Consider the following 134,752-nt stretch of genomic DNA (forward strand, 5'->3'; position numbering starts at 1 on the left):
CTGTGCCACTGGGGGGCGTTGGGTGCTCGTATACCTGATTCTATTTTTTTACTCATTAGGATCTCTATCAATTTAGGTTGATTTAAATACACCAGATGAAAGGGTTTGACCTTCTGAGTCGAAAAGTGCAATTAGATTTCAAATAGTTTAAGAGATGACAGAGTTTTGAGCTAAAACTTTGTACTCGAAAAATTCAGACCATTCTGTGAGACCCCACCGCGACTAAAAATGAAAGTTCTCAATGATGTCATATATGATATGGTTTCATCAAGTATATATAATGGTTTTACAACTTGATGGGAAAGTCGGTATCTGGCATAGTTTTTATCAAGTTTATATGGTGGTTTTACAATTTGATGAGAAAGTCTGTATCTAGTATATTTTTTATCAAGTTTATATAGTGGTTTTATAACTAGATGAGAAAGTCTGTATCTCGTATCGTTTTCATTAAGTTTATATAGTGGTTTTACAATTTGATGAGAAAGTCTGTATCTGGTATCGTTTCTATCAAGTTTATATGGTGGTTTTATAATTTGATGAAAATGTCTGTGTCTGGTGTCATGTTTATCAAGTTAATATAGTGGTTTTACAATGTGATGAGAAAGACTGTGTCTGGTATCGTTTTTAACAAGTTTATATAGTGTTTGAAAATTTGATGAGAAAGTCTGTTTCTGGTGCCATTTTTATCAAGTTTATATAGTGGTTTTACAACTTGATGAGAAAGTCGGTATCTGGTATCGTTTTTATCAAGTTTTTATAGTGGTTTTAGAACTTGATGAGAAAGTCTGTATCTCGTATCGTTTTTATCAAGTTTATATAGTAGTTTTATAATTTGATGAGAATGTCTGTATCTGGTATTTTTTGCATACATAGTTACTATTAACTGAATATTAGAATTGGCTGCCACTTTTATTATGCAGCCACATCTGGAAGTACACTGTGGTATGACATGAGTTTGAACTTCCGATATTTTGATTCATTGTCTGCTTCCTAATTTATCGGGTAAGTCCAACTGAGGTGAGCCAAAATTGTAAGTTTATACTTGCACACAAATCTAAAGGACAATTATTATTGTATGCTGTAATTAAGAACAGAAAATAGTTGGGAAAACAGTTTCCCATCTGGAACGTATTAAATGTCAAAACAAAATTTGTATTTTGAAATACTCAGTTTATGAACATCATTAGGTTCCGAGGAACACGAAATTTATGCTCACTCAAAGTAAAATGTTCAAACTACTGAATAACTTAATAAACTACTTGAAGTTAAAGTAAATCACCTAAATATTTAGTATAAACGTAAAAACACCTTACGCTTAAATTCATTCGAGTTTTTGATAGACACAGTTTTGATTTAAACTGAATATTATCGCAGATACCCTCCGTGTAGTTTTGAGCGAAATTCAAAACAAAGAATAAACTAAATATTTAAAAATTTATTAGTTAGTTTACAAATAATTGTTCCATGGCATTTATAAGTAAAACCTAGTTAAGTTGTGGTAAAGAAAAATACAAAAAATAACGACGTTTTGGTTTGTAATTTTCAAACGTAGTGTTGCAATATTTGTATGCATACTTGCATTAGTTGTTGATACGCAAAGTGTATGTATTTATATACAACCAAATGGAATGATTGAAATGAATAAAACTAAGAATATAAATAAATTGCCCTTATAATTATAAAGTTTAATACATAAAAAAGTTGTCGTTACTCTGAGAAGGGATATCTAAACATTAGTTAAATATTTTGTTGGAACTAAGTTGTGGTTACTTAGAAATGGATTACTGCTTTATTCGTATGTATGTTGCACATAAAAACTGATACTAGTGCACGATATGTTTGACAGCGAAACAAATGGTATTTCGTTTTGAGTTCACTTACTGATTATGAGTATTATTTTATCATAAGTTAAAGTTACAGCTTTTGTTTGTTTGTTTTTTTGAATTTCGAGTAATTCTACTCTAGGACTATCTGCGCTAGCCGTTCCTAATTTAGCAGTGTAAAACTAGAGGGAAGGCAGCTAGTCATCACCACCCATCGCCAACACTCAGGTTACTTCTTTTACCAACGAATAGTGGGATTGACCGTAACATTATAACGCCCCCACAGCTGAAAGGGGCGAGCATGTTTGATACGACCGGTATTCGAATCCCCGACCCTCAGATTACGAGTCGAACGCCTTAACCAACTGGCCATGCCATTACAGTGTTTACAATGAGGAATAATATTTTTAAAACAGGCCCAGGCTCAGCATGGCCAGGTAGCTCGGGCTCTCGACTTGTAATTTAAGGGTCGCGAGTTCGAATCCCCATCACACCAAACAATTTACCCTTTTAGCCGTGGGAGCGTCATAACGTTAAGGTCAGTCCAACTATTCTTTGGTAAAAGTATGGCCCAAGAGTTGGCAGTGGGTGATGATGACTAGCTGCTTTCCCTCTGGTCTTACACTACTGAAATAGATATGGCTAGTGCAAATAGTCCTGGTGTAGCTTTGCGCGAAAATTCCAAACAAACAAATAAAACAGGTTCGACCTTTCGACCATCTATGTGAGAAAAATCTCACTATTGACGGAAACGCCATTACCTGTTTTAAAATTAGTATTCCTTACTTAAAAACTGTAATTTGTAATAAAAAAATGACGTTTCGTTTATCATGGCAAAACAGCCTTCGTATAATTAATAGCTATCAATAACGTTTCTGTATGACAATATCGTTCAGAAGTTATCGGCCAAAAAGCAACTTAAAACGACTACGACTTAGTTGTCAAAAATTACAGAAAGATCGGCTTTCACTGCCTAAACTCATATTGCAATTAAAACATCCTTTAAAAATATGTATGTAAAAACGGCTCGTTTGGGTTGAGAGAATTCTATGTAGAGAAGCGAACAACGTTACTCGCTCCTCTACGTAAACATTTTCTCGACCCAAACCAGCCGTTTTTACATGTATTGTTTTCTCTACAAGTTGGTTTTATCGTCATCACTGATTAAAATACCGTTTATTTTAAAAGATGGATAAAAAGAGATAAATTGGAGAGTTAACACTGACTCATTTTTTTGGATGCTCTTATACGTGTAAGTTACTTGAATATAGTTTCGAAACTCAAACCAAGATTTCTAACTGTTCCAATGAGAGCTTAGTTAATATTTTAAACATGTTGGAGCCATGTTTGTGTGTATAGACATATACATGCGCTTGTCCTTTGAGATTCTAGTAGTTTATTATATCTGCAATCTTTACAAATAATTTCAGAGCATGTGCACATCTCTGTTTCTGCTTACGTTGCTCTGCCCTAAATTTGACTCGTGAGAGCAAGAACTTGTTATGTTCTGCCAAGTGTCAAGGTTCAAAGATCAGGTATTGGCCTGAGTATATCACAGCTTTTTGTCAATAAGATAACTCAATGGAACTTATTAATTTCGAATGTTAAGCGTACCTTTTACTTCTACCTCACTGCACTTGGTAGTGAGAAGAGTGAAAACACAAAATTAAAAAAACAAACATATTTTATGCAAAACGACTGTCACAAGAAAACTAATAGTAATAATTCTTGTGGGGTAAAATAAGGTGAAAGACCTGTGAGAATTTCTTTCTGATTTAAAATGACACCTATTTCAACCTCATTTCCATTCCAAAGTATATTAAACCTGCCCGACATCTTCTATTTATGCAACATATATTTTCTCCTACAAACAAATCTCACTATAAGGTAAGAAAATCAGTAAACAGTGTTGTTCAGTCAAAACCTCCGTTGACTCTTGTGTTCTATATTCTACTACCTGCAAAAAAACAACCAAGATTTGACGTATTGTAGGACTTTGGAAAACAAAAACCAAATTAACTATCTTGTCAAATCCACATATAATTCAATAGTTTAGACTTTGAAATACAGTACGACTTCATGTCCAATTTAATTAGAAATTTTGGAAAATTCAAAAGATTCACTCATATCTTAGGAACGTTTCAAAAAGTTGTTTCAAACTACAATAACAGAGTTGTGAGGTCTATTACATCCCTAAGACGTATTGTTTTCAAAACAAGAAAACAATAGGACATTTGGTACGAAAAGAGTGCGGATAAATCGTATATCATGCAACCATTTTTAATTTATAAGTGACTTTCTAAGAAATCGATGAATTAAAGCTGTTATCAAAACCTGAGAGGTTTGTTGTTCTTTTTTTGTCATAGATTTTCTGCTAAACATGAAGAGATCAATTTTCATCAATGGAACTTTGGTTCAGCTCGAGACTTCTCACGTGGGGAAGGAGCTGCTTCTTCACTTCTGTTGGTCGATCTTGGTCTTAGGAAAACTATTGTCTTACCTCTTCCAGGTCTCATTCCCATAGCTTATCAATACGTTTTTCCATTCTTATTTATAAAAATATTTTAAAGAGTTAAGTGTTTGATATTCTTCTTCAAGAAATGATTTTAAATAATTTAAATTTGGAAACAGTTTTCAACTGGTTACGTTGAATACGAAAGAAATAAAAAAGTATAGCATATACTCTATGTTTATTCTCAAAAAGGTTTTTTTGTTTTTATCACGAAAAAAGTATCTTGTATAAGTAACAAAGTGGAACCACATTAACCCATCGATATTGTTGTTGTTGATTTTTTCTGTTTTGCTACTTTATATTTCCAAAACAGCTTGTTTTAGCTTTAGCTTAATGATAACATTATATAAATTATTTGTTTGTGTGTATGTTTTTATAGCAAAACCACCTGGGGCTATCTGCTGAGCTTACGGAGGGAAATTGAACCGCTAATTTTAGCGTTGTAAATCCATAGACATACCGCTGTACTAGCAGAGAGAATTATTTATTCAGTGAACGTCGTTGTTGTGTTGTTTATGTGTTTTTCGAATTTAGCGCAAAGCTACATGAGGGCTATCTGCGCTAGCCATCCCTCATTTAGCAGTGTAAACTAGAGGGAAGGCAGCTAGTCATCACCACCCACCGCCAACTCTTGTGCTACTCTTTTACCAACGAATAGTGGGATTGACTGTAACATTGTAACGCTCCCACGGCTGAAAAGGCGAGCATGTTTGGTGCGACGGGGATGCGAACACGCGACCCTCGGACTACGAGTCGCACACCTTAACCCACCTGGCTTTGCCGGGCCCCACGTTGTAGTAAATACATATTTTATTGTATATATCTACAATGGTATTATTTAAAATTAACGTGCCGTCTTTCCTGTTCTTTTTTTCATTTGTTTTCCAGAAATGACTTATTACAACACACCTGTAATCTACAATAACCATTGCTATTATTATGATATTGAGTATGGTGGATATGGTATTTATGGTTGCGCTAGATAAAAGAAGAAAAAGCTTCTAAAAATATATGTAAAATTTTACCTCTCATCAAAAATGAGCAAACTCAGTTATTTACAGAATTTAGATGAATATTTAAAATAGCAATGAAAGAAAAGGGGGAGGATTCTGATGATGTTATGTATTTCTTAGTTAATGTTTTAATACATGTATCACACATTTACAAGACATTTATTATGGGCATTTGGATATTTCCAAATGAAAATTACATTGTCACTTGGTTGCATAAACATATATCATAGAAATTATAATTGAGTTTACATGGTTATTCATTTCTAATTGGCCCGGCATGGCCAGATGGGTTAAAGCGTTCGACTTAATCCAAGGATCACGGGTTCGAATCCCCGTCACACCAAACATGCTCGCCCTTTCAGCCGTGGGGGCATTATAATGTTACGGTCACTCCCACTATTTGTTGGTAAAAGAGTAGTCCAAAAGTTGGCGGTGGGTGATGATAACTAGTTGCCTTCCCTCTAGTCTTACACTGCAAAATTAGGGACGGCTAGCACAGATAGCCCTCGAGTAGCTTTGCGCGAAATTCAAAAGAAACACAGCAAACCATTTCTAATTATAAAAAAATAAAGAAATAAATTATTTGAAAACAATTGCATTTTACCACAAAACATATTTCATTCTTGTTCTGTATTTCTCAAATAATTCTCTTGATACGTACAATTACGTGAATTTCAGGTATATTAATAATAAACTATATCAAAATACACATTTATTTTCAAGAAAAACATATTTTATTTATAATCGGTAATTCTCTTGATTCGTATGTTGGTTTGTTTTTTATATGTTTTGTAGAATTATATAAACTGAAGCTTATTGAGTTTTTTAATTCTGTTGTCAGTATACTAAAAAAATCACATATATATATATTGCGGCACTTATACAACGTTCAATAAATACTTCACAGATAGAAACGTATAAAGTAGGTATTAATAAATAAATACAGATAATACCGCAGTGACGTCAAACTGTGAAATTTTCTGGATGATAAAAAATACTACATCAAAAACTGATTTAAACTTATTTTTATTCATTAAACTCATTTTGAAAAAAATCCGTAACTGAAAATGTATTTCAAGCTTGTATTATTCATAAAGGACTATGAATTCAATTAGGAATTAACGCAAATACTTTAATAATTTAAAATTAAAGCTTTCTTTTTTATAACAGGACAAATGTTGACATACAGTCAATAAATCTAAAATTTATAAAGTTGCTGCCACGCCTTCTGGTTTCTTTGTTGACACTCAGTCACTTATGATTTTCAATTCAAATAACTATAAGTGAAAACTAAGGGCTTATATATAGAGAGAGTTATGACGTAATTGGTATTACGTCCTAATTCCCTAATTCTGTCCCTAATTCTAAAGTAAGTAGAGTAAAGGAATTCAGTATGTACATAACACACAGATACAGCTTAAAGTGATCAGGATATTTTGTGGTTTCGCATAGATTTGATCTCAACTCCGAAATCTAAAACTTTACCACAGAGCCAAACTGCGCTCTTTGAAAGAATTGCCTTCATAACTTATACATTATACTTTTCAGGACGGTAGGAAGCGGTAAGGCCAGTCAGATCATGGTCTGACCACTTTTTCATGATATGTATAGCTGCAACTTATGTATTAAAATTTACATATTTTAATTCAATATATCAGGTTATGTGTATGACGTATTTATAATTAAAATGGTTCAAGATTTAATCTCATAACATGAAATTTTCAAACCTTTCTGAGGGTAATGCCCCCAGAATCTCATATAAATAACAATGGGACTATGGCCCGACCACACCAAAAATGTTTCCCACACGAGAGCTACATATGTGTAGTTAAGTTACTTTTAATAATAACTTATTAATAATCGTTTAGTCACATTACCTAAACAACTTTTCAGTCGATATCTTTTGCAAGTGACGATTCTTATAAAATTTATATATAAATGCTTATCTTATTGTCGTACTTCTATGGATAACGTAAATCATAAGAATTTACTTTTAATATTCATGACTAATAGGTAGCGATAGTAATAATTCCTATACATTCGAGATATACCAGTTGTCATACACTATCTTACTTTGTGATTACGAGAAATCCCACTTGTAGAGAAAAATATATGTGTGAAAACGGCTGGTATGGGTAGAGAACATTTTATGTAGAGGAGCGAACAACGTTTCGACCTTCTTCTGACGATGACCATAGAAGGTCTAAACGTTGTTCGCTCCTCTACATAAAATTTTCTCAACCCATACCAGCGTTTTTACATATATATTATGTTATTTTACTAAATTTATGTAATTGCAACAAGTGATATATTTGTGGTTAATAAGAAATTTGTCTGTGAATGATTTAAAAAGACAAAAGATAATATTTATGACATTCTTGTTTATCAAGTAATTTCCTGAAATACAAATTTCGCTAATAATCGCTGTAAGCATTGTACTGGAGGAAGAGGTCTAGTGTACCTGACTCTCCTGGGTATACAAATATATATACCCAAACATCAGAGAGAGAGAGAGAGAGAAACATTGTACTAGAAGTAACAGATATTGAATAAAATTATGTTCGTCTAAGTGGATACTTGTTCTTTTTAATGGTAATTATGAAAAGACGTTACAAAACTTCATATGAAACACAACTTGAATTTAGCAAACGTTACACCTGTGTAATGTTTGTTATTAAACACAAAGTTACATAATGTGTTATCTGTGCTCTGTCCACCAGAGCGCGCTGTGCGACTCCTTTGTGAACAATATTGTTGTAGCGTGCACTAATTGGAATAATAAGATCTAAGAAACTACAGCAGATGTACAACACTTTTTTATGAGCATATGCAAATAAAATCATGAAAAGTTCAGGTATTAATGAAAGCCAATATTAAAATTAGGATTTGAAATAATATTTGAACAGATTTTGTATACTGTGTTCTAAAAGCACATAGTTTTATGTTTTTTTCTGAGTGTGCATGCGTTTTCATTTAACAAAGCCACCGCGCGCTACTTGCTGAGTTCACCGAGGGGAATCGAACCCCTGATTTTAGCGTTGAAAAGTCCATAGACTTATCGCCGAACTAGCGAGAGACTGGTAGCTGATGAAAGATATAACAAATTTACAACATTTTTAAGGGGGGAAGTTTTATTTGTCCACCCCCTGTCTGTATTAAGAAAAAAATGCTAATAATTTAACATTCTATTCTAAACAAGTCCAGGACCAAATTTCAAAAGGATGATTGCATTGTTAACATTTTAATCGTGCTTTGTTTTCTGTTGTATATTTCACAGCCGACAAGTTAACATCTGTTATAATTAAAGTTGAACGGTGACTGGTAAGTTTTCTATATAGCAATGATTTAGGAACATTTATTAACGAATATATAAAATAAAACATGATATGTGTGCGGATCTCTTGTGGAAAATATTCACTGCATTAAAGATTTTAAACAATAGTGATTTTGAGAATTTATCAACTAGCTTCAATTTAAGTTCAATATCTCATTTTTTTTCGACTTCAGTTAATAATTTTAGAATAACTAGCAACTTTAGTAATTTGAAATCATCCTGACAGCCCAGTTGCTAACATTCTGAATTGTGGATTTGACTTTCTACAGTTTGCGACCCATTACTGCCAAAAATATCTTTCGTTCTTCACTTAGGATTCAAATGTGGATTATAAGAGTGGTCGTAATATCCATCTGTCTGACAACAGTAGCCTAACAATTTACAGAGACCTCTCATAGTGACTCAGCAATAACTCTGAGGGCTTATAATGCAAAAAATATTGGACTGATAGTCAACTGTGTAGATTTTGATCAACACTAAACAAAGATATTTACCGTGAGTGGTGATGACCAGCAGGGTGTTTTAGAAGAGTGATGACCAAATCCCAAATGGGTCGTCTTGTGTGTCGCTAATTATCTTCTTTCCCTCTAGCCTTTCACTTCAAAATTAGGGCGACTTGTGCAAATAATTTGCCCTTGTATAGTTTTGCGCAAAGTTCAACAAATAAAAGTACTCATCATCTTGACTCTGACCATAGTATGAGAATTGAAAACATAAACCCACGTGATGCCGGGAAAACAGACAAAAAGTAATATTAATTTTTTCATTGTTCTTTTTTATATTGTTATTATATTTCATCTGAAAACAACTCAACAGTCATTGCAAATTAAACTTTCTATATATATATAAAAGAGGTTGAAAGGCATCAAATAATTTTTGTAAATAGTTGTTTCATACATTTTTGTAGTTAAATAGCTCGATTATTTTGGATAGCATAGTTTTATTAATTTGTAGCGCAAACTTTCGCAATGGGATGCTATTTGTACTCTGCTTGTTTACTATGGCAAACTGAACCGGATTTTAGCGTTATAAGTCCATAAACTTATCAATTAACATATCACAGAGGGTCGGATAAAGTAATAGAAAAGCGCTAGAATCTTCTTGTTTTAAAAAAAATAAAACCTAAATTTTGTGATCAGTCTTAATTAGTACCTTTAATAATAATATAAAACTACATTTTATTATGAACTTTTATAAGATTTATTACTTACCCAAGCATGTGATATTCAAATTAACGTTTAGGGTACTTTTAGAGCATTAAGCTGTCTTATATGTGAAAAAGTAAAGGAACAAACAAATTATGTATATATATATATATATATATATATATATATACCAGCGTTTTATTTTACCATAAATATAAAAAAGAGAACGAGTTAAAAATTATGCTAATTAATACAAATATGAAATATGAAGATAATATTATTTGGGTGTGCCCTGGCGAAAGAGAATTCAGAACCAAGAGTGCCTCGCGTAGTATTTTCGCAATATGTGATTGGTCAAGGTCATAGCATCTGAAAGACCCGGATGTAGAGTCAGCTAGGTGTCAGGCTTCTAATGGCGGCTCTCTTTCAGTGGTTGCTGAATTAATACGAATCAGACTTTGGCATTTTTGTTATTTTATTGTCAGTAATGCGCCATGGTCTGCAAAGAAGAGGTCTGTTCTTGGTTTATAGAACTAAATGGCTCAAAACGAATAGATTTGATGTGCGGGTTACTTAACATGTGCTTACCGCTGGAGTTGAGATTTTTTGGAACATATCTGGAAGAACTGGGAAAGAAGGACTTTTATCATTTCAGGGATGTGGAGCAAAAAGCTAACAACGAGAAAGATTTAAAAGATCTGAGCGTTCATAATATAAGAGACAATGTAACGAGAAGCAAATTAATTGTTTATTTAGCATTGCTGAATTCATCTAATCCTGCTTGTGCTAACACTTTCTACGAGATACTGACAAGTTTCAATCGAGAAACGGATAAACATGAGTTGTCAAATGGAGATGTTGCTAGTGAGATTATTCTGTTACTTACAATGGCTGTTCATCATCCTGCCTTTACATTTGAGCAGAAATCTGCTCTTGCAGAACAACTTCTCTGGTTAGAAAAATTGGTTGGAAGTGAAATGAATGAGGTAACTTACTTGCAACAGATTTCTAGCTTGGATCGTAAATTGCTTACGTAAAAGTGAATGTATTTGGTTTGCCAGTCTTCTTGGTGTAAATAAGCTTAATATAACAGTACACTTTTTTAGTTAAGATTCTGTGTGATATTAACTGGTTGTGTGTTTTAAACATTTATCTTTAAGTTTATCAAAATTCTGTTGCAAAATATAATTGAAACATCTGTCTTTTTTGCTTTTTTTATGCCAACTGCTCAATGAGACAAAGTATTTTAGTTTTAAATACAACTGTAAGATTAAACTTTGTTATATAATGTTTCAAGTTTTTAAGCTTGCTTATTAGTTTGCTTCCTATATATATATATTCGATGTAAACAACTTGCATAAATTTTGCTTTTTTCATTTCAGTATGTGAAATATAATTTTGTGCTTGGAAGAAGGTCATAAAACATTCTTAAAAGACAAGTAACATTCTTCAGATCAGAATAATGCCTAATTAACAAAACTTTTCTAGCAAAAAGCAGTTTACAGTGCACTTGATTTTCTAATTTGTAGTAATTACCATGATAATTTAGCTTTTTGACAAACTTCGTAAATGTCTAGCATGATTTTCTTTCTGTAGTGCAAGGGAGAACTTTTGTCCTGAAAGATGTTTTCCACATCAGAGTGTATTTAAATGATGGTAATCTTTGATATTAAATAAATCTAGGGATTCTTGAAGTTAGTATTTTAAATTTCAAAAAGCAAACTTTGGTAATACAAAGGTACTGTTCTTATAAACATAATTGTACCTTTAGCATTAGAATTCCTTGTGCCTTATCAGCCACTAAATAAAATTCTACCTCTCTTAAAAATATATTTGAAATGAAAGCATCTTCATTACCTTATTGAAGCAATTCTGAAAGCTAGAGTAACATAATAGTGCTCTTGTCTGAGAGAAAAAAAAAGCATGTCCAAAGGGTATTTTATTTGTTATCAGGATGCTACTCTTAGGGAAGTTAATTAGGAATGTTTATTTTTTCTTTATTTTGAACACAGAGGTTGCCCTGGGCTTTACCAAAGTCATATTTTGTAATTTTTTAGTTCTGTAGGGAATAAAATCTAGTGTTTAGCAACTTAATTTTTGTCAACATTCGATACCCGTAAAGTTTAAACATTTATTTCCTTCACAGCACTGTTACTGATGCTGTAATGAAACACCTTTTGATTTGATATTTATCTCAAAATATAACTGCTGATGATCTGGAACAGCAGCTTTCTAACAAAAATATCAAACGTACTCTTGAATACAATTTCATTTATGTAAATAATTTTGTCCATAAAAGTTGCCAAAATTGTATGCTGTTCCAAATAAAGAGACAGTATATCGAAATTAGAATTCCACCTGGTTGAATCAGCTTGTGGTGAGGAAAACTTAGCAGATATGCTTTTAGTTTAGAATTCATCATTTAACTTTTCTAAAAACAGGGAACTGTTATTTTTATCTGCTTTAACAAGCTAAAGCAGCCAAATTAAATGTGCAAAGCATTGCACATGGATTGACACTTCTACCAGTTTTACTACATTGCAAACATTACTTGTCATCAGTTGTAACAGCTGTATTGTTAACCTTTTGTTCAAGATCAAAGAAGATACACCCTTCTTCAGTACATCTATCATATGCATCTCATTTAATTACTTTGCTTATTAACTGAATTTGTAATTTCCCAGTTGTTTATAAAATGACTAGTAATAGTTATGTAGCTCTTAGTAGGACTTGAGGCCCATCTATTACTGGTAAGGGCAGCAGAAGATTTATTTTCACTTCAATGTTAGCTTGTCTTTATTCTCTTTGTGCAGGTTTTAAATTATCATAGGAATAAAATGTCTTACAAAGGATCTTGTATCTTGGTTGCAAAATCTTAAGAGAAGTTCTAAGGCCAAAATTGTCCACCCATGAGAATAGTCTTGTATCCTGAGACATAATGTAATAGCTTTTATCACTCTTCTCCTCCCTCCCTTTTTGCTGTTTCAGCTTCAACTGAAGAACGTGGTGTCCTTTACTGCTTATGGTAGTTTACCTTTAATCTCCTTGATTTTACATAATGTATTTTCTTCTTGGGTGTTTGACATTATTTCTTCATTTATAACTGACCTCTACAAATTTTACATATTGTATTCAAACTATCAGTTTTTCTTACCTCAATTTGATATTAAAAGTTAAATCCAGAATATTTTCAAACAGCTCATTTGTAGGATAAATTATGGTAGTTGGCTTGCTGCTCTATAATAATTTTATAACATTATTCCTGAGAAATTAGAAACCTGGCTAATGGAATTTCCAATATGTACCACAAGAGAATAATGAAATTGTATTTAGATTGGTTATACAGTACATAACTTATTATAAGCTTTCATGGAAAGGTAAGTTTGTAACTTACAATATTTAAAGCATATGTTTTTATTTAATATTAACATAATAAGGATATTGAGAAAAAAGTAAAAACTGGCCTATGACACAAATGATTTGTGGACAAAGAATCTTGATAAAATATAATTTTGATGGATCAATTAGACCCTAGTAGTTACAATATGACATCTCTTTGTAAAGTTACAGATAGTTAATTTTATCAACTTCTGTGTGCCATGTGATAGTTTAATTGTAATTAAACAATTAAGTTGGCTCTTGGTTTTGAAAGTTTGCAACAGAATTCTGTTTTCCAATAAAATCTTACCTCTTTTCTCATAATGGCCTTTCTCATCTCATGTTGAACTACTTGCTCTCTACTTCCCTTGATGCTTCCACCTGCCTTCAAATGATTTTCATGGTATAGTTGAACTGTAGCATGCAAATGAGTATGTGATAATCATTCTAAAATAAAGTGCAACAAACGCTCTTATTGCAACTGATTTCCTCTTATACTGTAGAGCTCCATCATACTTATTGGTTTGACATTCCAATTTGCAGTTGTGCTCAATTTTTCTCTGTACTTATAATTCTTGTTTGTACTTTCAATCAGTTATAATGTATTTTAACAGTTGTTAGTTTTTTTTGTCAGTTATTTGCTGCTTGCTTAGTATTTGTGGACTATTTTTCATTTTCATTTACACATAATACTTCATCATCTGTTATGAATCTAGCCACTACTGATCTACTACCACTTATTCTGGGTTCCACATATTTTGTGGAGGAGGTTTTGGCCAAGGTGTATTGCTAGTTGAAAACTATCTTATGATCTTGTACATTTTCAGAATCTCATTGACTCACTTGGTAGTGGGGGAATGTCACTCTTGTGAAGAGGATTTGGACAGCCTTTCCCCACAACTAGCTTTTGCTGTGCTGTCCCAATATGTACCACTGGATTTCCCTTTTCTTTTGGCTTTTATGGCATGATTTCCCATATGTGTTACTATTATCTCTATTCCATTCACTACCTTTTTGAGGCTATTCTCATTGTTCCACTGAAGAGTTTTTAGTGGATACATATACCCTTTTCTTTGTCACATTGGTATGTTTATCAACATCAGCCTTATCCCTTCATACATGGTTTCTTTCTTATGATTTTCTTTGCATGAATGCTCCATTTTCTTATGAGCTTTGTTTATGAGACCTCCATGTAGTTCCTTTCCTATGACTATTTTTGGGATATTCCTGATATTTTGTAAGTTGCACCTCAACATTTCTTCCTCCCTTTTTGTCTTTTCCAAATGTCTTCTATCCATATTCTTGTGTCTTAACCACTGCATCCTCTTCACATCAACTTTTTGAGACTTTTTGTAATTCATCAGGCCTTGGATCATTTCCTAAAATGTCAGTTAGTTATGATTCATTCCAACAATTCAATCATTGCCTCTTACATCAATCAACAAAGGGCACCTGTTCTTGTTTGCTTTTGAACATTGGATCTTTTTCCTTCTGGGCCTAATCTTCATTTTGTCTTCTTTCTTGTAACATCCCAAATGCTCATCTTGCAGTACATTGGTTATGTCATCCCAGTAAGGTTCTACCTATAAAGTGGTTTCTTCCTCCTGCAGTTTTTTGGTGGTTATGCTTCCTGTTTGGTCCTCTTATTCTGGTTGCATTTGCCACCAATCTCAATTCCTAACTGCCCCTTGCCTAGTATCTAATTCTTCTTCCTTTGGTTTTGGTGGTGACTGTCTCAGTCAGGCTTGGACCAGTTTTTTTCTTTATGCTTATCCACCTATACAGCTTTTTCATTGTGTTCTGTCTCTTATCAAAGTCATTCCATGTTTAGTTTTTTTTTATAATTACCTCTTTCTGGCTTACTCAGCCATGGTTTCCAACCCTGGACCTTCAGTCATTCCTTTCCATACCTCTTTCACCTTCCAGTCTTTTCTGCAGCAGTCTTTTTCTGTTAATCTTTCCATCACTGCATTCTGGTTTTGTGCACAGATTTTCTCTGGTCCCTTGGAAAATGATCCAGAATCTCTATGCAAGTATCTTTCCTTTCTTCTTTAAATGTTTTCTAGAGAAAATAACATTTTCTGGAGTTGCTTTATACACCTTGATTTCTCCCTTTCATGAGCTAGTGTCTCCCATCTTTCTAATTTTTTTTTCAGTCCTGTTACATATTTTCCTCTCCTTTACACCTATCTCTCTTGATTTACTTTCTCTGTTCAGTTTCCATACCTGATAGGAATCTCATTGTGGCCCTTACCCTTTTGAACTTTTAGCCACTTGCTCAATGTACCACTTTTTAAATATTTCTTACTCCTTTTCACACATGTTTATCACAAATCTGATATCTTTTGACATCTCTTGTATTCTTTATCACACTACTTGTGCAATCCTTTGTTCAGACTACAATTTGTTTGTTTGTTTGTTTCCTCCTTACAATGTCCAAGGTGTATAAAGGTGAAATTACCTTCACTCCTATTTTCTTTTCCTCCATTTCACATTTGTGTTCCCATTCTGATCCCCATCATCACCTTTGTCCAGTATGTGCTCTGCTTCTTTCCATAGATTGTAACTATCTTTTAATACCAATGAATAATTCCTTTTCATGTGATCTTACTCTTACTGGATGTATTTGCCAGCTGACTTGCCTTGCTCATTATCTGGGAATTTGTGTTTGATTTTTTAGAGTTTTCTTCCATCAAAGTTGTCATCTCACTTCTTCTCTGGCTGCCCATTTCCATTGTTTGTTAGAAGTGATTGTGATGTGCAGGCAAGCAGGTGGACCATGCCTTACACATTTGTAGCCTAATATCTGAATCATTTGGCTTCTCCTCATGTGGCTGTTGCTTGCCACCCATTGCCATTCTCCATATATCCTTTAGATAGTGAAAGGGTAAGTTCTTCCCTTTCCTGGATCCCACTTTAGGACAAGTATACAGGTCTATAATGCCTACTAAAGAGCTGAGATGTTTAAGACTGCTATACTTTGCTTTATGGTATCTCTCTTTAAATAAGACCTAAATTAGACACTACCAACTCGTGGATTATCATAATTAGAGCAGTATTGGGATTGTTGCCTATCCCTTCAGTCATAGTTGAATAAACTGGAGCTGGCTTGCTTTTCAGAACAGGGATTCATGGTCATCCATTGTACTGTCTTACAGTGTTATATTTCTCCAGACTACCTACACCTCGTCCAGTGAAGTATGGTAGTCTTAGTCACTTGGTTCCTTGCTGTGTAGGTGGTCAGTCATAAAGGCCTCCTCCTGAGTGATAGCTTTCACTTGGTTGATAGTAGGGTGGAGTTATTTTTTTGTGTAAATGGTAATAGTGTGTGGATTAGTCATTTTTGTAGAAATCATTTTGCAGAAAGATTGATTTAAGAGTAATCTGGTCTTCAGCAGAGTGGGTCCTTCTCAAATCAAATGAAAGTATTGAAAATTGTAAAATGTTATCTAGTTCCATTTTGTAAAGCAACAGAGGTAGTCTCTTAACACTTAGGAGTATTGGGTTGAGGAATAATTCGTGAGCATTTTCTCAAGTTAAAAAAATATATTCATAAATGAAACGCTTTCGCAAAATATTTCATGTCATTTGGTAGATAATTTTCTGCTCTAATAGATGGTGTGTTTGATTTTCATATGTCTTTAATTTTTGCTTTCATTTTCAGCTCATTAAATGGAATGTCAAGTGGACAAAATCGAGCATTTTCGACACCATCTGCTTTTCGCATTTAATTTCTTGCAATTTCGTTTAAAACAATGCATACTATATACCTAGGTATTACATGAAATAAAGTATCATAATAAATGTTTTGGGTGTAATGTGTTCATGCATTGAAGTATTGTATAGTCTTACATGTAATGCTTGAATGAAATTATTTAAAAACGCTCACGAATTATTCCTCAACCTAATACTTCAGCAATATAGTTGGGTTCATGATTTAACCCTTTGACAGGTTAAAGAGTGCATGTCACAAGCTTTAACAGTGTTACATTGAAAAGTTAAACTGTTTTATGATCAATATACAAGAATGAAATTGACATCCAAACATAGTTAATAAATATAATTTTAATATTACTAGCAGAAACATTACACTTTATTTTTTGTAATTGTACTGCCTTAAGATTGGCTGTTTATGTTAATTGCTACTTCACATGTAAAAAATATAATGAAACTCTCTGTGTACAGTCCTAGTGAGAATTGCATTCTTGTTGTGAGAATGGAAGTTTTATTTAAAATTGTTTTCTGTTTCACATGCCATAGTTATTGTTTCTAATTATCTGAATCTTCAATACCTCATTGGTGAATTTTTTTATGGCTTTTTGTTTGATAGCTTTCAATAGATGGCACCATATATCACAAATCTCAGTTGCAACTTCTGGCATTGGGATTTTGTATTTCAGTAACATAAATAGATAGATGTATAGCCAGCCATGCCATTGCTTCATTGTAATAAGTTTTAGGTTCTTGATTTTATGAGGCAATATTAAAAAAAGAATCTTGAATTTCCCTGATTGTAAGTAATGTGAACTTTTTCTTTAGATATCCCCTCTTTTTTTATTTATTTACTATCCCTCCAAGAAGTATGAAATTTAGGGTAAATTACTTATTTTATTTATTTCACACTTGAGTTCTTGATGAATGATCTGTTTCATTTCTTTTGGTATCGTAAAATCTAAGGAATCCTTAGAAGTATAGTTAGACATTTCATCTTCATTACTCTCAAATAGAATAATGTAATCAATACTTCCTTCTTTCCTTTTTATTTCATGCCTTTAGTTTGCTCTTTAGCTGTTTCCCACCTGCTTTTCTTGTTAGTTTGACCTATGGATTTAAGCCATTGCATCCACACTGACATTGATATTTGGGATATTTTTCCCAAGTACCTCACATATGCACTTTGTACTTTAAGGCCATTTTTCTTTTCCTGTATTAATATTGCTTTATCATGATGAAATCAGTACACTTATTTGCTCAATGTTGGTAGTATGTATCTGTTTTGTGGCCAGCTGTGGATATGATTTTCACAAATGGTAGGGCAATTGCCTACTTTTTGTCTAATCGTGCTTTGTTAAAAGTGTTAGCCAATAAACAGTTGATAGGAAATAAATTGAAATATTAGGTTCTGCAAAATCTTTGGTGTCTGGCCTGTGGAAGTACTGTTAAAAAATGTGATTTTTATGTACAACATACTTTTCACATTTGCGAAGAGATTAAAAGTTTTCATGAAGATGCACATTGTTAATTCTCTATGGACTTGCAACACTGAAATGCAGGGTTTGATTCCCTGTGATGGATATAACAGATAGTCCAATGTGGTTTTGCTCTAAAACAAATGGAACAGAATTCTACATTATTGGCTTGGTCCATTGTGTAAGAAACACTACTATAGGTGGATTATTATATACATTTATAGGGTTAATGGTGAGTAGAGACCTTAAAATGGCTCTAAAGCAAAACAAAATTATCAAGAAATGTCTTAAATGAAATAAACGGAATAGAGAAAATAAACAAGTTTGCAAATTGTAAAGAAGAGTCAATAGTTGATGGTACTATTGGTGAATATTAACTCTAAAATTTACCATTGTTGTATTACTATCAAAATGTTCCTAATCACAGTCTATTGAAAGTTTGTATGATTACACTCCTAGTTGTGGTTTGCTTTATTTTTAAGCATGATGCAAATATCTGTGGAAAAATAACCATTTTCATAGTGAGCAACTACTAGCCATACCACTTTATATTATGTCAGTGATAATACATCTGTAACTTAGACATTGTAAAATAAACAAAATGACATACTTTAAAGTGTTTTATGCAGATACACTAGTTGTGTGAAGGAATACAGTATTACTGACATACAAGCTCACCAAAAACATTTTTAAGATAATTGTAAATTTAGTAAAAATCTTTGCATTATTTCTCTTTTGTACAGCTTGTAAAGAAATGAGAAATAAGGAATGAGTATTTGGCTCAACTATTTTGGGATATCTACACACAGTGTTTTGTTTTTCTCTCTGGTTTGAAATTCCTAAATAAACAGTAAAATAAAATGAAGTAGTGATATGGAGAGTCAAAAATGTAGTAACATCTGGTAATGATAAATATGAACCCAGTTTTTACTTGAAAAACACTAGCTAGAAATCCACTCTTACTGAACTGTAAGTTTATTCTTAATATGGTGGCACGGAATTAATATTTTGTTCATTTCATTCAACTTATGAAAGACAAGTATAACACATTTTTCTGAGTGGTGTTGTAAAAAGTTTGTTGAATGTAAATGTGATAAGAAAGGAAAAGTATATTAGATAGGTTATAATAAGTTAATCAACTTCTCGTGGTAATGTTTTTAAACTCTAAAGATGATTTACTTTGGTAATCAGAAAGTGCAATTTTATTTTAATTTTCATGTTAATTGTAAAATTTAACTTGAAATCACAACTTGCATAGGTCTTCATTTTAATAACATTGAAAGTGTCTAGTATAACATGTCATATTAAGTTTGTAATATTTAGTTTTTATGCAAACTTTACAAAGGGAAATATTTTCAGTTTATAATTCAAATGTGTGTATAACCTATAAAAATGTGTTCATGTGTTTTAAGTTTTACTTATTGAGTGTAATTAAACTTGTCTTGGTTATTTCAGTGTCATTCAACAAAAAAGTTATCAGCAAACTCTTTATCAAGTGCAATTTCTTCAGTGTATAATTCAAATACATCTGCTCATACATCACTACCTTTGTCAGCTGTACCCCACTTGTTGCCTGCTGAATCTATTTCCTTGGCTAAGAGCATCAATAGTGTTGTAACAAGTACATGTTCCTTGGTGTGTCCAGCAAGATTTAAACCAGATCATTGTCCAAGAGGTAAGTGCTACTTCATTTTTCCTTGACCATTTGATATCTGATTCACAGGTGTAAATCCAGAGAATTTATATACAAATTCTTTCAACATTGTGTAAAAAAACAACAAAAAAACATGATTTTTAAAGCATTAACATATATCTCCTAAAAACATGTAAATAACAGTTTTTATCCAAGGTGAAGCTAAGGAAAAGTTTGAATTGATAGATTTTTTTAAATGTCATTTATTTAGAAAAATAAAAATTTTAAATGGGAAATTAGGCTTCAAGCAAAATCAAAATACAGTTCAGAATGTCTTAAACTATAAATTGGAACATTAGGATTGTTTGGTCCCTCAAGGATGATGTAATTTCTTACATAAACACTTAGCTTTTGTCTAAATGCAGCCCTCACTCTTCAAATATTCAACAACCTTTCTTAAACTCTGATTGCAGCATTTACCTTTGTGGATGACAGTTTGCTCCACATACTTCCCATCTTGTAAGGGAAGTAAAACTGCATGAACTGGGAATGTGTATTTAACAAGTTCTAGACTAAGAGATTTTGTCATACTGCCATCAGAATTCAACATTTAAAATTCTAATGCTTTAACCTTATTGTTTTTTAATAAATTTGAATGCATCAGCCAAATTACCCTAATATTTCTCTTGTCAAAAGAGAATAATAAAACAATTCAACATATCCTTAGCACACAAACCATACACCTATAGAATCTTCTTAGTAACTTTACTTTGAATTATCTTCAAAGGTTCAAATGTTCACTCCAAGTTAAATGTGACCTAAGACTTAAACAAAATTTACAATTCAATCATAGTTCATAATGTGAAGTAGTAAATAAAATGCAATACTTTCTAATCTTTCAAATCAGTCAGTCAATAGGGAGAAATTGTAATTTATCTAATTATTGTAACATTGTGATATGTTCAATTTTATATCTTGTTTCTTCATATTTAATTTGGTAGTCTTTAATTAGAAATGTTATCAAACAATTTATGACAAATTTCATTACTGTGAAGGAAGAATGCCTAATAAGTCAGAATATAACAAATTACATTTTTCTTATGCCAACCGTGATGTATTTGAAGGGTGAGAAATTTATTGGATTATTCATTTTTCTGTCACACAACTGTACTTAAATTTCCTATACAGTGACATTATTGTTGTGGATTAATTTTTTATTTCATTCATGTATTAAAGTATTTGTGTACATATTGATGTCGGCAACTTGGTTTTTCTTAACTTACTGTGAAATAATTCGTGATGATGAGAAACCCACTTCAAGTAAATATGGATCTCAATACAACTGGTATGTGTATTAAAAACTTATTAAAGTAAAGTAGAGAACAACATTTTGACCTTCTTAGGTCGTCTTCAGGTTAACGAAGAGAGTTTGCAACTGACTGTTGCTGGGCACATCTTAGGGGCGAGAGTGAAAACAGGTACAGGATTGTAGCGAGCATTGCAGTATATATTAGGTTATTAATTAGTGTTGGTATAATAATGTTCCTTTATACTGGTTTAATTTTGGTTTGAGTTGTATAAGTAGGGCTTCTTTGATTTGGCATTTCTTTGTTTCCCTACTTTGTATATGGATGTTCTATATGGTTATATTGTGTTTATTTGATTTGCAATGTTCAAAATTGTGTGAATTTGGTTTTTATTTCTCTGCTTATTTTCCCAACATAGAAACCTTGGCAGTTGTTGCATTGTATTATAAATAATGTTGGTGTTATGTTTGTCAATGTAGTTTTTACATAGTATGGACTTGAGTTTTGTACCTGATTTTTTTAATAAATGTAGTGTTTACTGGAATGTTTTGTTTTAAGTTATTTTCCATAGCTTTTTTGTCATGGCTTGGTTGTTTCATTTTATTTTTTAGCTTTCTGAAGTTTTTGAATTTCAACATCTACTTTTAGGTAGATTCCAGTGTTGAACTTTTGGTAGATCCTATTAACTTAAAAGCAAGATTTCTTATGGTATGTAATTAATACTTGCTTTGTGCCAAATGCTCTCAAGGTCATGTCAGTATGTTGGGAAATCATGAATTTCTGATTTTACAAACTGAAAACTATTGCAGAGACAGGTTTGTTTTTTTTTTGCTTATATTGTCATTTAACATGTAATTCATTTTTGGAATTTTTGCTAAGTAGCCAAAAAAAACAGTTGTTTGACCAGGATTCATATTCATGCTAGACATAAAAAGGTTAATACATTTGACCTATCATTTCTGTTTTTAAACAGTTTACCTTAGTGCTAGTTATTATCATCTTGGTGATATGTACAGATTGAAATTGCATTTGTATTTTGCTTATTAGTGTAAATGATAAGCAGTTTATGTATGCTATTTTCCAAAATTGTTAAATCTCTCGAAGTGTGTGGATGTACACCCATTATGGATGTATTATTTTTATCACTACAGATTTCCAAATAATCATACATGTATGAATATTTATTTACAAGGGATTTTTCAATCTGTACAATACTTAGTTGGGACTGTATGATTAATAAATTTTAACCAGCAGTCTTTTTTCTAACAAAAAATGTATCAACAGATATTTTTTTGGACTTCAGATTTTTGAGTTCATAGTTGGGAAATGTATCGGTGATTTTTATTGAAAACCAGAATCAACATTACATGTATTGTTTGGGCATGGATAAGTGTACAGTAAACTGAAATGTTTTGAGTAAAGATCTGTTCTAGGGTGATTGTCATCTCTTGGACAACACAGGAGGTTTATGCTGGTTGTATCAGTAAGTTTTAGTTGTCGGGCAGCTATTGAGTTCGAGTGATGCAACATGTCAATAAAAACTGTTTGATGTGGGCTTCAAGGTGTCACACTGCATGGTTGTATTTTCATGGTTATTTAATTATTAAATTTTAAAATAGGAAAGGTAATTTTGGGTTACCCTGTATATTATTCATGTTATGTTTTTTTTAAAAAAAAAGATCATGGTATTAGAATTTAAAATAAAGATTTTGCAGTAAGTATTATGGTGTAATTTAGGCTGTTTTAGATTGTGTTTTAAGCTTTTCAGGTGAATACAGTTCAGAATAATAAACATAAAAAGTTTATTTAATTGACAGGATTTTCCATTGGCTTGCATTTGTTGGTGGTAATGTCAAACTTGGTGGTTGAAGAGCATTACTATCATGCCTTATGTAAAGAGCCTAGCTTAAATTTGTTTAAATGTCCTTATATTGTCATCTATTGTACATTATTCACTAAAGAAGTAATCAGAAGCAAGATATTACTTAAATTTTTTGAAACACAGCAAAAGTATTTAACCCAAGAACTAAGAATCCTGGTAATGACCCTTTTTGCACTCTTCATTGTTTAGTTCCAGTAGTATACAATAAAACTCTTGGGTTAAAAGATGCAAGGAATTTTCAAAAGCCAAAAAAGGCTGCTCCTATTAGTTCTTGAGTGACTTTCCTTTTATTTGTATGCACAAACTCTTCTGCAGACAGCAGATATCCCCATGGGGCTTCACTGTAAGTTCTTAGAATATAGTTAAATGTTGGAAAGCTTCCATATCAATGTTGTTGTCAAACCTTCTTATAGTAAGTGGAATTGAGTTGTTTTTTCCAAAAATAAGTTGCTTTAATATTTGGAGAGGTGCAGGTTGCCTTTTTTTTTTTTAATATAATACACACAGTAAAATGGTTATAGGAGTGAATTTGGTGATTGATTGGATTAGTGAATACCCCACATCAGTACAGTTTTAGAATCATCCAGTTCCTGCTGCTGATCAATTAAAACACTCACATTTTGGATCTTTTTGGTCCACCTGTAACACATTCTATATAACAATTAACTCATGCAAATCACCATTCTGAGGATGAGCAATAAAAAGCAGTGCTATTTGTTGTGAGATTTGGCAGTGTTGTTCCATATACTGAACTGTGTTTTAAGGTCCCAACTTTCTGTTTTGTTTATGTATATTGTAGTTAAACATTGCTACAAGTCAGGGAACAATTAGCAAATTTGATTTGTAAAGTGAATCATTTTATTACATGTAAAAACCTTTATGAAATGTTTTTCAAATTTGAGGTAATTTTTATTTAATTTCTGAACATTAAAACACAAAATTGCTATCAGAATTATAATTAGAGCCCATATTCTACTGAGATCAGTCATGAGTTTTAAGTGACAACTTATTATTATACGTGTGTGTGTGTATGAATTAAGGAAGGTTAAAAAAAAAATAACTGAAGAACACATCATGTGTTCTAACAGCTAGTTGCAACCACAACTGTATCTTGTGTTTCATTGTGAACTCAAGGCTTTAAATTTAGTAGTATATTTTAGAACTTAAACAGTATAACAGATTTTATATTTCATTTATATACTTTAGTAAATGCATTTTTTTCTCAAATAATTGATGAATTTATTTCTGGAAATTATTTAACACATGAAAGACTTTGACTTTAACAAAGTTGAAGTAAATGTTGAGTTTGATTTCTATTAGCAAACATTGTGAAAGTTACTTTTAACATTTCAGCAAGAATCTCAAATCTGGAAGTGAAGGGAGCTCATAATAGAAAGTGGTACAGGATCCAGGTAACTTGTATACTGTATAAATGCTCATTTATCTTTTGGTGTTTTAGTTATATATTATAAAATGTTTAAATTTGTAATCTTTAGACAAAGAATTTAATCTAAAATTCAAATTTATTGTAGTTATTATGCATTAATAATAAATTACAGCTGTTATTATTTTATTTTGATTGATTTTCAGTTATTTCTTAATTTTTCAACTTTGTAAGGCCCAGTAAGGCATACCTTGTAAGTAATGGGTTAAATGCTAACTCGGGGTATTGGTATTCATAAGATTAGAATGTGCTGTTTTTGAAGGAGTTTATTTCTGGAAGAAAATTATTTTATCAGCATGTTGACTGGTTTATTATAAGTGATGAATGTAATGCTTGATCTCTGTATAGGTGACATGGGAGAGTGCAATCACAGAAGTACTGAAAACTAACCAAGAAATGTTTAATTTTCACCAAAAAAGTAGGTGTTCAAGGGATGAAAAATAATAGGTGTCTTGATTTGAATATAATATGATAAATTTGTTTTTATATTTAAAATTAGAGTATTTAAGAGATGATATGGCTTTAAGACTTAATATGCATTCAGGGTTTCTTAGTGTATTATGCAATACTTCTCCATGTGATACTGGCTAGTTTATTAGAATACATATTTATTTGTATATGTCTATGCTTTTCAAATACTAATTCAGTAAAATACTACCAAATGACTAGCCTCATAGTGTCAACCTTAAAGTTTTTATGTAGGCAAGAAAGTGTGTGTATACGCATTTATTTTAAAAGTTAAAGAAGATAATACACAATAAGAAAGGATAGTGAGAATCTTATGCAGCATATCCTTGAGATGAAATCAAATTAAATATAAATTCATGAAAGAGAGAGAAAGAAATAAAAGTATCAGTCACAATACAACCAACCAGCACCAGGACAGAAACTATAAGGTGGGTCATCATATAATGTGCTCTGATTTTTAAAGGTTCTGGCAGAAGTAATACCCATAATGTGTTTGGGGTGCATAATGTATCCAGTTTAACCTCAAATTTGGTGCCTTACATGATTAAAAGGAAAAAAAAAAAACATTGAGCAAACTTGGGTGCTTTAACCCACAATGTCTCACATTTATAACTGATGGGGAAGGTGATGGTTTGCAAGAAAAAGCAGCAGTAAGAAATAATGGAATATATTACATCAATGGGAAAGACAGGAAAACTGTCCCTGAAGTTAGCATGCCAGCCTCTAATCTGATGTTTGGACATGTGTACCAGTTTGGAGGGCTCAATTTCATGTATGATTTTTGCTATTATTTTTAACATAATGTTTAGAAACAACAGTGAGCCTGTTGGTCTACCTAGGTTGTTCTGTCTTCTAAACTGAAATACAACTATTAAATCAAAATAAGTAGATAAAACCTGAAAGCCAGTCCTTATCATTCCGTTAGTCATAAAACATTCTCTTAATTAAACTCAAATTTACTGCCTCCCCAACTTCCAAAGACATCCCATTACAAAGGCCAGCCATTTTGTTAGAAAGATAAAATTGTGTTTAAAGATGATCATATTTGTGTCTCAGAGTCCTACAATTTTCATAAATATGAAAAAATGATACATCAATGCTATCAATTCCCTTAGCAATATTAAACATTTCAATCTGACCCCCTCTAAAACTTCTTTTCAAAATAGAACAATTACAGTAACTTTAATCTGTACTCATAATCTAATCCCTATATCCCAGGCACTGTTCTTGTAACCCTCCTCTGAACATTTTCTAGCAATTCAAATCCTTCTTAAGGTAAAGAACCCAAGACTGAACATGGGACACTAAATGTGGCCTAACCAGTAACCTATTCAATAGAATTATACCAGTGTATTAAGGTATTACTATAGTAAGCTTAATCAGTATTATGTCCCATCCTCCACCCTTCCATGTTTCATTTGGATCTTCAGCGTTTCTAAAGGGATCCACACAGTAGCAGGTATTATATATGGAAGATAATGTAATTACTGCAACATTATGAAATGTTGATATGAAATGTCAATAAGTAATACCAATAATTTCCCTTACAATAAACTATAGAAATTATTTTTATTTTACATATTAAAATATTGTTTAAATCACTATTTTCAAATTTGTATAAATATTTTTATATTTATTATAAAATAATTTAAAATATTTAATTAAAGTTTTCTCCTCAAACCCATTTAAAATCAGTTTCTGTATTAAAATATTAATATTAGATATTAACCCTTTTGTGCCAGATGTCCTTTACTGTGTATGAAACAATTTTAGTGTCTTATATTCAAAATTTTGTTAAACTACTTGCACTGGTTATAAGATTAGTCAAACTGACAAATGCTGTATAGAATTGTGATAGAGAAAATAACAGGTAAATTTTAGTGAAAAAAAACATTTGAAATGTATTTATGATCTTTTGGAGATTACACATTAAGTGTGAAATTTGTGATATGAAAAGAATTTTTAATCAACTCAAAACAAATACTCAATATATTCACAGAAAAATATTTTAAGGTATTTGAAATACTTCACAAAAAATAATATGGTCTTGTATATCAAAGACATGTTTATGGAAAGACTGTTGAATTTTATTAAGAAATACATACTGTATAAAATGCTGGTAGTATAAGATATTAAAGACCAAGAGAAAAATATTGTGAGAACAATAGTTTTGTTTTTTTTGTATGTTTAACTCATAATAAATTCAAATGTGACATTTTAAATCTTATGGTTTTGTTGCACATATCTGACTGATGCAGATCTAGAAATCTGAATGATAAATTTGCATTGTAAGTATTAATAGATGTATCTTCCTTTTTTTTTCCAGCTGCTTCAACTTCTGTATCAAGATTTTGCACTCAGTGAAGGAAGAAGGAATGCACCACAACTTCCAGGTAACTTTTCTTGATGCAATTTTGTTACAGTTTAACTCTGTCCCTGTGGGTAGGTTAAAGTGTATATGTCAGTTTTAACAAAAATTTAATTATTATTTCATTATCAATTTGTAGTTGATAAATCAGATTTTAATACAAGGTTTAATTTCAAAAAGTAGTATTAAAATAAGTCCTTAATCTCTCCTTGTATTGGAATTTTGACATTTGTTCCCTAGATCTGTCCATTCTCTAATATATTTACCACACTTCTTTCAAGTACACAGGTTAATGTAAATTACTTGTTATAATATTTTTAACAGTTGGGCCAAGTTTAATTTTTATAGCCTTTCATCTTATTTGGTTACAGAGCCATCAAATAAGAAAACCAGGCTCCACTTGCCACACCCACCTCTCACATAATGTTTTTCAGAAATTGCCCATAGTTTTCTCTGATATTAAATATTATTTGTAATTGGTAGAAAGCCGAAGATTTAATCCATTAAACTACGTATGTTACATATGTTTTCTGTACAGAAGGTTGTCTATTTTGCTTCCAATTCAGACATTATTTCCACAGGAAACATACCAGTGAGCTTAGCTAAATTTTTAATGGCACTTATCTCGTAGTTAGAAAGCCAGAAAAATTATGATAGATGTTGAATATTATTTGCTATTTGTGTTTTGTTATTTTGTGTTCTTATGTTGACTATTTCATTAAATGAGTTATTTAATGTAGTAGTACCATTAGTATAAAAAACAAGGCTGGGTTTCATTGGCAATTAAGAGCAAAAAACAAAGTCAAGATCAAAGATAAAGTACTAAATTTCTTGTTTTTAATACATATTTATTTATTTATTGTTTATACAAGTAACTAAAATGTGAAAATTAGAAACTTATGAGTTAGATAAATTCTTCATGAGATATGCTATGTTTGCAAGTAGCTCATGCATTATGTCGTTCAGTACGAAATTTGAACTATTTGTTTACAAGTGATTTACAACTTGTATAGCAAGTTATTAGTTAAAAATTAATTGGAGAACCATAAAACAATAAAATTATGTAGAAACATTTAAATCTTCGACAGCCCTTAACCTATTCAGAATAGATAAATGTAGTTTCCTGTGACAATTTGAAGCCTTCCTAGAAAGAAAATAAAAGGGTGATTTAGATTTAATTTTTTTTTATGGTGGCTACATGGTCAGTGAAGTTGACTGATTTTATATAGAGTAAGGGTGGAGAAAATAACAGATAAAATACAAAGTTTTACTGGAAGAAAGTATTTACTTGTAAGGTTGTAGAGGTTACATATATGAAATTTGCAAACTTACATAAATAAAAAGTATTTTTAAACTTAACATGAAAATCACTTTGCACTGAGAATATTTGACACTTTTGGTTTCATGTATTTCCAAACAAATGATTGGTAAAAATAGTTAACTGATAAAGCTGATTTTGTTGTCTACAAAAGTCGTATGTTTATGGAAAGTTTGCCAAATTTCTTGGAGATACTCATACCACATGACAAGTTATAGTATGGAAACTGATGATTACTTTGAGGTTACAAGATTGGTGTAATCCACTGACCCAATGTGGAAGACTTAATACCAGAAAAAGGAATTATGCATTGAAAAAATTGGTACCAAAGATGAAATTTATTATTGAAGTTTGCTAAATGAAAAAAAAGTAACCTTTTCATGCTTAATGTTCAAATTCCAACCAATAACTCATTCTTTATTTGATATTAATATCTGTTTATCTGTATCTTTCACCTTTTGTTTTTGTAAAACAGGTTTGGCAAAAAAAAAAGTTTACAGTTGAACAGTACTATTTTTCATGTATACGAATGTTGGAGATAATACCATTTTTCAGTAAGAATTCTTAAGTAATTTCAGTACCTCTAGGAAATTACATTTGCACACTTATGTTGTACATGCTGCACTAAGATAGGGAAAATAAATTTACTTGTCACTCTTTTTTAGTGTTATTAAAGGAACAAATTGTTGTAATAGAAAGATGCATTTGATGATATTTAGGCAGGGTATTATATACTTTAATTTTCAAACAATGTAATTTTTTTTACCAATTTCAGTTCAGTAATTTTGCAGAGAAAGTGTGTGAAATAGGCTTAATTGTAAGTAATTGCCTAGCCAGGTCTGTAATAGTAGGAAACGGGAAATGCAGCCTGATTCTATTGTGTGTAAAACAAGAAACGTGTATTGACACTTACTGTGTACTAGTGATGAAGTAAAACATTTTCTGTTATACACACACAACATACAAATCAAAAACATTACAATGAGACTAAAAAAAATCAAAAAATTACTTTTTAATTGTCAGTTCTTGTTGCCATCATTAATGCACTAGTGGAAAATGTTTGTGGCCATAGATCCCAAACTTGTTGAGAATATTCCATCTATTATGCAAGATCCAAATACAACTAACTAGCAACTCTTTAGGATCATTTAAGGGTTAGGAGTTGATGGTTTAAAACCATAAAGTTCCAACTACTACTGCCTCTTACTGTCTTCAACTAGTTGTGGGAAGGCAGTAAACCTTAATATCAAGATATGACCTTAAAGTAGAAGAAAATATTCCCCTAAATTTCTACAATTTTTAAGTCGTGCAGCCTCCACCTTTTTATATAATAATTATAAAGTGATGTTAAACAGAACTGAAAACTCTGCCTTGATAGTTTTTGTAATTCACATCCTTCTCCCTTTCTCTTGAAAATTTGTTCATGTATAAACTAGGTGAGTTGAGACAAGCTCACTACCTGAATTTGGTCTTTCCATTCCAGTATCCTGAAGAATTACCTAAATATTTTAAGGATAATTACCTATGATTAAGAATGTCCTTGAATAATCAGCAGTCTCTGTGTTCTCTATAATGTAGTTTCCACAATTAAGTTTACTTTTTAATATAATTTCCCATTTATTATAAAAGAATATGATTTTTTTTTGTTGTGCTAGTCTTTGTAACTATTATTTTTTGATTTATTTGTGAATAATTGAACATTAAATAAGAATTACTATTGTTACAAATTGTTAAGTCTTTTTAGTTTAAATATTATAATTTATTTTAGTAATATAGATGGAACAACACTGTTAAGGTAGATAGGCCATGGATGGGAAAATCATATTCCCTTCTTTTAACAAAAAAATCAACTATATTCTCTTCCACAAAATTAATGTCCAACTAATATACATAAAAATATCACTATTATTACTTCTTTGTATCATAAGTCCCTTTGGATGTATCTGATTTGGATTAAAATTCCAATTGTTGATGGAGATTTGATCATCTTTGTAATGAAAACTATAACTATATAAATTAAACTTTAGGGCCTGTTTCAAAAATGACTTTTCTTAGAACAGATACAAGTTGGCCATATTTGAAGAGAAATTGGTACGTATAAGAACACTTGCTGTTTGCTTGTACAGTAAAACCTGTCTAAGGCAAAATCACACAACACCAAGTAAAATTTCCAGTTTAAGCAGGTTTTCTGGCTTAGACATAATGAACACCCATTTCCTTAATTATATATAATTTTTGAATAAAACATTGTACTTGCTTGGCTCAAGGGATGTAAGATCTTTGCGAATAAAGTTATTGTACTGTTTATTCTATATTTATTGGAATAAGAACAAAAAGAGACATTCAAAATATACACAAGTACACAAAATCTTAAATTTATTTGAAGAAAGTGTCCAATTTCGACTATTTCATTTTTTTAACGGGCTTTCTCATGCAGTTAAAAAAGAACACCAATTCTTTAGCCTTTTCATGAAGTTCATTTTCCCCCTTCATTTTTGCATACAATTTGATAGCGTTAATGTAGCTCAACACTTGCGAGGAATTTCTATTTCTTCAGTATCTTTTCCACTTTGTTCATCTTCTGATTCTCTTACACTGTTTACCATCTTGCAATTCTATTATAGATTTTAAATTGGTTTTTGTTAGAACATTCTTGTTGATGTTCACAAAAGTTTACGCATTCACAGAATCATCTGCATCAATCTTCTCAATCAGAGTTTGAATTTCACTAGAATTGTCATAACAAACAACTTCTCCACAATCTCAACCATTATGAAGAATAAATCTACAGTTTCAAAATCACTTTATTGTGCATCCATCTTTCACACACTTGACTGAATGAATTCAAAATGCAGTTGCATCTAACGTCAATTTCCATGGTCATTTCAGATGCTCTCTTACAGTTGTCTATGTTTGCAATAACATGCAGAAGCATCAGTTTTCTGTATTTCAATTATATACACTATAATTCCATTATCTAGTGGCTGTAGAACTGATGTTGCACATGGAGGTAGAAAGACTAAACAAACATTTGAAAGTTGAACTTTTGGGTGACAAGTTGCATTATCTAGGAAAAGTAGAATATTCCTATTTTCTTGTTCCATTGTTTTGTTTAATTTGTTAAAAAATTCCTTGAATATAGCACTTGTCAACTACACATTATTACTTGCTTTCCATTCCACAGGAAGTTGATTCTTCCTTAAATTTTTGAAACAGACCAGATTTTCACTTTTACCTATTACCCATGGTTTCTCTAGTTTTTCATCAGCAAATGTGACCTCTGGAATAATGATGGCAGAAGAAAGAACAGAATATATTTAACCAATACTTACTGTAACAAAATGTCTAAGAATTTATTAATATTTTAAAAAATTATTAATTAAATAAGAAATTAATATTTAATCAAAAACATTTTTTCTGCCTTGTGCAAGTTCTAATCCTACTTTCTGATAGATGAGGTAGGTGAAAGTTTTCTGTCCATGTTATGCAGGTTCTGCCATGTGGAGGATTTACCAGAAAATTATGAAATATTATTTGTACATTTTTGCAAATTTATTTTAAACCTTAGCAAAAAATATATCAATACCTCTCCGTTTTAGACCACCATGTGCTGTAAGCAACACTAATTTACTTAATTTGTGTTCTCAAAGTCATTTCAAATCTTCACAAGAACTTAAAAGTGGTAGTTTTTAGATTCTACCATTTATATTTGTTTATTTGCAGGCTATTGTTCTAGTAGTCATCATGACATAACTGAAGGCATGGCTACTGAAATGGCAGAGTACTTACGGTAAGATTTCTTTGTAATCTTTTTAAGAAATATTTGGAGAAAAATATTCTTTTGGTTTTGAATCTTTCATGCAGGTTTTGGTGTTAATGTAGACTGAATTTGTATCCACACTGGTAATTCCAGATGTTTGTGATTAGTGAAATTTGATATTTAATTAACAGTTTAATAAATTGTTTGCATTCACCTTATTAATTGTTCTCATATGAGACTTGAATATTTGGAATAATTGCAAGTAGTAATTATTAAAAAACTAATTTTGATTATTTTCATGATTTATTACACTGATTAAGCTGAACTACCTTGAATCAACTGAAAATAAGAAGTCATACCAGTAATATTTTGCTTAATCTGTCATTTTACATGAACTGATCATACATAACTGCCCAGCTTAACTGTGAGTATTATAATTAGATAAGGGGTGGGTGTGGCTTTATTGTTGTATACTGGGATCTGTATCAAAAACTCCATTCTTTGAATCACTTTTTGTTGATGTTGATAAGAGTTGCTGTTGGGTTAAATACTGGCTACTGTTCAACTGAGCAACAGTTCTCAATCTTATAAAAAAAACCTCAAATGTGAAAAAAAAGGCAAACAAAAGATGAATGCTCAACTTAAAGGAATCTTAAAATTGGTGGCTAAACTGGTAGCGAAACTTATAGCTTTGATAGAATTTTACAACAAATATTCATTCATTAGTTAGTCTGGCTGCATTTTGTCTTCAACTTTGGGTGTAATTGTGGGTTAACCACACCAAATCACAACCTTATTATTTGGAACAGATCTTTACTTTACAGAACAGGTAGATTCTTATAGAAACTTATAGCTTTGATAGAATTTTACAACAAATATTCATTCATTAGTTAGTCTGGCTGCATTTTGTCTTCAACTTTGGGTGTAATTGTGGGTTAACCACACCAAATCACAACCTTATTATTTGGAACAGATCTTTACTTTACAGAACAGGTAGATTCTTTAAAATATACAGTGGTAGTTTTTCTTCTCTAAAATAGAGTTAATAGCTTCCTTTATAGTAAATACCATGGAATTTTGATTAACAGATTTTGTAATCCCCTCAATGTAATAAGAAAGCCATATTAAACATCATTATGTATTCTAAGTGCTTAAGCTAATATCACATGACACTAAACTCTTTAATAAGGACAATTTCATGAAATTTAGAAATTTATGCAGAAAACATGGTAATGAGTAATTGGTAATAACTGTTACCCCATATGATTTGTTTGTTGTTGTTTTTTAACTTGAGCAAGATATTGCTAATCTAGTTTGCTTGGTTTAACCAATATTTTTGTATCTGCAACCTTATGGTTTTGTTGCTGTAAATCATCTGTCTTTAATCTGAAGAACAATACCTAAAAATGGTCCATTCTTACTTTTAGGTGATGTTGTAGTGAAAATGTTAAACCAATGCCACATATGAGTTTTTATGTAAATGCATGGAAACATTTTGGTCAAAATTGAGTAGTTTTTGTTGAATAACGTTCTACATGTGGCTTATATTTAAGGCAAATTTAACACCTAATTATAGGTTCTAAAGAATTATCAGTGTACTACAAAAATCAGTGAAAGCATGTTTTTCTATCAAATACAGTTTTCACACTTTTGTTGGAAAGAAAAAAAGGGAAGAAACTCGATCAAAATTGGAGATGTTATATCTCGAGTATTTCTTAATGTATTGTCTTAAAATTTGGTACGTGAAGCAAGAGTCCAGTAGAGCACATCCACTGAAACTATATAATAGTTTGTGTTATCACAGTTTAACATACAGAAGGTGGAAAATCCCTAAACTATCATCTTCTGTTAACAGTATATGGTGTCATCTAGCAGCTTGTTTTTTTTTTTTGGCTGCACAACACACTACCACAGGTCATGATTAAGAATGTTTGACCTTTTCATTTTACCCATATGACACCTAAGATTTATTCAGGTTGATAGTACAGAAAAGTAACCCTTATATGGCATTTTATTATAGCCTATGGTTTTTGTCATAATTTTGTAATTTATTTATTAAAGGAGGCATTAGGACCTCATTCTTGGCCTTATTCATAATAATAATTTAATTTAAACTTAACTAGAATTTTCTAGAAGAGCTTATTCTTGGTACTATAATTAGACATCAGTTCTAGAGATCTTGATTGCAAAATTATATATGGAGTTGATCAGTTTTGTAGATAAAATAATTTAGTTGATTGAGCTTAGGTAAAATTGTACAAACTATTTGAATAAATTATTGCGATGTATATGTAGTACTTCCTGAGGTAGTATAGTAGACATGAGCCTAACCAAGTATATATAAGCACTGAGAAGAAGTAAAGTACTTTATTATTGTGTTTCTGGACAAGATCTGCATATCTTTCACCAAATAATTTAACTGAACCTGCAATAAAGGTTTGTTACAACAAATACTGTTATGATCAATCTGCTTATGGTAGTATGCATATTAGCTGTTTTAATACATCAGGTAGTAGATTGTGTGTTGTCTGTTATACTTAAGATGCTAATTTCTATAACATAAGATAATGTTTTAACCCTATTTAGTGGAGTGGAACTGTGTCTGAAACACAAACACTTCAAATGTATATCTTGATAACCATTGAATATTTTAACTTAAGATTTTTTAAATTTAAAAGTCATTTAGAATAATAATAAAAGAGCCTCTATGTGTATAACTGCCATATCTCTAAAAAGGAGATAATCTAAAGACCTGAAATGTTGAGTGTGAACTAAAGGGGTTCTGAGGGTGTGCACTTGGGTATTATTTTTTAGATTTGACTCAAAAACTGTAGACCTTAACCCTTTCTCCCTGGGTTTACTTTAATACACATGACAAAGTTTTAGTATCTTGCATTCAAATGTCAATAAACTACTTTGTTACACCAATTAGTATAGCATAAAATCTTAGCTAATAATACCTATTTTAATAGCACACAAGTTTTAAGTTCCTAATTCAACAAGGAAATATTTTTAAAAATCCTATATTTCTATTGGTATGACACTCATGACATATCTTCTCTAAGCATTTTGTCTTTTGTATTTTTTCCACCACTATTTGAAAGAGCAAAAAATTAAATATACATTACTCACCATAGAATCATTATTTCTCATATCAACCATAACTTTTTTAGCCTTCAGTTTTGTTTGGTTCCGGAGCTATTAATACAAAATCAGACCGTTCCCACCACACGTACCTGTTTCATTTTATCTTTCAGGATACGTTAATAATTCTGTTTTACATTTAATTATATACATATAACCAATAGAAAGTCAAGGTTTTCATCTGTCAGTTGATGTATTGCACAGCATGTTTTGAACAGATAATACTCTTTCACTCAGAGTACAAACAACATTCCAATGAGAAACTTAACAGCTAGCTTGGATGAATTTCTAACAGCTCTTATGGCATAGTTAGAAAACCAAAACATTTGTGAGAGTTAGGGAAATTGTCTTATTTTTGCTAGTTATTAGTCTATGTTCTGCATTATTTAATTAAATAAAAAAAGTTAGTGCATTAAAACTATTAGCATAATAAAGTGTCATTAGCAATTGACAGCAAGGAAGTAAGTGTTTTGGGTAAGTACTGTATTTCTTGTTTTTTCATGTTTATTCTTTATTTGCTATTACAAAATAAACTAAAATATAAAAATGGGGATCTGTTTGGGTTAGTTAAGATAAGATTAGGTGACAATAACTAAATAATGTTTTATGAGGTATGCATACAAGCAGCACTTGGGTAATGAAATTTGATAGTGTGAATGAGCTGCACAAGCCCCAAGTGATTTACAATTTATAGTGGTGTGAATAACAGATAGACATGATTCAAAGGGCAATAAAATATAATTTTAAATTGATGTAACCTGTTACAAACTTAAAGCTACTTAGGATAAATGAATGTAGTTTCATGTTACAATTTGAATCATTGGAGAAAGTAAAAAGGGTAATTTAGATTTATTTCTTTTGTTGTTTGTTTCAAGGTTGATTGAATTGACCACTCCTGTTTTGAATTAGGGTAAAGAAAATAACAGATAAAATATAGTTTTACTGGAAAAAAAACAACAACATTTGAAATGTAGTTAAGAAGTTTTAGGAATTACACAAAGGAAATTTGAGATGAGGAAAAGTATTTCTAATGTTAACATGAAATCTACTTTGCAGAAAGACTATTCAAAACAAATACTTGGTATATTCATTTACAAATTATGTTTCAGTTTCTTAAAAATACTTCACTAAAAATATGGTTTTTGTATGTCAACAACAAGTAACATTAACTGAAAGACTGACAAATTTTGTGGAGATGTATGTTTTACTGAAAGTTAGAAATATTGAATGTATAAAAACTAAAGTACAAAAAAGTCACATGGTCAGATTGACCAAGCCCATATTGAGAGAGTTAAGTCCCGTAATTTTGTTTTATCAAGGTCTGTAAAAAAGTATCTTTTTACTTTTTTTCCAATTCTCACTCGCTGAATGAACATTATTTGGAGGTTTTCTGCCAAAAACTCTTTCAATACAAATATGGGATGCAAAGTACAAATTTAAGAATAAAAATGATAGTTGCATTGAACTAAGTGTAGGAAACAGCAACAAATAACAGTAAGAATCATAAATCAGAGAATATTTGAAAACCGAGAGAATGAAAATAATTCACATTAAAACAAAGGAAAATAAAATGAATCTGAGAAGTGAAACTAAAACTATTTGCTTTAAAAAGAGTTGGATTGAATTACGTTTGGGAAATGACAACAGACAATGCAGTTAAAAACATGGGACATTGGGTTGATTATAGAAGTAATTAAGATAATGGAAATGCTTGACTGATACATTGAGCTGTGAATTGTGAGGTGATCTTAGAATCACACAGTGGATCATGGATATTTAGTAATAAAACAAAAACTCCATAACTTTACTATGTGGTAAAGTAACATGCCTGTAACAGTATCCAAAAGCCAAATTTTGTATGTGCACATTAGGAAAATTAAATCATAGCACATACAAATCCACTGTTTAGAAAGAGATTTTGTAATGTGTTAATTTCATCATCATCTATTATTTCTAGAGTAGGAACTGTATTAGTTTTTGTGTTATTCAGTCAACTTGGGATTGGATGTCCACTCGTTTCTTTATCATTCAATAAACCTTAAGTGGTATCAGAGCCATTTTCTATATCATGTACTATAAATGGAGCACAAACTTTCCTTCCAATACATAACTCTGGTATAGAACTACATTTTTCTTTACAACGTAATCAATCAAATGTTGTGGTAAAATGTGCATTAGGAAATGTAACATTAAATAATTTAGTTGTAGAATGTACGCTAGTTGCTTTAACATCATGTTTTAGAAAGTGCATCGCGTAATGTAACAAGCTGTAATTGTGTAAATTGTCACTTAGTATTACTACTACTGTTACCAGAAATACCTGCCTTTTGGGCAGGTATAACTACTAGTTCCCTTGGAAGGCTGTTGGGCCTGTGACCTTTTCTGGAATTGTTTGATAGTTTTACAATAATGTACACATTCATTATTCATTTAATAAGGTTCACTATCCATGTGAAAAAGGATTATTGAAATTTTAGTTTAAAAAAGAGCTATCACAGTGTTACATCACAGATAAAAACAATTTAGGTTTTTGAGTGTTTTATATTTGACTTTTTGTAATTTTTATTTGTTAAAGTTGAAACATTATTTTTGTGGAATTTTCAATTGTTTAGTTTATTGCCCAGCTATGAAAATACTACCTAGTTATCAAAATATCACCTAGTTATGATTGGTGATGGTCAGTATGGTAGTTTCCATACATCGTAAGCTTCATTATAATAAAATGTTTGTATATTCAGTAGCCATAAGGGAAGTTTTGTATCTCCTTCCAAATACAATGTTATGCCATTTTAATAGTCAGTACTCTTTATTAGATTCTGAAATAAACAATAATTACTGGCACTTTAACTGGCATGTGTGAAATTTCTTTAGAAAATGAAAGTAGGTATGAAAAATATCTTTTGGTTAGAAAGTAAAAATCTTGTTAACCTAGCTGTAGTGAAAAAGATTAAAATTAAGAGTTCTTTAATGAATTCAAAGTATTTTATATCTTATTAAAAACTTTATTTCAGGCAAGTGGTTTTTAATATGCCCCATGTACTACTGGAGAGTGACTTCATGACAAGCTTCTTTCAACCTTCTACAAACAGCATTCAGCCCAATTCTCAGGTATCAGATCAAGTTTCTGGCAACTTCAGGGGACAGACAAATAGTCATGACACTTCTCGTCTGAGATCATTTACGGTGTACAATTCTCATATGATAGATAGCCCTTCTCATAACAGTACGAGTGGTCGACTCTGCAGTCCTTCATCAGCTAACTCTAACTCTCAGCAACAGAAGCATTTAGGCCCTGATGAAAACAAGTGTGTTCTTTTGTCTTTTAATAGTATATGAAACTTAGGTTTTGTTTTTTTACTAGTTTAGTTTGTATCTTTTTTAGATTTACATGCTTGCCAGATATTTATGTAGAATCATCAGGTTTTCAATTTTGATCTTAGGAGGTACAACCAACACTTGTAGGCTCATGTTCATTAACTAAATTATTTTATGTAAAATGTGTGATTATAATGTAAACTATATAATTATCAAGTAGATTAAAAATGAATGTCTTTTTATTTTTACTATTTATTTTATTTTTGTTAAAGTTACTTGTAGCAGTGAAATTTTAATCAGCCTAGTGAAAATTAGCATGTTTTAATTGTTATATGGTCCTAAACTTACAATCACTAATTTGTTTTTTGTTTTCTTTAAACTTTCTAGTGTTTGTTAAACATTAATATATTTCATTTTTAGAATGTACTTTACTACATACAGAATGTATTTAATAAAAATTAGATGCAAGTTCTTGGTAATAATAAATCTGTTTCTAATGTGGTTACACAGGACATAATTTTTTGTTTTTGTCACAAACACTGAAAGCAGAAATTTTCAAATACTGCTAAAATTAATTGATATTGTGGTAAAAAACAAACCCATGTAAACTATTATAAATACTCTTTAAGATTAAGACTTCTGAAATTTGTTTACTCAAACCTTGCAGTCACTGTGTGTGTGTATTGCTACACAAATTGTGTTTTTTCAAATGTGATTTTGAATTGTTACTTGTTGTTCTTACTGGTACATGTATCGTAAAGTAATGTATATGTTATACAAGCAACAGTATTTTACTATTTTTTATTCATAACAAGTAAATGCTATTTTTGACCTTGTAATTTTAGCCAGTTTTGTATGAGATTAGTTAACTTTCTAAAAAATTTTGACTGAAGCAGTTATTCTAAACTTTTGATTCTACAGATGTGTGAATGATAAAAAAAGTATGAATTGTGGAATACTGACCTATGAAGTTATCTACAGTACAAAGTAACACATAATTAACACTGTGAAGATGGGTGCACTTTACTGTGCATGCTGTGAGGTTTTGCTCAGTTATATTCAAAACTTAATATAATTTAAGATGCATATTTGAAAGATTTAATATTTTTTTAAATATTAAACCATCTTCTCCTCAATTCATGGGGGTTAACAAGTGCACCATTCTAGAGATGGCTAATGTGTTTCAGTCCATGATATTCTAATATTGGGTAGACATGTCCATGGACATGCGTTTCTGTGAAAAATAAAAATGCTAAAAGACAGGAATGGAAAATAAAACATTGAACTCATTTATATGTGAAAATATAAAAATATGAAATTAAGAATATAACGACAAAATGTTTCAAGATTACTTGATGAAAATTAAAAGGTAAGAACACATTTTACTTTTAAGCATTTCGTTACACCAGACACTGATTGAGAAAAGCTAGAGTTAGTGACATGTTAGAGAAAATATATAAACATTTACCTTAAAACAACTTATGCTATTTGTTTAGAAGGTTTTAGCCATTATGCACAGGAAATTGTAAAACTAAAATGTAAAAAGTATTTTTATACTTATCATGAAAATCACCTTCCATTCAAACTATTCAGAGACTGAGTGTAAACAACTATATCAAATAAATACATTTTAATGGAAGTGTGTGTTAATAATTATCTCATTCTTGGTGACAAAATATTTACCTTTAACAAAGTTTTACCAATTTTTATAAAAATCTATTAACACAAAATTCAGTTACCATAAATATTGTTGCACTGTGCATCATTCTCCATGCTGCCCCATCTCCATAAGGTTAATAGAACTCAGAAACTTGTTAGATTTCTCAAGGCAATATCTTAGATTAACTAAACCTAGTGTAAGAGCTTACAATCTTTTTCTTCTACATATATAACTTTCAGAACTCACAACCAGTCACAACACCCAGGACAGTCATCCCCCACACCTTCTCCTCTTTCATCCCCAAAGTCATCCCCATATGTGTCTCCACCTCATTCTGGTACCAGCTCCAGATCTGCATCACCATGGACATCTCGAATCTCCTTGGCAACTGATCGGGGCTCATCATCCACTAGCATTGATTCAAGTGATATATCATCTTTAGAACATTTGCTTAAAAAAGAGGGATTACGAAAGTATGTTCAAAATCTTCATGGCTACACAATAGAAAAGGTTAGTGTCTGTGACAACATAGTGTTTTTCACATTTTCTAAATATGTCCTTACTTATCTGGTTGTTTCTCAAGTTTATACATTTATGTTAGGTTGTCTTTCATTCTATATAATACATTCTTTTTAGCCTGCTTACTTAGGGTTTGCACAATCATTATAGAAAAGAAGTTAAATAATTATATTGAAAACAAGGTATTAAGTAGAATTTTTACACAGAGCTAGTATAAGTAATTTTTTTGCAGCGTGCCTTCATCAATAGTTAAATCTTATGATTTTATGATTAAAGGTATGAATGTGAAGGCTGTCAGCCTGAGCATATTATTTTATTATATTTAGATTTTAATGAGAAATATCATTAAATACATAGAGATTTGAGTGGTAAAATTTTCTGACTGTACATCTGTGTAACTGGATTAGAAGGAAGTGGATGATATTATTGAGACATTTATACAATACTGTTAAGTAATATTTACATAAACTAATGTGTATACCAATTATAGAATTATTGAGATGGGATCTTTAATACAATACACACAAACTTACAGTGGCTTTTTTTGCTTTTCATACCATTTCAAACACACAGAGTTTCTTGTATTTCAATGAAGTTTTAATACAACAAGAACAAAAAGGTACAGTGATCGTGTTCAATTTCAGTTTTACTAATGAATGATATTTATTTGCAGTTTAGAATTCTCAGGAATTTGCTGTGTGATACAGAAATACTTTTATATAGAAACATTGTGTAATAGTAGATATGTAGGTTTTTAAAACTGTTTTGTTGTGTAGCTGCAGACATTGAATGAACATGACCTGAGAAGTTTTGGCCTAACCATGGGTGCAGCTCGTAAACTGAAGAAAGCTCTTGATGGTTTCAGGTAAAGATTCTATTTCTTTTCTCCTTCTTTCTTCTGAACTTTAAGTTGTTTAACATGTTTCAACACTTCTAAGGACATTGAGTATTTGTACTTTCACTTTAGTTTAGTTTATTTAAGAGTGGCTGAACTGTTAGCAGCATACCCAGACTTGGTTTGTAGCTCATTGATGCACTGTAAGTGAGTTGAAAATCCACTGTTTTGGTCACATGGCAGTTGGTGTTAGGTCTAGTCTGTCAACTTGGCTTTGCACAAAAACCTGAAACTTTTTTATTTTTACCTAAAATATGATTATTGCTATTACTTCATTTTTGCTCTTCATATTTCTGTGTGTTTGTCACTAAGTATTCATTCAGAAGTTAAAGACTGAAAAAAAATTCCACTTATAGAACTTTGTTTATGAACTAATTATGCTAATTTTCTTCATGTGCATTGTTTTGAAGATGGAAAATAAGTTGTACTATAATCCATCATGTGTCATTTGTCCTTAGTTTTGTCTCTGTCAGTGTTACCTTTTACACAAATTGGAAGCTGAATGTTATAATTAATGTAATTAGTTCATTTCTATTAACCAATTTTTAAACACTATAGTAAGCAGTATTTTTTATGAAGTTTTAAAATTACACACATTTAAATATATATATAATGATTTTCAAAGTGCACTCATAACAAAACTATTGTATAATTGTTTGAATACCTTTAATATATTCTTGCCTTGTGTAGTTTGTTTTATGTTGTTAGAAGTTTCATTAGATCTAACAGAATATTTCTTCAAAATTTTAAATGGTTGACTCTCTTTTTCTTTTGAATGCAAGATACAAATAACATTTTCATGCTTCAATTACAGATGTCCCCCAGAGGCACAGCAGTATATCTGTGGACTCACACTGCTAAAAACTGGGTTTTGATACCCATGGTGAGCAGAGCACAGATAGCCAGTTGTGTAGCTTTGTATTTAATTCAGAAACAACAATTACAGACAAATTTACCAATTATCTATAAGTGGCCATTGCCATTTTCTTTTTACCTAGATTTTTTACTTACATTTAGCTAAATGTGATTCATCAAATCTAAACCTCTCATTCCCTTGCTATAAAGATGAATCAGAGTAAGATATTTTATTTCTGGCATGTTTCCTTCTCTAACTCACCTTTAAGTTGTGAGAAGTGGCTCATGTGTAAATATATTACTAGCAATATTTACAACGTAATTGTCATCCCCCCCCCACACACACACACACTGCTGTTCCAGTACAAAGTACAAGTGACAATCATGTTTCTTGTTAATGTGTCCTCCTCCTGTTCCAATGTCATGGATAATTCCAATTGATATTATATACTTTATGCTATTTTATACAACATTGTGTACTGCAGCACAGTATATTTTATGTTGAAGAAATCCTTTATGAATGTTTTTTACAAAGTAACATAATTTGCAGATATTGTATTTTGGTAAATACTAATATTTAATTTTATATGGTAAGCAGTAAAAAAGTTACAACTTTATAAACAACAAAAAATTGGTTTTAAGTTAACTAAATATGACAAAAAGTGATTTTTAAGTTGTTTAACCCTTGTAGATTGAAATGCATGTGATAAAAGTTTTAATTTTACAATGTTTCCTTATCAGAATTGTAGGTGGTTAAAGGTTAACACTTTATACAGACATACTATAAGTTTCATGGTTTGATATTTAAGACTTTGCAAATAGGTTTTTTAATGCTTAACTACACTGTGTCAAATTGTAGTGGTTTATGAAATGTAAAACGGGTTGCTTACTTTTGTACCTTTATCCATTAATTTACACTTTTTCATGCAATATCAATTTTTATGTTTACTATACTATTTGAATTGTGGAATGTAACTATGAGGTGACTTACCAAATATGCCACCATGAACTCCCTAATGTTTTTGCTTTGGGCAAAGTACTAAGTATTAAATCTTTAGTCCAAACTGATTTTTTGTGCCATTTTATAATCACATGTTTTACAAACATCTGTGTCAAGCCTGTGGGGTATTGAACTCAGCTTGCTGTGACTTGGCCAATAAGAACCTGAAAAGTAACTGTTTCACAACTTGCTCCCCCTGTCATAAACTTTACTGAATGATTGTCACCATGAAATAATAGTGAGAAAGTGTATGTTTTATAACTGTGTGTTATGCTGGCACATAACCTGACTGGTCTACCAGTATTAAACTAATCATGCTATATTTTTTTAATTGCAGTAATTGGATGTTCTAATTTTTCATACCATATACTAAGGAAAATTTAAAGTCTAGTATGTTAATATTGCTGTATATATGTACTTTATCTTATTATGCTTCTGAAAATGTAATCTTGAGGGCTGTTGTACATTTATTATGATAATTTATTTTGGAAGTTACCACAGTTTTTTTTGTTTCAGGTCTGTTTCTTTACCAAATGGTATCGTTAATCACTCTTATAACATCTCTGTGACAAACAATCATCAGTGCTCACATGATGCTCCAACAGGACCATCATTTTCACTCCCTAATAGTGACAGTTCTTCTCCCTTGTGCTCTGTGGATTCCAGTCCATCACCTAGTCCTCCTTCTCTAGAGGGATGCATACTTCGAAGTCCTGCCAGCTCAAGTTCTGAAGAAAGTCTTCCTGGTAAAGGTTAGTAGAAGTCATTTGTCAAGTGAACTAAAAAATACTGAAATTACTTTAGTAAAGCAAGTAACATTTTCATATGTAAAACAAACAAAATACGGTTCTCTGTTATTAAAGCAGCTCAACTAGCTGCATCTGTTATACATGTATGCTCATGACAAATTATGTGTTAAATTATTGGTTTTCATCCTGTAGTAGGTATAGCTCTGAGAGTGTGTGAGATCCTTTGAAAGATATCATGGAGAAAATAAACCTAACACATCAAAATTGGGAGGGAAACTTTAGTGAATAACCAATGCATTCCACTAGATATCACTCAGTGTTAAGTCACCCTTAAGTAGTTTCTTGTGCTTATCTCTGTATTGATATAAATGAATGTTCTTTCTATCTATCTCTCTTTTTTGTGTAAATATACACATGGAGTACTTCACACACTTAAAGGTCTAATTAAAGATATGTGGAATCAAAGGGTGGGATTACTGTTGTATTAAACTGTTTAAAAGTACATGTAGACCCACTAACCAAATTATTAGAAGCACCTCCCTATAGACTAGATTTCTTCTCACTTTGTGTTTAGATAAAGTGTTTGCATGCTAGAAATAAAAGAACCTGGGTTCTATATAGAACCCCTTGGTGTGGATTTTATTCCTGTACATGGTGAGGAGACCTTCCAGGGAGGGTATTGTTTTTTCAGTTTACCTCCTCTGGGATCTAAACATCCACCCACGTGTTTGTCATGTGTGGTGACCTGTGAAGGGGATTAGAGGATCCTGATGATTGAGGGGTCCAACCCTAACACACCACTTTGGCCTTGAATTTCTGTAGATGGGCAGCCTCGAGGTGGCTCTCCATTGGGTCAGTTGGCTGGTCCACTTGGGCTAGAGTCAACCAAGTACCAGTGTTGGATGTTCTCAGCAGGTATTGTGGACATTGTATCTGATGCTGGTGTTTGGGTATAGTGCTTACAAAACCCTGGAATTGCTGCAGTGTCCTTGTTTGGCATTGTAGTGCATCCCATCATAGGGCTTCATGGTGGGTGTGGTCAGTTGGCACTGACATATTCCTGTTTTTATTATGAATCATCCAAATGATTGAAAAAACAGTCCATAAGTAAATGACCACGTCTTGAAGATTCTGAGCAGCAATCTTCAACATCTGTAACACCTGTTGTACCTCATTTTCTTATACTACATTCACTTTCAGACAAACCTTTAGGGCAGATGTCTCTCTTTTTCATTCAGAAGGGACTAGAGGTACTTGCTGGCTCTCCAAAGTTAGTAAAGAAGCTTCGATCTGGTGATGTATTGGTGGAAACATCCACATCTCAACACAGTGAACTCCTCTTGCATTCAAAGCCAATTGGAGGATATACCTATTGAGGTTGCACCTCATGCAACTTTGAATTCATCTCGAGGAGTTATTGTTGAGAGGGATTTGAAGAACATCCCTGAGTTGGAGATTCTCACTGGTTTCTCCACTCAAGGAGTTTCTGCAGTGAGGCGTATCTCCACTCGCAAAGATGGAATTAGGATGTCAACCAGTGTCCTCATTTTGACATTTACATTATCACGTCCACCTGCCACCATTAAGGCAGGTTATCTTAATTCCAGAGTACCGCCAAACAAGCCAAACCCTTTCAAATGTTTCCAATGTCAGCAGTTTGGTCACTCGAAGAAATTATGTCGTGGTCCCTATGTGTGTGCTTGTTGCAGTGGCAAGGACCACGATGCCTACAATTGTGAAACGGTTCCTCATTGATTCAATTGCAATAGCTATCACCTCTCCTACTTTCGTCCTTGCCCTAAGTGATTGGAAGAAGAGATGCAGCATTTGAAAATGATTCATAACATCACTTACCCTGAGGCTTGAAAGTTGTTGTCCACCACTTCATCTCGGACGTATGCTGCTGCACTTCATTCCACTACTACAGTGGGAATGCAGACAGACCTCTCTGTGCCTTCAAAAGAATAGTTCTCAAACCAAATGAAAAGTATTTTGTCCTCCATTGTTAAAAAGTTGAATCAACTTCAACACCAATCTCTATCCCTAACATACATTCCAGCAAATCCCAAGATCCACTTCCTTGGGTTCCAGGTACAGACATTTTCTCGGGTACATCTTCTCCCACCCCAAGATGCAAAACGATTATTCTTTCACATTGTCAGTCATTAGAATCCTCTTTTAACAGCAAAGACCTGCTCAGCTGACCCAGGACAGGATACGTGGAGGTTGATAGACCTCTCTCGAATAAAGACAGTAAAGGAAAAAGATGTGGTTGTAAACAGAAGGGTTCTCCACTCAATTCACCTACACATAAATAAAAATGGCCACCTTGATACAATGGAACTGTCAAGGTTTACGTTCTAATTTCGATGACATCAAAACACGGATTGCTTTCTACCATCCTGTACGTCTTTCCTTACAGGAAACGTTTCTGAAATCTGCTGATAGAGTCACCTTTCAGCAGTTTTCTTTGTACAGGAATGACAGACTGTGTGATGGATGAGTGATGGAGTGGTATTGTTGGTTCATCAACATGTGCCCACCCTGTCTTTGCCACTCAGCATACTCTTGGAGACCATAGCCATCTGTGTTTCCTTGGGTCGTACCATCACTGTTTGTTCTTTCTACTTGTCTCCTGGAGACACCTATGATCAATCAAACCTTGATGCCATCATTGAACAGTTGTTGTTTCCCTTTTTAATTCTGGGGGACTTTACTGGACATCACCCCCTCTGGAGAAATGCTGATATTGATAGGCAATGTTGCTCCATAGAGCCTATACTCTCTGATCACAGCCCTTCTCTTTTCAGTACTGGTTCTTCTACTTATTTTCATGAACCTAGTCAGTCCTTTACATTGATCTCTCAGTTTGCTCCCCTTTGCTATTCTCCCATTTTTCATGGAGGGTTGATAATAATCCACAAGGCAGTGATCATTTTCTTGTAATTTTGAGAGAGACTGGATGTGGCCAATGCCACTAGACCCACATGCCCCAGTGGAAGCTGGATCAAGTAAACTGGCCCTCTTTCACTGCTCTTGCAAAACTTGATCGTACCATTGTCTGTAAGCCACCAATAGATGACTGTGTAACAGGAGAAAGTGATTGTGTTATACAAGCAGCTGCTCAATGTATTTCTAAAACCTCAACACATTTTACACGATATTCTTTTCCGTGGTGGAATCCTGCCTACTACATGGCACGGAAGACTCAAAAACAGGTCTGGGATACTTTTCATTGGTATCCCACACTGCATCGCTTCCCAGCAGTCCCGTGCACATGCTTGGTGGGTATGACGTCAAAGCTAGAAAGAATTTTGGATTAAGTTCACAATCAGCATCTCTTCTTTCACCAGTTCCAAAGTCATATGGGACAAGATTTGAAAGGTCAGTGGGCAGTATAATTCTGTCCCTCTCGATCTTGCTCTCTGAAGGCCAGGAAATAGCTGATACTCGGAGCATTGCTGATACTCTAGGTGAAAGCTTTTGCCTGGTATCTAGCACTTCTGCTTCTTTCTCCACCTTCTTGGCCATCAAGACTCGGGCAGAGGGTTCACCTCTTTCCTTTCGAGCTGATTGTCTCTATGACTATAATTGTCCCTTTACACTGGTGGAACTCAAACTGGCCCTTCATCGATTTGGCAGTAAATCAATTGGACATGATGATATACACTGTGAAATGCTGCACCTTCTATCTTCTTCTTCTCTGGCTATTTTTCTGATTGTATTTAACTATATCTGGCAGGAGAATGTGTTCCTGATGCCTGGTGCCAGGCTATTGTTCTACCTTTCTCTAAGCCTGGGAAGGATCTCAAGATTCCTTCAAACTACTGTCCAGTTGCTTTGACAAGCTGTCTCTGTAAGACCTTAGAGAGGATGATTAATGCTCGTCTCATTTGGTTTCTCGAATCAAACATCCTCCTCTCACCCAATGTGGGTCAAATGTACAAGAGCACTGAACATCCTCCATGTCCTTTCTTCCACCACTTGGGGAGTGGATCGATGTTCTTTGCTGAAGATATATTGTGCTTTTATTTGATTGAAACTTGACTTTAAATCACTGTTTTATGGCTCTGCCAGGACCTTGGCCTTAAAGATTATGGACCCCATTCATCATCAAGGACTTCGGCTCTGCACTGGGGCTTTCTGCACATCCCCATTTCATAGCTTATTCATAGTCTTATGAACCTCCTTTGCACCTCCGTCATTTGCAATTGTCTTTACCGTATGCTTCAAAACTTTGTTCCTTACCAAAGCGTCTCACATTGAGTTGTGTTTTCCTTTCTCAGTGGGCTATACTTTTATCAGAACAGACAATCTGCCATTGCTCCTTTTGGCCTTTGCATCCAGGTTCAGTTGGGTGAATTTGCTGAGCATCTTTTGAACCATCCTTCCATTCCTGTTCATACAGATGGTTTGAAATCAGGTGACTGTGTGGGTTCTGTCATGGTGTGTGGTGGTTCAGTGGATGTTTGCAGAATCACTTCTACAACTTGTGTTCACTGCTGAACTGTATGCCATTTCTCTAGCCCTGGATCACATGAAAGCTAAGCAGTACTCAAACTGCACTATTTATACTGACTTAGTTCTGTACTGGTCCTGGAATTGCTTCGTGTTAGTTTATGCCTTGTTCTCGCTGATATTGAAAACAGACTGTCCCATTTCTCTTTAACATATACTTCTACCCAGTTTTTCTGGATACCGGGCCACGTTGGTATTCGCGGGAATGAGTTTCCTGACATTGCAGCTAAATCTATCTGCTCTGGCACTATCACTGCTGTGCCTGTTCCATACAAGGACTATGGTCCTGTATTCAAGGCTCGGCTCCTTGCAAGTTGGCAGTCAACATGGAGTGAGCAACGTGAAAATCCTATGTTGGACTTAGGCTGTCTTGCTTTTGTAAGGATCAGAAAGAGAAAGTTGTTCTAACTAGACTACCCATTGGTCACAGATTTTTAACTCATTGTTTTCTTTTATCTGGAACTGATGCACCAATGTGTTTTCTGTGTAACACTCAGGTTACAATAAGCCAGATTTTCCTGTCTTGCTGTTGTTATGACTCTCAACAATGGCACCATTCTGAACATATTCTGTCCCGAGGTTTATTCATAATGGAAGACAGTGTTATTTGGTGATGGTGACACTGTCCACCTTAGAAATGTTTTCAGTTTTTTAAAGGTCATTAATCTTTTTAATACTATTTAAGTTGTGTAATTTTTACATTAGATCTTTTAATAATCAAAGTCCATCTAGTTTGATTTGATATTAGAAATTGGCCATAACATTAAATAACTCGAAACCAGGACTGGAAAGGCCAACTTCAAATGACTAATGCTGCTGTTTGAACTACTCGTCAGTCATCCTAGTGAGTTATTATTATAATTTTGCTACTCATCTTTTAAAACCATTTTATTACTTTCCTTTTTGAAAATGGCCATAACATCAAATAACTCTGAACCAGGCCTGGAAAGGCCAGCTTCAGGTGACTGATGGTGATTTTTATACTTACCTGTTTGTCTTCCTGGCGAGTTATGATAATTACAGTTACGCTACAGAAAGTCCTTTACAACTTGAATTACTGTAGTTTCTTTTCAAACTTTGTTTTATTTTACCTTAATTTCCTTTTTTGAATTTTACTAAATTTACTTTTAACTTTACCAGATGTTTGGCACAGATAGTTTAGCTGCTTTGTGCTGTAAAATACCAAACCAACCAATTTATACAGATAAAAAATTGTAGATTTATTAACTGAGTATAAGAAGAGTTTATCCTATTAGAGAAGGAATACTAACTACAATTTCAAATTTACTAAGTATATCTGCATAAAATGTGGAAAGGTTTTAGTGAAATGTACAAGTCTGTTGCACATGCAGAATCAGATGTGTTACAAAAATATCTGTAATTGAGATGTGTTCATGGATTGACAAAATCAGACTGACTTGTACTTAGTGTAAGGTGTTCAGTGAATACTGAAAATACTTTTGTTCATCATACAGTATTCATATTGAATTTATACAACTTATAGAATCTCTGAAATGCATAGTGCATACAATAATATAAACACAAGTAGCTGTCTGTTATTGCAAGTAATTCCAATTAATTTAATGCTTAATGTATTGTATCTGACAATAATAGTACAAATTAAACTAATCATAGTTGTAGATTTTATATATCCATACAAGTTTTCACATATTGTTATAATTACATACTATTCTAATATTCAACACTATATGACATAAAGTGTTTTCTTCCAATATTATTTTCTTAAGTAGCTTTTCATATATGGCCAGGTGGGTTAAGGCATTTGACTAGTAACCTGAGGGTCATGGGTTAGAATCCCGGTCACACCAAACATGCTCGCCCTTTCAGCTGTGGGGCATTATAATGTGATGCTCAATCCTACTGTTCATTGGTAAAAGAGTAGCCCAAGAGTTGGTAGTGGATGGTGATGACTAGGTACTTTCTCTCTAGTCTTACACTGCTAAATTAGGGTAGGGATGGCTAGCTCAGATAGCCCTCGTGTAGCTTTGCACAAAATTGAAAAGCAAAAAAACAAGTTTTTCACATTTGTGATTAAGAGATGAATGAAGAAACAAGATAGTATATATTTTGTTTTAAAGTTCATAAAATGTTATTAATCCTGTATTAATTTATGTAGGTGTAACATGCATACCTACATACATATATTCATAATTTAAGTACAATTAATATTAACTATTTCAAAGATAAACAAGAGAATCTGATGGAAATTTAGAACATGCAAGAATAATTCTTAAATCTGGGAATTACTTTGTAGTTTACCTGAGTTTCTTAAAATGTTTCCATGTTAAATTTAAACTGCTTGAAACCTGAGGAAATTTTTCTTCTATAAAACATCAGACATTCTAGTCAGGTTTAGTAAGTGCAGTAAGATATAACACAATATTTGAATAGCTCAAATCCTTATTATGCAATTTTGTTTACTTTATTATGCATAAACAGCACATGTTAATAAAATAAAATATTGTTTATTGAGAATATAATATTTACAGATATAAACTTAATTTAACCCCACATTTTGTTAGTCTGATATAGGTAATAATTACACCATTTTGAATGACAAGGTTTTAGGTAGCCAATAAATCTGTGAATTTTTCCATGTTTATGATTTATAGTAAGATGTGACTACTGCAGTTATGAAATGATGGTAAGAAGATGCGACTACTGCAGTTGTGTAATTAAAGTATTAATGACAAGTTCAGTATCATATAAACTTGGTGCATGTATAAAATACAACTTGGTGCATGTATAAAATACAACTTGGTGCATGTATAAAATACAACTTGGTGCATGTATAAAATACAACTTGGTGCATGTATAAAATACAACTTGGTGCATGTATAAAATACAACTTGGTGCATGTATAAAATACAACTTGGTGCATGTATAAAATACAACTTGCATGTATAAAATACAACTTGTGCATGTATAAAATACAACTTAGTGCATGTATAAAATACAACTTGATGTATAAATACAACTTGGTGCATGTATAAAATACAACTTGGTGCATATATAAAATACAACTTCCTGATCAAGAATGCAACTCTGTTGAAAGTTTAAGATGAAATATTTAATGTTTTCCAAATTATTGTCTTACAGCAAAACAATTTATAAATTTCACAGTTTTAAAAAATGTTAAAGCCAAAACAACATTCTACTTAGTGAGCATATATGCAGGTTTGTTAATTATTTTCACTGGAAAACGAAAACCCAAGATTATCATTGACACCCAGTCAATCAGAAAGGATTAAAAAGGTAACATTGCACAAAAGTTATCTCTTCTGCTTTCCTAAAAAGAGTTATCACTTTAAATTTAGTAATGAAGTAAGAGTAACATAAGGTGAAAGTATTTAAAAGATTATATTGTTTTGTTCAGTAACAAAATGAGTAAGTACAGGCTGTGTTGTGTGGTTTAGACAATTAGATGAATATTTTAAGTTCTCTTTTAAAATTTCTTGTTAAGCATACAAGTGTTTTAGAAAATCATTTTAAATTTTGTAAATGTGAATGTTCAAAACATGATTAGTAGAAATAAATGTTTGAATAAGCAGCTTATGTCTCTGTGGCTGTATGTTTTTTTTTTTAGGTCGGCCAATTCAAAAATCTGACAACGCAAGAAATATAGGCCATGCTTCTAAAGTAAGTCATGTTCCCAGTAACAGATTTCAGCAAGGTGGATTTCATTCCACACACAATAAGAAGCCAACAGAAAAAGAGGATAGTTATGTAAATGGACGAGAAGGAGGAGACAGTCTTAAAAATTTTACAAACTATGGAATAACTGTCCCTTTTCTTTTTCCACCTCCTGACATACATCCTCCGAAGCCCAACTCTTTACCACTCTATACTCGAGCTGCAGCTACTCCACCACATCTTGGGGCAGGAACAATCATTATAGAGAACAGTCAGCTCAACAGAAATCCTTTGGCATTTCTCCCTTCAAATCCTCCTCATCGATCTCACAGTAGTACTCCTGAACGAAGTGTGAATCCTCCAGTTTCATTCTCTGGTGGTTTAGCTTTCTACCAGTTCCCTCTAATAACTTCTGGAGGTGCATCTCTTACTACAGCAACACGTAGTTTTGTTACTTATCTTGGCCATTCTACAGTTACTGTAACAACAGTAGGGAGTGGAAAATTTGTATCCAAAACTGTGGACACTGTTAATACCAAACAAGTGCCTGACCCTATGCCCAATGTCTATCATTACCCCCCTTGTGTGGTTCCAGCTCCAGGTGCAGCCGTCCAGTCAAACGGAGTAGTAATCTCAGCAACCAGTGCTGGTACCTCTACTGTGGCAAGTAGCACAGCTACAACTAGTCATAGCAATGCCTCAACATCCATCCACACTCCACCTCCTTCTAGTCTCCCATATAGTTATTTCCTTCCTCATTTCCTTCCTCAAGCTTTTCCATTTGTAGCAGCCCATAATAATACTCCTGCTAATGGATTTGTCTCACCAAATTTGCACGTTCCACCTCCTACTCCAAATTTTCCTTTTCACCTTCCAAATGGTTTAAATGCTGGAGTGTCACCTGATATGGTGTTCCCTCCTCAGGGCTTCCCTTTACCATCCCCATCAGGGCCACCACCCCCAACACCACCTGTTACTCCCTACCTTGGATATCTTGGGAATGGCTCTAGCTATCCTCACAATCACTCTGTACCTCTACCAGCACCCACTAAACCAGTGACTTGTTATAACTGTGGTGCTGTTGGCCACAGAGGAAATGAATGTAAAAGTGCCACCTTAGATGAAATGACAAAATCAGGTATGTAAAGAAATATGATAGCAAATCATGGTGTTTTTTATTTCATTACATTTTTATAAGAAACTGAGAAGTCTGTTATAGCTAAAGTATTTTTTCTTTTACATGTGTGCTCTTCAACAATCTTCAATTTAACATTATTTATAAAATAATTTGTCATGTGTCAAAATAAGAGGGCCAGTGATGTATTATATTTAATAGGAATAAGACTTTTCAAAAATAAGAAACAGCAAGGGTAACTTGAGAAAAGATGTTAATGTGCATTTTTCGATACCCCTGTAGATGGTGTTATATCTAAAATCTGTTAAGATATTGCATTACTTGTAATTCAGAAGTAAAGTTCTTAATGAATTATAAACATTAACTGGAATGCACATAAATCAGTCAAACTTCACATACACAAGTCCAGTTAGACAACTTTCAATCAGAAATCACTTTTTAATGCATCATAAGGTCAAGCATACTTCAAATGATTTATTGTGAAAACCAGCTTTTCCAAAAGAAAATCATTTATAGGTCAAATGATAAGTGAACTCCTTGTTATTTAGTTCTGAAATTAAAAGTTGTTTCTTTGTCATATTGTTAACGCTGAAAGATATAATTATATATGCTTTTTTTGTAATTAAGTATTGAATATGTATTTTGAATGGATGAATCTGGGAACTTATGAAAATGTTACTAATATCATTGTTTTACTTGCAGGTCATTTCAGACTTCATTTTGCACCATCTCCAAAAGCATCAGAATCAAATACATAGTAATGAATCAAGGTTAGAAGAAATGTATTTTTTAAAACTTTTCCAGTACTTGTTCAGTGATCAAGAACAAAGTTGTGTGAATACACTTTACTGTGAGGCAGAATGTAAAAAAACAAACAAACTTTTTTTTCACTGAACAGAGCTATTTCTATGCTTCTGGATTTTTTTTGTGTGTTTTGTTTTTAGCATGAAACCAGGCACTTCAAAAGTTTCAGTAGTATATACACACAGTTGGTGGGTAATACATTTATTCTTAAAATGATGCTTTTAGTATTCTGTCTAAAATTTTAAACTTTTTTTTGACACATTTCTTTACTGGAGTGGAAACTACTGATGAAGAAGGTGTTGATGACTTAGAATAGGATATCTTAACCCAACCTTAATTCATACATATCTTTTAAGTGTTTTGGTCAGTGTTATTGTTGCATAAAGATAATTTCTATCTCACCTTAATAACTGAAGTAAAGTAGTATTTACAAAAGTCTGAGCTAGTGCCTCATTTGGGTTGTACTTTAGTATTAATTGTATATAACTGTGTAGAACTTACTTTTAAGGCAGCTGTTATTTTTCTCAATACATGCACTTGTTATATATAGGAAAGATGAAATATATATTTTGAGTCAGCTATTAAAAATGTGGAAACAATGCAACTATGCAATCTTTGAGGGTTTTTTCTTTCTTTTTTTGATCCAAGGAATTTTTTTTCTCAATAATTTATAGTATCATTGGTAAACATTTTGAACTCTTAGTTATTAAAGGAACCATAAGAACTGATTTGAAACCCAAGAATTTTGCTGACTTAAAATTAAGATGCATATTTTATAATTGGAATTGTGGATTAGTGAGTTAACTTGAGGTTTTAAATAGTTGCATCTGTCCACTTCTAGTGCCTGGAGAAGTTGTTGATTTTCTTTTATTAACTGTAGAGGCCCTGATTTGTCGTTTCCATTTTATAAAACAACTTACACTAGTTTAGTGCTATATATATTGTGACTGTATGTATACATATGTATCATATCATTTATTATATCCATTACACAATGCTCTTTGCTTTTATATCATGTTGACCAGCTTGATGTCTGGTAGGTAGGAATTATAGGAGTCCCAATACTTTTAAATAGAGCATTTTGTTTTTCCTCTTATTTTAATTTGTAATAGATACTCTGTCCTATCATCATGCTTTGTATTATCTGTATTCATTCACATTTTGACACTTCAGACAGAATAAACATGGACTCAAGGGTGTGGGAAGCTGTACTTTGAACATTTCTAGTCATTTTAGTTCTTAACTAGTACATTAGAAATCTACTCTTTGTGTAGGTAAGCATGTGGACGATGGACATGTAGAACATTGGATAGTGTTGCATTTATAGTCTTTAAAAGTGTTTGAAACAGAAGTGATTGTATATGATGTTTTAACAGTGTTGAGTTATATGTAATGTAAGGTGATACGGTATTCATTGGAAAAATAAGAGCTTTTAGACTGAAATCCAAAATTCTGGTCATTCTTCTGTTGTAATTTTTATCATTTGAAGCATGTAATTGCTACAAGACATAAACAGTAAAGTACAAAAGTGGCACATCTTTTATGTACTCTGGTCTTTATGTTAAAAATAAAAAAGTGAAACGTTTGTGATTCTTATCCATAATAAAAGTAATCCTAAGTGAAGTGAAGAATATATTGTATATGATATAAAAAATATCTGACTGAAGTGTATTGTCCAAAAGATGACTGTCGTGTGTATAAGACATTATTTCCATGGTCTAAAGTAGGAAACAAACATTTCATATTTGTAGACTTTGTACATAAGTTGTATATACTTAAATACATATATAACTCTGTACATTTGATTAAAAAGAAAAGTCATTGAAATAATCACTAAATATTTGTCCGGAAACAGTTTGGTGACTTCGATTGTTGTATTAAAGAACTTGAAAGACAACTGTATGCACACTGCATACACATATTTAAAAACAAGTGTATTCATAGAGTAAATAAAAAAATAAAAATTAAAAAAAAAAATTTGACTCAGTCATGTAAATACATGGGAAGGTCTTGGTTAAACGTTTAAATGATTTAATTTATATGTACATAAAGTCACAAGGTTTTTCCACAGTACATGTGAGGAGATTGTCAATATTCATTGTTTTTTGCCAAATTTTATGAATCCAGTATATTTCTAGAATTAACACAATGTGAGACTTTGTAATTATTTTATGCATTAAATCTATGTACTGAGAGAAAAGAAATAAAGGTTATTACTGAAATTGTTTGGATTTTTTCAGTAGTTATAAGTGATTGCTAAACTAGACATACTGACTGTTTTTACACACAGTTTTGCACTTTTGCATTTTTTTTAAATAGATATATAATCAACAACTGCTAGACCATATTTTCAGTAAAGATAATGTCAGTCATCCTAGTTGAATCAAAATATTAAGATACCGTTTTCATTCTAGAAAATCAGAATATCTTAAGGACACTTATTCTGTATTATGTAACTGTACCAAACTATTGAAATTTATGCAAATAGGTATTATATATTGTTGGGATGATTTTTATCATTGAATGGAATATTTTCGATTTTTCTGTAATATGCAGTCAAATTCATTCTTAATAAAATAACATTTTACCTCTACCACAAGCTGTTGGAGAATAGGCCTAACGCACTGATAAAGCTAAGCGGTGTTAGTCTTGATGACCAGAAGCTCACTTGAAGTAAAACTGTACCTCAGAACAGCTGGTATGGGTAGTAACACTTTAATAAAGAAGAGAACAACGTTTCGACCTTCCTAGGTCATCTTCGTGGCAAAATACCATTTAGCAAAGGCTCCAGTAAGACAGCAGTGTGAGCTTTGGGATTTACAACGCTAAAATCAGGAGTTCAGTTCACCTCGATGGACACAGTAGATAGCCCGATGTGGCTTTGTGGCTTTGATATAACAAAACACACACACACACACACAACAATTTGTTAAAATATAAGCAACTAACTGCATTCATTCGACGGGAATCGAAGTTTAATGATGAATAACGGGAAGATTGCAACAACAACGAATGTTCAGTAACATTTAATTGTTGGACATTTCAGGATATACGTATTCCATCTTTAGCAAGCTATATTGAACAACGTACAGGGTGGCCCGTAAGTCTCTACCCATCCATATATCTTATGTATCGAGTGTATCTGTGTGCTGTCCCTCATTCTCGCTGCATAATATTATGCGACGCCATGTTCTGAGAGACATTTTCAAGTGTAAATGGGCTTACATCGGCCGTATTTCTCTGAAAAAAAAAATTATAATACATGCGTAATTGAATATAACATAATAACATGGATGGGTAGGTACTTACGGGCCACACTGTAGTGCAGACATATAAAGTTTAAACATTATAAAAGTAATTAAAATACAGCATGAAAGTATGAATTAACTTACGAGACAATCAAATAAACAGAGGATAGAATAATCCAATAATGTTGTACAGGTATTTAGAACAGACTTAAATATAGTGAAATTGTGTTATAATTTAAATGTTAGTTTATCTATTTTAAAGTAATTCCTTCTTTAATTAAAAGTTAAGGATTTGATGATCCAGACGAGATGACTGAAATTCGAAATCAAGAAGGGGTGGTTTGTGTTTTCACAATGTGAGTAAATTATGCAGTCAGGTGAATTTTTTCTTTTATCAGTTCTGCACATATTCGTAGGTATAATTGGTGTGTAGTTTTGTCAGTGTAAGTGGCATTACGTGTATTTATTTACGATCCTGGAACGCGTGGGAGTGGGTAATAGGTACTCAGATGGGAATAGATTTTGTACTTTGAATGGTGATTTAAAAATCATTTGTACCTTAACGTGGATAAAACGTTTTAATTATCCTTAAAGTTTGTGATTTCAGGATAAAACTTTGCATATCTATTTTTTTTTTTAAATCAATCTTACTGGATATATATATCAACGGTGTGTGCTTTTCTTGGGGGGGGGGTCGAATTTGCGAAAAAGGAACATTCATATTAGAGTTGTAATAAAATCCATGGGATAGCTGTGTTTTAAAACGTTCAGGAAGGTGGTGATTTCTGTATGAAGAGTGAGATAGTTCGAACAGATGATACATGTTCCACAGAGAAGGCACCGAATAAGGTTGTTTTTAAAGGAATTCGGAATAAAATTGTCAAATCGAATATGTAAGTGTATAATTTTTTTGCGATAAAAGAATGTAGTTATCTAATCTGTTGATTTGGATATCAATTTTCTATTAGCAAAGCCACATCGAGGGGAAGCGAACCCCTTATTTTAGAGTTGTTAATCCATAGATTTACCGCTGTACCAGCTGGGGACATAATTGAAAGGACGCATGCAAAATGTAATTTGGAGTTATCAGTTGTTGAGAGAAGTATACGACATTTGGAAAAGCTGTAAAGAAATAAGGAGGATATCCTGGTTGGTTTGGTGTTGAGTCTTGTTGGAGGTAATTTCTTGGCGAGGGTTGTTGTGGAGTGAAAATACGCATCGTCAACATACTTTCTTTATAATGAGGGTTTGTATTGAGGAACACTCGTAGTGACAAAGAAATGTGTTAGCATAAGTTGACCCTAAAGATGATCCTATTGCTACGCCATCTGTTTGGCCGTATAGCTGATCGTTGGAGATTGAAGTGGTTGTCTTTGAGTATCAGGTCATCCCATAAGTAATGTCAAAAAATTTAAAACAGAAAGCGCATCATCATTTCTCTCTTTGTAGAAGGCTTTAATGAGTAAAACATGTATTAGAATGTGTATAAAATTGTTCAGACAAATAAAAGAAACTAACCCAACTTCACTTTTCCAGATCATTAATCAAATAAACCTTTATGAAGATAGATGTATCTGAGAAGCGCATTACTCATATAACGCTTTATAAGTTTAAAAAAGTTAATTGTGCAGCAGAAACTACACGAAACATTCTAGGTGTTTATAGTGAGGAGTCTCTCAATGAAAAAATGTCGAATGTGGTTTCGTAAGTTCAGGTCGGGTGACTACAACTCAAGTGATGTGCCACGTTCAGGTCATCCTGTTGAGTTTAATTATGACTTGCTGCTGGCTGTACTTGATGAAGATTGTGCTGTAACAGTTGAAGAACTAGCACAGAAGCTTAATTCAGCCCATTCAACAGTTCACCGTCATCTGCAACTTGTAAAATGGGTCACCCGTGATTTGACAGGAGTCAACCTTAGAGCAAGAATGGACATTTGCATCGTGAACGTAATTAACCTATTTTGGACAGATTAGTGACTGGAGATGAAAAATGGATATTTTATAAAAATGTTGTTAAGCACCGCAGACAATGACTCTGTGCAGGTAAACTGGCTAAGGCACAGCCCGAAATAGACATACATCTTAGAAAAGTAATATTAAGTGTTTCGAGAGATGTTGTTGGTGTGATACCCTTGGAGTTGCTGCTATTCATTGCAACGATTGCATCAGACTTCTATTGTCAACAGTTAGAGTGCTTGAATGTTGCACTGAAAGAACAGAGGCCTGCTTTGATCAATCGCAAAGGTATTGTGTTACATCAGGATAATGCACAGCCCCATACAGCAAGGATCACATCTGCAAAGATTAAAAAACTAGACTGGGAAAAACCTTCCACATCCTCCTTATTCTCTAGACCTTACTCCATCTGATTATCATCTATTCCTAAGTTTGAAGAACTATCCTGATGGATAAAACCTTGGAACACATGAAGAAGTCAAAACTACCCTCTCTACAATCTTTTTCTCCAAACCCCAAGAATTTTATAACAGTGGCATTCATAAGATTGTGAACCGCTGGCAGGAAGTAATTAATAATATTGAAGCATACATTATTGATTAAATAGTATTATGAGCGTTTGAAATCAATTCTCTTTTTCTGAATCTAAAATCGGGCATTACTTAAGGGATGACCTGATATTTTTTAAAATTGTTGACGATTAAAATTTGTTTCATTTTATTTGTAGGGAAATTTTATTTAAGTGGAATGTTTATGAATAAAGATTCAATGTTGAAACTAGCAATATGCATTGATAAGTGTTATTAATTTTAGAAGCTTCTTGAGCACAGGAAAAGGAATCTTTAACTGTAAGTGTATAATTTTTTTGCGATAAAGAATGTAGTTATTTAATCTGTTGATTTGGATATCAAGAAAATTGAATTTACAGTTTTCTTCAGTTTCACAAGTGAAATTAATGTTAGAGTGTTTCCGAAAATAAAGATTTAGTAATAAAGCAAAAATTTTGTATTAAATTTGGTCTTAACCTCGAATTTCTGAGACTGTCCCCCAATGGCTCAGCGGTATGTCTGCGGACTTACAATGCTAAAAACCGCGTTTCGATACCCGTGGTGGGCAGAGCACAGATACCCCATTGTGTAGCTTTGTGCTTAATTCAAAATAACAACAACAACAATTTCTGAAACTAAATACATGAAAATACATTATACTGTGTCTTATTAGTAATGGAAAGATTACGAGGCTGTAAGAAAGCACCATTCTGAGTGGAAAAGAGAGTATTCTTGGTTGAGTAAGAATACTGATTGCAATAAGCAGACATATTGTAAAGTATGTAAGAAAAATCTGCGTCCCAGAAAGGCCATCTTAAAGACACATAGAGAAAAAAAAGAACATAAAGTTAGAAGTACCATTCTTTCCTCGTGCAGTACTATAAATTTTCCAAAGACAACATCAAAATCTTCTAAGGAACTTAAAAAATGTAAAATAGAACTCGTGGTTGCGGTGTTTTGTCACTGCTCTGTTAGTGGTATTGTTCACATTGGTGGTATCATCAAGAATCATGGTAAGGGAAGTTGCCTCTAAATTCTTTGATTGCGCCGAACTAATTGTTCAACGCTCATTCAAAACGTGATTACTTCTTGTTTAGAAAACGAAGTAATGAACAAAATGAGAAACAAGAAATACTGTTTGCTTCTTGATGAGTCTACTAACATTTATAGTGATAAAAACGTGCGTTTGTGCAAGATATTACGACGATGACTGTAGAACTGTGAAAACATCATTTTTGGGACTTGTTCCTGTCGTCGAAACAACTGGAGAAGTTCTTTACGAAGCACTGTTATCTTAGCTTGAGAAGAAAGTTGAATCTGTCTAATTGTATTGGTTTTGTCAGTGATGGAGCAAGAAACATGGCAGGAGAAAATAATTCATTGTGGTCGAGCCTTCGAGATGCGTCACTAGATTACGTTAAAATATACCATGCACCTGCCACAGTCTTCATTCAGAAGAGCTTTCTGAGGATCGCAGATTTGAATCCCCGTCGCACCAAAAATGCTCGCCCTTTCAGCCGTGGGGGCGTTATAATGTAACGGTCAATCTCACTATTCGTTGGGAAAAGAGTAGCCCAAGAATTGGTGGTGAGTGGTGATGTCTAGTTGCTTTCCCTCTAGTCTTACACTACTAAATTACGGACGGCTAGCGCAAATAGCCCTCGAGTAGCTTTGCGCGAAATTCAAAGCCAAACAAACAGAAGAGCTTTGAAAAACTGCTTTCAAACTTAGGTTTTCTTTTGAATAAAATTCCTACATGGTTCAGGAAAAGTATCCTTAGGCGTTCAATATTTAAAGACATATTCGAAATTATGAATGCAGGCGATGAAAGGGTTGGTGTGCCATTACCTTTTCAAAAAAAAATGTCAACTACAAGATAACTAGTGTGAGGCAAGGTTAGGTCAAACATTTTGTTAACCTGGGAAGAAATGAAGGCGTACTTTACATCCACAAGCCAGTATGGAACACAGGACGCGCGTTACAAAGCGCGTTTGATTGCGGACATGCTAGCAGATGATGCCAACTATCCCAATTTTGTTTTTGCGCTTTCACTCGTTTCTGAGTTTGAACAAGTAAACGCACTTTTTCAGGCATCAAATGTCAATCCTGAAAAGCTAATAAATGATTTGGGCGTTCTCTACAGATCTCTTCACAGCAAGGTGTATGGTGTGAACGGAATACAGCTGCCTATGTCAAAAGTTCAGTTTGGTGCAAAATTTGATTCTGAGTACAAAGGTGTAACACGAATTCCAAAGATCACATTCGATTTCTCAAGGAGAAATGCCGTGAAATAATTATAGAACTGGTGGTTCAAGTTGAAAGAAGACTGCCCCCACACTGGCAGTTATTCGCTGGACTGAAAGGATTGGCATCTAGTATTGTTCTTTCTCAAACAGACCGACTATCTTTCAGGGAACTTCCATTTCAGAATCTTCTACAAAAAGCAACAGATGCGTGTGACAGCCAATACAGCAAAATTTTGCGTCATCCTTGGAATGAAGAAACCAGTGTGTTTAAAGATGGCGCAATTCCCAAATATCTCGTTGAGTTTTGGGGAGAAATTATAAGGTATCAAGGTGCTTGCAACACACGTGTTTATGAAGATCTAACAACCTACATATTATCCTGTTTGACCATCACAGTGAGTAATGCAATTGTCGAACGCATATTTTCCAATGTATCTCTGTGTAAAACAAGGTCAGCAATCGTGTGAGACTGCACATGTTAGAAGCCATTTTGAAAATCAGAAAACACCTTATGATGAGCTTAGCCTAATATTGTGCTATGCCTATGATTATTAACGTAACCTTTAGACTATGATGTTGCATATTGCTAACGTTTAAAGCGAACATAATGTATTTTGAATACTCTGTGGTGACGAGAAAACCCACTTGTATAAACAGAACTGGCTTTGACAACGATCTCCACCTATGAATAAGACTTAAGTTTTAAAATAGAATTGGGTTTAACAACGATCTCCACCTTTGAATGTGACTTAAGTTCTGAATTAGAACTAGGCTTGAGAACGATCTCCATCTGTGAATATGACTTAAGATTTTAAACAGACCAGGGCTTGAAAACGATATACACCTGTAAATATAACTTAAGTTTTAAAATAGAACTGGGCTTAACAGCCAGTGATGACGAGAAAACCACTTATAGAGAAAATTATATATGTAAAAACGGCTGGTATTAATAGAGAAAGCACTATGTAGAGGAGAGAACAACGTTTCGACCTTCTTCGGTCATCGTCAGGTTCACAAAAAAAGAAAGAGTTAACTGACCGATAGCTGACCACATGTTTGAAAGCGGTTGTGTAATTGAGTGTAGGAATGTAGAGGGCATGCTTAGATGTTTGATTATATTTATTGATATAGGTATAAAGGTGTTCCTTTGTATTGGTTTATTTTGGGCTTGAGTTGTTGCATGAGTAAGGTTTCTTAATTTTGCGTTTGTTTATGTTTGTTTCTTTATTTAGTATTTGAGTGTTTTCTATGGTTATGTTGTGTTTATTTGACTTGTAGTGTTCGAAAACGTGTTAAGGTGACTTTTTATGTTCTTTGAATCTGGTTTCCATTTTTATACTTGTTTCTCCAATATAGAAGTCGTGGCAGTTATCACATTGTATTTTATAAATAATGTTGGTGTGGTGTTTGTCAGTGTAGTTTTTACATAGTATAGACCTCAGTTTTGTGCCGGGTTTTTGAATAAATTTGGTATTAACTGGAATATCATATTTTGTTACTAATTTTTGCCAAATGTTGGTTATTTATTTGCTGATGTCAGGAATATATGTTATACAGCAGTATATGGTTTCGTGGGTTTTTGATTCGTAAGCTGTATTTACTTTAGTTGGTTGATTTTGCTTTCTGTGTAGGTGTGTGCTTATAATGTTTTCTACGGTTTGTGGAGGAAACTTATTTATGTTGATGAAGTATTGTTTTATTTTGTCTAATTCATCGTTAATTTTATCTGGTGAGCATAGTTTTATGGCTGTGTTTATTTGGTTTCTTAGTATGTTGAGTTTTTGTTTTGTTTCATGTGCTGAGTCCCAAGGAATGCATAGTCTAGTGTGGGTGATTTTTCGGTGGATTCCTATTTTAAATTGTGTATCGGTTCTTGTAATTTTGAGGTTAAGAAATGATATTCGATTACTTTCTTCCTGTTCACATGTGAAGTTAATGTTGGGATGTATAGAGTTAATGTGATTGAAAAAAAATTAAGTGTGTGTTCTGTAGATGTGAATCTCGCAATCGTGTCGCCTACATATCTGTACTAGTATAGTAGTGGATGTAATGCTGTGTTAATTGCTTGTGTTTAAACTTGTGTCATAAAAATATTGGCTAGAACTGGCAATACTGGATTGCCCATGCTTAGCTTAGGCCATTTGTTTATATATAGTTGTGGTTGTTAAACATGAAGTTTGTCTTCATCGTGGTGAATTCTATGAGGGCTGCTAATTGGTTGCTGGGAATGTCTGTTGATGGGTTAGGGTCTCGGATATAAAGTTCTATGGCTATCTTGCAGGCTTCAGTGGTTGGGACTTTTGTAAAGAGGGATATGACATCGAAACTGGCCATTAAGGCTTTATGATTAAGTTAATTAAGGTTGGACTTGAAATTAAAAGAAAGTTTGATGAATAAGCTGGCTGATGTTACATATTTGGAGAATGCCCATGCAATGTATTTACCAAGACTGTAAATAAACGATTCATATGTGGACATTGTTGGTCGTAGTGGACAATCTGGTTTATGAGGTTTGGGGATGCCGTATATTTATGGTATGCGTGAGTCGGTCTGGCGTTGGTAGGAATAAAGTGTTTTTGAAATTGTGTTGGTTTTTTTCATTTTTAGTAGTATTTTGTTTAGTTGCGTTTCGTGCGTCTTCGTTAGATTTGTGTGTACCAATTTAAATTTGTGTGTATTTGATAGGATGTTCTTCATTTTTTGGATGTATTCATTCGTGTTCATTATGACTATAGCGTTTCCTTTATCTCTTTTTATAATTTTAATGTTTTTTTATTTTTTTTAGGTTTTTAATTGTTTGTTTTGAATTTCGCACAAAGCTACTCGAGGGCTATCTGTGCTAGCCGTCCCTAATTTAGTAGTGTAAGACTAGAGGGAAGGCAGCTAGTCATCACCACCCACCGCCAACTCTTGGGCTACTCTTTTACCAACGAAAAGTGGGATTGACCGTACATTATAACGTCCCCACGGCTGGGAGGGCGAGCATGTTTGGTAGAATTAATGTCTCTTTTCGTGAGGTTGTTTTTTAGCTTTCTCTCTGTGGAATTATGTTGATGGTTTTGTGAGAAAATTCTTTAATTGCTTGTTTCTCAATTTCGCGCAAAGCTACACGAGGGCTATCTGTGTTAGCCGTCGCTAAATATGAAAATAAATGTAATTAATAAAGTGTAGAAATATGAATATATACAGGGTGGCCCGTAAGCCCTTACCCATCCATATGTTATTATGTTATATTCAATTATGATGATGAGTTGAAGGCAGCTGTTACCGCGGCATTTGGAACAAAATCCCATGCTATGTTGAGGGAAATACCTCACAGAACATGGCGTCGCATAATATTATGCAGCGAGAATGAGGGACAGCACACAGATACACTCGATACATAAGATATATGGATAGGTAGGGTCTTACGGGCCACCCTGTATGTAATTAATAAACTAGAAATATGGATGTATATACACAATTAATAAACTAGAAATATGGATGTATATACACAATTAATAAACTAGAACTACTGCAACAACTGAAGGTTAGTAACAGTTCACTCAAGCTTTAAATTTAAAGACTAATATCTCTACTTTAATAAATTCTCATTTATAGTTGTACATGTTTGGAATCTCAAATTACACGATATTAACACTTTATAAAATTTGAAAATTAAGCTTTAGTTAATTATTTATTTTAGTTTTCTTTTTCAAATAAGTACATTACTGCTTAATAATGATTATATATATTCATTACACAAACTTTATCTAAGTAATATAACACATTTTGATGTTTGATTGTATATTTGAGGGTTGGAATCTTGCTAACTTTGAAATATTCACTGAACCATAATCTGGTCTAACACAAAATGTGTCTTAATTTCTTAATTAGCAAGGTTTGGAGAAAAATATTACAGTTTGGATTTATCATCTCAGTCTACAGAGTTGAGTTTCATTGAGACACTGTCGATTGACTAGAAGGCTGCCCTATTAGAAAGGAAGCCACAATTAGTTGCAATATCTCTAGTGGTGTGTTGAAGAAATATATTAAAATATTTTTGGAAAGGTACCAGTGATGGATTTCAAAATACACATAAATGTTGCAAGGTGTAACAGAAGCTAAAGATGGCAACATAAAATACCAAAGATATTTGGTATTTAGGCATAAACAAACAGAATCCCCCACAAGCATGAAGATCAAGTTACTCAAAAGTGACACATACCAGACAGAATTATACCAGTGATAATTTTATGTGGAAAGATTTGTAACAATAAGACAGTATACAGAGAATAAAAGTAATTTCATGGCATTACTTTGTGATGTTGTACAATCTAGTCCTCACTGAACATTTATCTAATGTCAATCAATGCTGTATAAAACTTCACTGAATATTCAAAATGAACTTTTCTTAATGCACAGAACAGATTTCAACAAAATTGTGTAGGATTACAACACAGCCATATATTACTCTTGTAGATAAATGTACAAATAAATCAACAAGGAACAGTTGTTGATTTGTCTGCATTTTGTGGAGTTTGGGAAAAAGAACACATTTGTAAGGAAGGAATTTATGTGCTTTGTAGAAGCTACGAAAAGTAAGGGGAAGACAACAGCAAGGATTCTGCTGGACAATCTAGAGAAGCTGGGAGTGAATGCTAACAAGATTCAGTGTCAAGGTAATGCAAAAATATCAAACATTCCTGGAATTACAGTGTTCAGGCAAGAGTCTGACAACACCATGTTCCCAATACAAATTATATGCAGTGTAAAGCCCATCAACTGAATCAATTGATTCATTATTCTAATTTGCCATGCATTTGCATTTGATTATTTAATGTTTTTTCAGATGAGTTAGCAATGGTGATGTGTAAAACAAACTCAATGTTAAACAAAACAGAATGGAAAATTATCCACTCTATGTTCAAGAATGCACTTAATTCGATGAAAGTTTAAAAGACAATGAAGATAACAAGGCCCACTAGTGCCTTTGCTATATTGAGTGTTGAATTCTAATTGTAATTTTTGTTGCTAAACATTCTTAGCTGAACAGTTGTGCTTACATCCTTATTACGATTCATAATTTCTTACAGGTGATAAATGAATTTAAAATAGTTGGCCAGTGGTTGCATAATGAATGCAATAACCCAGATGTTTGGAACACTTTAAGTAATAGCAGCTGAAACAGCTGCATAGTGTGAAATATTACCATGTGTGCTTCAACATGAATTTTGATTTTGACTAATCACTGAAGCCAACAACTTATATTAAACATTGTTATGTGTAGTCAGTACTAAATTCTGTACTCTGCCCAGTTTAAATCATTTTGAGTTAAACATATCTTGTTGCATTTGTAAGCCCATCTAAGGTTATCTATCAGCATCAGGTTTTGGTATTGGAAGATTTTTTAAAATGTTCATTTACGTTAAGAAAGCTTGGAACCCCAGTCTTAACATCTATCTAAGGAGTAAATTTGTATCTTAATGTAACAAACATTCTAAGGCTAATGGGCATGTTATTTCAAAAGGTGTATCATTAGGTATCTGCAACCTACAAACTGGAGGAAAGGATAAGAGTCGACAACAACGACAAACAAAACATCAATTGTTGAAATTGTAGCTTCATTCAATTCTAATTGGGCAAAAGTGTGAAACTGCTTTGTTATAAAACAGTAACCTGTTATAACACAGGTGTCCACAGAAAGAATAATATTTATTTGAAAAGTATTTATATAAACAAAAATGGTTGTAGTTATCAGCAAGTATATTCCAACTGCCATATCATTATATAAACTACTTTGTACTTGTACATAAAACTCCACCATTATGAAAGTACTAAATTACCTATTATACATAGACGATCTTTATTTGAAATAAAAATTAACAAGATCAAAGCAGGATGTAAAAAACAATAATTTTTTTCTCCTTCAGGTGTAGTATGTCCAAATATTTATGTTCTGAAACAGTGTTGTAACAAAGTTATAAAAAAAATTCACAAAGCAGTGAAATCATTTCTCAGTTGTTGAAATTATATTGGTGAAATATGGCTATTGTAATGTGAAAACAATTCTCCTTTTGATAAATAATAATTAAAAATACCTTAGATCTGTTTAGTACAATTTTAATAATATTTTGCTAAGAAAACACCACAATTCCATCACATTGTGTGATATGACAAATTTTCAGTGATTTAAAGAGCTTATTACTATTTTCCAAAACTCTTATTTAGAAGTTACCATGGAAAAGATAGTTACACCTTTAATAAAATAATAATGACAATAAATAAAGTTCTTGGTCTGTAGCAAACTGATACCATTTCCTTCAAAAGGAAATCTGTTACATTAACATGGAAGGTTGTAGCATCTAAAAATCACTTCAAGCATACATTGATTTCTTTGTTAGTTTTAAATTATTCTGTAAACTTAACCTGACAGGGTATGTTCGTTGTTCCATAACATTTACATTTTTCAGAATAGCCTGAACCTTTTTACAATGTAAAACGTAAACAATTAATTATTTATGCAATTTTTGAAGATACTGATGATTTGAAACAGATTTTAATGCACTGTTTGTTGACAATATAAATAAAACAATTTTTCATGAATAAAGAAACATGTTAGTTGTTACTTATAACTGATGCCCAAACCTTTGTCTTCAAATATGAGAAATGCAGAACAATTGTAGCTGAAATTAACTGTGTTTGTAGTGTAACTACACAATAATTTTCATCTATATCTCATAATGGTCTTTAATTACTAGTTTTGGGTTAAAACTGATAATAACTCTGAAAATTTATGACATAATTCTAAAACTCCTACAATAAAAAAGGCAGCTGCTGTCATTCGCTAGTTTATTACACTTTCTAAAACCTAATACCTAAAATAGTTCACCTGCCATGCTCCACCAGGTGGCCCTTTCCCTAACACCACATGATCAATCTGACGACTGGGTTGATGATGCTACCTTAATACAGATGGCTGCTCTACACCAAGGTCTGCATTAGGATGGCTGAGAGCATCAAAAAGAAGAGACAGGATTGTGGGATCGGCCTTCTAATCCTTTACTCGGCCATTGCAAGTCCTACATAAAACAAATAAAAAGATGTAGAAAAACAACTTTTTAACCAAATAACTTAAAGGTTTCGACATCAGTTATTACAAAAATGTTCAAAGATATTCTATTGTTATTAACACATTCTTATCATCTTCATTACTCATAACATAGGGGAACACAGATCAAATATAAATAAGCATTTTATAATAGTTCAGAAAGAGTATCTATTTGCAGAAAAAGTTATTTTATATTATTTTCCAAGTGTAAATATTAACTAATTTTTTCAAATTTACCTTGATACTAAAATAATTTAACTGCTTAACTAACAAATACATTTTAATCTGTTATATAGTTTCTACCAATTACATACAATCACAGAGAAAAATACAATGAGCAGTTTAAGTAATATTTCATTTTTAATTGTTTTATTAAAAAAGATGAATTAAAGTAGACACTCAGATTTATAATAAAACAATATATTGAATTGCATGCCAAAATTAATTTCAAATTTTGACACAATTATCTGAGGAAATTTGATTGAAATATTCAGTTCACTTTACACAAGTTTAATGATGCAGGATGATACCATGTAACTCTTCCTCTACTGAAAGGTACACTCTGGCCTAAACTGAAATAATTAAAATAAGATTTTTTTTAATATTAAAAGCAATCCTTGCTAATTGGTACTAGAAACAATAACAAAAATCAAAATAGACTTATAAAATTAAAAATCTTGAAAATATAGCTTAAACATGGATGACATTATCAGAATGCCTTCACCATTACACTGACCTGTTTTATGTTTCCAATATTTTATTACAATTATGCTGTTTTAAAATGCAGACCAATCATTCAAAATTGCCAATTCAGAAAATTTTCAAAACTAAATCTAAATTCTTTAGTAGTTCACTTAGAATTTTATTTAATTATTAATAGTTTTATTCAACTGGTTAATGACTCCAACATTGATTTGGACTAATATTTCAGATTGACTTCATTGCTTCTGAAATGTTGTCATAAAACAAAAGCACTTAAATTTTGACAAAACCTGATTGAAAGTAGAAATAGTTTTGAACAATATGCACATCCTTTGATGATCAATCTTTTCACATCATCATCATTCAAACCACATTCAGCGAGGTCAGTGTATGATGGTCTGCTAATTTTCTTTCACAGTGAGAGTAACTTGTTTCCATTACTGGTGGTGAGTTCTGTATCCTTTGTTTTTGGTGGGGGTTGTAAAGAAATGTTTTGGTTTTTTCCTTACTTATGATCACTTTCCATTGATCAATATATTATGCACTAAACGAACTTCTTAGGCAAGTAAAAATGTTATAATTGTGGAAACTTATAAACAGACTAGATCACATCTTTTTTTCCACTGGTATGATAATACCTATATGAATGATAAAGCAGCATCTATGGAAGTCATTATAATCAGTGATATATTGAAATAAAATTTGAATGAATTGCTTTTATCATTTCTTTATATTTTATGTTTGCACATAATATATACTGTGAAAATGATATAGATTTTTGAGTGTATGTGGTGTTGGTAGCTATACCACTAGTATAGTATTCTCAGTAAATGCCATAAAACATTAAATAAACATTTTTCCTTGCCCTTATATGCCACTTATTTTAAGTAAGCTCTAAGTTACAGGAAAGTCTAAATGAAGGAAATATCCTTGAAGTGTATCTGGATAGCACATTTCCATCAACTTGCATGATTTTATTTTTCTTCCATCAAAAATAGAGATCTTTATTATGAATATTGTCAACACTGAAAAGTGTTTTGATATAGCTAAATTACTTGCAATGCCAGTTAAATGTTTATATTTAATGCTAAAAAAAATGGAAGAAGGGACGTTGACTACCAGTCTTGGATGGAACTACCAAACCTACCTTTCAGAGACTGGAATTCATTACAACACAGGTGAGTATGCATATTAATAACTACAAAAAGAATATTTATTTTTTTGTTCTTGTATGGCAACATAGCCATTTTAATCATATTCCTAATAAATTTCACATATCGTAGGTTCAGTATGTTAACTTCAAACCACATGTGTTTCTTTTAAATTCTCTAAATATCAAAATAGGTTGTTTTGCTTGGAACATCATTCTGCAATCTTTAAAACTACTTAGGAGTGCAATTTAGTTTAAACCCTGATTTGTCTCATATAATTACTCCAGCAATTACACTGAGAATTTTATTATGATATTAAAAACTTTGTTCTTGTTGATTACAAAGTTACACAGTGGGTTATCCGTTCCTTGCCAACCACATGTATCAAAACTTCATTTTTAATATTGTAAATCCTAAGACTACTGCTGTTACCAGGGTATTGAAGAAATGTATAATGGCTAATATATATTCAGAATATTTCATCTCCAAATAAGTTTTAACGAATCATACAAGTTGAAAATAAAATCAAAATAATTAAAGGTACCTTAAGTGCACCTTAAAGCAGTTAATTCATTTTTAGTGTGTGAAATTTATTTAATATTATACAGCATAAGATTGTATTTACTTCTATGTTTCTTTCTTAATTACAGGAGAACCTGTCTTCCTGGAATACGACAGAAGAGAGTTAATGTTGAAAATGCAGCTCACTATAAAAAAGATTAGGTAGATATTATGGGACTCAGAAAAGTTTTTGTTAATCAAACAACAGTAACATCTGTGCATCTGGTTGAACCCAATTCTGATATAGAAAAACCGAACCCAAGAATTTGTCAGCTGTATTCATTTATAGAAAGTAAAAGGTCAAAGTGTTGAACAGTACCAAGATACTTGTGAAATGAAAACTACAGATTTCTCTTTTGTCACACCACATGTTGTATTAGCAACGGGTAATTCAGATCAACCAAATACCATTGATGTGCCAAGAGAGGATCAGCCATTTGTTCTCCATTTTCTGTTTGACTTAGTAAGGCTTCTGCTGAATGACCAGTTAACACCTGAAGCTGGAAGTTTACTGATTATTGGTGCTGGCCTGAGTGCAGCTGATGCTATTATAGCAGCTCGTTTTCATGGTATTTCTGTTGTTCATGTTTTCCATAGAGTTGTGGGCGATCCTGAGCTTGTATTCAACAAACTCCCTCCGAACATGTACCCTGAATATCATAAAGTGAATCAAATGATGGCAGATCATTCAAAAAGGTATAGAGGTTGCAAGCCATATCCAGCTCACAAAATTACATCTATCCTTCCAAGTCATGAAGTAGTTCTTGAATCTATAAACTGTGGTAATAAGTGTGTATTGCATGCAGCATATGTTTTGGTTCTAGTTGGAATGCATCCTGACTTGTCTTTTATGCCAAATTCTGGTAAAAGTATGGGAGTTTTATCAAATGAACCAGCTAACTGTAAGACAAACCAAATTGAAATTTATCCATATGCAAATGAGACTGTTAGCTACCCAGGAATTTTTGCCATGGGACTTCTTGTTGGAGACAATTTTGTTAGATTTGTCCAGGGAGGAGCTATTGCAATAACTAGTTACCTCCATAAAAAAAATCGAACAGTGTTTTGTCTTAGCAGCTGATTAAATACATTTCAACAGAAGTCTTAAAAATCTGCCTTTGTGCTCATTGTTTTCTGTTACTGCTAAGAGTTAATATGAACTGTATTCAATTAACATTTCCCTGTTTACCAGCAGCTGTATTAACTTTTAGCAGAATTTTTTCTTTAAAGTTATTACATTTCCAAATTTCATTCTTAATATATTTTTCTAGTTAGTGTTGTCCATATTCTACAAGATCTTGAACATAGCTATTTTGATACAGTAATGACAGCAGCTACCTAAAGTAATCATGAGGTTTTGTTGTATAAAGATATATGCCTTCAATGCAGACATTCTTCTATTTAACTTGTAGAAAATAATGATAAATGTTCAGTTAATTTAGAAGCTTCTTTGAAAATAGTATTTTCAGGTTTAATTTTTATCAGTAGTTTTGGCAATTTATTTTTATTCTAGGCCACATTGCATCAAATATTTCAGGTGTACAGGTGTTTGTATCTTTGAACCAGCAATATTAAAGTGAATTTAATTACTCAAGGTTAACATATTCTGGAATTTACTTATCTGTTATTATTATTATTGTTATTATTATTGAATATTAAACCTTGTAAGGTTTATTAATGGAGTACTCAAACTGTATTTCATTATTGATGAATGTTTTGATTAATGAAAATGAATCCCAACTAATAATCTGTGGATGAATTTTGGTATAAAGCAAGTTAAATTAATATCTTTATGTTTCAATGTTCATAAAACTGTTTATACAACAAAGTTGTCTGAGTAATTAGTAACTGGTATTTACTCAGAATATAATGCTTCAAACATTAGTGTTTTAATACTTGTTTAACAAAACATCTGTTAACTTTTCTATGGCTGTAATTTAATTTTAACTTGTCACTATAAAGTTGGTCCACAGATATGTTTAACTATTTTGTAAGAATACTTAATGAAAAATTCATGCACCAATGATTTTACAAATGTTACTTCCAGCTACTCAAAATGTGCAGGTTTGGTACAGCAGTAGGCTTATTTCCATATATTTGTATGTAGATAAGAGTGTGTGGGGTCCAGTACAGAGTGCTATTCAACGTGATATCATGACTTTGATGTCAGTGTTATCAATTTTCATTGTTACCCTACATTACTGATTTCACTACAGTTCATTTTAATTGAGAGAAAATACTAAAAAAATAGAGAAAAATAAAATGTTAGATATGCATTTGGAATATTGTAGAGGTTATGTAAATTGTGAAGTCTAGAGTACACAAAAGTATTTTTATTCTTCAGGTAAATATCACCAGCCATTATGACTTGTCTGAGTCAGACTAACTTTGTGATTTCCCAGATGTATACCTAGTAAAAATACTTTTGTAACTCTATAGACTTGTATATTTTACTAAAAGTACCTCATTTGGGAGAGATGCTCAGTTACTTTGACATTATATTAAACATTCCCTCTACAATACAGGAACCAACAGACTAATGTCACATACTTTGGAAGAGGAATCTTAATTTTTTTTTAAAGTAGAATAAAAATAATGTAATATGTTTTACATGACCTTTCCTTTCATTCCAGTAGATTGAGAAAAACAAAAACAGTCCATCAATAAAACTTTAAATAATCTACAGAGTAGCATACAGTTTCCAAAAGCTCAATGTCACTTAAGTCATTTCAAAAAACATTACCATCGTAATAAAATCCAGTAAAACAATTATATAGGTACAATCTTATTTCTTCACAGGTCATATTATGGGTAACCTCTAATTTTATAAAAACAGTTTGAAAACTAATTTTTCTTATTGTTAATCAAACACATGATTCTACCAACCGATGCAGGTCAGGCTGAGGAAAAATGTTACTTTTCTGGCATGTTGACATCTTTGTAATCTTAATAAACTACACCATGGGCAACTTTATCTTAATAAAACTACACTAAATTAAATATTTTGTCCATTGCAATGCCTTATCTCAGTAAAATGTACAGAGGAAAGAGCAATTCTCCACTACTTCCCAAACATACACATTACTACATTTCATAACCTACCCATAAAGCTAATTAACAGAAAATGCTGTTGTAGAACTTGTATTTAGGTAGAAAAAAAATACTGGCAAATCCAAGGCTGCAAATATAAAACCACAATTATTTAGTACTGAAGTTATATACATTGTTTGTATTTTTTGTCTTTTTTACCACCTTCTTAATTATTTTTCTAATGCTTATTGATTTGCTCAACTTTAATAATTAGCAACTTACATTTCTTTTATAGTACAATTATTATTTTGGTATAACAATGGTGATCTCTTTATTTCATTCCAGAATTGTAAACATATAAAAGTAGAAATTTTATGTTGTTTGTTGTTCCAATAATTATTTTGTTTCAATAAACTTTAAGAATTTGTCACTAGCTTGTTTAATTATGATTTTTAAAAAATTAAATTTATACTGAAAGTGTCAGGTTTATAAATGTGAGAAGGCTTGGTTTCTTCTTCATTAGGTGTCTTTGACTGTGTGTGTTTTCTTGTAGTAAAGCTACATTGGGCTATCTGCTGAGTCCACTGAAGGGAATCGAACCCCTTATTTTAGCATTGCAAATACGTAGCTTTGCTGCTGTATCAGGGAGGAACATTTGATAGTGACAAACTTGTTTCTACAGTTGTGCTGCAGCAGAGACTTGTTGGCAATAACTTCTAACAACAAACTGACAGCATACAATTCAATTATTTTTAAATACATTCAAAATAAGCCAAACGTGTACCAAAAATAATGTTATAAAAATTATCATATAAAATTATTTTGAAAAAAAAGTTTTTTACAAAATATTTCAGTACAATAATTGATAAATATAATTGTAATACCTTTAAAAGTAAACAATATGTTTCTCCGAACACAGTGATGTGTTTTTCAAAATGATTTTTGTGAAAATGTACCTAAAAAAATGAATTTCTTATAAACGATTTCTGGCCAAACAATTAGTAATTATTTACTGTGTTTGAGAAAGTGTTTATTATTTCTGTGTATATATATATATATATATAGTATTGTTTAAAAGTGTTAGGTGCAGAGAATATTTTGTCTTTCTTTTCATTTTATGATAATATTTGTTCCAAAACATCGGCCCGGCATGACCAGGTGGGTTAAGACATTCGACTCGTATTCTGAGGGTCCCGGGTTCGAATCCCGGTCGTACCAATCATGCTCGCCCTTTCAGCTGTGGGGGCGTTATAATGTGACAGTCAATCCCACTATTCGTTGATAAAAGAGTAGCCCAAGAGTTGGCGGTGGATGATGATGAATAGCTGCCTTCACTCTAGTCTTACACTGCTAAATTAGGGACGGCTAGCGCGAAATTCAAGCTAAGCCTCAGTTTAATTTTAACTTAGAAGTTAATTAAATGACGATATATGTACGAACTTTGTGATTTTTGTCAACAAGACTGACAAAAATTATACACAAAATTATTCCTTCATACAAATGTATATTAATGTACAAACAATGATACAGTTTATAAAAATGGTTATATAAAATTATAATTTATATACAAAAGTTTTATTGATAGTTCACGATGTGCGAATTCATTTTGAGTTGATATAGGTACGATTCACTTAGCAAAGAGCTTGCTACCTCTTCGATGATCACACGTGAACTTTTTCAGCTAATAAAGTTAAACAACGTCTTCGTAGAAACCCTGACGACCAAAGCTAATCCGCTGAAGTCAAACGGTTTGTAAAGTTCTAAATCTATAAACGTCCCTGGCCAAATATATCTAATTTTCCGATTAATAAGCATTCATCACAGTCACAACTTCTGAGGTTTATAGTATACAAACTGTAGTAGACCAATAACATTTCCTGTTTCTTCACGTTACATCTATTATCTTTTATAAACTTGATAGGAGAGTTTCTAGAAATTTAGCTAAGGCAACAAGAATACTGTGTAACTGGTGACAATGGAAGTTTCTAATTGAAACTAAAACTTTGTATATCCTGCTGTAAACTTATATTTGTTTTAACAACATTAAGGGTGACTTACATTGAAATGTGGTATGCGACATAAATTTACATTAGATTTATTTGACAGGAACGTTGTATGGTTTAAATTGTTGAAGGTGATTTTTGATGCATTGTTTATCACCCTTTTTTTCATAGGTACTTCCTATAGTAGTTAGATGCAATATGCTGAGATATCCTATAAAATAATTTTTTTTCCAGTGGAATTTCAGAAAACTGAAATAATAGAGAGATAATACCACCATAATACTTTAAACTCATTTTAATGGTTTTAATCTGTCGTTGTTTAACATTTCATCTCGGTAATTTACCAATTCAAGTAGATTATATAATGTTGGATTTTATTAAAGAAAATTTTGTTTAAATTATGAATCATGAATATTCACTTTCTAATAAGTTGCAGTTTGGATAAATTAACATAATTTTTTGATTAATTGCTATTGCTTGTTATACAATATATTTATTTAGTAATTGCCGGCCTGGCATGGCCAAGCGCGTAAGGCGTGCGACTCGTAATCCGAGGGTCGGGGGTTCGCGCCCGCGTCGCGTTAAACATGCTCGCCCTCCCAGCCGTGGGGGTGTATAATGTGACGGTCAATCCTACTATTCGTTGGTAAAAGAGTAGCCCAAGAGTTGGCGGTGGGTGGTGATGACTAGCTGCCTTCCCTCTAGTCTTACACTGCTAAATTAGGGACGGCTAGCACAGATAGCTTTGTGCGAAATTCTAAAAAAAAAAAAAAAAACAGTAATTGCATATGGTTGTGTTTATTGGTTACTGGGAAAACCTAGAAACTTGAACGATATAATAAACTGCTAGAACATTTACTGTACTTTTTCAGTTATTTTTATATTATTATTATGTATGATCTCATGCCCTAAACAAGATCCAACTCGTGTTTGTTACGTAATGTATTTGATACTACAATGCCAATCTTTTTTATTAAAACATTTGTTTTTTCATTAGTAAAGTACTACACAAGATTTCCTTTTCCAATTAGATTTTACTTTTATTATCAATAAATATAAGATTAAAAACTTGTAGTTAAGCACAAAGTTATACAATACGATATCTATGCCATGCTCATTGAAGGTGTCAATGCTCCCTATTTAGTGATATAGGCCTTCAGATTTACTTCTATGTACCACTAAGGGGAAAGACTTTTCTTCTAATACATAGTATATATTTTGTCATACCTTCTTTTATCACATATTATAATAGTCATGTTTTTAAACAGGAATTCTTCTCTAAGAACCTGTTTTGTCGAACACAAAGAACAGCAAAACAATCATTGAAAACAGTTTGTCTTAAGAAGAAGCGGTCATCAAGAGATGCAAATTCTATAAGACATATTTAGCCACTTATCTCTCATTACAATACACAGTAAAAGAACTATATTGAACAAAAGATGTGAAGGAATATTATCAAAGCCTGCTTATATTTTAGGGTTTAGACAGTGAAGTAATTATTTGATGCATATTACAATATAACAATGAAATAAGCAATGCTTTCACAACAGAAATGTAAATTTTCTAATGTCCATGGAGTTTCGTACTTTTTCGCAAAGTCTTTCTTTTTTGAAAGTAATTAAGTCAGATAACTTTATTGTAACATTATCCTTTCGTTATCGTATATATATGTATACAACATATTATCTGCACAACTAACTATTGGATAACGATAAGTTAATCGTAGCCTTAATATTATGTTCGGTAGTTGGTTCATTCTTTATATATTTCCTTTCTGGAAAGTACTGTTGTAATAAGAACAAAATCAGCTACATGAACCTGTTAAGGGTCATTTAACTCCAACGTTCTATTACGTTACTTCATCATAATTTCTAACTACTTTTTGTTTTGCGAAAATCATATTTTTTTAGCGCGTTTCGAAAATATATGTGTGTATGTGTTTTCTGAAAGTAAAGCTACATCGGACTAGCTACTGTGTTCACCGTGGGAATCGTAAACCTGGTTTCATCATTGTAAGTCCAAAGACTTACTGCAGTCCTAGTCAGGACGTTTCGTAAAAGAAGTGATAGAAGATAAAATGACGTATATATTAGAGAGACGAATCTAACAAGAATTTTGACGTTTATTAAAAAGGCTACGTACACATAATTTCTCAACAAGATTTTAAAATTAAATAATAGAATAGAAGAAAAGTTTATCTCATAATATACATAATACAATTTTCTTTAAAACGTTACCATACGCTAATTTAATGGAAATTAAATAAGAGAAATATAGTAAAAACAAACAATTAAGACTTTTTTTTTCAAATATTGAGTTTTCTTATGCGTTCACCACCGAATACGCAACTTTTGAAAAGAATATTCACCTAATACATAAATACAAAAACAAGTTAATAAAATAAAAAACAATTTTGATGTCTTTACGAATTTAGACATATTGTTTTTCAAGCCTGTCCACCTAGATAAGAAAGAAACATTTGAAATAGTGAAATAAAATTTAAAAAATATATATAACATTTGTAGGAAAAAATTCATCCCTAAAAATCATGGTAATAATTTATTGACTAGGCGACATTTTAAACCCGAAGGTGATAAATCAAACTTTGTTTCAATATTTCTTTTTTCTTTCTTTCTTTTAGCAGTTATCGCTTTTAAAAAGTACACTGGGTGTGAAGTTATCTTATATTATTATATTATGATTGTCTTCTAAACACATTTTAGATTAGATGTCACAACAGAAATATGATATATTTATAAGTAATCGCAAGTGATTAGTCGAAACACATATTTTTGAAAAAAAAAGCATATATATTAAACAAAGAAATCAGATATTATAGTTATAGTATAGTATAGCAGAGGCTTGTCTTGAAGAGCTCTACTATATTATAGTGCTCTAGAAATATCACCCTGGTGATTCTTCAGGAAATATTAATTCTAGTCATTAATTTAGACAAAGTTAACTAGATAAAAATTAATAGAACTAAAAATATTCCTAGGGTATACCATTACAGTAATTATAAATCCAATTCTTCCTTATCCACACTATTAATTTCTATGGCCTAGCGCGTTAAGGCGAGCGTTTCGTAATCTGAGGGTTGAGAGTTCGCGCCCGAGTCGTGCCAAACACGCTCGCCCTCCCAGCCGTGGGGGCATTATAATGTGACGGTCAATCCCACTTTTCGTTGGTAAAGAGTAACCCAAGAGTTGGCGGTGGGTTGTGATGACTAGCTGCCTTCCCTCTAGTCTTACACTACTAAATTAAGGACGGCTAGCACAGATAGCCCTCGAGTGGCTTTGTGCGAAATTCCAAAACAAACAAAAACAAATCTTCTCTCTAAATGCATTTGAAACTGCGCAAAAGTAAGAGGTTTAATAAAGTGAATTGAAAAGTAGCCAATACAGAATATAATTACAATTAAAATTCTTTGTTATCGTCCAAATCAGAAATCCTTTCTCAATAAAAAGTTGTAAAAACAAAAAAATTTGGAATATTTAAGTAAAATATGAAATAATGCTGTTAACGTGATTATCAAATTCAGCTTACAAATATTAGTTATTAATTACTTTGTTTCATCGAACCATTTACAAATTATAAGCCATTCTTTTCTCGATTTTTGTTTCGTGTGTAACACGCATTTTCTCTTTCTTCAATATTCCAAAGAATTTTTTTTTATAATTAGCTATAAAATATCCAACAGATAAAGTAAGTTTTAAATTATTCTAACTGAGCTTCATTAATATTTAAATTATCGTCGTTACAGTTGTTGAACTCAGGTTATGGAAACATGATAGCAACATAAGCATTAGTATAGAATTATATATTTCTTACTGGTTATTAAATTTGTGAAAAAAATATTTTGTTATTAGACGTGAATGAATGACTATATGTTAATGAGTACTTTTGAAAGAGTACATCAAAGACCATAAAAAAAAAACAAATTTTACCTGTGTTCCATGACTTTTCCAGGAAAGTCATACCTTGAGATGTACCGCAAGTTATAAGGCATGTTTTCTTTGTTTCCTAATATCATTGTTCTTAAGACTAATTTGTCATCTTCTTTGCACCTAAATCCTTAATTGTGGATATAAAAAATTAACACATAAATCATGTTCCATGCTCTAAACAACTCATTTAGTTTGAAAAGTATCGAGAAAAAGAATTCAAAAGTTAAATCTGAGTAGACTAACAATTTAGTACACATCACTTCCTAGTTCGATGCTAATAAAACAACAGTGGCACACTATACTTGTGACATATAGTACCAACCTACCTTTCATCAGGAAAATCCTCAACTCTCCACTTCCTCCAGGTGTTAAATGCCAAACTGGAGGCTTGACTCTATACTTATTTGTCTTGTTTGTTAATACCTTAAATAGTAAGTTCAGTTTAATTATATGAACACTGTTGCTAAGTGTTAACGGAAACACAAAACTTATAAATATTTATAATGAATTCCGACATTCTTAGACCTTTTACGAATTGTTGTATATGTTTGGCAGATAAAATGTATAACCATATTCCTGTGGTGTTATTCAAACCTATATTTTTAGAAAATTTGCTTAGAAATATTTATCAGCGAGATTTATGGTTTTTCTCAATTGAACTTTGCCATATTTTTGAATTAATGATAATACTAATATATGTATAAAATCAATCAATTAATCAAACTTGCCACTTAAGGATATCGGAAATATTCATTTATTGTTATCAAAATCATTTTCATCATAATGTTCCTTGAATGATATGTATTCTCCTGTTTCATTCCTGAGAGGAATTCTCACACAACTCGTTCTTTGTTTTTCCCCAAACGGAAAGAGTAAGTTAACAGGCGGTCTAGTTAGATTAATATAAACATGAAAACAGGAAACAAGTAAACCGAATTGAAATATTTTCTTTCTATACATACCAAACATGAATCTCACAAATGCATTAAAATTTCTTAGCAAAATCAAATGTTGTTATTGGAATACAATCCTATTCAGTATTAAAAGGAATTAATATTGAGCAGTTGATACATGTTTGTTATTAGCTAAGTATCAAAATCGTTATTCGTAGATAGTAATGGGTAGGAATGACGGTGGTAACAGTAGGGAAATAACTCGGTCAGATTTTGTTTAATAGTTTTATATTCCTGTTCACATACAATTTTATGCATATAAGTAGTAAAGTTTCAATTTTCAGTAACATTATTCATGTGTTGAACTACGTAGAGGTTATCCACGACGAAACTATTTTGGTTTCCAACGCAGTAAAACTCAAATTCTCAGTAACAGTAATGTTTAATTCATATTTTAATTATGTGTTGGTTATCCTTGACGAAACTTTTGATTTCCAACATAATTAATATTAGTAGAAAAGTTCAAACTCTCAGTAAAGATTTTCGCTTATTGAACTAAGCGGAGGTTATCCATGACGAAAATATTTTGGTTTCCAAATTAGTAGAGGTCAGTTTCTGAATAATATTACAGTTTCATTCATGTTTTCACTCAATGTATGTTATTCATGACGCTAGTATTTTGATTTCCATCCTAATGCTCATAAGTATTAAAGTTCAAATTGTATAAAAAAACGCAAAATCAAAAAATCCCTAGTAATACATCTACTAAAACCAAAATTAAAACAATGTAAAGGAACACTTTTATACCTATAATAATTAATAATTTAACACCAAACTGCAACGCCCCTACAATCTTGTACTCGTTTATACTCTCGTCCCTAAGACATGTGTCCGTCAATAGTTACATTCAAATTCTCTCTTTGTTTTCCAGACCAGATACAAGGCTCAATATTTATTAGAAGTTCATAAAACTTTTGTGTATCAATCATTAGGGGCCTGGCATGGCCTATCGCGTTAAGGCGTGCGCTTCGTAATCTGAGGGTCGCGGGTTCGCGCCCGAGTTGCGCCAAACATGCTCGCCCTCCCAGCCGTGGGGGCGTTATAATGTGACTGTCAATCCCACTATTCGTTGATAAAAGAGTAGCCCAAGAGTTGGCGGTGGGTGGTGATGACTACCTGCCTTCCCTCTAGTCTTACACTGCTAAATTAGGGACGGCTAGCGCAGATAGCCCTCGAGTAGCTTTGTGCGAAATTCCAAAAAAACAAAACAAACAAACAATCAATCATTATTTGTAATAACCACGATGAAAAGGGAAGTAGGATTTTATAACCATGTGCTTATAAACACCCTAATACTATTACCAGTATTCAAAGAATATTGTATTGGAATGAAACCTCATAATAATAGTTTTTACAAGCTAAAAATGCAGTATTTTTTACATTGAAAAGTATTGTTGTAAATACTATAGCACACATATATAAATCAATAAATTACACATTCTACTGTTGGAACAAACGTTTTCTCTAATTCTCAGCGCGCTCTGATTACTCCGAATTTTACAAAAACAAAACAAAACATCTTAACAAACAGGAAACCTAATTTTCAAAGCAGATGTGCGCACATTGTTATTACTATACTGGTTTGAATGTATTATAAAGACGGATAGTGTTGTTAGGTAATCTTTAATTAACATAAAAACAGAATACAGTTTCGACCTTCTTGAGTCATCTTTATTACAAAGCGAGTTTGCCACTGACCGTTGCAGTGTTAATTTATTAATTAATATAATTATAAATATGTTCATTTATATTGGTTTAGTTTTGAGTTCTTGTATAAGTAAGGCTTCTTTGATTTTACTTTTGTTTCTATTTGTTTTCCTCCTTAGCATGTTGGTGTTTCCTATGATTATGTTGTACTTATTTGATTGCAGTATTAAAAAATGTGTGAAGGTGTTTCTTTTTGTTCTTTGAATCCGGTTTCCATTTTCCTTCTTGTTTTTCCGATGTAGAAGTCGTGGTAGTTGTTGCATTCCATTTCATAAATAACGATGGTGTTATGTTTGTCAGTGTAGTTTTTACACAGTAGGAATTTTAGTTTTGTACCTGGTTTTTGAATGAATTTAGTGTTTAATGTAGTGTTGTGGTTTCTTATAAGAATATAAGGTTTACAACAGTATAAAGTTTTATAGTTAATTGTTATTATTGTTTCTTTTTGACTGTATGGTGGTCTAAGTGCTTGTGTATAATTTTTTCAACGGTGTTTTGAATGATATTTGTTGGTGTTGATGAAGTGTTGCTTTATTTGGTTGATTTCATCACTTATTTTATCGGTAAGAATAGTTACTTCTTTGACACTGCAAAGTTTCAACATTCTCTCTGAAGAGGGAAGAAGATTATTATTTTTTTTTTTTTAACATTTTGCTCAAAATAGCAAAAATGGAATGTGTAGAGCTCCAAAACATTTATGTATTTCATTTTAAATAAATAACCAATGTTGTTCGTTATAAGTTTCGTAACCTTTTTCATTATCAAATTCTTTCCTCCGAACACAACGATTTTTTCAAAAAATGATTTTAACGAAATTGTAACCAAAAATAAATGGATATCTTGTAAAAGATTTCTGGGTAGACAATTAATAATTATAATTATAATTATAATCATTTACTATGTGTTTGAATTGGTGTTCCTTCTTTCTGTTTTATTACAAAACTTTGCAAAAGTATTAGGAACAGGGAATATTTTGTCATTCTTTCATTTTATCAGGATATTTCTTCCAAAACATCACAGAATGTAAATTTCAACACTATGGCAATGTTTCATTAATCCCTGTTGACAAATGAATGAACTAGGGTAAGGATACATATCATTCTTTAGAATTCACATATACTTATACCAAGGGCATGGAGCCCGTTATGGTCGTACAGTTAGGGTACTAGTCTCGTAATTTGAGTGTTGCAGGTTCTAATCCCCATCACACAAAACATGCTCGCCTTTTCAGCTATGGGGTGTAATAGTATTGCGGTTAATCCCACTACTCGTTGGTAAAAATATAGCCCAACAGTTAGCAGCGGGTAGTGATGTTTAGCTGCTTTCTCTCTAGTTTTACACTGCTAAATTAGGGATGGCTTATGCAAATAGCCCTCGTGTAATTTTACACGAAATTCAAAACAAAGAAAAACCAGAAGTATGTGGAAAGGATTCTGCTTAAATGAATATACTGATCAACTTTAGAATCTGAGATAACTGTCACGACACTCATTGCAGTGTTTTAATTATATAGAAAAACTTAGCATATGGTACTGATATTTCCCCGTATTATAATTTATCTCTGACGAGTTTCTGATTTATAATGTTACGAATTATTATCTGAAGTAGCCTGAACCTGAGTTTAATTTTAATTTAAAAGTTAATATATGTATGAACTTTGTGACATTTACCAGCATGCTTGATACACCTATTTTTTCTTCATACAAAAATGTTTTAATGTACAAACAATAATATAATTTATAAAATGGTTATTACAAATAATGATTTATATACAAAAGTCTTAGAAACTTGCAACCAATATTAAGTCTTCTAGCTAGTCAGGAACAGGAACTGGATATTTTATCGATAGTTCGTGATGAGCGAATTAATTCTGAGTTGATATATGCACAATTTAATTAACAGGGAACCAGCTAGCTATTTGATGATCACGCGTCAGTTTCTCACAGCTGAAGTTATACAATGTTTTCGTAGAAGTATCAGGTCATCCTCAAGTAATATTCAATTTTAGGTGAAGAAAAATAGAAAGGATTTCAAACGCTTTTAATGTTATTTAATCAATAATGTATGTTCCATTATTATTAATTACTTTCTTCCAATGATTCACAAGCTTCTGAATGCCACTTCTATATAATTCTTGGAGGTTGAAGGAAAAGAATGTAGAGAGGGTAGTTTTGACTTTTTCATGTGTTCCAAGCTCTTTTCTATCAAGATAATTCTGCAAACTATGGAATAGATGATATATCAGATGGGACAAGGTCTGGAGAATAAGGAGAATGTGTAAGGTTTTCTCAGCCTAGCTCTTCAGTCTTTGCAGATGTGATCCTTGCTGTATGGGGCCGTGCATTATGCTTGTGTAAAACAACACCTTTATGATTGATCAAACCAGGCCTTTTTTCTTTCAGTGCAACATTCAAGCTCTCTAATTGTCGACAATAGAAATCTTATGCAATCGTTACATTGAGTGGCAGCAGCTCAAAGTTCATCACACCAACAATATCTCACCAAATGCTTAACAAGATTTTCCAAGGGTGGAGGTCTATTTTGGGCTGTGCTTTAGTCAGTTTACTTGCACTGAGCCATTGTTTACGGCGCTTAACACTTTTATAAAATATCCATTTTCATCTCCAGTCACTAACTTGTCCAAAAACCCCTCGGTGTGGATTCCTGTACGTGGTGAGGAGACCTCCCAGGGAAGGTTCTGTTTTTTCAGTTTACCGCCTCTTGGATCTAAACATCTACCCACATGTTTGCCGTGCGTGGCAACAAAAAAGTGAGTTATGTTTACAAGAGTGCAGATGTCCACTTTTGCTCTAAGATTGGCTTCTGTCAAATTATGGGGGACCCATTTTACAAGTTGCAGATGACGGTGAACTATTGAATGGGTTGAATTAATCTCCTGTGCTAGTTCTTCAACTGTTACAGCATAATCTTCATCAACTGCAGCCAGCAGCAAGTCATCATTAAACTCAACAGGACAACCTGAACGTGGCACATCACTTAAGCTGTAGGCACCTGATCTGAACTTCTGAAACCACCTTCAACATTTTTTTTTCATTGAGAGACTCCGCACCATAAACATCTTGAATGTTTCGTGTAGTTTATGCTGTACTATTGCCTTTTTTAAGCTCATAAAGCATTACATGCCTAATGTGCTCATTAGATACATCCATTTTCATAAGGCTTTATTTGATTAAAGATTTAAAAAAGTAAAGTTGGATTAGTTTATTTTATTTGTCTGAACATTTTTATACACGTCCTACTACATATTTTAGTCATTAAAGCCTTCTACAAAGATAGAAATGATGATGTACTTTCTGTGTTAAATTTTCGGACATTACTTATAGGATTACCTGATACTAACGTCTGAAGCTAAGCCAATGAAATTAAACAGTTTGTAATGCTCGAAGTCTATAAACATTCCTGTCAAATATCTGTAGTTCCCGATTAATAAGCGTTACTCACAGTTATAGCTTCTGAGGTTTCTTGTATACTAACCGTAGCAAAACAACAATATATACTGTTTCTTGAAATTAGTGCCACTAGTCTATTGGTCGTGGCGGCAGTTCTCACTTTGGGTGCCAGTAATTTATAGGAATAACAGGGCATGGTAGTTATGAACGATTTGCAGTCTTGTATAATAATCTCTTTTGAATTATTTTTTCTTGTCCAGAGACAAAAGATATTTACTTAGTTATTTATGAGCAACATGCTAATTAATGATACTACTTACCTAGAGCTTCAAGATTTTTCACCCTATCTTATCAGACACCATTTATTTAAAGATGTTTACTTTTTGTTTTCTCTTTTTGAAGTTTCGAAAAAACATTTTTCCATAATACGTTTTTTTTTTCAAGGAAGGATATAAGATGAAATGGTGTAATAAATCACACAAAAATAAAGGCGATAGAAACTCAATAATTAAAGTAAAGAATGTCTAAAATGTTAATTGTTTACAATGTTTGTTTTACCTTTCACTTTATCGAGACATCGCTGGGTATTTTAAATGCCTCAGACAATCGTATGTAATAATGAGAAGTTCGATACAGTGAAGTATAGGTTCAGGAGTATATAAAAATGATTATATATAACGAAGATAATTCAAGAGAAACATGTTAAGAAAACTTTCCACTCTATGTTTATGTTGTAATGAGTCGACGCAAACAAGGTCAGTAAAGAGGTTATGTAAGTTATGGATTCTGCATAAACTAAACAGAATCTGGAAGAATCTTTGACAACTTGACGACGCTACAGTTTGGGCTAAAGCTGCAAATGATTGATAATTATCGATATTAAACCTTTCAAAAAAGGAAGTTAACCGGCACTTTGATAAAGTATCGAGAACAAGAATGTGAGTATAGATACAAGAGAATAGGTTGACGATTCACTGACTTCATTTAGACCAATGGATAATCAGACGCGATTTTGTTGTTAGTTGTTGTACACGATCATGTAAATAATTATAAATATAAATAATTAATGTCAATATATTGATGACATTATCTGTTTTGCAACTGGTGATGGCGAATTTCCCTCCCACTCTGGCACACAAGTGAGTAAATTAATATATATATATGTTCTTCTAAAAATGACACTGACCATATATTTTGTAATCACCTTCTGTAATGTTTTACTCACAATGACACTGATAATGTATTTTGTAATCACCTTCTGTAATGTTTTACTCACAATGACACTGATAATGTATTTTGTAATCACCTTCTGTAATGTTTTACTCACAATGACATTGATCATGTATTTTGTAATCACCTTCTGTAATGTTTTACTCACAATGACACTGATCATGTATTTTGTAATCACCTTCTGTAATGTTTTACTCACAATGACACTGATAATGTATTTTGTAATCACCTTCTGTAATGTTTTACTCACAATTACACTGATAATGTATTTTGTAATCACCATCTGTAATATTTTACTCACAATGACACTGATCATATGTATTTTGTAATCACCTTCTGTAATGTTTTACTCACAATGACACTGATAATGTATTTCGTAATCACCTTCTGTAATGCTTTACTCACAATTACACTGATAATGTATTTTGTAATCACCATCTGTAATATTTTACTCACAATGACACTGATCATGTATTTTGTAATCACCTTCTTTAATGTTTTACTCACAATGACACTGATCATGTATTTTGTAATCACCTTCTGTAATGTTTTACTCACAATGACACTGATCATGTATTTTGTAATCACCTTCTGTAATGTTTTACTCACAATGACACTGATAATGTATTTTGCACGATATGAAACGAAATTAGAAACTGTTTCTGTCGCTATTTATCGCTTGTTTGTAAACAAATAGCACTGCTTCGAGAATATTTTCACCAAGTTTTTCTCAACTTCTCGAAACAAATGATAGTTTTTCGCTTGAATGAATATTTGGTAGATATTAGAAAATTTGTGAATACAGAACTGTTTCTGACGCTATTCATCACTTTACAACTCTGTAAACGTCGACTCTGCGTGTGACCTCTTCAACTTGGTTTTGCTCTACTGCGCGCAGCAAATTCAGCCGCCCAAATTTTTCTGTACATTCGAATGACAGGAAATGAAGGCAAAACGGAAATATTGTAACCCCTATTGGAAATCTACATGCACACAGAATAAAACTATCGCGAAGTTACGGGGTTGCACATCGCATAATAAAATTTTTTTTTCTTCATTATCATACATATAAGCAAAAGTTTCATTATTCTTTGATGGTACAAGGTTTTATTACACTGTCCAAACTAGTTTAAAGCATAAATTAGTTACATTTGGATTTTAATCTTCTATTAGAAACCTCGTTAATGTATTTAACTCTTTTTTACCATGAAGTAACATCACAGGATACAATGTTTGTGATAATTTCTACAACCATAATAAAAGTTGTGCGTGAACTTGCCTGGCGGTTCGTTAACGAGGAAAGTGATAAATACAGAAGTGATAAGAAGGCGGGTTTTTAATATCACAATTGGTTATGGTTGATAAAATGAAGATAAATCATTTACACAATTACCATAGCAAATGTTATACCAAAAATGCCTCGAACAATATTTCACTGATGCATTTTTAGGCTACAAATCTGAAGAACATTTTTCCTTACAGAAACACCATATAGGGATAAACACTTCACTGTGCTACACTTTTGTTCAGTAGTGAAGTATATAAATTAATTACATACGTGAATAAAAACTGTAATTTTTATAATCAGTATTCATTAGAATAAGAAGAATTAACTTAAAACTCGTTATTTGAAGATTGTTTTAGGATGTATTACTGAGAATAAGCAGGAATTTAAACGTAGAAATAAAACTAGTTGAGTCTTAAGTGGCTGTACAAGTTAACAATTATCATAATATTTTGATTAATTATTATTACTTGTCATACATAATATTTATTTAATAAATGAATATGGTTCTGCGTATTGATTACTGGGAAAACATAGTTTGCTGCACTTCTACATTTATTTTTATATTATTATTAGGTATGATCTGATGCCCTAAACAAGATCCAACTCATGTTTATAACCTAATGTATTTAGAACTACAATGCCAACGTTTTTCATTGAAGTATTTATTTTTAAATTAGTAAAGTAATATACATAATTACCTTTTCTAATTATATTTTACTTTTATTATTCACAACTATAAGATGCAAAAATTGCAGTTATGCACAAAGTTACACAACAGGATATCTATGCTGTCAATGTCCAGTTTTTAGTGTTATAGGCCTTCAAACTCACTTTTATACCGCTAAGGGGGAAAGCTTTTCTTCTAATACATAGTATGTATTTCTTCATACCTCTTGTACCATATATAATAATTGTCATGTTTTCGAACAAAAAGAACTGTAAAGCAATCGCTGAAAACAGTTTGTCTTAATAAGAAGTGGTCATCAATAGATGCCATAAGACATATTTAACCAGTTATCTCTCATTACAATACACAGTAAAATAACTATATTGAACAAAACAGGTGAAGGAATATTATCAAAGCCAGCTTATATTTTAGGGTTAAGACAGTGAAGTAATTATTTGATGTATATAACAATATAACGGTAACAACTGCAACGTTTTGACAACAAAAATGTATTTTTTTTTTTCTGATATCCCTGATTTAACAATAATTTGTCGATGTTTGTTTAATCTGCGGGATAATATTTGGTTTTAACATTTGACTAGTTCTTCAGGAGAAATACAATACAGGTGCTGTTTATAGATAAGTGTCCCATTTTTCTGCATTCCTTGTTAATAAATATTGATGATTCCTTTTGGGAAAATATATGCAAAGAATCTTAATAAAACTTACTTTACGTTCTTCATCAGATAATGGTAATTTTGAGGTATACTTTAGAAAACAAATGTATAAAGCTAAGAGAGATTAATTGGTATAATAATAGGCATATACTAGTAATAGCAGAGAGTATGTTATAGTTAATGGCAGGGTAAACTTCATAAATTGGTGAAAATACAAATAAATCGAATTCTGTTATGTTCGTTGTTTCAGAACTAAACCAAGATACGTTTTACAATGATTACAGTTTTTAGGTGATTTAACCTTTATCTTTAATAATTCTTAAACCCTCATTGATTACTGGTAATCCTTTTGCCCCTTTTCTTGCAGCAATAAACAATTGAGATAATCTTTAATTATTTGAAACTGTAAGAATGAGTTGAGTTCAAACACTATACTTTACGAAAGTGATATTTGAACATTTTCACATACTTGAATTTAGACGTGGAATGTTTACAAACTTTATCAAAATGGGTTTCAACGCACAACATTTCTATATCTTTTGAACTACCATCACTGTGCATTTTAACAAAGAAAAAACAATAGGTTTGGTTTGTTTTGAATTTCGCGCAACGCTACACGAGGGCTATCTGCGCTAGCCGTCCCTAATTTAGCAGTGTAAGACTAGAGAGAAAGCAGCTGGTCATAACCATCTATCGCCAACTCTTGGGCTACTCTTTTATCAACGAATAGTGAAATTGACCGTCACGTTATATCGCCCCACGTCTGAATGGGCGAGCATGTTTGGTGTGACAGGAATTCGAATCTGCGACCCTCGGATTACTAGTCGAATGCCTTAACCTTCTGGCCATGCCGGGCCAAAACAAATAGGAATTCATTTTGTGAAGAAAATATTATACATACTAAACGTCGGGTGAATGGGTGGGAAGTGTGAGAGTGGGTAATTATTTATTAGAAATATGTTGGTAGTGTAAAAAAATTAATTTACCTCCTCTCATGTAATAACTAGAATCCATTGAAACAATGGAGGGACTAGTGCAAAAGTTGCCCATAGAATCTCTCTTTAAAAATGTTTGAAGAGAACTCATAGGATATAATACCTATTCTATGGGGTCACGTAGCCCATTGAAAATGTGTTCCTAATTATAATAGAAAAACATACTTATCCAAATGAGAAAGTGGATGTGTCAGATGGTGTAGAGAAGCTAGAGTACAGCAAAAAGAAGGTATCTACTCAGTGATGACGAGAAACCCACTTGTTGAGAAATTTATATGCAAAAACGGCTCGTTTGGGCTGAGAAAACACTTTACATAGAAGAGCGAACAACGTTTCGACCTTCTTCGGTCATCGTCAGGTTCACCGAAGAAGGTCGAAACGTTCTTCGCTCTTCTATGTAAAGTGTTTTCTCAGCCCAAACGAGCCGTTTTTGCATATAAAAAAAAGGTATCTACTGTTTTCATCTCAAGCCCAAGAACCCCGAGGGAAAATGAACTTCTTTTATGAAAATCGAGGACAAGCACGTTAGTAGACATTAGAGAACCTGGGAATCGAACATCCAGACAATGGTGGAAAGAGGAATGGAACATGGTGTGGCAATTCCAGTCCAAAATCAGGTGTTATTCAGAATTTATTGTCCAATTCATGGTAGCAGGAAGGTTCCTATCAACCACATCTGTAAGAACTTGTGTTGGTTGATCGTCTGCCAATTCAATACTAGACCGCAGGAAACAACATCCAGGAGGCAGGAGGATTGAAGAAAGCCAGTAAGTGGAGCAAACTGTATGTGGTAGATTCATATAATATAAAACCAGATGACATTGGATATTTTTTCTTTCAATCCATGGTAGGAGAGTAGTATGCACAATCTATACCAATAAAACATCATTACCCCACTCTCAAATAAGCAGAACTGCTGGTTACATACTTATGGTAAGTGGCAAGGTATCTTGCACTCCACTGGAAGAGCAACTAGGAACAACACAATGAAGTGTCCAGAGGAATGCAACACTGTAAGACAGTGAAATGGGTTACTAGAAAAAAACTATTTTGGAAAGCAGGCCAGTCCAGATTTACTCAACCACGATCAGAGGGATAGGCAGAAATCCTTACATTGCTTTACTCCTGATAATCCATGAATTGGTATGGTTTGGCTCAGACCTTATTTATGAATCAAGATACTGCAAAGGAGAATCAAGCAGTCTTGTGGAACACAACATTTCGTCAGTGATCATTACAGACCAAAAACAGTCACACTGTGGATTGCTGTAGAAGTACACCTGGAGAGACACCACTTCCCACAGATTGGGATCCAGAAATGAGCAGAGGGCCACAATAATCGCAAGAAATAAAAGGAAACTTTTTCACTCGCAGTCAAAATGGCAACAAGCAGTAATTCATATTCAGAAGAGAAGGATATGGCCAAATGTATGGCAACAAGCAATAAAAGCATGCCATATTGTCCCCATGCCAACCTGTATAATTTCATCCAACATACAATGGAAGCGAGCAACCAGGGAGAGAGTAAGATGATGGATTTGATGTGAAAGACCCGAAAATATATCAGGAATCTTCAGAAAAGAACAGATATATGAGCTGAATAAGTTGAAGTAGCTAATCTATAACAGAGACCGAAGAAAGATGACGAGTAGAAGAAGAATTTTGTAGGATAAAAAGGTGTGAAAGGGAACCATGAAAGAAAGGTGTACTGGCATTATATAGGAAACATGTACAGGACGAAAAAGATAGTCTGAACTGTAGTGGGAAACAAATGAGAAATGAATGGGAGGGAAATATTGGTGAAAGTGACATGTAGTTCATGTGCAGCAGACATTTTGAGGACAAACTATAATCTCGATAAAAGAGAAAAATGATATGACACCACTTATTTCCTGAAAAGACATGAAATATTGAGAGCGAAGATATCCAAGTCAATAATATCCACGTGCAAATAGGAGTAAAAGAGATATGTCTCTAAGTAAAGGTGGTATAAGGAACAGGTAGCCAAAAGTTCAAAGGTAGGAAGAGTAACGGCATGAAAACCAAATTCAAATCAGGAAAGAGTGTTGGATGGAATGGATGAAGGATATAAAAGGAGCAGAATAAGTGATAGGACAGGATGGAAAATTTGTAGCAAGAACAGAAAAAATAAAAGTATTTGTTTAGACTGCTCTGTGGCCATAATAATGGACACTGACAAACCGTTGTCGAATAGCCAGGTAAAAAATTCAGAAAGATGAGGAACAGTAGGAAGGGAGAAAAAGAAACCATGGCAAAGAAATTAATAATGGAAAACAATCCAAGTTATCTGGTAAGGATATAACAAGGAAGGGCAAATAGAACGGGATAAAAAAGGACACTACCTGTGTTAACAATCTAGATTGCTTCACAGGAGACTGAACAAATACCATGCATGAATCTAGAGTGTGGCCTCAGAGGGACTCTAATGGAGTGGTTTCAATCAGAGACAGAAAACAAAGACAACGACAGATAGAAGGATAGGCATAAAGGTAAAATTACTGAAAGCATTTATAGGTAAAAAATGTGAAACCAGAGACAAAAATAGGGGTAGTTTGGAATTGAGATGTGTGGCAAATGCATCTAAAAAGGAAGTATCAAATTGGGAACATAACTACAGAAAACTGAAGAGCTATGAAGTGCCATTGGCAGAATCTTGTGAAGAGAAGACAAACGATCCGTTACAACATTCAAGCCATCTGGGACATGACAAGTCAGAAGGCCGGTTTGCTGAGCCTGGGCGCAGAAAAGAAGATGCAATGTTCATAAACAAAGGAAAAATGAATAGATATCTAATTTTCAATTTATGTAAAAACAATAGTCTAATTGTCAGCTTCTATCATTATCAAATGGCCACATACTAAAGGTATGAAATAAACAAAATCTTCTGAATGGCAATAAGTTAGAAGAGACTAATGAGGAAAGAATCGACAACTGACCAATGGTTTGTAACTTCCCAATAATCTATACACTTTCCCATCCCCAACCTGTGAGAGAAGCATCTGTAAATAGGTGCTACTTTGGTGGAAGCAAAGGAATGCTAACCAAGGTTCTGTCACTGTTAGCTTGGACATTATGGATGGAATTCAACCACTTCATAACCATAAAAGCATCATTGATAGTAATTATTCTATGATGTTTAATAATGTACACACAATTTTGCATGTTACTAGTAACCATTACAAGGCTTTGATGCACAAAATATGAAGTTTTTGAATTAATGTTTAACATATTTTAATTAAACATTTTCTCCAAAAATGGTTTATGCATACGTAGTAATTTTTATTTTAAGATGAAAAATACTTTTATCCGTCATAAAAGTTTCACATTTCATATGTGACACTTTTATAACCTCCAGATAATTATCAAATATTTTTAAAGACAAAACTAATATTTTATCTGTTATTTTCACTACTAAACTAGAATCTCTGTATATGTTCGGTAGATTTGACAAATCTCGTAATCACCATAAAAAATTAAGAAATATAAATTATTCTTTTTCTAGGATGACTACAAATTATAACTTGAAAACACAAATGTTTAGTATAACAGCTAAAATATCATAATATTATAAATTTATATATATTCATTATTTTTATTATATTGACCTTTTAGCCAATACTGGCTAACATCACAGAAGTTACAATGATGCATGCATGTGCACGCATGTTACCATATCCAAAATAATAAAAATTACCTTTACACATTCAAAGTCTTGGTTGTATTTTAGTTGGACTAGTATTTTGCAAAACACCGTCAGATTTCAGTTATAATACATTATTGCTAATTACAAATTAGGTTTTAATTTATTTTCCTTAGAACACAGAACATTAATTAAAGAAGTAAATATAACAATTATCTCTTCTTAGTTACGACCTTTGCACTCGGTTGTTGGTTGTAGGTTGCAAAGCCTTAAGAAATTTCGCACCTAGAGGATGCGAAACAAAATATATACTTAAATAACAAAAAAATCATAAAATACTATATTGATACTTTAGAAATTCATTATAATTTATCATGTTTACTAGCTAAACTGTATTTGGGTCTAAAAAATATGAAATTTTCAAACAGACAAAGAGCACTTACCAACTGGGGCCCGGCATGGCCAAGCGTGTTAAGGCATGCGTCTCGTAATCTGAGGGTCGCGTGTAATCTGTGCTAGCCGTCCCTAATTTAGCAGTGTAAGACTAGAGGGAAGGCAGCTAGTCATCACCACCCACCGCCAACTCTTGGGCTACTCTTTTACCAACGAATAGTGGGATTGACCGTCACATTATAACGCCCCCACGGCTTAGAGGGCGAGCATGTTTGGCGCGACTCGGGCGCGAACCCGCGACCCTCAGAGTACGAAGCGCACGCCTTAACGCGCTAGGCCATGCCAGGCCCAAACATTATTAACAAGGCTAAGTCTGTCATTGTCACAGCGACTCCTACAGTAATGTACAGAAAAAAAAGGCACAACATTACACTGATGACTACACTTTGAACAGAGAAAAACTAAACCGCATTCTATCAGTTTTTGGATTAAATCATAAAAGTGAAATGGAGGAGTAAAAACTAGAAACATAAATGAGAAAGTAGAGGTTTAGGAACAGAGCAGAATCTGGTGAAAAGGTTTCTTGCGCTCAACACAACAACGTACTACACCATCAATAGTGAGTACTTATGAAAGTATTCAAGAGATGTGGAGCAATGTGATGATGTATTAAGTATTTTAAGTATTTGCGGTAACTTAATCACATCACAAATAAACATTGATGAATGTGTTAGAGCATAACAAAAACTAATTGTTAAGACAAAAATATTAGTACAAAGCAATGTTTTAAGTTTTAAAATTTGTCACAATATTTTAATTAGTTCATTTTAATTGTATGTGTGTTTCTTATAGCAAAGCCACATCGGGCTATCTGCTGAGCACCGCGAGGGGAATCGACCACCCTGGTTTTAGTGTTGTAAATCCGTAGACTTATTGCTGTACTAGCGGGGGGCAATTTTAATGAATCGTTGCGACATATATTAGTTGTTAATAGTTCATTTTTAGCATTTCAGTAGCATTTCGAAATCTCTATATAAGTCTATAGGGTTCATTCTATAATTTAGAAACTGATGTTTTTGTAATGATCGTCTGTATTGTATACTTACATTTGGTAGATAAACAATACTTGTTAATTTAATTAAAATTAAGTTAGATTGGCCTTGTATAAACTACTTAATAAACACTCGGTAAGGACAGTGTTAAATTTTGCACAATATTTTAACACACTTGTTTAATGCCGTAAGGCTTACCTAACAATAATTACATGTTTTGATTGGTAACAAAATCCTTAATCATCAGGAAGGTTTGTTTTGGAATTTCGCACAAAGCTACTCGAGGGCTATCTATGCTAGCCGTCACATTATACAACCCCACGGCTGGGAGGGCGAGCATGTTTAGCGCGGCGCGACGCGGGCGCGAACCCCGGATTACGAGTCGCACGCCTTACGCGCTTGGCCATGCCAGGCCACTCATCAGGAAGGAGACAACAGTGAAAAATCCTATTTTACTGTTCACAAACTTTTCCAATATCTTGCATAATACAAAAACAAACAAACAATTTAGCATAAATGCTGCTATCACCCATTTGTCTTTCTTCTAATATAAATTTCCAAAAATAAATTTCTCCAACCCATAAACCATAATCACTACTTAATATGACTTCGGATCCTTAAATATTTCTAATAATTCTATAATATTTAATCATGTTGACTTTGTTCCATTTAACGCTGTGTGAAAGAAGTCGAAGCCGATTCTTTAATTTATATAATAATTTATATAATAGCTAAGTAGGGTTGAATAATGTCTAACAAAACTGGCCAGGTGGGTTAAGGCTTTCGACTCGTAATATGAGGGTCGCGGGTTAGAATCCCCGTCGCACCACACATGCTCGCCCTTTCAGCCCTGTGTACGTTATAACGGTACGGTCAATTCCACTATTCGTTGGTAAAAGAGTAGCCCAAGAGTTGGCGGTGGGTAGCGATAACTAGCTGCCCTCCCTCTAGTCTTACACCGCTGAATTAGGAACGGCTAGCGCAGATAACCCTCGTGTAGCTTTGACGAAATTTAACAAAAAAATAAAATAAGTAACGAAGCTCTCAAAGTCAAATACTGTTTTTAGCCGTAGTGAAGTCTATATGCAAAGTAATATGCTATTACAACCTCGTCATGCATGGTTACAATAAGATTAGATCGTATTTTTTCTCTAAGTGTATATAGACTCTTAAAACGTTCTGTTTACTTTCGAACCTTCGTATAAAATCTGACGAAGCTGAATGTGAGGAGGTCTATTAGAATACAACGGAAAAGTGAGTTTCTAACATCTATTATCTATGTCATGTCTTTATTGGCTCAGCAATAAGTCTGCAGGCTTACGACGCTAAATATCTGGTTTCGATACATACAGTGAGCAGAACACGGACAGCTCATTGTGCAGCTTTATATTTAACAACAACCAGATCATTACGTTTTAGCATGGCTGGTTTATTGTAGCACAGATAAGAACGTTAGCATTAATTAATCAAAATTACAGTATACACCAGAGAAAAGTTTACGCTCATTGGTAATGTGAATTTGGTTTTATGCGTGTGTTTGCTTCGGTAGTTATTTTAATTATTAATCAAAAATCTAGGTTGAATTATTTCTTGTTCAGATTGCTATGTAAATAAATGAACTATAAACAAACAAAACCAACAACAAATAACAATCAAATCAATGAATAAATAAAAATATGAAAGGTGTAGTTGCTCATGTTTGACATTCATTTACATCTCATATAAACATTATTTTTAGCTAAATCTATTTCACAAACGTTTTTTTTTCTTTATTTAGGGCCATTATGTTGCGGTTCTATACACAATGTTACGAATTACAATGTTATATAGCCTGAAACAGAGTTACAATGTAATTTAGACTTAGAAGTTAAATAAATGTCGATACGTATCCAGTTTATGATATTTACTAACAAGATTGATACACACAGTTTTCTTTCTTAAAAAAATATATTTTAATTTGAAAACAGTAATATAATTTATAATAGAGTTTTTGCAAAGAGTTATTTAGATACAAAAGTTTTACAAACTTGCAAACAGTACTCAGTCTTCTATTTGATCCGGAAATTATTTGATACCCTATCGAAGGTTCACGATGAGTGAATTAATTTCGAGTTGATAGAGGTATAATTTATCTAATGGGAAGCTAGTTAATTATTCGCTGATCAAATGTGAGTTTTTCAGAGTTGATGTTATATAACGTCCTCGTATAAATACTAGCGTCTTATTTAATCTGCTTAAGTTAAACGGTTTGTAATGTTCGAAATCTATAAACGTTCCTGGTCAAATATCTGAAGATCCAGATTTATAAGCGTTAATCACAGTTATAGCTTTTGAGGTTTTTAGTACACCAATTATAGCAAACCAACAATATATATAGTCTTTTAGCGCGTCGCGATGGTTAATCTTATGCAAGCGTGAGGCGAGTTTCTAGAAATCTCAGCTTACAGATTAATACTGACGATACACACGCATTGTTGATTCTTTCACTTGAAAATCTTCTACAATTTTAGTGAAAAGGCGGAAATTTTGCAATACAAATTTAACAGTATAACTTATGTGCACTTTTAAACACAAACTTAACTTAAATAAACATTGATATTAAGATTAATATACACTAGTAAATCCGTCACGATTTAAAAATGAAATTAATCCATATAATGTACAAGACGGTACGAAATAGCACACCATCTAAAGTATCACAAACAAAGTGTATTAAGCCTAAAACTGACTTTAAAATCGTTTAAAGTTACAGTGTGTGCTTACTAGCAAGAATAAGTTATTCTTATTTTAAATTTCGTCTAGTTTGTTTTATATGAAAATATCATATTTACATGTTATTTTACATATATTAGTTTTTTTCCCCATCACATCAGTTTTATCTTTAGTTATATTAAGAATCATATTAATCTTGTTCGTTGGTTTATATGTAGGGAAATACTCTACTCTTTTTAAATTGTTGCAAACAAGTAGAAGTTTGAATTTCGAATTAATGAACACACACAAAAAAAATATAAATTAATGATTCAGACTTGGCAGAACATTTGATAAACTCTTCGCCTAACATTGAATGAGACAGAGTTCAAGTAATTAAAGAAGTGAAGCTAAAATATAAATAAAAAATGAGAAAATTCTTAGAAATTGTTAAACATAAAACGAATAAACATTTACCCCCGAGTGCCACAACAGTAAATGTTTGGAAATCTATTCTGTAGAGGTCACTGTTACGTGGAAATAATACTCGTATACTTACTTGTATAGAAGTGAAATTTTCAGTTTCTTCTGTTCTCCTAAAGATGGTGAGATGTCTTCCACCGACTCATGTAGAGTTTTAATTTTATATTTTGATTTTAATTTTACAAGTCCACTATGTCATAAAAGTATTTTTACTAGATACATTTTTGTGAATTTATAAAGTCAGTCCAGCTGAGATGCATAAACAGCAGAATAATAAGTATAATAGGGAAATAAATTAAATCAGCAGAGATAGCAGTGGTCTAAGGACTAGATATTACATATTGAATGTCAAGATAATACAGATATCAAACAGTGAGGACTCTCCTGCTTGTGTGCTTCCACTAGATCCAGGGAAAACATTTGATAAAATAAATCACAGTTTTATGTATTAAGAAAATACGGAATTCCGCGGCAATTAAAAACATGGATAAAACTGATATACGAAGATGTAACGGCAAACATAAATATAAATGGACAGTTTTAAAATAGAGATAGAAGAACGACAACAATACCTCATCTCCCCCACATTCTATGTGTTAACTTTTGAATGTTTCCTAAGTAGAGTTAATTCAGATCCGGAAATTATTGGTGTACACATTCCAGAGAATTACGTCACTCGCCAAAAGTTACCTGTGCATGATGATGACGTAACTCTGACATTAACAACTGATAATTAAATCTTCAAATGTATAAATAGTTTCTGCAGTGCAAGTGGTTTTAAGATAAACATAAAGAAGTCAAAAGGATTCAGGTTAGGAAGATGAATTAAAAATGATTCTCCGGCAAATATTAGTTCGACCAGAAGCCTTAATAAATTACCAGGCATCTGGTGAGGTCCATTCCATTCAACCAATTGTATATGCAACAGCAGAAACTTAAAGATATAATTGAAAATGTAAGAAAAAAATACTCTAGAAAGAAAATTACCTACCAACAATAGCAAAAGCCCAGACAATAAAACGGTTAATCTACTCTAAATTAATATATTTAGGCAGAACATTACCTCCTAGCTTGGCGGAATGTAATAAACCAAAACAAATTAGCTTATGCCTAAATGTTGGGGTTTTGATACTCGCAATGGACAGTTTGTTTGTTTGTTTTTGAATTTCGCACAAAGGTACTCGAGGGCTATTTGTGCTAGCCGTCCCTAATTTAGCAGTGTAAGACTACAGGGAAGGCAGCTAGTCATCACCACCCACCGCCAACTCTTGGGCTACTCTTTTACCAGCGAATAGTGGGGTTGACCGTCACATTGTAACGCCCCCACGGCTGAAAGGGCGAGCATGTTTGGCGCGATAGGAATGCGAACCCGCGACCCTCAGATTACGAGTTGCACGCCTTAACACGCTTGGCCATGCCGGGCCCGCAATGCACAGAGCACAGACAGCTCACTCTATAGTTTATATTTATCAAACAAATATTTTATCTACGTTGGCGGTTACCTAAAGTAATCGTAGCTTTTCATAGACTCTCTCTTAAGTTTTTGTTAGATTATAAAACGTTTTGATAGCTGCTGTGCTTGTTGTCAAGTGCAAAAGGTTAGTAATGGAGATGTCATATAAATAAAAATTAAAGAAATAAACGTACTTAAGAGCTGTTACTTCTTCAAATATATTCTGTTTATTTAGACAATAAATGTAACAACTGTCTGTTTATTCGCTCAGAGTATTTGACTAGCAAGGTTATACAAAATAACGTTCGATGATATATACTGTTAGACTGTCGCTTAGTTACTTAAAATAGTTTCATAATATAACAAGATAAAAACTGATTTCACAAACGTTTATCAAAAGACTAGTAAGTACAAAATTAAATTTGAAAAAACATCCATGACATAAAAATGTAACTACTTTCTAAAGTAAAATTATAGTTTATGTGAAAAAAATCAAAATTTAAAAAATAAAAAAATAACGAAAATCAATTTGTTATAAATCGAGAAAAATCAAGAACTTCTTTTAGTAAGCAATATGCCACTATTTTTAAATCTACTCCCTCAACGAATCTAAGCCCGTTTTCTTTGTATCACGGTTTAAAACTGTCTGATGAAGGGCTTCTGCCCGAAAAATCTGCAAATTAATATAAAGCTTTTGTCATAGACGTGTGTTTTTACTTTTTAACACTCGTTTTTACAATTTCATCCTATATTTACTAGCATTATTACGTTTGCACTTCTTCTGTGTATAACGTGCGAAGTGAGTTGTTTGGTTTTGTTTGAATTTCGCGCAAAGCTACTTGAGGGCTATCTGCACGAGTTGTTAGGTAAATGTCATTCTGAGATTGTAACGAACGTCGCTCTTGTTTCACTTGCTTAATTAAATTTATACTTTCTTGTTTCCTGAAAATCAAACACTTATTTATCCTTGGTGTCATAATGCGAACAGCGTTAGAACTTATAAAGGACAGTGATATACAGGTGAGTTCACAAAAGAAGTAGACAATTAACCTAATTGTTCTTTTTTCGGCCAAAGAAGCAAAACGTAACTTGGTTTTCTTAAGAATATGATTCTGATCATTTTCAGCATTTTAAAGATAAAAATATGAATTGTGAGAGACACGGACAAAAAGACACTGCTGTGAACAAGCCCGTCACTGCTAAGTGCGTCATACAAGTAAGGTATGTGTTATAACATTATTGTGAATACTGTATTATGATTATCATTTTAGTGAACAAATGAAACATTAACAGTGAAGTTGGTTTGATCGTGGTAGTACAGAAGAATTAGAGAAAGTCGATTTAAGAAAACTCAAAATTATAACCTCCCAAAAGATATGATAACATAAAAAAATGTCTACATTGTATTGTAATATTAGTAAAACACGTCAATAGGAGCTGCCTAAAGGTAATGTATTTCAAAAGCTTGCAATTAGAAGCGTTTGAAATGTCGTGGGAAGTTACAATTTAGGTTTCGTCTTTATTTCTTGTAACAGAACAAGTTTTGTTCGTTTTGCTCTCAATGAGGGTTTTAAGACCTTGTACATTTTGTGTATTTAGTTGCGGAGGCTAAGATTGTGCTTTTGTTACGGCTTGAGCATTAAAAGCTTGGATTATTACGTATTTTGTTAAACAATTTACAGTAATAGCATTTCTTTTGAGAGCAGATATTTCGATATTAAAACTGAAAATACTTCACTGGAGATTTTAACAAAATTAGCAAGTATAAAATAATACTGATGAATGTTTATTTGCGAGGCGTGATCAAAAACCTCTGAGACTTCACTTTTATTCTGAAGAAAAATGTACATACATCAAGTATCATATATTATCACTTTCAAAGTATGTGCGTGTTTTCTTATAGCAAAGCCACATGGGGCTGTCTGCTGAGTCCACCGAGGGGAATCGAACCCCTAATTTTAGCGTTGTAAATCCGTAGACATACCGCTGTACTAGCGAGGGTCCTCTTTTAAAGTAATCTACCTCAGCTGATACACACTTGTTCTAACGTTTCTGCCGTTTTCGGAAGCAATGCTGGAAGTCTAACCGTTATGCGACTAAGTTCTGCTTTCACATTATTATGGATGGTTGGAATGTCATCAAATCTCTTTCCTTTCAACTTAATTTTGATTTTGGGGAACAGAAAAAATTACTCGGGGCAAGATCGGAAGAATCACAGTAATGTTTTTTTCTGCCAAACATTTTTGAACAGACACAGTAGTAATCAGGGGTTGCCTTACTCTGCTAAATCAGGGGTTGTCTTACTCTGCTAAATCAGGGGTTGTCTTACTCTGCTAAATCAGGGGTTGTCTTACTCTGCTAAATCAGGGGTTGTCTTACTCTGCTAAATCAGGGGTTGTCTTACTCTGCTAAATCAGGGACAGGTAGTATAGATAGCTCTCATGTATCTTTGCTCGAAATTAAAAAAAGAAAAACAAACAAATTGAAATTATTTTAAATAAGATTAGAGTAAATTAACCTATGAGATTTTGAATGTGATCAAATACATCAAGCTAAAGGGTTTACTTCCTGAAATGAAAATTGCAATCGGTCAAGAGATGACAGAAATCTGACTCAAGTGTTTATATTTGAAAAAGAAAAACTCAGAGGCGTTCTATGAGCCGTTATGCCGTGGCTTAAAATTATAAAACATAAAGAAGTTAATTTGAAGTTCCTCCAAAATTCCAACAAATCATTATTCTCATCTTCTGTTTAAGCGTAAGCAAGTGGTACACATTTCTTTGTTTTATCAAATATATATTTCCTTCTTGATCTATGAAACATTAATCGATACATAGAGCACGTTATGTTAAAACGATTTTGAAAAACAAATCACCGAGTCACATGACAATCGCAGTTAATGGAAAGTTGTGGTATATAACGTAACATATCGAAATTTACATTTTGGTATATCGTATCGTTTGATACATCGTAGGTAGCATTATACCATTAACAACTGATCACATTTGGGAAGAACTTATAACATCCCTTTGAAACGGAATATATTCGTACTCTCAGGACATAGAGATATGCTCAGATTGGATATTTTGAATTTCTAAGAAGGAGACATCCCTTGTATTTAATGGTATTGAAGAATATGTTACAACTTGTCTCCCGCTGGGACAGCGGTAAGTCTACTATTTTACAACATTAAAATCAGGAGTTCAATTCCTCTCGGTGGACACAGCAGATACCTCGTTTAAATGTTTTTTTAAGGAATTCGTTTTCATCGCCTAATCTTCGAGCTTAGTTATTAACTACATGTTAACACAGTGTTTATATGCTAAGGATTACCTCAACCAGAATGAACAAAAATCCCTACTTGAAGAATATCTTTCACAAGATAGTATAATGAAAACATTTTGTTGTTAGATATCTTGCTTCAATATGAAACTTTGTATATATTTTGATTTGAAAAAGAATTTACCATAGGATCCAAAACTTCATACTAGAGTAAAACAAATTAGGAGAAAGCTATGTATATAAAACATAGGTAGACCTTAAATCCACAGCCTAAAATTTCTTTCTCTGAATCGAACGTGGAAATATTTAAAATGGCAACCACGAAGGCAATAATTTCACATTGAGATTCGTGTGATAATTTGTACATATATAGATCTCAATAAAATAAGAAATCTGCTGTTTTTTATTAATTGTAGAGGTTCAAAAAAAGGGTGTGTGTTTGATAAGAAAGTGCAATCTGCAGTCCCTACGGAGGCTAAAATGTGATTTTAGCGTTGAAAATCTAAAAACTCACTACTGCCACAGGGGGAGACACGAAGCAAAGTACTTTTTAACTAATATAAATAAAGTTTATGCTACCAGGAAGTGTTTTACACCTATTAAACTTTTATCATAAATTTTCTATATATCTTCTTTAAACATCTTTCGGCGCGGTATGGCCAGGTGATTAAGGCATTCGATTCGTAATCTGAAAGTCGCGGGTTTGAATCCCCGTCGCATCAGTCGTGGGGGTGTTATAATGTGACATTTACTCCAACTATTCGTTGGAAAAAGAATAGCCCAAGAGTTGGCGGTGGGTGGTGATGACTAGCTGCTTTCCCTCAAGTCTCACACTGCTCAATTAGGGACAGCTAGCGCAGATAGCCCTCGTGTAGCTATGCGCGAAATTCCAAAACAAACAATCAAATATCTTCTATTTTTCTAAATTTCATATCATTGGACAGCACACTTAAATTTATTGTAATAGCAATGGGAGCTTGTTTGTTTCCTAAATTACTACTCGCCCGGTTTCTTTAGCCTTCTCCTCTGTGGCAAAGTTTTCTGTAACATACTTAAAAAAGAAAATATAAAAAATATGGACGCTGCTCAATTTAATTTAATTTCAACTTTTGATAAAAGCAGCTGAAAATAAAATATAAAAATAAAAAATACTTAAAGAAAACTTCTTGTTTAGTCAAATCATAACTTTGTTCCTTTAGTCTGATGAAATTTAGTGCTGTTCCAACAGCTGTAAAAAATACATGAAAATGCTAAAGTGAAGAAAATGCTGTTTCCAATACTATACACATATTTATGATAGATTCAACCAGAAAATAATCTGGTATGTTGCTAATGTAAAATTTAGTTCAGTATTTCTGAACATTAAAATTCACATCTAGTGTTTATTTTTTTAGGGTATCGTGGGTTTAAATTATACTACAATAAAACCCTACAGCCTCAGGCACTTTTATGTTTTTGTTTGAATTTCTACTTGTTTACTGTAATACATCTTAAAACACTCTTTCAAAGACAAGTATTAAATTAATTCTGCTCCTTGTAGTAAAAACTAATTATTAAAATTACAGTCTTTATTTATGCATTTAATTTGTATACTTCACTACTTAACAGAAGTGAAACTCTGGTGTTTCTGTAAGGAAAAATGTTGTTCAGAGTTATGGACTGAAAATGGTAACTGTGTAGGTTATGTAACTTCATTCTACATACCTTAACCAGTCCGTTATTAGAAGTCCTCATTTATAATGCTTTTGTAGTTTATCATTTTTCTCTTTAAAGAACTGCCAAACAAATTCACACCTAGCTTTTGTCATGGATGAAGAAAGTATCACAAACACTGTATCCTGTGATGTTATTTCATCTTATAGAAAAACTGAATATATGCATGAGGTTATTTATATAAGATTAAAATCCAAATGTAACTATTTTAAGTGTTAAACTAGGCTGAATAGAATAATAAAATATTCTAACATGATTCTTATATGTTTTTATACTTTGTTCTTAAAAGGATTGGTTTGTTTGTTTTGAATTTCGCGCAAAGCTATTCGAGGGCTATCTGCAATAGTCGTCCCTAATTTAGCAGCATAAGACTAGAGGGAAAGCAGCTAGTCATCACCACCTACCACTAACTCTTGGGCTACTCTTCTACCAACGAACAGAGGAATTGACCGTCACATTATAATGCCCCTATGGCTGAAAGGGCGAGCATGTTTGGTGCAATGGGGATTCGAACCTGCAACCCTCAGATTACGAGTCGAGTGCCTTAACCACCTGGTCATGCCGGACCATCTTAATAAAATCAAGTTTACAGTGAGAAAAGGAAATAAAAAGCATTAAACAACATATTCAAGAAATATTACAAACGACTTCATAAACATTCTTTCTTTCTTACACCTTTATTTATAGAAGTTCTTTGGACATCAAAGGTCACAGAACTGATTTTGATCAATGGTAACATAAAATAACAAACAAACCAGAATACAACAACACAATAAAACAGTGCACACTGAAGGGTCCTAATATTATTTTTAAAAAGTTACCATTGCTGATTACAATAATAAATGTAAATAATAAAACAGATCTTACAGCGAAGTAATAATGAGTAAAATTGTATCTGTTTATAGAAGGGCATTTGGATCGAATTAGAAGAGATTCCTCATATTTCTTATCGTGAAACTTATCAGATGCTCTAAAATTTTATATTGTATGGTCTCTTATAAACTACGTCACATATGTTGTTGTATGTTCTACAATGAAATCTTTGTTAAAATATTGTTTGAAACATTTATGAACTAAATGACTATAACTATATTATCCTATATTGTGACTGAACAATGTGTACTGTAATGTTGTGGACTGCATTCTTCAGTGAGCAGGATTTATCTAAGAAATCAAAGCAATTTTTGGATTTATACAGATTGTTGTTATTGAAAGTAAAATGAGTGAGTTTTTTAGTGTTGTTTTATTTTTTACTGGGTTTATGTATGATATGGATATCGAAACCAGATCTTTAAATCATTTGTTGAAAGCAGAATAACCCATGGAATAATGTTTCTGTACGGTGTTTTCGTTTGTTTTTTTTTGTTTTTTTGCTGTTGCTTGTTCAAATATGGTTATGTAGAAATTATGATATGTCTTACTAATATAAATACAGGGTGAGCCAAAAGTAGGTGGACAGTAAAAAAAACATTTATTTAGAGATCACGTTTACGTACAACTATATGTAATAAGACAATTATATTAATGAAAATAAAATGTTATTTATTAATGCAAATGCTCAAATTGTTTTCCTTCTTGATTTACACAGCTTTGAAGTCTACCTCTTACGCTTCGACAACCATTTTTGCACAAGTCACTCTGGGCATTAATTTCTTGAAATGCATCTCTTATGTAATTTTTTAAATCACCGACACTTCTTGGTTTTTGACTATAAACTTTTTCCTTGAGTACTCCCCAAAAGAAAAAATCCATAGGGGTCAAGTCCGGTGAACGTGCCGGCCAATCGATTGGACCTCTTCGACCAATCCATTTCAATGGAAATGTTTCATCAAGATACTCACGAACTCCTTTGGAATAATGTGGAGGGGCCCCATCTTGTTGAAAATAAAAGTCATGTAAATTAGGTTGTTGCTGTAACTGGGGAACAACTTGATTCCTTAGAATTTCGAGATACTTATCTCCTGTAATTGTTCCGTCCAAAAAAAAAATGGTCCATAAACACCAGAACTTGAAATACCACCCCAAACATTGACACCAGGTTGATTTAGCTGTTGTTCTGATGTTAAATGCATGTTCTCACTATACCAGTAAACACAATTATGTCTATTGACATGACCGGATAATTTAAAAGAAGCTTCATCACTCCACACAATGTTATCTAAAATTCCTGGGTTTTCTTCAATCTTGTTCAGCATAATTTCACTAAATTGCAGTCGTCTGTCTGGATCATCCTCCAATAAGCCATGAATTAGTTGTGGTCGATAGGGTTGCAACCCAATTTGCGTTATAATTCACCTAATAGAGGTTTGTGGTATGTTCAATTCCATAGAAGCTCTTCTGGTGGATTTGTTTGGACTTTGAACAAATGCATCGGCAACACGTTGCTTATTATTCTCTGTACAGACTGTTTTGGGTCGACCAGTTTTAGCAGCATTAAGGATTGAGCCAGTGGCGTCGAATTTGTCACGGATACGGTAAATGGTTTGTCTTTTTGGAGCTGGAGTATCAAATGTTTCAACCCACTTTCTCCTTACGGTTTCAGTATTTTGAGATTTCCAATACTCTTTTAACACCCATATTCTTTTATCTGTATTTAAAGTATTTGACATTATGGGTTCTATTAACAATCTAAAAAAAAAAGAAAACAGATTAAATTAAAACAAATGTAATTATAAAATTGTAATTATATAACACAAATAATATAGTTGCAACATAGTTATAATATACAATTGCATTAATGTAACCGATACATAAACCTATTCCAAATGCTGTCTACCTACTTTTGGCTCACCCTGTATATGCATATTCATTGGAAAACAAAAGTTAATGAAATTCTTCATGGCTTGTATGTTATTATCACTGACGTTGGAGACTTTTCAACTCTCTTAAGTTGATCAATAATAATTTCCTGTTTAGTAGCTAGTGAATGCAGTGAGTAATAGTGTAGAAGAATGGGTTAAAATGATGGTATAGATTTTACACTGGATGGTCTTAACAAGTTTGTTGTTTTCAACAATAACCATAGTAGCAAGAAAGGACATTGTCAGTATCTGCAAGTGTGAGCTTTGTGTCACAATGTTGATTATTAAAAGGCTCCAACAGAAAAAAGAAGTTCATGATTCCATATGTAGAGAATGTCATACATATATTTCTTCCTACTATTTGGTTCCAGATTAATTTCAAAATCCCACTAACCAAGAGCTTATGATTAAAAAAAATTAGTAAATATAGATGTAAAAACAGTACCAATGTTGTTGCTAACAGCAATACATTTATTTTCATTATAGATGGTTAACGTAAGTACTGCTATTAAGAACAAAGGTCAGATAAAATTAAATAAGTTTCAATGGTAATAACAAACTGATCCAACAAGCTTCATAATTCACTGGTAGTAAAATACAGCGGATTAGAATCAACAAGCTTCATAATACATTGCCAGTAATAAGTTCTGCCTATTTTCTGAATTTGTAAAATATGCTTGAGTGCAAGAATCAATAACGAACTTCGTGTGTATGTAGATTTTGTGATTGCCAGTATTGTTGCCATAGCTAAATTTCTAGAAACTTTTCTCTCACGCTTAGAGTAGGTAATCAATGCAACATGAAGATACAGTATATATTGTTGGTTTGCTAAAGTTAGTATACTATAACCCTCAGGAGCTATTACTGTGATTAACACTCATTAATTGGGAAACTACAGATATTAGACAGGAACTTTTATAGATGTCGAATATCACAAACTGTTTAACTTCGTCGGATTAACCTAGGACGTTAGTATGAAGACATTGTATACCTTCAGCTGTGAAAAACTCGTATGATCATTAAATAGTTGGCTAGTTCCCTGTTAATTAAATCGTACCTTTATCAACTCTAAATTAATTCGCTCATTGTGAACTTTCTATAAATATCCAGTTCCAGACCAGGTAGAAGATTCAATATGGGTTGCAAGTTTCTAAATCTTTTGTATATAAATTATTATTTGTCATATCTGTTTTTATAAATTGTATTACTATTTGTACATTTAAATAAATTTGTATAAATAAATATGGGTATTAATCTTGATGACGTAAATCTGTTACACATCGACATTTAATTAACTTCTAAATTAAAATTAAGCTTAAGTTCAGCCTACTTTAAATCATAATACGTAACATAATAAACTGGTGAGTCGTCCGAGATAAATTATAATACGGAGAAATATCAATATCTTATGCTAGCTCCTTTCAATATAGTTAAGTCACTGCATGAGGTACCATTACAGTAATCTCAGACTATATATTTCAACAGTATGTTCATTTATGCAGAACCTTTATGGTATGCCCTTGGCTATTGTTTGTTTTGAATTTTGCGTGAAGCTACGTTAACCACCCCTACCCACCATTAATGACTAAAGTACAACCCTGCTGAAAATAAACCAATAAATTGCAACTTGTTTCATTAGACTGTTTGTGTGACACTACCATAATGCGATACCTTTGGAAGCAACAGAACACATGCAAAAAGATAGCTGACTCAACCCCTGCTCTGAGAACAGAATGTTTCATGCATTGGATTTCATTTGCTAACATATATACGTAAAAATGGCTCGTTTGGGTTGAGAAAATTGTTATGCTTAATCCAAACGAGCCGTTTATACATACATATTTTTGTCTACAAGTGGGTTTTCTCGTTATCACTGATCATTTGCTAAAATGTTTTCTTACAGCAATCACAATGTGCGTAGAATCATTGAAAACGTTTATGGCGACAACATGATGTGTAATTTACTGGCTCATGTATGTATCCTACAGTGTTCACAGCAAGACTTCCACTGTGACAATACTACACTTTCATATTGTCAAAATTTTTATTTGACAACCAATGAAAATTCTGATTTCAGTATTACCGGTCACCATCGTTAAGTTTTACAAGCCTTACAAGTCTAGTTTTCTTTGAAAAACATTTTTACCTTTGCTGTTAAAGTGTAATTCAGTAGTTCCTTTATAGTTGTGAAACACCTTGAGTTGTTATTGACTCTTCCTTGAAGTAAGCAAGCATCGTTTATAACACATACATGGAATCTTTGTTCTGTATATAGTTGTTGATCTTTCATTGTAGCTGTTTCTGTATTTTAGCATATATACTGCTTCTGAAATCTATGAAACACATCACAGAGAAACGAAATGATCAGATGGTTAAGGTACTCAATTCGTAATCCGAAGGCCGCAGGTTCAACTCCCCGCAACACCAAACATGATCGCTCGTGGGGGCGTTATAATGAAACGGTCAATCCCACTATTCGTTGGTAAAAGAGTAGCCCAAGAGTTGGCGGTGGGTGGTGATGACTAGCTACCATCCTCCTAGTCTTACACTGCTAAATTAGGGTCGGCTAGCGCAGATAGTCCTCGTGTAGCTTTGCGCGAAATTCAAAAAACAAAACAAACAAACACATCACAGAATACATATATAGATGTAAAACAAGTATACACAACAGAGAATATGTGTATAACTTACATTTAATGTATTTTTCCTTTTATAAATGGATAAAGACTCAGTGAATAAAAAAGTGGAAGAGCTAAAAAAGATAAATATCTTTTAAAGGAAGAGATTTAATTTCTTTTAAATATTTCTTTTTGTCAGAAGAAGAAGAAAGAGTTCAATAAGAGGAATCTGATCTTTAAGTACCCGATGTTCCAGTTTCAATACCTCTATATGAATGTGATTAAAAATAGAAATGATCAAGATATGTTGAACCAGCTTTTTTTTTACTCTATCTTATGGAGAGGTCAAGATGTAGCTAGTGAAACTATTTTGAATGATGATCTAAACAACCCACAGCCAGGTACATCAGAATCAACACCAAGACAACCACTACCACAAGGAAGAAACAAGGCTAAAAGAACCAGGAATAAAGTTCCAGTAAGTACTGATCCTTTCACAGATAGAAGTCTGTTTGGATAAAGTGGTTGACATTTTCAAACTTCTTTTTTAGTAGAAGCTCTCTACCTAATTGCAGATAAAACAGATATGCACATAAAACACAAGCAAACCAAAAATGAACACCTCAAAAGGAAAAACCGTAATGTAGAAAGATGTTACTGTTAAGGCTAGCTTATTCTGGCCTAGTTATAGTTATGGGTCTTAAGCCTCATCTTTCAATTTCTGGCTACAGGTCTACATATCTTCCCTTTCACAATTCTTCGTTTACTAAATTATTTTCTATAGGACAGGGTTTTAGCCATCTATAAATATTTACATTTCAATGGCAACTCTAATACTCTTCGTAGGAGCGACCCTAACCTTAATCAAATTTTTAAAGTTAGGTCTATCATAGATCTTCTTCTGAAGTCCCTCATTTCTCATTGTTCTCGTAACGAAGAGCTGTCTTTAGATGAGCAAATGTTGAGTACAAAATGTAGGATTGGTTTCCTCCAATATCTGCCAAAGAAATCAGTCAAATAGGTATCATGTTGTGGGTCCTGGCAGATGCTATAAGTGGATACTCTTTAAATTTCAAGGTCTACGTTGGAAAGAAGGGACAAATGCCAAGCAGAGATTTAACTGATAATGTTGTCATGGAGAACTTCTACACTTCTGTTCGTTTATTTAATAAATTGTTGGCTGTTGTAACTTATGTCTGTGGGACATGTAGAAAGAACAGACTGCATTTTCCCCAGGAAGTGGTTGCGACAGCCCTACAATAAGGGAAAGCATAGTTTTTAAATATAGAAGTCTAACAGCAGTGAAGTGGATGGACAAATGAGACGTCTACGTCCTTTCTACTGTACACTCCAGTGCCATGAGAACTATAAGAAGAGGAAGAAATGATGAGGTTACAAAAACTTACCTAACTGCAGACTACAACAAGTTTATGGAAAGAGTAGACCTCCATGATCAGTTCCTCAGCTATTATTCAACCGGAAGAAGATTAATAAAATGGTATAATAACTGTTACTTTGTATTTGACTATAATCGATGCTTTTATTCTTTACAAGACAAAGATTTTTCAGCAAGAATCATCACAGAAGTTTTTCAGGATGGAGCTGGTCACTTCTGTTGTTGAACCTCTAATTGAGAACATACTTGGTCCTCTTGGTATTCCACTTACAACATTTGCTCGGGAATCTCATCTGAGACTTGCTCTTTACAGGCATTATCCAATACTTGTCAAACAGGATAAAAAGAAAAGATGCAAACTGTGCGTTACAGACAACAGGATTCTTACAAAGTGTTCATTCTGTACTGAGTATCTCTGTATGAAACACTTTGTAGAATATCACACCAAGAATACTCTTCAAAGAGGTTAAGCTTTTACTTTGTACATAACCAAAATTACTGTATAAGATATAAATATGTTATAGAGTTGCTAAAGTTGCATCATTTACTTTTACTTTACCTGAATTTAGACAGAAAAACACAAGCTCAGCAGAGAAAATTATATATTTAAAAACGGCTGGTATGGATAGAGAAAGCACTAATAGAGGAGCGAACAACGTTTCGACCTTCTTCGGTCATCGTCAGGTTCACAAAGAAGGAAAGGGCTACTAACCGGTAGCTGACGATGACCGAAGAAAATCTAAACGTTGTTCGCTCCTCTATTAGTGCTTTTTCTATTCATACCAGCCGTTTTAAAGTATATAATTTTCCTTACAAATGGAAGTGGGTTTTCTCGTCATCACAAGCTCAGCAGGCTTAACTACATGTGCCGTTATAGCTACGCCTCGTTATTTTTTCGAGGGATGGTAAAAGAATATAATTTTTATATGTTTCAAACATATATTAAAATATTTTTATTAAAATACTCTATTAGTGCACCTAAGACATCTGTGCTAAACAAACTAATTTTCTTTCGAAGAAACAACTTTGTCATCTCCTCTCCCTCGTTTTGTCGAAATTATTATTTTCTCTTCCAAAACATTTACAGAGAATTGTCGCAATCACGTGAAGTACAATTTGACCTCTATTGGTTGTAAAACTACCCTTAATAAGAGAAGGTGGAACTAAACAAGAGGCACAGAAAGAGTGGAGTAAGAGGAAGTACCTTTCTAGTTGATTTGCTACATATATTGATTTTTTTCTGCAAATTACAGTGATGGGGAATCGAAATTTATGTTCTAGCTTGCCAGTCTGAAATTCATGTTTGTGGTTCGTCAATCAAATGTAAACATATATAGTCGGTATGAAACAAATATTAAACTCTTAAACCTTTTATAACTAGCTTATAAATACGTGGTACGTATGAGGTTACTTGGTGAGACTGAAGCTTTGATGTTTCGATTACATGTAGTCTAACCAATTTAATTCTTATGACTATGATTTTACGAAAAAAAACTGTTATGCATTATAATTTATCTTGGATGATTTATGATAAGAAGTACACAATTTATTAAGATTTCAAATAGTCGGAAATTTGAATTTGGTAATTAATTAAATGTCGATATGTATTAAATTTATGATATTTGCCGATAACATTGATACACATAATTTTCATTTTCAATAGAAATACATTTTAAGATACAAAGAATAATACAATTTATAATAACTGCTATTACAAATAATTATTTCTATACAAAACTTTTACAAACTTACAAACAATATTCAGTCTTCTTTCTGGTGTTGAACTGAATATTTTATCGACGGTTCAGGTCCATAACGCGCGAATTAATTCTATGCTGATACACATGTTTCATCTAACGTGGTTTATAAGCTTACTTTTCACACAATAAAAAGACATCTAATGTCCTCATAGAAATACTAACATTCTAAGTTATTCTCTGAAGTTGAAAGGCTCGTAATGCTCAAAATGTATAAACATTCCTGGTTAAATATCTGTAGTTTCCCGATTAATAAGTGTCTGTCACAATTATAGCTTCCGAGGCTTATGGTATACTGATTGTAGCTTACCATCAATATTCTGTTGTTTTACGATTGCTACATTTTATACTCATTAAGCGAGATTATAGAAAGTTCAATTGGCAACAATACTGGCAATTACTGGTATTTTACATACATTATACATTGATAATTCTTACGCTCGAGAATTTTCTACAAATTTAGAGAACAGACAGGACTTGCGCAATACACAGTTAACAATATACGTTATATATTTTAAACTGAAGCAAACGTAGATATTAGAATAAATGCTTCACAGTAAATCCGTTGCAAAGCAAAGAATATAAAATAATGCCACAGCTGCAATATATCTGTCCAGACTGGGCTCATATTCAATTCATTTGATCTTTTAAACGAAAGGAAAATAAGTTATTTAAGTTATTAAAAGTAATTGAACCTTTTTTTAAAAGTTCTTGATATTAATTTCAGTTACACTGTATATCTTAAAGCATGACTACATTGTTGATCAACAGATGGCGCGAATAAAACCGTACACACGTCTCATAACGAACTATTATAAATTATTTATTACTTTCTCGTTATCGTTGTTTTCTTGCATTTATAAAGACAAAACAGAATGTTGTGGAACTAACCAAAGGTGTCATTTGTTAAGCTATGTATATATATATATATATTTATTTATTTATTCCAGACCACAGGTCTTATATTATAATTAGTGTCACAAGTTAATAATTTATCATAATACTTAAGTTGAAAACAAAAGTTGTTTCCCGCTTGAGGTGTTCATGCAATCAAAAGGATGTTTAAAGTGGAAGCTGTATGGCGTCAATAAAATTTAAAATTGTGTAAACAGGAAACATTGTTTGTAATTGTTTATAATAATTTCAAGTGTTGGTATGTAGTTACTGACGGATAGTCGATGGTACTTTTGAACACACTTCTCTGGACGTTTCAAATTATCCAGATTCAGATTTTGTTGAGATCCCACTAAGCATTTTTCAGTTTAGTTTAGAGTTTTTTTTTAATGAGTGGCACAGCAGTATGTCCGCGGACTTACAGCACCAAAAGCCGGGTTTCGATATCCATGGTGGGCAGAGCACTGATAGTCCATTGTGTATCTTTATGCTTAATTCTAACTGACAAACTAGCCAAATTAACTTACAGAGTATCACATTGAACTGGTAAGAGATGTGATAAAAAACGAAACGTTAATTGCTCTTGTTCGTGTCTCTGACTGTGCTTTGTTAAAGATTGTTTTTGTGTAAATTTTGTGTGTTGAATCCTTTATAGAATCCAAAGACCTATACTTTTTTAGTATGAAATTCCTTGTTTAGCAGACCTTTCACTCTAAGAAAACTCGGTGCAACAGAAAATACTACCCAGTTTATAAATTACTTCATTGGTAAGATTCAAACTGTGTGTGTGTGTTTTCTTATAGCAAACCCACATCGGGCTGTCTGCTGAGCCCATTGATACTCCTAAAGTAGCGTTAAAGGAAGGTTGAAATTGTTAGTAAATAAGAGTGGCATTAAAATTACTATCTTTTCCACATTCGTTTCAAGTAATTATTTCAAATAAAAATGTGTAAAACATAACATTTATTAACTATCTTCTGTTTCACTCAAGTCATTGTCCAGGAAGCCTTTTGTTTAATACCAGAAAAATTAATGTTGTTTTTTTCACTTGAAAGACTTGGAACAAAATAAAGCAAACTTTAACTTGTACTAAAAATGCAAATTCCAGGGGAGACCTAGTGTTTAGTAAGTCAGATCGCACACCGGAAGGTTCAACGTTTGAGGGCACACATTGTTGTCGAACACGATCCATACTTTCAGCAGTGAACATTTTATAAAATCAATAGTTAAATACCGGTATATTCGGTGAAAAGTAAACAGTGGGTGCGGCTGAATGATCCACTCCCATTCTCAAGAACTATATCTGCATCGGGTATGATAGAATTACGATGAGAATAAATATAAGAATAAACATAGTTTCTGTTTCACTGTTTAATGTATTTTCCTTGGAACTTCTCAAATGTCTAAAACCTTCGTTACCACATATCAAATGCCAAAAAACTAGTTAATACACCTAGCTAGATGTTATGAAAACAAACAAGCAACTGTATCAGTCTGTGGAACTGCAAAGATTTTAAGTTTTTATACAGGTGCATAACATACAATGATGAAAGATATATAAGGTGTGTTACTTGTGTTGTTAGGAGTTAATTCATGTTGTGGACGAATTATCTCAAAGTAAGCATGAATAAAGTGAGAAAAACAATGTAGATCAACCGAAAAGACGACACAAAATTAATATATGACTAAAAAGGAGGGTAAAATGAAAACATGTTTAACTGGTCTGAGATTATCTTCTTAACTATACTCATATGGTCGACGATACAACTGGTCCTACCAACGATATATCAGACCTAACAAGACGGCCAAAGAACAATCAAAGATTTAATCTGGAAAAGCTTGTTACGATGCTGTTCGTTCCAAGTTGACTGCCAATACAGGACCATACTCTATTTTCGAAATAAGCACGGTTCTGTCGTCACCAGAGCAGACGGACTTCGCTGTGGTATCAACAGGCTAGTTCCGCGGATACCAGATACGAATAGAAGATAGAGAAAAATGTGCCAGCTGTTGTTGAATATTGTTGAAACATTGTGAGAGCTGACGTTAAGTGATTTCAGGGTCAGCAGAGAGCTAAGAGAGTCAGTGTAAATATTACAATCAATACACTACATAGCTTCTTTATGATCCAGGGCCAAAAAATGGTATATAACTCGGCAGTGAATACAGAAACTGTAGAGAGGATCCTGTGAGCAACCATCAAGACAAAAAGAACCATGACAGAACCCACAAAGCCACCTGATTTTGAACCATCCACATAAACAGGAACAAAAAAAATGGTTTGAAAAAAGTTCGCCAAATACAAGATGATACTTCTAATCTGGAATATCCGCCTTCTTCAGATGTCTCAACGAAAGCTCACAGGTAGAGATAGAAGTAAGCCATGAAAGGATGCACTGATCAGTGGATACAGTAACGTCATCCAAGGACAGACCCAATGCAGTCAGCTTTCACTGGGATACGAAAGCTGAAAGAAAGTATGGCAGACCATATATTCTGAAAGAGCTAAGCCTACTGAAAAAGGAAGACCAACCTTAGAGTGGGATGCTGTGGTAAGGGTCGATGTTAAAAGCATATTGCTGAGGGAATTCAAGCAATAAAGGTTAAAAGGAGGTTCGTGGAGCTAAGTGTACAAACCCTGAAGTGTAAAAGTGCGAAAAGCCCCTTATGCAAAGTTGAATCTCCAAATGGTGAATGAAGTCCAGCATCTTCAAGGCTGAGGTCCTGACAGACCCATAGTCCAGTTTGTATTGACCGAAGACACTATAGATCGTGAGCACAGAACACTGATTCACTCTCCAAGAAGTTGATGAGAATACGCAAAGGATGTTTAGCGCCCTCTTACACGTGACATATAGCTGCATGATGTGAGGAATGAAAATAAACTTATGGACAAAGATAAGCTTTAAGAACTTTACATCAGGGAACCCCAGAAGAACAACATTACTGAGACAGAGCTTAGGAGCCGGTTGTACAACCATTGGTAGCAAAAGTGCAAACAGTTTTAGGAAAAGAAAAGGTAAAACTATTTACACTGGTCCACGTCAATAAGGAACTTAAGACAGTTTGATGCTGCTGCTCAATAAATATCATGTTCAACAACCGACAAAAATACGAAACACGTCAGTAAAGAGCCCATTTGTAAGAGTAGGAAGAAGTTGTGTAGAGATAGCATTAATTTTGTTACTATAAAGTGTGATACTCCAGAAACAGCCCTGAGGAACTCCAAGTTCCTGTGGAAGAGAATGGAAGAGTATTGAACCATAGGACTTAAAATCGCCTGTCCAGTAAAGAGTTCTAAATAATAATGAGTAAATGACATAGGAGAGGTGATTCTACAAAATGGTGAGCCTCTGCATCGTGCTATAAGCCCTTTTAGGTAAAAAAACATGGAAACAAGATGTTCCAGCTTGAGGGAAGCTTCCTTGATTGATGTTTCAAGTCAAATCAGGTGGGTCATGGTGAACCATTGTTGACGGAACCCACACTTGGTGGACGAGAGAATGTTGTTTGATTCATGGAACCAAACACGATGAGCATTAACTATCCTCTTTAAGCTTTCACAGAGACAGCTAGCCAAAGCAATTATACAATAATTAAAAGGTATCTTGAACTCTTCAAAGATATATCTATATTGCAGGGGTGACCAAACTTGCTTAACGTAAGAGCCACATACGATAAACTTCAGGTGTTTGCGAGTCGCAAGACATGAACAAGTATTACACACACGTTTCTATTGTTACCTGCACATTTTGTTACATACATTTTAGGTAAATATTAAGAAATACATTACGTAATAATATTTATTCATGTATGTAGTTTTTATAATCACAAAGTACACATATATTTACCAAATGTTTTCAAAATCCTGGCTGATTATTGTTTTAACTATATTGAGCGTATTTAGTAAGTAATGAATTTCGGAAACATCTAAAGAAAATACGCAAACTTGCATTTCATCAAAAATAAATGTGACTGCCAAAAATAAAAATAAAAATAAAAGAGGTAAAAACAGATATTTTTAATGACATATATTTGTCTTAATAAATATCTGATCAAAACATAGAGGAAAATATGTAAAACAATAAAATTAGAGATATTTTAATCAGATACCACCTTACAAAATTTTAGTCTTATCATAATACTTTTGTGACACAAACATTGATACAATTATAAGGCTATTTACTGCTAGTAGAGGTCTTGTGAGTTTCCACCTTTGTTATCGGTCGTTGAAATTCCCGCTGATACGTTGTCACGGCTGTACAAATTAGCTCAGTCAGATGTTGATTTGTAAGAATTGCACTATGCTTCGACTTCACAAATTTCGTTAGAGAGTACAATGATTTACATTAGTATGTTATGCTGAAAACTGAAATGAGTCGCACACTGATTTTCTTTAGTTCAGGATATTTTATTTCTGAAACTTTCTTCTATAACTCAATTGTAGAATGGGATTTATGGATCATCTTTAGACCCAGGTCCTTCTGTAGTTCTATTAGGTCCATTTTCACAGCAGATGATTCTGTAACCAGAGGTTCAAGAATTGGACAACCATTATTGATTACATCAACCATGAATGGGTTTACAAGAAACGAGACGCAGAGCTTTAGCTTCTGCAAGTCCTTAAACCTATCTAGGAAATTATCAAGCAGTTCTTGTAATTTATCTTTGTAATCTTCCAGTTTGTGGTTTTTTATTTCAATATCAGAGAATGTATTTACTCTTCTTTTGGAAAGTTACTGACGTTTCTTGACGATATGTCTCTTTGAAAAAGTCTTATTTTATTTTGAAAGCTGAAAATCGTCTGAGTAAGATCACAAACAATCTTTTTCTTCCCCTAGAGTGCTAAGTTGAGAGTTTGTAGATCATTCATTAGATCAGTAAGGAACATTAGGTCTTGCATCCATTTATCATTTCCCATTTGAGGATAGAATCTTTTATAGAAATCAAGAAGAGTAATAATAGGCTCCAGCAGATACACAAACCTATTTAAGGCATTGCTGGTTGACAGCCACCTTACAATGCAATAGAAAGAGACATCACTGGGTTTATCTTCAAGCTTCAGTTCTTCAATAAAATTTTTGAACTGTTGGTGGGTCTTCTCATTTAAGCGTATGAAATTGATATTTTCAAGAACAAATTTCATAACATTTTCATACTTGATTTATCTGGCTGCCAGGCGTTCACGATGAATAATACAATGAACTCTGGAGAAACTCTGGAAAGCTGGGATCACTTTTCATAAGTGCAATTAATCCTGCATTTTTCCTCACCATTGCAGATACTCCATCTGTTGCAGCACTGACGAGTTTATCCAGTGGAATATCAGCATTTGTTAAGGCTTTGTCAAGCGCATTTTTAATGGTAACACCACGAGCTCTTTCTTTTAGTGCCACTAAGTCCAACATCTCTTCTTTCACAGTTACATCAGAGGAAACATAACGAAGAAATATCGCCATTTATGGATTGTCTTGTATGTCTGTAGATTAGTCAAGGACTAAGCTCAATGCAATGGAATTTTAATCATTTTGCATTTTGCTTGTAACATCAGCACTGATAAGAGAGATAGTCTCTCTGTAGTGTGGAGTGAAGATGGTTTTGTGTTATTTGGATATAACACTTCAACAACTTCAGCTATATTCTTCTTAACAAATTCACCATCAAAATATGGGCGTTTAGCACGAGCAATATTCCATGATATAACAAAACTAACTTCAGTCGTTGAATAAACTTCCTTACTGAACGTTGTCAACAGTGTCTCCTGACCATTTAGTGATGACTTGTTTTTCCGTAATTCTGATTTAAGTGGATAATCAGACGAAAAGCTTTTGTGATTTGTTTCATAGTGGCGTTTCAAGTTACTGGCTTTGTAATAATTGAGTAACACAATGCAGATAAGACAAAAGCTTTATCTTCTTTAACAGTAAATGTAAAGTCTCCCTCCAACTCTGGCTTAACATTTCTGTTTTCATCTTCATACTTTCGCTTCTTACAATTTGATGATGCCGTCTGCCTTCACAAAATTTTTACAGACACTTAAATAAAGTGAAAAGAAACAAAAGCTCCAAAACGCGCAACGCAACCAGACTCTACAGCGCCCAGTATCACACTAGCACTTCGCTAAATTCACTGCCAGCCACACAGCCACACACGCCACAAACACGGGATTGCAAGCCACACCCACTAAAACTAACATTGTCAGCACCAGCTTGTACTATTACTAATTCTTCAGTACAATTCCTCTGTAATCCTTGCTTGTGTGATTACTGATTCTCCAGTACAATTCCTCTGTAATCCTTGCTTGTATGATTACTGATTTTCCAGTACAATTCCTCTGTAATCCTTGCTTGAATGATTACTGATTCTCCAACACAATTCCTCTGAAATCCTTGCTTGTTTGATGGCTGATTCTCCAGTACAATTCCTCTGTAATCCTTGCTGATCTGAAATTTCTTTAATCCCTGACTCAAATCTAGCATTAAAATTAGGATTTAAATTCTTTAATATATTTACTCACCATGAACATTAAACTTACGTTTTAATCCACTGAACTCTCAGTTTATACCCAGTAAATAATTATCAAGCTTGAAATTTTTTATTTACTTTTCATATTAATTGTGGTGCAAAAAGGGGCTCAGTCAACATATTTCCTCGAGTCACACATTATGTGTCAAAGAGCCGTATGTGGTTCGCGAGCCGCGGTTTGGCCACCCCTGCTTTTTTGCCAGTCTTGATTTACCTTTAAATGACTCAATTTAGTCAGGTAGCAATTTAATTTTTGAAAATTCTGATGTTGTTAGTGGTATATATAAACATGTATTTTATAAAATTATTAGAATTCGTCACTAAATATTCAATTTCTTTGAATGTTTTGGAATTTTCGCACAAAGCTACTCGAGGGCTATCTGTGCTAGCCGTCCCTAATTTAGCAGTGTAAGACTAGAGGGAAGGCAGCTAGTCATCACCACCCACCGCCAACTCTTGGGATACTTTTCTTGCCAAAGAATAGTGGGATTGATGTTCACATTGCAACGCCTCCACGGCTGAAAAGGCGAGCATGTTTGTTGTAACAGGAATTCTAGCCCGTAACCTTCAGATTACGTGTCGAGTGCTTTAACCACTTGGTGATGCCGGGCTGCTGCATAAGTCATAAATATCAAATCAAAAGATTGGTTTGGTTTGAAATTTGAGCAAAGCCACACGAGGACTATCTGTGTTAGGTATCCAAATTCAGTTGTGATAGACTAGAGAAAAGGTATCTAGTCAATACCACCCATCGTCAACTCGGAGGATACTCTTTTATTAACTAATAGTGGGATTGAATAAAACATTACAACGACCCGCGCTTCACAGATTGTGATTCTATCACCCTAATTATCAAACCTCATCAGGCCTCAAATCAAGAGGGGAATACCTTAAATTGGTTATAAATAACCAATGACGTAATATGTTTTCGGGAAGTTGTTATTGAACCACAGTAAAAATATATATATGTATTTTAATTTCATAAATTTTGATATAATATTGTTTTAAAATTTTTACAGTGCGAGGAAATAGAAATCACAAAACAACAAAAATTATCTATCGCTAACGCCCTTTTATTTATGTGTGTAATCATAAGCACAAACTTGATTGTGTTTGATTTGAATTTTGAGCAAATCTACTTGAGGGCTATTTGCGTTAGCCGTCCCTAATTTAGCAATGTAAGACTAGAGCAAAGGCAACCAGTCATCACTACCCACCGCCAACTCTTGGGCTACTCTTTCACTAACAAATAGTGGGATTAACCGTAACATTATAATGCACCAGGGCTGAAGGGGCTAGCATGTTTGGTGTGACGGGGATTTGAGCCCACGACCCTCAGATTACGAGTCGAGTGCCTTAACCACCTGGCCATGACAATCGCACAAATTTGGTAATGTTTGAATATTTGTAAAGGCTCATGCACATGAACAAAGAAATGAACAAAATCCTAAATTATTATCAACAAGTGAAATAAATTTGCAAAGAAAAAAATATTCAGATCAACAACTTCCATTGCTGAAATCTAAGAAGGTGCACTTTTAACTTATCGGTAGAGATCCGAGATAGCCGTCCTGATGAGTCCTAGTATTAGAAGAAAAGCCTTATCCTCAGTGTATATCCGTGGTTGACACATTATTACACATTCTACTTTACTTTCCCTCATAAATTCTCAGAATTAATATTCTCTATGCTTACTTGATCTTTCTTACTCCATATTGTTTTCTTTTCATAAAATACATTCTAAAAACTTTTAGAGAAAATTTATTTCAGTGGTTGTGTTTTTAAGAGTCTTCTTGAAGTAGCTGTAAAAAATCAAAAATAAACGAAGAAAACCGTGCAGCAAATCTGCCTTATTTGTCAGCCAACAGTACAAACATACAGCGCTTATGGTGGTACAATATCACATTGAAAAACGACAATAATTGGCAAATATTTTTTTATCAATTACAAATACCTTTCTAAAACTAAACTTTCACGATAAAAACAAGTTAACTTTAATTGTTACCATTGAGGTATTATTTTTCAGGGCTGGATACGCATCAAGTATTTCAAAGGGCGGTTTCCTGTCGTACAGTTAATTTATGACTTACGAATCTAACAGGACCCCAGGGACAAGATGTATGTCAACCATATCAATTCAATCCACTTTCTACCTTCTGCTATGAAATATTATTCAAATAATAATTACGGTGATTACAAGTTACTCCCAACTTCACGTTGAGATTCACATGAATGAATATCGCTCTTTTTTGTGGTTGAGGTCAAAACTCTGCTTTAAACACAATTTCCCGTCATTTCCTACTTTCTGTTGTTGATAGACAGCCTAAACAGCCATATTGATTCCACTTCACAGAGGACAACGACTCCCTTTCTCGGTGGCCAAATTTCAACATGGCCGATTAAATGACATGAGCTTCCGTTTAACGTGATTGAAACGCTTTATTGAAGAGGTATTTTCTGTTGTATAATATCAGTCTGTGCTCAGACCTTTCAAATATTAAATTAAATTTAAAGCGTAAAACAATGTTTTGTTAATATAAAAGTATTTTTTGAAACTTCCAAGCAATAACTTTACATACAAATGTAGAGTTACCAGAATGCCTTGTGCCACAGTTGTTGTTGAGAACCGGTTGAACCAATTTCGATGCAATTTGATAGAGAAGTACACGGACCCTTAGAGGGTTTAAACAGATAAACAGACAGACGAACTCTTAGTCTGACAACCCTTAATTTTATCGCCACGGGTGAGGACTTAAGTAAACTGTGTGGTATAACACTAAAATAAGTGAATGTAACCCAAAATAATGTTTAGTGACACGCGTACATTTATATTTGATGAAAAGTCGCCTCAAAATAGCTGAAAACAGCGTCTCAAGTCCCCATTTTAGCATTTGACATTAATTCCGGCATTTAGATCTTTGATAGCATAAGCACGTGTTTCTGTTTTCATTTTTATTACTATATCTAGTAATGTTCATTAAAAATGACTTAAGTGGTTGTTTAACTTCGTTTACTGTGTTGTTGTTTTTTAAGAATTGCGTTTTCTGGAAATTGAGAATTCTTTCAGTTATTTATAATTTGTGGGACGTTCGTGGTGACTAGAAACCCACTTGAAGTAAAAATGTATCCCAGGACGGCTGGTATGTGCATTAACACTTTTACTAATAAAGCAGAGAACAATGTTTCGACCTTCTTGTTACGCAAAAGCGTTAAATATCTCAGCTAATATTATAAAAGTATATCGTTAAGTTTTTTAATACACTTGAAGAAAATTTTACCTACAAGGGATGCAAACCATAAAAATACCAAAACGGTCAAGTTTGAAAGAGAGAAAGATATGTTGGTTTATTATCCGATCGAATACAAAGTATAATATATTATCTCGAAAATATAACTATTAAATATTTCACATGATAAGCAAATTCACTCACACCTTGCAATCTGCAATGATGAATTATAAGTTATTGGTACAGAATTTAACAGAATTTATATTTTGTATTACAGTAAAAATTTTGGCTACAGTACTGTGTCACTTTGATCAATTGCAATAAAAATAATTCTGTTTTTTGAATTTTCGCGCAAAGCTACTCGAGGCTACTGCGCTAGCCGTCCATAATTTTGCAGTGTAAGACTAGAGGGAAGGCACTAGTCATCACCACCCACCGCCAACTTTTGGGCTACTCTTTTACCAACGAATAGTGGGATTGACTGTAACATTCTTATGCCCCTACGGCTGAAAGAGCGAGCAAGTTTGGTGCGACTGGGATTCGAACCCGCGACCCTCGGATTACTAGTCGAACGCCTTAACACGCTTGGCCATGCCGGGCCCATAATTATTCTAAGAGTATTGTTGTTGTGACTTTGCCCGCCACCTGACGGTAAGAATATTAAACTATTGTTAGTTTTGGTGTTTAAAAATTTTAAGATTTTCTTTTTTACATTTAGATCATTTTATTGTAGTTTATAGAGCTCTAGGTATATTAGCTGAGGAAATTTACAAAGCTAAGATTTTCAGCGGTAGATAGTGTAAACGGAAAGCCAGACCATTAAGTAGCTCTGCCCTAAAATAAACAATCGTGCTTATCGATAATTCAGCTTTTACGGAGAAACCTTTATTTTAAAGTGAGTCTCTCCTCTACAACTCCCTTGACTGCGTAAAGACGTAAGTGAAGGTCTAAAGTAATTTAGCGATACAAGATCTGTTGATAGAATGTCTGAAAATCATTTTGACTTCAGTTTCAGCTGTAAATGTAAGGATAGAAGGTGAGAGTTAGCACGAAATGTCAAAGTTACGGATGCAGTAACTCATGGGTTCCTGTGTTAAAATCAAAGCGATTAGCAGCTGTAGGGTTCCTGTTGAAGTTAAAGCGATCAGAGAAAGAGATGGAGCATAAAAGTCAGATTTCAATCAAACGAGAACACGTAAACTGCACTGTAAGAATGGCCTTTAGTATGTTCAAAAACACTTACCGTTCAAATCAAAGTCCAAACAAAATAGTCTCTTACAAAATTAGCCCTCTTTGGAAATAATTTTTATCAACAGTAAAGCAGCATTTTGGGAATTTTATTCAGTTTTTAAAGGAAGATATCGAACCTTAACTTATGATAATTAGATGTAGTGATTTTTTTTTCTCTTTCAACACTGTGACCAAACATTGAAATTACTGTTAAATCAACTCACGACTTAAATATTAAAAAAGATGTATAGTGCTAAAGACTGGATTTCGATACCCATGGTGAGCACAATACAGGTAGCTATTGAGTGGCTGGTGCTTGGTAACAAACAAGAACACCTTCTGATGGTATTTATGGTCTGCTTGCTACTCTAGAATGTAACCACCGCCAAAAGAACTGTTGCTCTTTGGTTTAATTCATGTTTGTAACATGAGATTTTTTTCCGTGTGGACAATGTCTTGAACAAACAGTATAGTTTGGTTAACTGTTCGCCAACCGGTGGTGGGTAACGGAGTTAATAATATTGAACATGATTGTAAAGTGAGACTGAAGTTAAGTTGTGTTTTAATTAACTGTTTCTTTTACAGTGGTGAGAATTCAGCTATCTTGTGGAGATGGTTATACGTGGTTAAATAGGGTTGTGACAAAAAGTGATAAAACTCTACTTAAATGTGTGTCAAAAATTGAAACATCTGAAGAAAACAGTAAAGGTTCCGCTTAGAATAAGCGAAATTTGACAGGAGAAAGTGAGTTAAGTTTCAAGAAATTCTGTTGAGGATTGTTCCAAATAACACCTTTAGACCTTCTTGGGTCATTTTCAGGTTAACAAGGACAGTTTGTAAACTTCAAGTGAGTTTCTCGTCATCATGAATTACTTTACCTCGGCGATTATACAAGAAGTGTAAGTAAATAATGTTTCTTTGTGTACTGTATTGTCTGTTTAAACTCCGTTATGCCTAAACTTACCCACATTACGCCATTGTTAACTGTACACGCTCGTGCTATCCTAACGAAACTAAGAAACTTAAACAAAAAAAATTATTGATAGAAGAAATGATATTTATTTCATCTAGCAGGGCTGAAAGGAAAAAAAACAATTAGTTTCTAATTTTGTGAAGATAAAACTATCCAAGAATTTTAATTAATGTACAAACATCACCCATAATTTACAAAAAAGAGAAAAAAAAAATGTTGACCATCAACTGGCCTGCTGCATTCAACCAGACATACAACGTAACATCAGTTAAATCAATAGTAAGAACAAGGAAAAGGAGATCAGCCACAACAGATGTAAACTGTCTTTGTCAACCTGAAGATGACCTGAGAAGGTTGAAAAGCTGTTCTGTACTTTATTTAAATTAACGTTATAATACTCATACCAGCCATCTTGACAACACATTTGTACTTCAAGTGGGTCTCTCATTATCAGGAATAATCTAAATATTGATGGTAGTGGAAAAATAAAGAAGTTCGTTTTTCAAAGTTTAAAAATACCATTTCTTAAGATAAAAACTTTTTTAGAAAGATCACTAAAATCTATTTTTTTCCAGAATTAAAGAAAGAAACAAAAAAGAAATAGATCAGGTAAAGACAAAATCGCCAAACTTTAATGACAATGTATAGAAAACATTTTTATTTCAGTTTCAAATAAAATCTTTTTTCTGTCTTCATGCTCCTGTTCCATTGTTATGTGTAGGTTATTCAGTTATCTTCTGTGTTTTCCTTTTTCTGAAGAAAATAATTAATATATAAAAATACTGAAAATTGTCATTAAAATTAATAAAAAACGAAAAAATAAAAATAAAACACTCAGTGTATAAAATGTAAAACTGGTCTCGTTGGGAAGTGCTCGTGTACGAATGAAAAGAGGAAAGTGGTAGAGAACCGAGATCGTAACATTTTAATAACAGAGAAAAAATTAAATTTTCATAGAAAAAAATTAATAGACCTGAGATTGCAAATTAAAGAGGATTACGAAATACGAGTGATAACTTGTTTGAAATTGCAGAAAGTGAGGAGAAGGTAGATATAGAAGGCTGAATTTAGTTTAAAAATGCGAAGAACAAAATGTATTTTGCAAAAACGAAAGAAGTACTTAAGACAATAGAACAAATAAATAAGTAATAATGTATGGATAAAAAAGAACTTAGTAATGCAATATAAGGAAACCTGCAAAGAAAAGAAAATAAGTGAATCGACGTTCAAAATTGAATAGAACCAAATATTTTACCATTTATAGTGGGAATAAACAACGATCATCAAGTAGAAAAGTTAGATTATAAAAAGTAAAATTGGAGAAAGGAAAAGAGAAAAGTTTGGGGAGAAAAAGTAAAAATAATAAGTGAAGAAATAATATAGAAAGGTTTTTTTCAGGGATCCAAAAATGCAAAGTGTAAATTTTCGAAGGAAGGTATATAACCAAAATGTTGTTGTAAAACAATTTAAAGAAATAATCTACACTGTTGTTAAAGTGATGAAAACGGTTACTTGACCAACCTAAGCTACTAACGTACGAGGTCATTAATGCTGTGTACTATTTAATCAAAACCTTCCATCAAACATGCTCGCCCTTTCAGCCTTGGGGACAATACAATGTACGATCAATCCCACTGTTCATTGGTCAAAGAGTGGTCCAAGTGTTGGCGGTAGGTGGTGAATACTAGCTTCCTTCCCTCTAGTCTTTCACTAGTACATTAGGGACGGCTAGCGGAGTTAGCCCTCGTGTAACTGTGCGCAAAATTAAAATCAAACAAAACATATAACCCTCATTTATGAATATGTTGATGTCGTCTTTCTTTTCTACTTCTAATTTAATTTTTCATACTTTATCGAAGCTTCTCACACACATATACATAACGGTTAAAATATGGAGGTGAATAAGTTAACTCTTAAATAAATCACATATGATGGGTTTAAAAAAAGAAAGGAAATAGCAAAGAATGTTAAGAATTGTGAGGCCTGGAAAGAAACGAAACGAATTAATGCGTTAAAAATCTACTCTTCCCTTTTCACCTATTTACTTTTTACTATTCCCTCCATTATTCTATACTCATTAAATGTTTAGATATTTTAGCCATTTCTAGTCATTAGAAGATCACACTTATGAAATAGCTCTTAAATGTAATGCTTTTATTACACAGCACGCTTACTTGAACAAAATGTGTAAAGAAATTTTAGAACTGATTTAAATGCCGCGTGTCATTAAATTGAAAGAGAACAACAAAAAACAAAAACAGAGACAATACTCATTCAACAAAAGTAGAAATTTATAGCCATTTTGTTAAGATTGCAGATTTTCCACAATATTCTACAATAAACCTAAGAAGATAGAATTCACTTTTAAAATATTTTTGTTTCTACGAGCTTACCTTGTAATTACTTCCGATGGTAATCCGCTGAAGTTAAGCTGTTTGTAACGTTCAAAATCTATAAATCTTCCTGGTCAGCTATCTATATAGTTTCCCAATTAGCAAGTGTTAATCACAGTTATAACTTCCAAGGTTTATAGTATATAAACTGTAGCAAACTAGTTTGACTGGTTTATTCATGTTTATAAACGTTAAAGTGAAGTTCTAAAAAATTCAGTTAGCCCAACAATACGCCAGTGCTTTTGTAAAATATATAATTGATTCTTACATTTGAGAATCTTCTCTAGATTTAGGGAATAGGCGGGAATTTGGCAATAAACATTTAACGGCATGGTTTACATGCATTTATAAATATATATATTTAACTAAAACAAACATCGACAATAAAATAAATATATAATAGTAAATCCGTTACAGGAATGCACTGTGGTCTGACGGTCGTGTAAACTCCTGGTGTGGATGACGAATAGTACTTTGGTTGAAAATGTAAATCAACTTGGTTTAATTAAAGTTTTATGACTTGTGAAATTGTTAATGAAGCTTACAAGAAGTAGTGATACATAACTAAACTTATTCTTTGAAACCCATGATGCATAATAAACAACAATTTTTAGGTTAAATTAATTTCCAAATTTTATATTAAATTAGCTTTACGTAACCAAACGAGAAAGAGCTGTAATTTAATGAAGCAGAAAATTACCATATAGATACGACAACAAAGCATATCACATACACATTGATGAGAAATCTTAGGCTTAGAGGAAACTTTAATAAGATAAGCGAATGTATAACACTATGTAACACAAATTTTGTTCCTGGATAGTATGTGTTATTTCTAAATTACTTATGTTGTAAAAGTAAATAAAATGGCCATTATTCCCTTCAAACTTTGCTTTTATAACCTGGATAATGAAATTTAGAAATTAACCTATTTTCCATGTAAAAACGGGCAAATTTTCAAATCTTCATTTACGTAAGGTCTGAATAAAACAATATATGAATCAAGATTTACATGTATTTATACTAAAGTCATACAAACATGAACAATAAATGTTTAGAAGTGAGTAGTTTTTCGTGATTTGTGACTGTAATGTAAATCACTTTCAAGTATCAGCCCCCAAATATTGTCTCCCATAATGTTTTCGTTATACGTTCTTCGGTAGCGGCGTTCAAAGTCCAGTATATTTTGATTGAAGCGCTCGTCTTGCTTCTCTGAGTATGCTCCCGTGTTCTCCAGTTTATCAAGATAAGCGTCAAGGCTATGGAGTTTCAGGGACATCCTGCAGCCCATTTTGCCGTTGTTCTTCAGCAGAGCCTCAACAAGTTTCACATAATTTTCGGCCTTGTTATTGCCCAAGAAGCCCCAACCCAATGTGACAAAGCTGTTCCAAGCTTTTTTTCCTGCCTATTGAGCTTCTTGGGGACTTCTGTGTACTCCAGGATCTTCTTTATTTGTGGTCCAAGGAATACATCAGCTTTGACCTTTGTCTCAGACAGCTTAAGGAAGAAGTCTCAAAGGTACTTGAAAGCTACAGACTCCTTATCCTGGAGGTTCACTAGTGGCTCACACTTGATATTGTGCCTTCCCTCAGAGAACTCGGTCCGTTGTGGTCAGTGTTTCCTGTTGTAGTGCGCTGCGTTGTCCCTGATGTCCCAAAGACAAAAATAACAGGAAAACTTGGTAAAGCCTCCTTGAAAACCCATCAGGATGCCACCATTTAGAAGGCTCTGATAACCTCCCAGCCATCCTTTCTTCAAGGCTTCTACGTAGCAAGATCTTGACGCTGTTGCATTCCTCTTTGAGGTGCACTGAAAGATATTTGAATTTTGAAAGGTTTAAAATTTGTATAATATAAGGTATTACTATTCAAGTAAGCAAAAATTGTCCGTCTTACCTTCTAGAGTTTTCTTGCAGTGCTCGCAGGTAAAATGAGGTGCCCAGGGTTTGTCTTGATCCACGACAGACATGCCGAAACATGTCTTGTAGGCTTCACACATTTCAGCAGATGCTGTCACAGAGTATTTTACGCTCTTGTCTTGATAAATTAGCCACATGCATAGCAGAATGCGTCCGAAGAATGCTTGTAGCTTCTTGATGCCATCTTTGATAAAATCAGATAAGTCTATGTTCACTCAGGCAGCTAGAGCTAAACTGAAGTGGTAAGTGGTGAGCCCCTGTATATATATTACTATTGAAAGTTCTTGAAAATTCTTGTAAGTTCGAGAAAATTCTCTATCAGCTACTCAGCACTGAATTTACCTGGAATGTTCTGGAAAATGGGTAAATTTGAAAATTTCATTATCCAGGTCACAAAAGCAAAGTTTGAATAGAAAAATGGGTCTTTTCTGTTTACGTTAGGCATAAGCAACTGGGAAATAACACTTTATGCCCAGGAACAAGAAAAAGTAAAAATTTTGTTACATAGTGTAATCAATTAATTCACACAGGGTAAGATTACCATGATAGTTATTGGCGGGCTACTGTCAGTTACAAAAGAAAAAAACATGAAAAAGTTGAAGAAAGTAATTAATGTTTTAAATAGTAGATTTAAGCAATATTATATGCATTATACTCATTTAAAAGCTGATTAAAAACGCATTAAATGATCAGTTTTATGTTTCATATAGATGAATGAAAACTACGGGTTTAAGCAGCCACGAGCTTTTCTTCAAAACCATAAAATCTACTAATCTGAAAATTAGTTCTGTTCTTCGTGATGAGAGTAAGAGTGAACTTATTTTGTACTCGTATATGTTTGAAAATATACTTGTTGCGATTAATTGACTTTAAGGCTTGAACAAGTGTGAACCAAGAATATGTTTAAAATTGTAACTCGTTTTAAAATCACTAATTTATTACAAAGGGAATTATCGAAGTTGGTAACCTTGGTGGTTTTAATGCTTAAAAACGATGTTCGATACTTCAAGCAGGCATAACGGAGACAATCTATTGTTTAGTTTTTTATTAAAATACGAACAAAAACAAATTAGTATAGATTTTGTATAGTTGTATAACGTAATACCCATAAACACATTATGTAAAAAAAAATTACAATTAAAATACTAAAGTAAAAGTATCCCCTCAGTAAGTCAGTGCTATATCAGAGGGGTTATAACATTAAAAACTGGGTTTCGATATCCGTGGTGGGCACACCACAGATACCTCGTTGCGTAGCTTCGTGCTTAACAACGAAGAAGTAATACCATATAAATTAAATTAACCCAAGAGTTTTTTTGCTCATCCAAGTTAAATTAATTAATTATCTTCTATTTTATTTAATCAAAATTTATTTAATAAAAACTACAATAGTTTTATTACCTTAAACATCTTATATATTTTTACAATCGAAAACCGTTTTCCTAGAGGTACTATAGATTTAGTTGTATTATTTTCTTTCTTTATTATAAAAGATAAATTAATAAATATTTTTATTACTAATTTTCAAAAATATTCAACCATATTCTCATTTTTAACTATTGGAATTTTATATTTTAATGTTTGTATTTTGATTTTTTTATTTGTAAGTTATATTTCGAAAATGATAATATTTGCATATTAATAAATATCCCTCAAATAATGTTTGTTTCAAAAATATACTGATTATTAATTAGTTTACTTTTATCGTTATATCACGTTATATTTTTCATAATGTATATTATTTTGTAATGTAAGACTTGGATTCAGTATAGTTGGACAAGTTACTCCCCAAATCAAAATCCCCATTAGGTTATTGACTGTATCAATAAGACGTAAATAATTATTGACATCTGGAAATTTAATCATTTTTTAAATTTAATTTGTATCAATTTTTACGTCTGAGAAGTTTAAATATCCACTCTTCCAATATCCAAAACATTTATATCTTTTATAAGCTATACACTCATTATTAATATTAATGAGCAACTTAAAATCATTATAACTTATAACACCCCCCAGTGGTGTTAAGGCGTTCGACTCGTAATCCGAGGGTCGCGGG

The 134,752-nt window shown here is 32.8% G+C and overlaps 1 protein-coding gene and 1 pseudogene across 1 annotated transcript; both read left to right on the top strand.

Annotated features, from left to right (window-relative positions):
- Positions 1 to 10,189: 10,189 nt before the first annotated feature.
- LOC143240679 (uncharacterized) lies at positions 10,190 to 57,044 on the top strand. Its single transcript, XM_076483505.1, has 12 exons — positions 10,190 to 10,813; positions 19,850 to 20,069; positions 24,570 to 24,628; positions 25,009 to 25,077; positions 27,455 to 27,521; positions 32,538 to 32,604; positions 38,730 to 39,023; positions 40,933 to 41,203; positions 41,989 to 42,077; positions 44,479 to 44,714; positions 52,837 to 54,021; positions 54,721 to 57,044. Exons 1-12 carry the CDS (start codon positions 10,322 to 10,324, stop codon positions 54,774 to 54,776), a joined length of 3,105 nt encoding a protein of 1,034 aa, XP_076339620.1. The 5' UTR covers positions 10,190 to 10,321; the 3' UTR covers positions 54,777 to 57,044.
- A 15,616-nt stretch (positions 57,045 to 72,660) lies between these two features.
- LOC143236464 (oxidative stress-induced growth inhibitor 1 pseudogene) lies at positions 72,661 to 73,407 on the top strand (annotated as a pseudogene).
- Positions 73,408 to 134,752: the final 61,345 nt, after the last annotated feature.

This window comes from Tachypleus tridentatus, chromosome 13 (genome assembly GCF_004210375.1).
Source record: "Tachypleus tridentatus isolate NWPU-2018 chromosome 13, ASM421037v1, whole genome shotgun sequence".
Classification (NCBI taxonomy): domain Eukaryota; kingdom Metazoa; phylum Arthropoda; class Merostomata; order Xiphosura; family Limulidae; genus Tachypleus; species Tachypleus tridentatus.

Bases quoted from the DNA above. Each gene is read 5' to 3' on its own strand.
- LOC143240679 (XM_076483505.1), top strand. From the start codon at position 10,322: ATGGTCTGCAAAGAAGAGGTCTGTTCTTGGTTTATAGAACTAAATGGC. The intron at 27,522-32,537 runs GTAACTTTTCTT...GTTTATTTGCAG, and splicing joins GAATGCACCACAACTTCCAG to GCTATTGTTCTAGTAGTCAT. The intron at 32,605-38,729 runs GTAAGATTTCTT...ACTTTATTTCAG, and splicing joins GAAATGGCAGAGTACTTACG to GCAAGTGGTTTTTAATATGC.